The 144,179-nt window shown below is 42.8% G+C and overlaps 4 protein-coding genes and 1 gene segment (V, D, J or C); 3 read left to right on the plus strand and 2 right to left on the minus strand.

The window, feature by feature from the left end:
* Positions 1-5,494: 5,494 nt before the first annotated feature.
* Positions 5,495-13,344, minus strand: LOC144510234 (trypsin). Its single transcript, XM_078239727.1, has 5 exons — positions 13,335-13,344; positions 13,095-13,242; positions 12,860-13,004; positions 8,265-8,531; positions 5,495-5,644 (listed from the first exon to the last, which is right to left on the minus strand). The coding sequence occupies exons 1-5, from the start codon at positions 13,342-13,344 to the stop codon at positions 5,495-5,497; spliced, it is 720 nt and encodes a 239-aa protein (XP_078095853.1).
* A 7,634-nt stretch (positions 13,345-20,978) lies between these two features.
* LOC144510235 (trypsin) lies at positions 20,979-36,035 on the plus strand. The gene is made up of 5 exons (XM_078239729.1): positions 20,979-21,027; positions 30,811-30,955; positions 31,076-31,217; positions 33,868-34,134; positions 35,886-36,035. Exons 1-5 carry the CDS (start codon positions 20,979-20,981, stop codon positions 36,033-36,035), a joined length of 753 nt encoding a protein of 250 aa, XP_078095855.1.
* Positions 36,036-55,391: 19,356 nt separating this feature from the next.
* Positions 55,392-55,923, plus strand: LOC144510236 (T cell receptor beta variable 27-like). The segment is given in 2 exon segments: positions 55,392-55,437; positions 55,598-55,923. Coding segments are annotated over 2 exon segments (372 nt in total).
* A 10,627-nt stretch (positions 55,924-66,550) lies between these two features.
* Positions 66,551-74,732, minus strand: taf10 (TAF10 RNA polymerase II, TATA box binding protein (TBP)-associated factor). Its single transcript, XM_078238586.1, has 5 exons — positions 74,548-74,732; positions 73,116-73,264; positions 72,300-72,364; positions 71,666-71,780; positions 66,551-67,815 (listed from the first exon to the last, which is right to left on the minus strand). The coding sequence occupies exons 1-5, from the start codon at positions 74,624-74,626 to the stop codon at positions 67,726-67,728; spliced, it is 498 nt and encodes a 165-aa protein (XP_078094712.1). The 5' UTR covers positions 74,627-74,732; the 3' UTR covers positions 66,551-67,725.
* Positions 74,733-80,768: 6,036 nt separating this feature from the next.
* Positions 80,769-106,916, plus strand: ppih (peptidylprolyl isomerase H (cyclophilin H)). Its single transcript, XM_078238587.1, has 9 exons — positions 80,769-80,929; positions 91,366-91,430; positions 91,519-91,542; positions 93,108-93,152; positions 99,480-99,522; positions 102,137-102,229; positions 102,761-102,848; positions 105,242-105,282; positions 106,257-106,916. The coding sequence occupies exons 1-9, from the start codon at positions 80,864-80,866 to the stop codon at positions 106,323-106,325; spliced, it is 534 nt and encodes a 177-aa protein (XP_078094713.1). The 5' UTR covers positions 80,769-80,863; the 3' UTR covers positions 106,326-106,916.
* The last annotated feature ends 37,263 nt before the right edge of the window (positions 106,917-144,179 follow it).

Genomic DNA, 144,179 nt, shown 5'->3' on the forward strand with positions numbered 1-144,179 from the left:
TATTCTGTACAAATGTGATGTAATGCATTTTGGAAGGTCTAATACAGATAGGAAATATACAGTAAATGGCAGAACTGTTATGAGTATTGATAGGCAGAGGGGTCAGAGTGTACAGGTACACAGGTCACTGACAGTGGCAACGCAGGTGGGGAAGGTAGTCAAGAAGGCATACAGCATACTTGCCTCCATCGGCTGGGGCATTGAGTTTAAAAATTGGCAAGTCATATTGCAGCTTTATAGAACCTTAGGCCGCACTTGGAATATAGTGTTCAATTCTAGTCGCCACACTACCAGAAGGATGTGGAGGCTTTGGAGAGGGTACAGAAAAGATTTACCAGGATGTTACCTGGTTTGGAAGGCATTAGCTATGAGGAGAGGTTGGAGAAACTTGGTTTGTTCTCACTGGAGCGACGGAGGTTGAGGGGTGACCTGATAGAAGTCTACAAGATTATGAGAGGCATAGACAGAGTGGATAGTCAGAAGCTTTTTCCCAGGGTGGAAGAGTCAATTACTAGGGGGCATAGGTTTAAGGTGCGAGGGGCAAGGTTTAAAGGAGATATATGAGACAGAGGACTGGAGGATAGCTAATGTGGTCCCGTTATTTAAGAAGGGTAGGAAGGATAACCTGGGAAATTATAGGCCGGTGAGCTTGACGTCCGTGGTCGGGAAGTTGTTGGAGAGGATTCTTAGAGATAGGATGTATGCGCATTCAGAAAGGAATAAACTCATTAACGACAGTCAGCATGGTTTTGTGAGAGGGAGGTCATGCCTCACTAACCTGGTGGAGTTTTTTGAAGAAGTGACCAGAATGGTTGACAAGGGAAGGGCCGTGGATGTCGTCTATATGGACTTTAGTAAAGCGTTTGACAAAGTCCCTCATGGTAGGTGGTGCAAAAGGTTGGATCTCATGGGATAAAGGGGAGGGGGGCTAGATGGGTGGAGAACTGGCTTGGTCACAGAAGACAGAGGGTGGTAGTGGAAGGGTCTTTTTCCGGCTGGATGCCTGTGATGAGTGGTGTTCCGCAGGGTTCTGTATTGGGACCTCTGCTGTTTGTGATTTATATAAACGATCTGGAAGAAGGTGTAACTGGGGTGATCAGTAAGTTTGCGGACGACACGAAAATGGCTGGACTTGCAGATAGTGACGAAGATTGTCAGAGGCTACAGAAGGATATAGATAGGCTGGAAATTTGGGCAAAGAAATTATAGATGCAGTTCAATCCAGATAAATGCGAAGTGATGCATTTTGGTAGAACTAACGTAGGGGGGAGCTATATGATAAATGGCAGAGCCATAAAGGGTGTAGATACGCAGAGGGACCTGGGTGTGCAAGTCCACAGATCCTTGAAGGTGATGTCACAGGTGGAGAAGATAGTGAATAAGGCACATGGCATGCTTGCCTTTATAGGACGGGGCATAGAGTATAGAAGTTTGGGTCTGATGTTGCAGTTGTATAGAACGTTGGTTTGGCCGCAATTGGAATACTGCGCCCAGTTCTGGTCGCCAAACTACCGGAAGGACGTGGAGGCTTTAGAGAGAGTGCAGAGGAGGTTTACCAGGATGTTGCCTGGTATGGAGGGGCTTAGTTATGAGGAGAGATTGGGTAAACTGGGCTTGTTCTCACTGGAAAGATGGAGGATGAGGGGTGACCTAATAGATGAGTATAAAATTATGAAAGGCATAGATAGGGTGAACGGTGGGTAGCTTTTTCCCAGATCGGTGGTGACATTCACGAGGGGGGTCATAGGTTCAAGATGAGGGGGGGGAGGTTTAACACAGATATCAGAAGGACGTATTTTGCGCAGAGGGTGGTGGGGGCCTGGAATGCGCTGCCGGGCAAGGTGGTGGAGGCGGACACACTGGGAACGTTTAAGACTTATCTAGATAGCCACGTGAACGGAGTGGGAATGGAGGGATACAAAAGAATGGTCTAGTTTGGACCAGGGAGCGGCGCGGGCTTGGAGGGCCGAAGGGCCTGTTCCTGTGCTGTATTGTTCTTTGTTTGTTGTTTGTTTGTTTTTTACACAGAAGGTAGTGGGTACCTGGAACTCGTTGCCGGGGGAGGTAGTGGAAGTGGATACGGTAGTGACTTTTAAGGGACATCTTGACAAGTACATGAATAGGATGGGAATAGAGATATGGTCCCCGGAAGGGTCGGCGGTTTTAGTTCAGTCAGGCAGCATGGTCGGTGCAGGCTTGGAGGGCTGAAGGGTCTGTTCCTGTGCTGTAATTTTCTTTGTTCTTTGTTCTTTGTTCTATTTTGGGAAGATTAAGGGACTCTTTAAGGGACAGGGCGGCACGGTAGCACAGTGGTTAGCACTGCTGCTTCACAGCTCCAGGGACCTGGGTTCGATTCCCGGCTTGGGTCACTGTCTGTGTGGAGTTTGCACATTCTAACTATAGGGCATAACTATAGGGTTCATGGTGGGAGATATAGGAAGGATATCAGAGGTAGGTTCTTCACGCAGAGAGTGGTTGGGGTGTGGAATGGACTGCCTGCAGTGATAGTGGAGTCAGACACTTTAGGAACATTTAAGCGGTTATAGGCACATGGAGCACACCAGGATGGTAGGGAGTGGGATAGCTTGATCTTGGTTTCAGATGAAGGTCGGCACAACATCGTGGGCCAAAGGGCCTGTTCTGTGCTGTGCTGTTCTATGTTCTATGTTCTCCTCGTGTCTGCGTGGGTTTCCTCCGGGTGCTCCGGTTTCCTCCCACAGTCCAAAGATGTGCGGGTTAGGTCGATTGGCCCTGCTAAAATTACCCCTCAGTGTTCTGGGATGCGTAGATTAGAGGGATTAGCGGGTAAAATATGTAGGGATATGGGGGTAGGGCCTGGGTGGGATTGTGGTCGGTGCAGACTCGATGGGCCGAATGGCCTCTTTCTGTACTGTAGGGTTTCTATGATATTCTTTCTAACTTGGTCAACATTTCTCCCATAACTATCGGATAACTCTGTGGGTGGCACGATAGCAAAGTGGTTAGCACAGCTACCTCACAACGCCAGGGACCCAGGTTCGATTCCTGGCTTGGGTCACTTTCTGTACAGAATCTGTACATTCTCCTCGTGTCTGCGTGGGTTTCCTCCCACAGTCCAAAGGTGTGCAGATTAGGTGGATTGGCCATGATAAATTGCACCTTATTGTCAAGAGGACTAGCAGGGTAAATACATGGAGCTACAGGGGTAGGGAATGGGTGGGATTGTTGTTGGTGCATTCGATGGGCTGAATGGCCTCCTTCTGCACTGTAGGGATGCTATGATTCTATGAATTCAATCACAGCTGATTATTTTCTGTGAAACCTTGCAGTGCACAGATTAGCCGCCACATTTACCTACATTACACAGCAACAGCAATTTAATTTTTGCTTTGGGATGTCCTACGGTGGTGAAAGGGGTTATATAAATGTACATTCTCAATTACACCGAGAGAGACAGTGAAGATGCTGCAGTTGCGCATTGGAGTGGGGAAGCAGTTACCTTCTCCACATTGCTACACAATCATTCCTGCATGTGTGTGGAAATAAGATAGGAACAGGCCCAGTTACAACGAGCCAGTAATATCACAGTTCAATACTCGGCCTGTTGCACCATCAGGATTCAGATTTGCAGCATCCAGATTTGCAGTCTGCTCCAATTGAAAAATTAGGACAAATTGTTCACTCTTCACTGCTTTTGCTAACCTCGTAAAGCACTATGAACATTGCAGAGAAGATTCCTTCCTCATCAGGTACCATGCCCTGTGAGGGTGTTGGCAATATAATCAACCTGTTTGGCCACTTAATGAACTCACCTGCCATGGTCATTATGCTCCAGAGAGGGACTTGAACCCAGGACACTACCACTGCACAACACGGCCTCCACAGAGAAGAGTAGGTAAGTTAAAGGCAATAAACAAGTTTAGTTTTAAAAAGCTTGTAGGTTTAAAGGAAGAATGAGAAGGGTTTGAAGTTGCAAAGACCTTGGAGAGAATGAGTCAGAATTGGAGATAGTGGGAAGATATTTTCAATATCTTGAGCATGAAGGAAGAGCAAAAAGATAGCCAGTGACTCCTGCTGGATGTATATAGTCATTGCAAGAAGATAGAATCAGGCCCAAATGTGGCGAGGAATCTTCCGTCCGTTCACAATGCGCCGTCTCTGCAAGTGAGGGCAGAGAATTTGGTGCTCAGCCAAATCTCCATTCACAGCAGCGGGACTGGAAAATCTCACTGTTGGATGATTCTGCCTGTGACATGTTGCATTGCTGAACCTTTCTTTTATTCATTCATGGGATGTAAACGTCACGGACTAGGCCAACATTTGTTGCCCATCCCTAATTGCCCTTGAGAAGGTGGAGGTGAGCTGCTGCCTTGGATACAGCTGTGAGGCTTGCTAGGCCTTTTTAGAGAGCAGTTAAGAGTTAACCACGTTGCTGTAGGTCCAGAATAACCAACAGACCAAAGTGGTTAAAGATGGTAGATTTCCATTAGTAAACCAAATTGATTTTTACAACAGTCCACTAGCATTCTGGTCATTACTACAGATACCGACTTTTTAATATGTCCTTTAATGTAAATGAATTTGTCTGTCGTATTGGAATTAGAATTCAGGTCTCACAGATTATTTATCCAGGCTGCTGGGTTACTAGTCTGGTACTTCACATCCTCTGTGTTCCCTGCTTGTACACACACATGAAGGATGGATTGAGTAAAGTCCCAGCGGACTGTCAGTGACGATGGAACTGTGCTACAGGATGGATCTGGGCCCTCTAGACAATTGAGCCGGAAAATAAAATAATAAACACCAATAAAATCCAGAACATTTATATGATCTAATATTAATTAATTCCCCTTTTTAAATAAAGGCTAATGTCAACAATTAAGCAAGCATATAGAGTATCTAACTTCAATGGACCCAGTTCTGGTTTGTGCTTTGAAATGTAAATGTGAATGCAGTATAATTCAACAAAAAGGTTTCTTCAAGATTATAAAAATCTTACAAGTTTAGAGTCATTTTATTGTTAGCAAAATTAAAATTGGTTAGTTATATTAGAGTTAATCATAAATTAAAGCACAGTACATATCATTTTAAAAGGAAAACTATTAAAATAATGCAACCTTATCCATCAAACACCTTTTACGATCCTATTTCAAAAAATGTTGATTTCTGAGTCTTTGAAATTTAAAATCCTTACAAGTTGATGCAAAGGTTCAGAATTTTATTCTAATTATGATTCTGAATTAAAGTTTGAAATTATAAAAGCAATTTCAATGCTATAGAGGAATGGGATCAAATGGATATTTCTACCAAAGAGCGAGCACAGGCACAAAGGACCGAGTGGCCTCTATCTGTGTGTTTCAAACTATGATTCTATGACTTCAAAGCAAACCAATTTTCTAACTCGCCGTTGCTTCAAATGTGTCCAGTCAGTCTGTGTATTTAACACCAGAAAAAAGTCGTGAGGAAGGTAACAGAATGATGATTATTACTGTATGTAAAAGATAAACAAATTGCTTTATGACCGTTTGATGGTCCTGATTATCCAATTGCGAAACTTTGTCACAGCGGTATACACTCCCGGAAATCTCCCATCACCGCAGAGCTTGCCCCAAGAAACTACACCATATATTCTGCCCTTGCAAATCAGTGGGCCGCCAGAATCCCCCTGTGAAAGAGTAATAGAGGATTGCAGATCAGTTAATGCCATCGTGTATTAAATAGATCTCAAATAAACCACAGCTACCAACTCTTCTAATAAATAATTTCTATTTCAAGCACATCTTAATCAATGTCAGGTATAATAACAGTATCTTTGTTGGTCAAAGTAACCGTGGCAATTGTTGAGGAACCATATTTACTGCTTGCTCATTCAAAGGCCTCTAGGTGTGATACCTGCATCTGATATGAATTATAACTTGAAAGGTTAAACTCTAAACTCTACCTAACTCAACAAAATGACTCTTTAGCAGGTATCACATTTTATCAGCGATATCTCAGCATTTAGTTTGAGAATTGAATCAGTTGTTATTGTCAGATGGCAAATTAATAATGTAAAAGAAGACAATTTCTCTAAAATAAATGCACGGGCGAAATATGATGTGGAGATGCCAGCATTGGACTGGGGTGGGTACAGTAAGAAGTCTCACAACACCTCGTTAAAGTCCAACAGGTTTATTTGGTACCACGAGCTTTTGGAGCGCCGTTCGCTCATCAGGTGAATGGGAGTTGGGTTCACAAAGGGCATATATAGACACAAACTCAATTACAAGAAAATGGTTGGAGGCATGGTACATCGGCGAGACCATGCAGATGCTATGACAATGGATGAATGGACACCACTTGACAATCACCAGGCAGGAGTGTTCCCTTCCTGTCGAGAACACTTCAGCAGTTAAGGGCATTCAGCCCCTGATTTTCGGGTAAGCGTTCTCCAAGGCAGCCTTCAAGACACATGACAGCACAGAGTAGCTGAGCAGAGACTGATAGCCAAGTTCCGCACACATGAGGACGGCCTCAACCAGGATCTTGGGTTCATGTCACACTATCTGTAACCCCCACGACTTGCCTGGGCTTGCAAAATTTCACTAACTGTCCTGGCTGGAGACAATACACATCTCTTTAACCTGTACTTGACCCTCTCTCCACTCGCATTGCCTATACCTGTAAAGACTTGATTACCTATTAAGACTTGCATTCCAACCATTATCTTGTAAATTGAGTCTGTGCCTACATATGCCCTGTTCGTGAACACAACTCCCATTCACCTGATGAAGCAGCAGCGCTCCGAAAGCTTGTGCTACCAAATAAACCTGTTGGATTTTAACCTGGTGTTGTGAGACTTCTTACAGACGAAATAAGGTCACTTACAGATTTAAGTTGGCTTTTCATTGAGAAATGTCAATATTGCATTTAGGATTTACTGAGCAATGGATGTCAATCTTAATTAAGCAGCAATTGAGGAAAATAAATGACTCTTTAGACACAGCCTGATGATAGCGGAAAGGCAAGCTTTCAAAAAGCATTTTCATTGGTTAACAAACAACCTTGGATTTCAGCCAATCAAAAACCAAGGATGTAAAGGCTTCAGTGATAGCATCATCAATCTTTCACTTGGGATGTCACATCCTGGTCTCATCATTACCCGTCTTCACCCCTACATAATTAAGCATCTTGTACCGAGAGCTGATGAGTAAACAACGATAGCTCCAGAGACTGGGCAACTCTCAGCAAATAGATGTATCCATAGCAGTTTCACTGTTAACATTCATAATCAAATATTAAAAAGGGTTTTAAAACCCTTCATCAACTTCAAGCACACAACAAATTGATGCACCCTGGATGTGACAGTGTACAACTGGGCCATACAAAGAACAAAGAACAGTACAGCACAGAAACAGGCCCTTTGGCCCTCCAAGCCTGCGCCGATCATGATGCCCTAACTAACCTAAAAAGAACCTTCTGCCCTTACTCGGTCCGTATCCCTCTATTTGCTCCCTATTCATGTCCCACCTCTTAAATGTTTCTAATGTGCCTGCTTCCACCACCTCCTCTGACAGCGCGTTCCAGGCACCCACCACTCACAGCGTGGAAAAACTTCCTCTGCACATCTCTTTTAAACTTTCCCCCTCTCAACTTGAACCTGTTCCCCATTGTAAGTGACACATTCACCCTGGGAAAAAGCCTCTGACTATCCGCCCTATCTAGGTGGCTTTCACACAAGACATGGACTGAATGAGATTACCATAGATTTACACCAATCATAAGATTTGTGAGAAAATGGTGGAAAATCTTAGAGATTTGACAGCTTTGACAAAGGGTCATCTGGACTCGAAACGTCAGCTCTTTTCTCTCCTTACAGATGCTGCCAGACCTGCTGCGATTTTCCAACATTTTCTCTTTTTGGTTTCAGATTCCAGCATCCTCAATAATTTGCTTTTATAAGATTTGCAAGACCATGTTGATAGGATGCGAGTCAGTTCACTGTCAATGAGAGCTCTGAAACCTCAGGATTTGATACTCTGTCAATTTCACAAAACCACTTGGCAGAAAGCTGAGGCTTTCTGGGCTGGATTCATATCCACGTGCCATTGTGCCAAAGAGCATTGTTCTGATTCACTGAACCACCCAAATCATTCAGTTCTCTCTGTCTACCTATAACTAGTCTATAAAATATACTATAGTAAACCTAATAGTCTGTGCATTGGTTACAGTTTGCGATAGAAAGTACTGGCACTTGACATTTTAACCTTTACTGATGCCTTATTGATGAATGAAGATATGAATACCTGGCATGAATCTTTTCCTCCTGTGGTGAATCCAGCGCAGATCATGTTGGTGGTGATGTTCCCATTGTAAGATTCAGTGTGATTACACTGTGAATTAGGTACAATGGGCACTTTAACTGCCCTCAACATCCTTGGCATGAACCTTCCATTCGCACTGACGAAACCCCAGCCAGATACTTGGCACAGTGTGTCTGCATCCAGTGAGGATTTCTGACGAGGCAAAGCTACTATTCCAACAAAATAGTTCAGACTTGCTGGTCTTGAAAGCTGTTTTAGATAGAAAAGACATTCAGTAAAAAAGCAGCAGGCACGGCAGGTTTTAGTTGTAAACCACTGAATACATTCTAATCTATCCATCTTGCAAAGGAAATGGAACTCTTAAAATTTTATATCAGGGAAACGATTTGCACTAAGGTGAAATGGTGGAACTAAATCAAGAACTGTGCGTGGCACATGTTCCATCAAAATATAAAGGCACTCTCATAACCCAGAACTTGGATAATGGTTTTGTAGATTCTAACTATCAGCCTTACACAGGCCAAGTTCTGAATTCTCCAGAAAAATGCTAGAAAATTTCAGCAAGTCTGACAGCATCTGTGGAGCGAGAATAGAGCCAACGTTTTGAGTCTAGATGACCCTTCATCAGAGCTGATGAAGGGTCATCTAGACTCGAAACATTGGCTCTATTCTGTCCCTGCAGATGCTGTCAGACCTGCTAAGATTTTCCAGCATTTTTCTGTTTTTGTTTCAGATTCCAGCATCTGCGGTAATTTGCGTTTATCTGAATTTTCCATTTGGTAACAAATGGTTTTATTCTCGGTTTTGCTCCCTCTCTTCCAGTGAAAGCAGGTTCAGAGATCCACAAATACCAGCTGCCCTTCAGGACCCTCCCAAGAGGCATTGTGCGTCTGGAAGCCTAGATGGTGAGATATTGTCCATGGGTTTGTATCAATGCCAAGCCCTGGGCTGGCTCCACCCAATCTCCCCAGTTTTCATCATTGGATTTTTGTTTGTACGGCTTACACAGGGGAGCTCAAAAAATAAATGTTATATAATACCTAGCAACCTAAAATCAGCCTGAGACTTTCTCTAATGACTGATGGCTGTACGGATAAGCATAAAGAGTCAAAATATTGATGAAGAAAGAGTTTAGCAATTTTTTTATCGGTGGTTTACAAGCATATAACACCAATTTAAATCAAATTAAATTGTTTCATTAGCTTTCAACAGAATTGATAAAAGATCAATTTGCATATGGTATGCTTGCCTTTATAGGACGGGGTATAGAGTATAAAAGCTGGAGTCTGATGTTGCAGCTGTATAGAATGCTGGTTAGGCCACATTTGGAGTACTGCGTCCAGTTCTGGTCGCCGCACTACCAGAAGGACGTGGAGGCTTTAGAGACAGTGCAGAGAAGGTTTACCAGGATGTTGCCTGGTATGGAGGGTCTTAGCTATGAGGAGAGATTGGGTAAACTGGGCTTGTTCTCCCTGGAAAGATGGAGAATGAGGGGAGACCTAATAGAGGTGTACAAAATTATGAAGGGTATAGATAGGATGAACAGTGGGAAGCTTTCTCCCAGGTCGGAGGTGACGATCACGAGGGGTCACGGGCTCAAGGTGAGGGGCGAGGTATAACTGAGATATCAGAGGGATGTTTTTTACACAGAGAGTGGTGGGGGCCTGGAATGCGCTGCCAAGTAGGGTGGTGGAGGCAGACACGCTGGCATCGTTTAAGACTTACCTGGATAGTCACATGAGCAGTCTGGGAATGGAGGGATACAAACGAATGGTCTAGTTGGGCCAATGAGCGGCACAGGCTTGGAAGGCCGAAGGGCCTGTTTCCTGTGCTGTATTGTTCTTTGTTTGTTATCACCGGTCTAAAGCATTAGCTGTTTTTCTCTCCACAGATTCTGCCTGTCCTGCTGAGTATTTCCAGTGTCATCTGTTTTATTTCAGGTTTCCAGCATCTGCAGTGTTTTGCTTTTGCGCTATTAGAACTTGCTCTTGACACTTTGCTGATTTAAAATACTTCATGGCTCTTTCATCCCCAGATCCTTCTCCAAGCAATGAAACTTTATCAAACTCTTGCTCAGGAAAAAGATGTCCAGCATCTCCAGGTTATCAGAATGTTTTAATTCTAGTGTGGGGAGAAGTGCCTCCTTTATCTAACCAGGCAGGCTGTAAACCGACGCAAATGTCAGATGAATTGCTTTTCCACCTGGCAGCCAACCTCATCATTCAACCAAGCTGCAGATTTTAAAAAATATATTGTCATTCTTTTGTCTACTTTGCACTGGAGGGGGTGCAGAGGAGGTTCACCAGGATGCTGCCTGGGATGGAGCATTTAAATTATGACGAGTGGTTGGGTAGGCTTGGGTTGTTTTCACTGGGGCAGAGAAGGCTGAGGGGCGACCTGATCGAGGTGCACAAGATTGAGAGACGTGGACAGAGTGGCTAAGGAGCAGCTGTTCCCCTTGGTTGAAGGGTCAGTCACGAGGGGATATAGGTTCAAGGTGAGGGGCAGGAGGTTTAGAGGGGATTTGAGGAAAACCTTTTTTACCCAGAGGGTGGTGACGGTCTGGAATGCGCTGCCTGGGAGGTTGGTAGAGGCGGGATGCCACACAACCTTTAAAAAGTACCTGGATGAGCACTTGGCGCATCATAACATTCAAGGCTACGGGCCAAGTGCTGGCAAGTGGGATTAGGTGGGAGGTCAGGTGTTTCTCACGTGCAGACTTGGTTTGCTCCCACTGGAATGATGGAGGTTAAGGGGCAACCTGATAGAAGTCTACAAGATTATGAGAGGCATGGGCAGTGGATCGTCAGAAGCTTTTTCCCAGGGTGGAAGAGTCAATTACTAGGGTGCATAGGTTTAAGGTGCGAGTGGCAAGGTTTAAAGGAGATGTACGAGGCAGATTCTTTACATAGAGAGTAGTGGGTGCCTGGAACTCGTTGCCGGGGGAGGTAGTGGAAGCAGATACGATGGTGACTTTTAAGGGGCGTCTGGACAAATACATAAATAAGATGGGATAGAGGGATATGATCCCTGGAAGGGTAGGGGATTTTAGTTCAGTCGAGCAGCATGGTTGGTGCAGGCTTGGAGGGCCGAAGGGCCTGTTCCTGTGCTGTAATTTTCTTTGTTCTTTGTTCAGACTCAATGGGCCGAAGAGTCACTCCTGGACTGTATGATTCTAATTTCTTGGATCACTAGCCTGGGAGCTATAATATTCACACTGGGCAAAGAGTATCCTGGATACTAATGACATCAAGGGACATGGGGAAAGCTCAAGAAAGTGGAGTTGAGGTAAACGATCAGCCATAATTGAATGCCAGAGCAGATTCAAGGGGCTGAATGGCCTACTCCTGCTCCTATGTTTCCCTTTTTGGCTGCATTAAGGTGAAAATCTACTATCCTGTCGGAACTATGCATCGCAGACACTGGATACATACATTCAGATGGGCACCTCTACAGAAGGAGCAATAGCTGATTACTAACATGACACTTTGTAGGATTTTGAAAACCTTTTTATGGAAAAGCTGGTGTAATTTTCCATGCTCATATATATATCTTGTATATTTTTCAGGTGCAGATGAATAATTATTGGAGATTTATCAATGTTTGGACTGTGTGGATTTCCAATCAGAGCTGTCCAAATGACGGTATTCATCTTAATGTTAAAAAAGAGCAAAGGCAACAATTGGTCCACATTACTAAGCAAACACCAAAGAAAACAGATGTTCCTGCTTTTGGTCATTTGTCTCTGGTTTGGGGAATATGTCACTGGCTGCCAATGTGAGAGATTTAGAGATATGGTAATAAGCTTTAATTTTATACAACAGAACCTGGGTTGGACAGAAGATCAGTAGAAACTCTTTCTGAAAAGCCTGCTTCATTGGAGAAAACACGTCATGTAGCTTCAGGGATTGATTACAATTTAAGTAGGTCAACAGAACTGGATATCCATTCCTTCATTTTTGATGGTTAATAGTGACAGTTTTGCAAACTGTTCTAAGTCCTGGTTAGGTATAAATTGAATGATTGTTTGGGAATGTGTTCAAATCTATTTATCAGATAGAATAAGGAATTTGAGGAGTCCTTCACTGGAATAGTATAGTAGCAGATGAGTGAACAATATACACTATTAACAGAAAAATAAATTTCTAGATCAATATTTATTGTTCTAGCAGATGCAGCTACAAGGGTGGCACAGTGGCTAGTACTGCTGCCTCACAGCGCCAGGGACCTGGGTTCGATTCCCAGCTTGGGCCACTGTTTGTGTGAAGTTTGCAGTTCTCCACGTGTCTGCGTGGGTTTCCTCCGGGTGTTTCAGATTCCTCCCACAATCTGAAAGACGTGCTGATGAAGTGCATTGATCCAAACAGGAGCTGGAGTGTGGCAACGAGGGAAATTTCATAATAACTTCATTGCATTGTTAATGTAAGCCTTACTTGTGACTCATAAGTAAACTTACTTAAAGTAAGATTTTCTATCTTTGTGCATTTCTTCCTAATGCAGGAGAAAATTGAGGGTATTTATCAGTTTAACATTTACTCAGGTTCAATAATTGCAAATAACTAGGACTGAACAGTTACCTTAATCAACATGATGTCAGAATCTTTTTTCCTTGCGTCATATTGAGGATGGGGTATGATCTTCGATGGGCGGAAAAGTTGCTCAGTGCCTTCATACCTAGTTAATGAATGCTCCCCTGCCACTATCTGTATTGACTCAGCACCACTGTAATGAAGCAGGAATACACATTTCATGGTTTTCCATGAACATATCATTATTATAAATGGAATATTTGTAATTCAGAATTCCACAAACCCATAATTGCAGTGTGCTGCTGTCAAAACCCACCACCGGTGGATCAGGGACCCCCCACAGTAATGGGATCCTCCTGGTCTCTTCAGAGAAACCTGGTATTTGATGGAATGGGGCAACACTGAATAGCCACCGACAATCCGAGATCGACCTTAAGAAGAATCAAAGTGAAGCCACCAAATGCTATCATTTGAACATCTTCCTATAAGACTCAAGCAGATATATTTAAACAGATCACATTACCATCATACATCGACAGCTATAAGATGAACAACAGTGAGATGTATTGTTATCTAGTCCATTATTCCCAGTAAGTATCTAAACTTTCAGCAGTTTGGTTTCTCTGGTTGAATATGTTGGCTGTAAAGAAAGTAAGTAGCAATTTGGCTCCAGTATACGTAGCAACCTTCTCAGATTCCTTGAGTTGATTTTACACATCTTAAGTTTCAGAAGACAAAGTAACACAAAACATGAAATAAGTTAATAACTTCTGCTTTGAAAATATTCTCAACTCAAGTTAAAAAGTAAACAGCAATCAGATCTCATGCTTGACTAAAGTCATGAAGGTTCAAAGTTAATGCACAAACACTTACCGTACGCTGATGGCAATTTTAAGAGGAGCAGCAACAGTATGTAAATGTTGGAGACATTCATTTTGTGTTTATAGAGATAGAAAGAACTCGCACCTAGACTAATACTGAGCTCACTGACTGGGAAAGGCAAAGAAATCTTAGCATAGCAAGTGTTCTTTTATTCAGTTGCTGAGTTTCCCCCGGCAGGTTCCCTTGTAACATTATATATTGTAATTGAGTTTAAATGGGAATCTGTAAAGCTGCAATCAAGCATTAACATGTATCAGATTTAGTTGCAATTCTCTGTTTGAGGTGAAATAAGTAAGGTTTAGGGCTACGTTAACATATCCAACATTGGCCATTAATGTTGGCCACAAACTATTTATTTCAGTGTGTCAATGTTTAAAGTAAGCTGTTGTACTTTTCTAAACTTTACTAAAGAGGTGTCTACAGTTGAAAGGGTGGCTTCAGTTTACTGAAAATTGCAAGTTTAGATTGTTCGTGATTGTTTCCAAATAGCTGATTAGACGTACCTGTTATATTTATCGATTGTGAGGATTATTGTTCATAGATGCAGCTACGGAAAGTTAAGATATGCTTTGTTTTTCAATTATGCCCAAATAGTATTGCTGAATACATCAAGTTTTAAGAGGTTTCCTGTGATTCTAGAAAATAAATACATTAAAAATCCACAAAACTAAAGCAAAACAATTTAAATAAATTCCATTTATTCATAGACAAACTCCTTGATTTCTCCTTGTTTTTGTATTCAACAGTGAATCCCACTTTCCAACCAATGTGAGCCAACGTGCACCAGTAAATGACACAACCCATGTTAAAGCCAGCTTTGGAGAAACACAGGCAGTCATTGTGATCACTTGCTTCCTTACCTGAACTGAAAGCTTATGCAGGGAGCTATAAAGCAGCATAAAAATGGTCTTGGCTGGAATTCTCCGGTCTCGCACGCCCCTCTACCACTGCCAATGAGATCAGAGGTGCGGTCTGCCAAATCTCCATTCAGTGCAATAAAAGCAAATTACTGTAGAATCGGAAACAAAAACAAAGTGCTGGAAAATCTCAGCAGGTCTGACAGTATCTATGGAGAGAGAATAGGGCCAATGTTTCGAGTCAGAGCTCTGATGAAAGGTCATCCAGACTTGAAACATTGTATCTATTCTCTCTCCGTAGATGGTGTCAGACCATCTGAGATTTTCCAGCATTTTCTGTTCACTGCAGCGGGACCAGAGATTCCCAGCTGTGAACAATGTTGGAGAATTCAGACGCTTAACTCAAAAACTGCATCTTCCATGAAATGTTGTATTTGCAAAATGTTGACTTGATGCAGAAAATCATTATAATCAGAGCAACAGAGGTTTGCAGAGGACACCAATTTCCACTGAGAGAGCAGTGAAAAGAGCTGATACTTTGAAGAGCATACTCATTGTTACTGAGGGAATGAATGATGGCTTCTACATAGTCCAGCGAAACCCAGAACAAATTGTTTATCTGCACTTAGTCTCGTGTTATGAAATGGAGAATGGGACCAGACTGGTGGGTGCGAGAATGAGTGAGAGAGAGAAATCCATCAACACGGCATCGACTTTAGATCTTAAGAGCTCAAGGTAGATTTTTCATAAAGCACCTTGTCAGTGAAGATTTCAGTTTTTAGTTTATGGGTGAATGCCTGAGTCAGACAGAGCAGGATGGTTCTGGTTACCTGATCTCACTCCAATTTCAGCAGTGAGGACACTGCACTATCTTTGCCCGCACCGTCTCTTGACAAGAGAGGAAAAGCTCAGCCAGGGTTTTCACTCCTGATTATGATCTCCTGGCGCTGTGTAAATGCTGAGTAAGGAGAGGGTAAGATTGAACTCGCCTTCAGTGTTCTGCATGATTAAATGTTCTGCTGACATCGAGCGCTGCAGCTTGTGTGTGAATAATAAACAATTGAGTTAGATATCAGATACAGATCTCTCATTGGATTATCACCAACCATGAAGCCAAGAAAAATATATTAAAAATAAATGCCAGTTTAACAAAGAATAATCAATAATAGGGGATTAGTTCATCCTGCTGCTTAATGACTGAAGTGTGTACCTTTGAAGGATCTCCAGTTTTATAGATGAAATATTTTAACATGCAGTTTCACACACCCATTTTGTAGTGTGTAGCTGTCAAAATCTAACAGGTCAGTGACACCCGCAATGTGGAGCTGTGAAAGTCAGCACTAACTCAGTATCAGAGCATTGTGGGCTGCCACTCCAGTACACCCAGGAGCATTTTCCTGTCAGAAAGGCCATAGTCAGGGAGGTATCTATCCTTGGGAGACACTGTCAGTGAAAATCCTCCAGAACCTGGAGATGCTGTTGGGAAGTGACACAAGTCTCACTGCCATAGAGAAGGGTGGTTGTAAACTGAAGCCTTTGTCATCTTTTGGAGATCTCTGTTGTCGCAGAGACAGTTGCACAATGTTTCAAAGGCTATTCTGGCACAACTGACAGTGTGCTGGATCTCCACTTTGATGGTGACCTTTCAAGAAAAGCAGCTGCTCAGATATGAGAAGTATTCAATTTCCAAAGTCTCCCATCAGAAGGAGGAACAGGTGCTCACCCGGAGAGGGCTGCTGAGGGACAAGAACAAGCTCCAGCAATTAAAGCCAATTAAACATAGAACCATAGAAGATAGGAGCAGGAGGAGGCCATTTGGCCCTTCAAGCCTGCTCCGCCATTCATTACAATCATGGCTGATCATCCAACTCAATAGCCTAATCCTGCTTTTACCCCATAACGTTTGACCCCATTCGCCCCAAATGTTACATCCAACCACCTCTTGAATACATTCAATGTTTAGGCATCCTCATCCTTTGGGTGAGGAAATGTCTCCTCATCTCCGTCCTAAATGGTCTACCCTGAATCCTCAGACATTCCTCCAACATCACAACAATGATGATGTGAAATGAGATCCACTCATCTGGACACTGCGTCACAGGTCAAATAACGGGCTTCTGTCACAGATCCTCTGTACATAACCTAACCATGGCACCTGCTCTCAATGAGGACAGAGAAAATATTTCCCTGAAGGTCTTATTGAAAATGAGTGAGTGGGGAGAACCTGCCTTTGGTAGCACCTCATCCAACAAGCTACAACACATTGGGAAACTCAGCACAAAAACTCTGCAGTGGAGGAGCAACAAAAGCAGAAGGAGAGAGAGACAGAACTGTGACTCAAGAACCCCACTGTCCAATGCAATTCCTGTCCTTTCTACCCAAAGACCTGGAGCTCCAGGATTGGCCAGCTAAGTCACCTGACAATGCACAAATCATGATATTTGGAAGACATTGTCTCCATTTTGATGACGATAACTCTGATCAAATCATCCAATAAATTTAAACTGAGAAATAATAACTTTATCAAAAACTGTCTGATACACATGCAAAGAGTGTATATGACAGCGACAGCATAATATTACTACAGCCTTTTCCTGCTGCCAGTCAGTCTAACCTGAGTATCATCATCAGCTTCTCCTTCCAGAGATTGTGTCACAGAGAATTAACTTTGGCACCTGTTTCAGTTCATTTTTGCCCTTTTTATTGCTTCTATATTCTTTCCCTTCAATTTTCTTCCTTCCTTTCCAGATGGCACTGACTTACACAAGGGCACAGTTGCAAGTGGTGCAGTAAGCCTCTGCTACCATCTGATGCCTGGCACAAGACAGTGACTGTCAGCAAAATGTACAAACATGGAAACTTTGCATCCAAACCCAATGCCACCCAGTGGGACGCACTGGAGAGCAATCAATAGCAGAAACCTTGGCTGATTTTCAACCACTCCCTAGCCCAGGGGCAATGAAGATAAATGTAGTCCATTGATATTTTTGTAACTTTTTTGTTTAGTGAGTGATGGTAACATCAGCTGGAAATAGCCTAGGAGGAGTTCCTGTTACAGCAGTTGGCAAGCCGAATTAAAATGCAGTCAGAGTTGTAGTACATCAAGTAAATGGCTGTGGCCTAGATATTCCAGTGAGCTAGTAAAGCAACTGAGTGAAAGGCCAACTCATTTAATCAATGATCACCCGCTTTGCATTATTGAAACATTTGCTAAGAAACAAGCTTTATTTTGGGTTCATTTTTAAAATGTTCTTCTTTTTCTAAAACATGGCTTTTCCTCCATAAAATAATCAACCTCTAACATTCTGAGATACTAAAGTTAATAGCAATCCATTGTAGTTGATGTAACAGGATAAGATAATGATACACAATAATGACACTCTATAAGTCTTGTCACTGAAGTAATTAAATATAATGCTGAAATATATTTAGGTTTTGGGTAGAAAAATAAAATTTGTGGTTCTGCTGTAAGTGAACTTTCTAAAGTTGGACCAGATCGATAGACATTCGGTCTCCCTGAGTTTGAAATTCCTCCATGCATTATATTTATTCTTCAGGTGGTCACTATGGGCGTAAATGTATTGCAAAGAAGAATCTCAAGCCATGGCGATTTGTCACAGTAAAGGTTATAGAACATAGAACATAGAACAGTACAGCACAGAACAGGCCCTTCGGCCCACGATGTTGTGCCGAGCTTTATCTGAAACCAAGATCAAGCTATCCCACTCCCTATCATCCTGGTATGCTCCATGTGCCTATCCAATAACCGCTTAAATGTTCCTAAAGTGTCTGACTCCACTATCACTGCAGGCAGTCCATTCCACACCCCAACCACTCTCTGTGTAAAGAACCTACCTCTGATATCCTTCCTATATCTCCCACCACGAACCCTATAGTTATGCCCCCTTGTAATAGCTCCATCCACCCGAGGAAATAGTTATGCATTTGTTATTGTTCTTAACTAAGTTACTACAGATATAATCTATCGTATTTCTCATTTTTCCAGAAATAATACAATGGAATTGGATTTCCCCCTTAACACTTGATGATAAAAGACATGTAACTCGAGAATTAGTTCAGAAAATTGTATATTGACGAGGGCCCAATTGTATCCCGTTTGCCCTCCGGCATGTTTAGCCAGAGTATCGACAATAGGATTACCTTGTTAATGCTGCAGTGTAATATTACTGGCATATAAAATGAAAAGAACTATGAATCTTGTCAGTTTTCACTTTACTGAGACAATCAAAGCTGATCAAAGGTTTCAGGTTGTCAGCTATATGTTTGCCGTCCTTTCCTAGAGGTAAGTTTAGCTCATAAAATCATTGCAATAGAGATTAATTGAATATAATTGTATAATATATTTATATATCAGCACTGAGTAGATCTGCTCAACTGTAAATATGTCGGACTTGTCTTGTTATCATTTATTTCCTGTTTCCCTTTGTAGTACTGGAGGGATTTTCTGATCTGCCAAACATTCAGAAATGAAATACTTCTTATCTGTTTCCTGTTGGATAAAAACCAGAGCTTGAAAATTATTTGAGCACAATAGATTCATTTCAGTTATTTCTTATTTTGTTAATTAACTTTTTGTAACATCTCACCAATTGTATTCTTTCTCCTCCCTACTTCTCCCGAAGCGGGTAACGTTTTGCCAGTGTACAGATCCTTAGACACCACACAACCTCCCGTACCTTAGAGTTTTCATTCACATAGTTCAAAGTGAGTTAGGCAGGCGATTGCTCCATGTGATGCATACATCTATATTTCCCATAAAAATTACTGGGTAGAAAATAGAGAGCAGCTATAGGAAGACTGGGAAGGACTGGTAAATAGTGATGTTATGCTTCAGTTATTCAGGGCATTGGTGAAACCACATCATGAATACTGTGTGCAGTTTTAGTTTCCTTATTTAAGGAAGGATTTGATTTGATTTGATTTATTCTTGTCACATGTATTAACATACAGTGAAAAGTATTGTTTCTTGCGCGCTATACAGACAAAGCATACCGTTCATAGAGAAAGAAACGAGAGTGCAGAATGTAGTGTTACAGTCATAGCTAGGGTGTAGAGAAAGATCAACTTAATGCAAGGTAAGTCCATTCAAAAGTCTGACAGCAGCAGGGAAGAAGCTGTTCTTGAGTCGGTTGGTACGTGACCTCAGACTTTTGTATCTTTTTCCTGAAGGAAGAAGGTGGAAGAGAGAATGTCCTGGGTGCATGGGGTCCTTAATTATGCTGGCTGCTTTGCCAAGGCAGCGGGAAATGTAGACAGAGTCAATGGATGGGAGGCAGGTTTGCGTGATGGATTGGGCTACATTCACGACTTTTTGTAGTTTCTTGCGGTCTTGGGCAGAGCAGGAGCCATACCAACCTGTGATACAACCAGAAAGAATGCTTTCTATGGTGCACCTGTAAAAGTTGGTGAGAGTCGTAGCTGACGTGCCAAATTTCCTTAGTCTTCTGAGAAAGTAGAGACGTTGGTGGACTTTCTTAACTATAGTGTCGGCATGGGGGGAACAGGACAGGTTGTTGGTGATCTGGACACCTAAAAACTTGAAGCTCTCGACCCTTTCTATTTTGTCCCCATTGATGTAGATGACAATCTCCTTCATTTTGTTGACATTGAGGGAGAGATTATTGTTGCTGCGCCAGTTCACCAGATTCTCTATCTCATTCCTGTACTCTGTCTTGTCAAGGACGTAAATGTGTTGGAGGTGGTTCAGAGGAGGTTTACTTGATTGATACCTGGAATGAGTGGCTTGTCTAATGAGGAAAGGTTGGACAGACAGGGCTTGTTTCCACTGGAGTTTGGAAGAGTGAGGGGATGACTCGAATGGAGTATCTTGTATCCTGAATAGTCTCGACAAAGTGGGATGTGGAAAATATGTTTCTGCTTGTAGGTGAGTCCAGAACTAGGGGAACTGTTTTAGAATTAGGGGTTGCCCTTTTAGGACAGAGATGAAGAGAAATGTTTACTCTCAGAGGGTTGAGGCACCTTGGAACTCTGCCTCAGAAGGTGGCGGAGGCAAGATCAGTGAATATTTTTAAGGTGGAGGTAGATGGATTCTTGTCAGACAAGGAAATCAAAGGTTATCGGGGGTAGATGGGAATGTAAAACTTGAACACAATCAGATCAGCCATGATCTTATCGAATGACAGAGCAGGCTCGAGGGGCTGAATGGCCTATTTCTGCTCCTATTTTATGCACTTGTATGGTTATTGTTTTCCCCATCTTATTCCAATTATTATACTTCTCCTGCCATGGCAAACTTAGCTTCACTAATGATAGGTCTGTCTGTGTGACTGCTCTCCTTTCTGAATAAACCCAATTAGCCACTGGAGAGGCTGGTTGACTTTTAGGTGGTAAGCTACAATGTGAGAAACTAAGTCTTCTTGTTTTGAGTGTATCACAGATATTACAGAATGGATGTCCTTATATACATGAAGCTGGTGTGGCTGACCATCGCACACGGTAAGAAAAGAAGCAGCTCGTGTGATATGAATAATATTTTGGAGATATTACAATCACTAGAGTGACAAAGTGAAACTCGTTATAAAATTGATAAAAGCTGAATGAATTTGCTTACACACTACTCAGCAGTCATCTTAAATCACGCTGAACGCTTCACTGAAATACATTTGGTTCTTTTTGATCTGCCTCTGGATAATGCTGATTCGAGTTAGAATTTGTTTCCATAGGCAACTTATTCCTTCACCTTTCCTAACCGTACACTCTTCCATAGCAGGAGGCAGTGGTATTGTCGCTGGATGAGTAATCCAGCGACCCAGGGCAATGCTCTAGGTCCAGGGTTCAATACCAATGCAGCAGCTGGTGAAATTGATAAAATTCTGGAATTCAAAATCTAAGAATAGCCATGAAACCATTGTTAGGTTAGCGCTGCTGCCTCATAGTGCCAGGGACTCGGGTTCAATTATAGCCTTGGGTCACTGTCTGTGTGGAGTTTGCGCATTCTCCCTGCATCTGTGTGGGTTTCCTCCGAGTGCTCTGGTTTCCTCGCTCACTCCAAAGATGTGAAATAAATTGGCCATGCTAACCTGCTCCTAAATGTCCAAAGATCAGGTGGATTTGCTGTGCTAAATGCAAGGGGTTATGGAGATAGGGTGGAGAGGGAGGCATGGTGGCACAGTGGTTAGCACTGCTGTCTCTCAGCGCCAAGGACCTGGGTTCAATTCCTGGCTTTGGTCACTGTCTGTGTGGAGTTTGCAAGTTCTCCCCATGTCTGCGTGGGTTTCCTCCGGGTGCTCCGGTTTCCTCCCACAGTCCAAAAGACGTGCTAGTTAGGTGCATTGGCCATGCTAAATTCTCCCCCAGTGTACCCAATCAATTGGAGTGTGGCGACTAGGGATTTTCACAGTAACTTCATTGCAGTGTTAATGCAAGCCTACTGGTGACACTAATAAATAAACTTTAACCTTTAGAGGGTGGAGCTGTGTGGGGTACTCTTTCGCATTATCAGTGCGGACTTGATGGGCCTCTTTCTGCACTGTAGGGTTAGGGTTAAAGCCCATCTAGTTCCTTATGTCCTTTAGGGAAGAAGATCTGCTGTCCTTACCTGGTCTGGCCTACATGTGACTCCAGACCCACAGCAATATGGTTGACTCTGAAATGCCCTCTGAAATCATAGTCAGAGTTTCACAGAGCAGAAAGAGATCCTTCAGCCCATCATGTCTGTACAGCCATCAAACACCTATCTGTTCTAATCCCACTTTCCAGTTCTTGGTCCATAGCCTTCTATGCTATGGAGTTTCAAATGTTCATCTAAATGCTTCTTAAATGTTGTGAGGGTTCCTGCCTCTACCACTCTTTCAGGGAGTGAGTTCCAAATGATCTAGCAAGCCACTCAGGTGAAGGGCAATTAGGGATGGGCAACAGACGCTGGCCCAGCCAGTGATGCCCAATCCCACCAATTAATAAAAAAGTCTGACCAATAAATACAGTCATCCATTTGACTTCGGAGCTCTTAGCAACCAAGAACAGTCACGTTATCAGTAATTGTTCAGCAAATTACATCAATGGCTGGTGATCATGAGAATGGAAACCAGATTGGATTTTCCAGGGATAGCGAGACTGTTCCTGGATCCTGGATTGTCCCCTGGATGAAATCAGCAGCGGAGCATTCTGTGATTATGTTCCCCTCCCTACAATGGAGCCATCACTGTCCTGTTTGATAACTCTTGGATATAAATGTAAGTAGAATCCGCTTTTCATCAGTTATTCAGATACAAAATATTCAATGGCAAGTGGTTATTGAGGTAAAGGTAATAGTGACAGTTGAAATAGAATGGGTTAAGTATTTAACAGGGAAGGACAGAAATGAATGGGGAAAGGACAGTGGAATAGGCTTAGTGCAATCAACATCAGTTAAAGATTTGGTCTAGATAAAATACGGCAAACATTTCCGTCCGTGCTGTAATTTCTGCAATTTTATATTGTAAAGAACTGTATAATCGGAAATATATTGAGTGAAGATGGCAGCTTTGAAATCATTGAACTGAAAAAATATCACCTGAGTTGAGTGCATCTAATTAAAATGGTTAATATACTGTTTGGATCTAACATCTGTTTCACAGGTGTGATACCAGACCATCATCTTAATTGAGATAACTTTTTAAATAGCGAGCAAATTTATTCCTATAAAATGCAGAGAAATGGTGGTTTATAGCAAGCTGACATTGCTGCGATATCGCTGACCTTTAAAACCTGTCTCTCCATTCAGCACAGCAGGAATTAAAGGTTGAAAAATTATTTTTATGTAACTTAGCATTGATAGAGAAGAAAATAAAGTTAGGAGAGAAGATTATGGAGAGTCCGCATAAATGAACCACGGAAACTGAAGATTCTACAACCTTTCCTCGATGCTGGATTAAAGATTTCTGTTTTCAGACAAGGTTATTCTCACCTATAAAATTCCTCTGCTGGAAAGCCAATCGAAAATGGTGATTTTTCTTTAGAAGTTGCACAGCCGCTATTAGCATAAAGCCAGTCCGAAGGAACTTGCCTTTGCTAGTCCCTGACATGGAGTGAAAATCTGCAACAATGAAGGAACAGAGATATATTTCCAAGTCAGGATGGTGAGTGCCTTGAGGGGAATTTGTTGTGGTGGTGTTCCCATGTACCTGCTGCTCTTGTCTTTCATGGGTTTTGAAGGTACTGTCAAAGGAGCCTTGGTGAGTTGTTGAAGTGCATCATGTAGATGGTACGCACTGCAGACATTGTTTGCATTGGTGGAAGGAGTGAATATTTTAATTGGTGAATGGGCTGCTAATCAAGCGGGGCTGCTTTGTCGTGGATGGTGTTGAGCTTCTTGAGTGTTGTTGGAGCTGCACCCATCCAGGCAAGTGGACAGTATTCCATTATGCCCCTGACTTGTAACCTGGGGATGGTTGGCAGGTTTTGGGGAATCAGGAGATGTGTTACTCAATGAAAGATTCCCAGCCTCTGACCTGCTCTTGTAGTCACAGTATTTATATGGCTAGTCTAGTTAGGTTATTTAAATGGTTAGTTTAGTTAGGTTTTTGGTCAATAATAACCCCCAGATGATGGTTAGATTGTCTCTTGTTGGAGATGGTCATTGCCTGGCACTTGTGTAGCCTGAATGTAAATTGCCACGTCTCAGACTAAGTCTCAATGTTGCCAGGTATTTCTGCACAGGGATACAGATTACTATTTACATTACTTTTCCGTCTAGTTGGAAATAGTATAAAGATTTTATGTGCATACAGATGAATTCTGACAACATTTTTGTCAGTGTACCATGGGGTTGGATTCTTTGTTTCTGTCATTGTGAATATGAGGTTAAAAAATAGGTTCCGTCTCACAGAGGAGGCAATTTTCATCATCACTGATTGGGTAATAAACCAACAAGGTGGACCACTCACTTGTCCTTGAAACTTCCTGATTTTCATCGTCACTGTTTGATGCAAATAGCTGGGGTTGCGATCCAGCACATCTCAAGGACAGCACCCAGAGAGACCTGCTGGTTAGGTTAATTGGCCATGCTAACTCTCACTCAGTGTACCCGAACAGGCACCAGAGTGTGGCAACGAGGGGATTTTCACAGTAAATTCACTGCAGTGTTAATGTGAGCCGACTTGTGACACATAATAAACTTAAACTTAAAATTGAAGATGTTTTTACCTGGGTGCAAAACACATGAAATAGACAAAGTCCTTTAATAGTGCCTTGGGAGACACAATGCTGCCCTAAGGTCATGGATTCAGTTTGTACTGGAATGGATTCAGTCTGTATGGGAATGGATTCAGTCTGTACTAGAATGGATTCAGTCCATGCTGGAATGGATTTAGTCTGTACCGGAATGGAACAGTGGACCCAGCACCGATCCCTGAGGCACACCGCTGGTCACAGGCCTCCAGTTTGAAAAGAAACCCTCTACAACCATCCTCTGTCTTCTGTTATCAAGCCAATTTTGTATCCAATTGGCTACCTCACCTGGATCCCTTGAGATTTAACCTTATGCAACAACCTACCATGTGGTACCTTGTCAAAGGCCTTACTAAAGTCCATGTAGACAACATCAACTGCACTGCCCTCATCTACCTTCTTGGTTACCCCTTCAAAAAACTCAATCAAATTTGTGAGACATGATTTTCCCCTCACAAAGCCATGCTGATTGTCCCTAATCAGTCCTTGCCTATCTAAATACTTGTAGATCCTGTCTCTCAGAATACCATCCAACAACTTACCCACTAGAGACATTAGGCTCCCCATTTGTAGTTCCCAGGCTTTTCCCTGCAGCCCTTTTTAAACAAAGGCACAACATTTGCCACCTCTAATCTTCAGGCACATCACTTGTGACTGTCGATGATTCAAATATCTCCGCCAGGGGACCCACAATTTCCTCCCTAGCCTCTCACAATGTCCTGGGATACACTTCATCAGGTCCCCGGGATTTATCTACCTTGATGTACTTTAAGACTTCCAGCACCTCCTTTTCTGTAATATGTACTCTCCTCAAGACATCACTATTTATTTCTCCAAGTTCCCTAACATCCATACTTTTCTCAACTGTAAATACTGATGAGAAATATTCATTTAGGATCTCACCCATCTCTTGTGGATCCACACATAGATGACCTTGTTGATCCTTAAGAGGCCCTACTCTCTCCCTAATTATTCTTTTGCCCTTTATGTATTTAGAGAAGCTCTTTAGATTCTCCTTTGTCTTATCTGCCAAATAAATCTCATGTCCCCTTTTTGCCCTCCTGATTTCTCTCTTAATTCTACTCTGACAACCTTTATCCTCTTCAAGGGATCCACTTGATCCCAGCTGCCTATGCATGTCATATACCTCCTTCTTCTTTTTGACCAGGGCCTCAATATTCCGAGTCATCCAGGGTTCCCTACTCCTATCAGCCTTGCCTTTAACTCTAAGAGGAATGTGCTTACCCTGAACCCTGGTTAACACACTTTTGAAAGCCTCCCACTTACCAAACATCACTTTGCCTTCCCATAGACTCCCCCAATTAACTTTTGGAAACTCCTGTCTAATGCCAACAAAATTGGCCTTGCCCCAATTTAGAATTATAACTTTTGGGCCAGACCTATCATTCTCCATAGCTATCTTAAAACTAGTGGAATTATAGTCATTAGTCCCAAAGTGATCCCTCACTAACACTTCTATCACCTGCCCTTCCTTATTTCCCAAGAGGAGGTCAGGTTTTGCCCCCTCTCTAGTCGGGCCATCCACAGAATGAATGAGAAATTCCTCCTGAATACACTCAACAAATTTCTCTCCATCCAAGCCTCTAATACTATGGCTGTCCCTGTCAATGTTGGGAAAGTTAAAGTTTCCGACTATTCCCACCCTTATTTTCTCAGAGCAATCTGTAACCTCCTTGCATATTTGCTCCTCAATTTCCCACTGACTATTTGGGGGCCTATAGTACAATTCTTATCAAAGTGATCTCCCCCTTCTTATTTCTCAGTTATAGAGTCAAAGAGGTTTACAGCATGGAAACAGGCCCTTTGGCCCAACTTGTCCATGCCGCCCTTTTTTCTCAAAACCCCTAAGGTAAGCCCAATTGCCCCCATTTGGTCCATATCCCTCTATACCCATCGTACCCATGTAACTATCTAAATGCTTTTTAAAAGACAAAATTGTACCCGCCTCTACTACTACCTCTGACAGCTTGTCCCAGACACTCACCGCCCTCTGTGTGAAAAAGTTGCCCCTCTGGACACTTTTGTATCTCTCCCCTCTCACCTTAAACCTACGCCTTCTAGTTTTAGACTCCCCTACCTTTGGGAAAAGATATTGACTATCTACCTTGTCTATGCCCCTCATTATTTTATAGACCTCTATAAGGTCACCCCTCAGCCTCCTACGCTCCAGAAAAAAAAGTCCCAGTCTATTCAGCCTCTCCTTATAACTCAATCCATCAAGTCCCGGTAGCATCCTAGTAAACCTTTCCTGCACTCTTTCTAGTTTAATAATATCCTTTCTATAATAGGGTGACCAGAATTGCACACAGTATTCCAAGTGTGGCCTTACCAATGTCTTGTACAACTTCAACAAGACATCCCAACTCCTGTATTCAATGTTCTGACCGATGAAACCAAGTATGCCAAATGCCTTCTTCACCACTCTGTCCACCTGTGACTCCACTTTCAATGAGCTATGAACATGTACCCCTAGATCTCTTTGTTCTGTAACTCTCCCCAACGCCCTACCATTAACTGAGTAAGTCCTGCCTTGGTTCAATCTACCAAAATGCATCACCTTGCATTTGTCTAAATTAAACTCCATCTGCCATTCATCAGCCCACTGGCCCAATTGATCAAGATCCCATTGCAATTGGAGACCTAGTGGGTGAACCCTGGGATATATCCCCTCTCAGTACTGCCTTGATATACTCCCTATTCAAAAACACAACTCCCCCTCCTTTCTTACCTCCTGTTCTATCTTTCCTATAGTATCTGTACCCTGGAACATTGAGCTGCCAGTCCTGTCCCTCCCTTGGCCATGTTTCAGTAATAGCTATAATATCCCAGTCCCATATATCAATCCATGCCCTGAGTCTGCTTTGCCCATCAGACCTCTTGCATTGAAATAAATGCAAGACTTCTAATATAGACTTCCCTTGCTCTCTGCCCTGCTTTCTCAGACCATCTGTCCTGTCATGTTTTGTACACTCTCCCTGTGTTTTATTTCTCTTAGCCTTACTGGACCCAGTCACTGAGTTCGCCACAGTCTCTGTACTCTGTACTGTGGCCTTTTTTGATTTTTGTCTTTGGTTTCTCTGCCTTCCACTTTTCCCTAACTGCCTTTTGTTTCTGTCCCCACTTTACTTCCCTCTGACTTCCTGCATCGGTTCCCATCCCCCTGCCACATTAGTTTAAACCCTCCCCAACAGCACTAGTGAACACTCCCTCAAGGACATTAGTTCCAGTTCTGCCCAGGTGCAGGCTGTCCAATTTGTACTGGTCCCACCTCCCCCTGAACCGGTTCCAATGTCCCAGGAATTTGAATCCCTCCCTCTTGCACCATTTCTCAAGCCACGTATTCATCTTAGCTATCCTGACATTCCCACCCTGATTAGCACGTGGCACTTGTAACAATCCTGAGATTACTACCTTTGAGGTCCTACTTTTTAATTTAACTCCTAACTCCCTAAATTCAGCTTGTAGGACCTCATCCCATTTTTTACCTACATCGTTGGTGCCTATATGCACCACGACAGCTGGCAGTTCACCATCTCCCTTCCAGAATGCCCTGCAGCCGCTCCGAGACATGCATCTTTGTCTAGACTTGGGCCTGCACCTTTCAAGTAAGCGGACCTGCACAGCATCCCTACATAAGTGTTCTTCTTCCCCTCTTATCAAATAGGAATATCCATACTAGTGAACCCACTTCATTATTTCTGAACCTTATTTAGAATGTTGAGTGTAATTGTCCACATGAGGCCCCTCCCATCCTGGAGACATGGGGACTTCAATCCTGCGAACCAATTGGTTACAACATGGGACACCAGTGTTGACATAGAACAGTGGCTCTCCTCTCCCCTCTCTCCCCAGCTCTGCCACATCCTCACCCCCATCCCCACTCCATCCCCGCTCCATCCCCGCTCCATCCCCGCTCCATCCCCGCTCCATCCCCGCTCCATCCCCGCTCCATCCCCGCTCCATCCCCGCTCCATCCCCGCTGCATCCCCGCTGCATCCCCGCTGCATCCCCGCTGCATCCCCGCTGCATCCCCGCTGCATCCCCGCTGCATCCCCGCTCCATCCCCGCTCCATCCCCGCTCCATCCCCGCTCCATCCCCGCTCCATCCCCGCTCCATCCCCGCTCCATCCCCGCTCCATCCCCGCTCCATCCCCGCTCCATCCCCACTGCATCCCCACTCCACCCCCACCTCCCAACCCCTTCTTTTGGACAGGAGTTTGAAATGCTCGCCCCAATCCGTCAAACAGAACTAAGATTTGTGTTAACCTGCAGGAGTCCTTTCTGCTGTAATTCACAGTTAAGTGAGGGTCATCTGTGCCAACAATCAGGCTGTACCAGTGTTAAATGAACATCAAATACATTATTGTTTCAATTGAAAGATTTCCAAGTAGTGCAGGAGGTAAGGCTACCTACAATAGATATTGCTTCAATTTCTCTTTATTGTTCATGTTGACACAAGGTTCTCTGATAACAGTTCTGGCTGTGATGGACTATGATGTGGAGATGCTGCCGTTGGACTGGAGTAAACACAGTAAGAAGTCGCACAACACCAGGTTAAAGTCCAGCAGGTTTATTTGGTAGCAAAAGCCACTAACTTTCGAAGCACTTGCCGGTACCTGTAAAGACTCGAATTCCAACCATTATTTTGTAAATTGAGTTTGTGTCTTTATATGCCCTGTTTGCGAACAGAACTCACCTGACGAAGGAGCAGCAAGCGCTCCGAAAACTAGTGGCTTTTGCTACCAAATAAACCTGTTGGACTTTAACCTGGTGTTGTGAGACTTCTTACTATGTGATGGACTACCCATGGATGAGAGATTGGATTGTTGATATGGCAAAATGGCTTCCTCATCCACAGGATCTTTGCTCCACATTCCCATGATATCTTTTCCGATGCATTCAGATCAACAGCTTGGAATGAGTTTCACTGATGCCAGGCAGAATTTTGAGAATTATGTCCTCAAAATGGACAACACTCAGCAACAAATCCGAATGTAAGGATTGAATCAGTCTGATCACTGTGTAATTCCTTGATTTTTCTGAACATTTACTGGGATCAGCATCTGAAAATAAAGGGTTAATGTTTATTTTTGGGGCTTTTCCATTCTGTCTACTGAGAAATATTAACATATCTTTCAAATGCTGATTTACCGAATGGACATTTTACAGTATTCTCTATTGTTATTTCAAATTTCCAACAATGTTTTATCTGCACTATTTCAGGATTTATTTAAGATCATATATGTGTGTGTTGGCTTGTTTAATTAAATACCATTGAGTCTAGTGTACAGGTTGCAGCAATCAAGATGGAGTTGCAAATATTTATTTGTTGAAGCAGGAGTGTTTTTTTAATTCATTCATGGAATGTGGGCGTCGCTGGCTGGGCCAGCATTTATTACCCATCCCTGAGGACATTGGAATCAACCACATTGCTGTGGATCTGGAATTACATGTAGTCCAGACCAGGTAAGGACAGCAGATTTCCTTTCCTAAAGGACATTAGTGAACTGGATGAGCTTTTACAATAATCAACAATGGTTTCATGGTCATCATTAGACTTTTAATTCCAGATTTTTATTGAATTCAAATTTCACCATCTGCCGTGGTGGGATTCGAACCCAGGTCCCCAAAGCATTACTTGGGTCTCTGAATTACTAGTCCAATGACAATATAATTATGCCACCACCCCTCCCTGTCTTTGCAGGAACATTCATTTCTCAAATGTTTCTTTAAAAACTTTGGCTCCTGTCTTATCCCATAACTGGATGAATCTTGGTCAGATACAACTTGAGGTTTTTTTTAATTCATTTGTGGGACATGGGCGTCGCTGGCTGTTTATTGCCCATCCCTAGTTGCCCTTGAGAAGCTGGTGGTGAGCTGCCTTCTTGAATCGCTGCAGTCCATGTAGCGTGAGTTGACCCACAATGGGAGGGAATTCCAGGATTTTGACCCAGTGACTGCAAAGGAACAGCGATATATTTCCGAGTCAGGACTTGGTCAAGTCAGGTCACCTTTATTAAGTGTCTAAAAATGTATTTTTCCCAGGTTTAGCTGAAGACAGGATCATTGGAGGAGCTGAAGTTGTCCCTCACTCTATTCCCTATCAAGCTTCCTTGCAGATAAGATCGGTACATTACTGCAGCGGATCTTTAATTAATCCCAGCTGGATCCTGTCAGCAGCTCATTGTGCGAAACCGTAGGTTACTTACAAATAAAAATTACAATGCCTATTTTAAAACAACAAACAAATTATCAAATGTTTTAATAATAAAATGTAAGCTCATTATTGTCAATGTGGTTTTTCTTTGTGTTCTAGTCCGTATCTCATCACAGTTGTTTTGGGTGAACATAGTTTGTCCAAGTCCGATGGTAATGAACAATACTATAAAGTGGCCAGACTTATTTTGTTTCCTTATTACCGATATACAACATTCAGACATGACATCATGCTTTTGAAAGTAAGTTGTATGCGTGTGTGACGCGAAGCAGAAAGTGACACTGGTACAGTGTTGCTGTATTTACATTAACAGATAGAAATGGCTGTAAAATCAGACATGTTTGTTATGAACCAGTGAGGACACGTGCCAGGACCTGCTTCCCATTCCTCCATTGGTCCTAGCAGGGTTGTTTAAAATATAATTTAGAAGGATAAAACTGTAAATTCAGTGTCTGTACTTAACCGTCTATGTGCTGATTTGCACCCAATTAATTCCAACAGGTTTTCTTCAATTTTAAACACTAAGAGGTTTGTTTTTATTGAGTTATAAATCCACCCAAGTAAAGGTAATAATAGGTGGCACAATGCAGGAGGTTAACTTTTGGCTAAATTATGATTCAATGATAAAAGGTAAAAAGAGAGTTCATTGTTTATGAGTCCTTCGCTGTTGTCCGTGGCTGAGGCAGTTCTTTGTGGTCCTTGCATTTTGTCCTGGAAACAAGTTTTGAAATGTCCTTCAGAACATCCCTGTCTGTTAACCTCAGTATTCTGTAAACAGGCAAAACTCCTTTTGGTTGAATTTCTCTCTCTCTGGTGTTGTATTCCATAATGTAATGGGGATAGGGCTCTGAACTTGACACAGGAGGAAGAGAGATGGTGTTACGTATCCATTTGCAGACTTCTTCTTCTGCTGCAGTGACACACAGACAAGATTGCAATCGCTGCTTTTAACAAGGGGGTTTTGGCCATGTGATAGCTGGCATTAGAACATAGCTACAAAGTGAACTTTGACCTGGCATTGTCCAAATTATCAAAATGCCATTAAAACAGAAAGAACGCCTGAGCATCCTCCTTGCCTAATAATTCCAGCCTTATTCCTGCAGAAGCACACAATTTCTGCCCTCTGTTCTCAGGTCATTTTTTTTGTAATTGGCATAAGCATACTTAAATTAGGAAATTAAATTCCAGTTGTCTGTTATCCTGCTTAAAAATGCACTTTGGGACATCAGCGGGAATGATTTAGTCTCATCATGACAGATTGCAGCACTGTAGACCATTTCCCTTGGACCTTACTTTCAATAAGATGACAAATGAGTTATTGCCCAGAGAAACTGTTATTGGTGTTAATTTATAGTGTTCCTATGTGTAGTGACAGGCACAAACCACTGTTACTGTACACAAAACCCAGTTAAAGTCCAACAGGTTTATTTGGTAGCACAAGCTATCAAATTTGGTAACACAGGCTTGTGCTACCAAATAAACCTGTTGCACTTTAACCTGGTGTTGTGAGACTTCTTACTGTGCTTACCCCAATCCAACGCCAGCATCTCCATATCGCTGTGTACAAAACCAGTAGGTGAAAATGCATTGGGCCAAATGGCCTGTTTCTGTGCTGTAAGGCTCTATGTAATTCTATGTAAAGCCCAAGTAACAACGTGCAGCTTATAATGGATAGGGTAGTAGCTACACACAAGGACCAAATATATTCTGAGTGATTGTGGGTCAAAAGCATGGAAGCATGTGGATGAAGATAGGCAGATGAGGGGTGGGTGTGTTTGGAATCGTGCTGCCTCATGGGCTTTGTAGTAAGCAATTAAATGTTCCATGACAGAATGAGGGGGAATCTTTGCTGGAAGCAGATATGCCTTTTTCACAAACTAAACTAAAAATGTATTGAACATAGAACATAGAAAGCCACAGCACAAACAGGCCCTTCGGCCCACAAGTTGCGCTGATCATATCCCTACCTCTAGGCCTATCTATAGCCCTCAATCCCATTAAATCCCATGTACTCATCCAGAAGTCTCTTAAAAGACCCCAACGAGTTTGCCTCCACCACCACCGACGTCAGCCGATTCCACTCACCCACCACCCTCTGAGTGAAAAACTTACCCCTGACATCTCCTCTGTACCTACCCCCCAGCACCTTAAACCTGTGTCCTCTCGTAGCAACCATTTCAGCCCTTGGAAATAGCCTCTGAGAGTCTACCCTATCCAGACCTCTCAACATCTTGTAAACCTCTATCAGGTCACCTCTCATCCTTCGTCTCTCCAGGGAGAAGAGACCAAGCTCCCTCAACCTATCCTCATAAGGCATGCCCCCCAATCCAGGCAACATCCTTGTAAATCTCCTCTGCACCCTTTCAATGGCTTCAACATCTTTCCTGTAATGAGGTGACCAGAACTGCGCGCAGTACTCCAAGTGGGGTCTAACCAGGGTCCTATAAAGCTGCAGCATTATCTCCCGACTCCTAAACTCAATCCCTCGATTAATGAAGGCTAGTACGCCGTACGCCTTCTTGACCGCATCCTCCACCTGCGAGGCCGATTTAAGAGTCCTATGGACCCGGACCCCAAGGTCCTTCTGATCCTCTACACCGCTAAGAATGGTACCCTTCATATTATACTGCTGCTTCATCCCATTGTATTGATTGAATATTATCGAGGAACATGTTAGAGAGGCATCCAAAATGGATTATAATTCCTTATCTATGGGGGTTCAAGTGGATTCCAGTATCAGATGTTTTTGTGTATGGGTTACTATTTTTTATATGCACACAAAATAACATTTCTACATGCAATTTGTTTGACATCGCAAAGACCAAAATTGTAGTAAATCTGTTCAGCAAATCTATGTTTGTGTTTCAAATATAACACTTTTCTTTTATCAGATGAATAAGCCAGCAAAACAGAATGCATACATCAACCCAATAGCAATTCCAACTTCCGATAAAACATTGCCTGCAAATACATTATGCACAGTCTCTGGCTGGGGAATCACCGCTATTTACAGTTATAGCCTATCTGATGTGCTTATGGCTGTGGAGGTCCCAATTATTTCTCGCTATAAATGCAATCGACCTTCTTCGTATGGTGGAAGAGTATACCCCTTCATGATCTGTGCAGGATATAGAACAGGAGGCAAGGACTCCTGCCAGGTATGCAACCATCGTAGCTCTATCAATGTAACCTCCAAATTATTGTCACTTTGCTTGATAATTTTCCAATCCGAACTATTTGTGGAATGTTTTACATCTTGATGCAATAATTCACATTAATTCGAAAAGCTATATCAGCTTGTTGACCGAACAGAATCACAGAATCTTTACAGTGCAGAAGGAGGACGTTTGGTCCATCGAGTTTCCACTGGGCTCTCTGAGCGAGTGTTTTACCCAGATTCATTTCCCTTATCTCTGTCCCCTTTTGCATTATTTCTTTTCAGATAGCAATCCAATTCCCTTTTGAATACCTCGATTGAACCTACCCCCACCACTCTCTCAGGGGGTTCATTCCAGATTCCAAACCACCTTCTGGGTGAAATGTCTTTTCCTCACGTCTCTGCTATTCCCTTTGTCCATTATTTTGAATCTGTGCCCTCTAGTTCTTGATGCTTTCTTGAGTAGGAGAAGTTTCTCACTATTTATCCTCTCCACGCCCCGCAGAGTCTTGAATAGCTCTCTCTCAGCCTTCCTTTCTCCAAGAAAAACAGACTTAATTCCTCCAATCCATCCTCATAGCTACAGTTCCGTATCCCTGGATTGGGGATTATTTTGTGGTTTCAAGCAGATTAACATAGGCCAAAACAGAGCGAGAATTTTGATGCATGCTGTGGTCAGAAAAGCTGCTCCTTGTCAGCAAATTGTTTAAAAAGGTTGCAGACCTGGAAGTTCTCTGGTTTCAGTCACCATTTCTGCTGAATTAAGGTCTTTAACGGCACGGTAGCACAGTGGTTAGCACTGCTGCTTCACAGCTCCAGGGTCCCGGGTTCGATTCCCGACTCGGATCACTGTCTGTGTGGAGTTTGCACATTCTCCTCGTGTCTGCGTGGGTTTCCTCCGGGTGCTCCGGTTTCCTCCCACGGTCCAAAGATGTGCGGGTTAGGTTGATTGGCCAGGTTAAAAATTGCCCCTTAGAGTCCTGAGATGCGTAGATTAGAGGGATTAGCAGGTAAATATGTGGGGGTAGGGCCTGGGTGGGATTGTGGTCGGTGCAGACTCGATGGGCCGAATGGCCTCCTTCTGCACTGTAGGGATTCTATGATTCTATGGATTCTATGATTAACCAATGGAATGCAATAATCAAGCTGAATTCAGAAGAGAGAATCATTCCACACTCTATTGTAAGAAGTGAAATTCTGAACATTGGATTAGGAATCACTCAGTTTTGATACATCTTATAGTTCAATAACCTGCCAACATTGACTGTTAGCTTTTATACACAGAGGAATGGTCATTAAACTGGGACACAGCGAAAGTTGCAGCATCTGAAGAGTTTTGGAAGAGGAAAAAACGTGAATCTTTTAAAATAATAAACTAACGCCAAATAGAAAATAAATGTTGCTTAATCTTTGCTGTGGGAGCATGTGCAGATGGAAGAGTTATAATATTAATTAGATTAATAGGTAAACTTTCAGAAGAGTACATTGATTGATTTCAATGTATTTCTTTCCTGGCTGGAAGGGTTAATTACAGCAATGCCAGGATCACATTCCATTCTAAATGTGCACAGGACAATTGGAAATATATATAAAAAATAAAGTCAGAGTGTGTAGCTTTAAAATCTCTACCCTCAACCTTGCATCACTTATTTGCCTTTGACTCCTGTGTGAAATTCTACAGGAAAGTGACGAATATCTATTTAAAATTCTTGAGACCTTTTCACTGATTCTGTATTCTTCACTTTGTGACAGGGTGATTCTGGAGGACCGTTGATTTGTGATGGAGTCATTGAAGGAATTGTATCCTGGGGAATCAGCTGTGCGCATTACAAATACCCAGGTGTATACACCAGCGTAAGCAAGTACATAAAGTGGATTAAAAATAAAATTAAAAGGTTTTGAGAATTGTCAGCTATTTGCCATTCCTGGTTACTCATAAACGTACTCTAATTACCATTCAGTTGTTCTTTTGCTTATGTTAGTTCTACAGAATACTTCAACTTTCTACTGTTTTGGGGACAAATTTAATATTCAGCATTTTCCAAAACTGTTCTTAATTGAAAATACAACCATCGATTTACCTCCAAACATAAACAACCATCATATTGAGTAGAATTGACACCAACTGAGTTGGATAATTAATAAGAGGAATTTTGTGCACAGGAATTTATGGAAAGATCAATTTGTTTGTGTCGGTTGAAGACAATTTCTTCATGAAAAATTGATGGCAAATCTTTTCTTCATTGAGAAAAGCTGGGCTGTGTTTTTGACAGAATACACATTGCGGTCTCGATTGCTTTCTGTGACTGTTGAGTTGCGTTGTTCCTCACCTTTGGGTTTCACTCCCACTGCTCCTTCCTTCTCAGCTGGTGTATGCTGTTCACTAATATTCCTCTGTTGATCCCTGGATAAACTTGTTGGTCCATATTTAATTCTCCAATTCTCTTTAACCTTCTGATTCCATTAGTAGCAACTTCACTTTTCACTTTCTCTTACAGTCTGAAACTGGTTGGCTCTCCAAAGCTGCTTCGACTTCAACCTGCTGTTAACTTCCTTCCCCCAGACTCATACAGACCTGCCCAATCTGAGTCTTTCTCCCCAAAAACAGTAAAGTCTCAATAATAAATAACACCACATCTTGCCAATACTATGAATGATGAAGAGAACAGTGTTACTGTGATCGATTAAATACAGCCAAAACTGGACCTCAAATTTATTAAAAGTAGACAACCCATTAACTTCATTAATAATTTGGCCGAGGAGCCCTCAAGGACAACCTTTATTCCCCCAACATTGAGTTCCATTTCTCTCCCAGAAATATAAGATGGCACATACTCCAGGACAAATTACTCCTGAGAGAAGATAATTTTGGAGGCTATCACAGGTTCAGAGTACTGTGTCCACCTGTAGGTCTCTGTGATAGAATGTCAGGTGGAGGGAAGAGCAGTCAGGAGATGTAATCCTAAATTCTGAATGTAATGTAATATTATTGTATACTGAATTCTAAAAGCGTAAGTTTGTTAAAGCTCAAAGTTTCCTGTTGTAAAACATTTATCAAGATAACTCGATGATTGTCTATCCCAATGGGGAGTGGCAGTCACAGGGAGTGCATCAGGGAGAGGTATGGGAACCCAGCCCTAAGTTCCCATTCATTTTTTTAAAAACATTCAATTACAGACTGCAGACTATTCTTTCCCTGGATGAGGGAATCGCCCCTTGTAAATGTGACTCCGAACAATACAGTTCAAACCAGTGATGCTAGTAATACATCCTACACAACATCTATCTCTATAACTAAGTTACAACTGCGTGTACATCTCAGCTACGACTGATGCACTGACAGCTGTAGGGTGTTCACCGTTTCTCTAACAGTCCCAGTAACAGGAAGCATGGAAATTCTTTTGGAGGGCAAACTACCCTAAACCCTAAAATTAAAATTCTGATGATTCAATCGAGTTATTTATTAACCCCACAGCTTTTATCCTTCATATGGACAAAGGCCGGCTATCCAATTGGCTTGTCTGAAATCAGGAAGGATTTGTGTGGGGAAATGGGACTCACATTGCATCCCTCAGATGCCAAGAATAAAACTTCAGCAAGATATCAGGATTATCGCCAACTGTTAATAAACACTGGTTTAAACAAATACATCAAAATAAACATCTATCACCTATAGAGGATATAATATAAACTGATATCATTCATTGTCAGAGCTAACAAGGCAGATTATCCTGGACTCATTTTACCTTTGTTTAAAACATTTTTCTTCTCAAGTTTATAACAATTTGCATATATATGTTAACAACTACACAATTGTAACATCTTTTGTCTTTTGTATCTGCTTGTGCGAACGTAGTTTAATTAACTTAAAGTGCTGAATGTATGAATAGAATAATTACTTGCTAAAAGCTATTGCATTTTCCATTTTGTTCAGTTAGTTGACATGAATTTATTTTGAATATAAATTCCAAGCATTCAGGAAGGCCTGGTTTTCTGTGTGTTTTATTTATTTCCAACTTTCTTCCTTTCTTTCTCAAAGGCAGTGACTTATCCTGGTGTCAGAATTCACAAGCACCAGTACTGAGCCCCAGACAAGCTGCCATTCCTCTGTACCTGTAACTCTGAGCAGCTAAGATGTTGACGGTTTTATTAAAAATAGACCAGGAGTGGAACACTTAACTTGAATCAAGTGTATTTCTGATAGGAAAGGAATCTGTGTTCTGCTATCTGAGGGTGAAAGCTGCAGACGTTTCAGGGAAAGTAACAAAGCTTAAAGATTTCAGTAGACAAAATATTCACCAACAATGGCTGCTCCATCAGTCTCTTTCGGAATAAAAGCATCTTAGTGTCTGTACTGAACCTTGAAAAATATTTGAAAAGCGCTAATGGAAGAAAACTAATTAGAATGATGGAATGGATGTGAGACAAGTGTGAGCTTCATGTTAATCTCTGACAGATAGCAGTACGTGAATTGAACAAGATACTATCGGCTAATGAATTGGAATCTGCGTATGTGTAATTGTAAAGTTTATAAGTTCCATTGTGTAGAAAGTTCTGATCTCAGACTGGACTTTTGTATAGTGCCGTACAACCACCTGAACAGTCATCTTGGTGAGTGCCTCTCACACTCGGCCAATTCCACCTTCATTTTATGGAGAGCCAGGAGGGTAAGTGCTTAACTCCCAACACTAAACGAAGTTTAGAACATCCCCAAACTTCCCAGTGTACAAAGCCTTAATGCAGAATTGCCTGAACAGAGAGAGACAGCAAGAAAGGGCCAGTGATGCCCAAGTGTAGGGTGGGCATGAATGTATGGATTATTGTATGATCAGCCGAAGAGATCAGCTGTCTGCCAAGCTATACTGCTGCAGCTGCATTAATGTGTGTAATGTTAGAGTATAACCACATTATATAATCCCACTGACAGAGCGTCATGTTCATTTCTGGGATCACTGCAGCAGAAACTCTCCACGCACTTGTCCACAAATGAGCTGAACTCATCACGAACACAAAATCAGCTCCTCATTTATAATAACAATCCTCAGTTTTTGGTTGGTAAGCTTTAGAGGTGTATCTGTTGGTGGGCAGTGCACACAGGCATGTGGGACATCAGGGGACAGAAGCGTATCACACACATGTAGCTGCCAACAGTTAAAGTGGCAGAGGGCTGGAGGAAAGTTAGTGGAGAATAAAAACAGTGGAAAGTGAAGGGAGCCCAATGGTAAAGTTACCCTGGCTGGAGAAACTGACTCTGTGAGGGATGGGATGGGATTGATGGTTGGCATGGAGATGGCTTGGGAAAAATGGACAAAATGGGATGGGAAGGAGAGGACACATGGGAGGGTGGATGAAATGGCAGAGTGAGTAAAGTGTGGCAAAATGGCAGGGACAATTATTTGATACAATTTTCCACAAAAGCTATTATTTATGCTAAGAATGAAGATCCACATCATTTGAATGAAAATATTTTAGAAAACGTATCAGGTAGGTTAATAGACCAGCTTGTTCAGTCTAATCTCAGTGAAGTTTCTAACTCCAATGGGCTAACCACCTCACAAACCTGAACTCAAGGATGGAACAGTTAGAATATTGCCACAAAATCTGAATCCTCAACAAGGACTTTGTTAAGGAACGAGATTGGTATTCTGGAAGCTGTTTTCTTTGATGATAAATGGAGAAATTATGACAGGTAGATTTCAAGGAGATTGAGTGCTTATTCCCCAAATAATATTGAGCCCATCAGATGTAAACCTGCCTTTTTAATTCAGGATAAACAGCTCCCAATTGGACTTTCATATTCCAGAACTAAAACCAAGACACAAAGGCAGACTGTAGATAGTTGGCATTTATATTGTTGAGCCTGTTTATACACAAGGGTGTGGAGATGCCGACGTTGGACTGGGGTAAACACAGTAAGGAGTCTAACAACACCAGGTTAAAGTCCAACAGGTTTATTTGGTAGCAAACGCCACTTGCTTTCGGAGCGCTGCTTCTTCGTCAGGTGAGTGGGAGATCTGCTAACAAACAGCAAACAGGGCATATAAAGACACAAACTCAATTGGAGTACATTGGGGAAACCATGCAGACGCTACAACAATGGATGAATGAACACCGCTCGACAATCACCAGGCAAGACTGTTCTCTTCCTGTTGGGGAGCACTTCAGCGGTCACAGGCATTCGGCCTCTGATATTCGGGTAAGCATTCTCCAAGGCGGCCTTCATGACACACGACAGCGCAGAGTCGCTGAGCAGAGACTGTTAGCCAGGTTCCACATGCATGAGGATGGCCTCAAACGGGATCTTGGGTTCATGTCACACTATCTGTAACCCCCACAACTTGCCTGGACTTGCAAAATCTCACTGACTGTCCTGTCTGGAGACAATACACATTTCTTTAACCTGTGCTAAATGCTCTCTCCACTCAGATTGTCTGTACCTTTGAGACTTGATTAGCTGTAAAGACTCACATTCCAATCATTATTCATTATTTTGTAACTTGAGTTTGTGTCTTTATATGTCCTGTTTGCTGTTTGTTAGCAGATCTCCCACTCACCTGATGAAGGAGCAGCTCTCCGAAAGCTAGTGGCGTTTGCTACCAAATAAACCTGTTGGACTTTAACCTGGTGTTGTTAGACTCCTTACTGTGTATACACAAGGATGTAGGGATGCCGGCGTTGGACTGGGGTGAACACAGTAAGAAGTCTCACAACACCAGGTTAAAGTCCAACAGGTTTATTTGGTAGCAAATACCATAAGCTTTCGGAGCGCTGCTCCTTCGTCAGATGGAGTGGAAATGTGCTCTCAAACAGTGCACAGAGACAAAATCAAGTTGCAGAATACTGATTAGAATGCGAATCCCTACAACCAGCCAGGTCTTAAAGGTACAGACAATGTGGGTGGAGGGAACATTAAACACAGGTTAAAGAGATGTGTATTGTCTCCAGACAGAACAGCTAGTGAGATTCTGCAAGTCCAGGAGGCAAGCTGTGGGGGTTACTGATAATGTGACATAAATCTAACATCCTGGTTTAGGCCGTCCTCGTGTGCGGAACTTGGCTAAGTTCCTCCAAGTTCCAAGTCAAGTTCCGCACACATGAGGACGGCCTAAACCGGGATGTTGGATTTATGTCACGTTATCAGTAACCCCCACAGCTTGCTTCCTGGGCTTGCAGAATCTCACTAGCTGTTCTGTCTGGAGACAATACACATCTCTTTAACCTGTGTTTAATGTTCCCTCCACCCACATTGTCTGTACCTTTAAGACCTGGCTGGTTGTAGGGATTCGCATTCTAATCAGTATTCTGCAACTTGATTTTGTGTCTCTGCACTGTTTGAGAGCACATTTCCACTCCATCTGACGAAGGAGCAGCGCTCCGAAAGCTTATGGTATTTGCTACCAAATAAACCTGTTGGACTTTAACCCAGTGTTGTGAGACTTCTTACTGTATACACAAGGACACAGCTTTATATAGCTTTGTCCTGAATGAGAAGGTCTTGATACTTTTAAAGTTTTTGCTGGGTGAAGATTTAGAAATCCTGTATTTAAATTAGTACAGTTACAAGGAAGACACCAATCTGACTGTAAATATTCTGCGGATCTCTGCGAGTATGAATTCCTCTTGTTTCCAGGGAGTTGCTCGGGCTGCGCTGGGAGAGAGTGCATTGCGCTGGGAGAGAGTGCATTGCACTGGGAGAGTGCATTGCGCTGGGAGAGTGCATTGCGCTGGGAGAGTGCATTGTGCTGGGAGGTGCATTGTGATGCAGCAGATACCTAACAGCAGCAACACATAAACAGCCACTGCCACCTCATGGACAAAGGATATTACTGAGAAACTGAAGGTCAGAAACAGGTTTGTCAGTCCAGTTGGTCTGTGCTAATGTTTATAGGAACATGGAAATTGGAGGAGTAGGCCATTCAGCCCCCTCAAGCCTGCTCCACCATTAAACTAGATTTTAGTTTTAAAAATTCGTGGAAGAGGCAGAGTTTGTAAGGAGCATCCAGGAGGGCTTCCTGAAACAGTATGTAGATAGTGCAACTCGGGAAGGGGCCATACTGTACCGGGTATTGGGGAATGAGCCCAGCCAGGTGGTCGATATTTCAGTAGGGGAGCAGTTCAGGAACAGTGACTACAATTCAGTAAGCTTTAAGGTACTGATGGATAAAGATAAGTGTAGTCCTCAAGTTAAGGTGCTAAATTGGGGGAAGGCTAATTACAACAATATTAGTCAGGAACTGAAGAACGTAGATTGGGAGCAGATGTTTGAGGGCAAATCAACATCTGGCATGTGGGAGGCTTTCAAGTGTAAGTTGATAGGGATTCAGGACCGACACATTCCTGTAAGGATGAAGGACAAGTATGGCAAGTTTTGGGAACCTTGGATAACGAGAGATATTCTGAGCCTAGTCAAAAAGAAAAATGAAGCATTTGTCAAAGCGAGGAGGCTGGGAACACACGAAGCAAGTGTGGAATATAAGGAAAGTAGAAAGAAACTTAAGCAAGGAGTAAGAAGGGCTAAAAGGGGTCATGAGAAAGCATTGGCCAGCAGGATTAAGGAAAATCCCAAGGCTTTTTATACATATATAAAGAGCAAGAGGGTAGCCAGGGAGAGGGTTGGCCCACTCAAGGACAAGGGAGGGAATCTATGCTTGGAGCCAGAGAAAATGGGAGAGGTATTAAATGAGTAGTTTGCGTCAGTATTCACCAAAGAGAAGGACTTGGTGGATGATGAGTCTGGGAAAGGATGTGTAGATAGTTTGAGTCATGTTGAGGTCAAAAAGGAGGTATTGGGGTTCTTGAGAAACATTAAGGTAGACAAGTCCCCAGGGCCTGATGGGATATACCCCAGAATACTGAGAGAGGCAAGGGAGGAAATTGTTGGGGCCTTGAAAGAAATCTTTGTATCCTCACTGGCGACAGGGGAAGTCATGATGTGGAGATGCCGGCGTTGGACTGGGGTAAACACAGTAAGAAGTCTCACAACACCAGGTTAAAGTCCAACAGGTTTATTTGGTAGCAAAAGCCACTAGTTTTCGGAGCGCTTGCTGCTCCTTCGTCAGGTGAGTGGTCCTCATCGCTATCCGCAAATCCACCAAACACTGTGTCGTCCGCATCTCCCCATCTCACCTGACAAAGGAGCAGCAAGTGCTCCGAAAGCTAGTGGCTTTTGCTACCAAATAAACCTGTTGGACTTTAACCTGGTGTTGTGAGACTTCTTACCACAGGGGGGGTCCCAGAGGATTGGAGAATGGCCAATGTTGTTCCTTTGTTTACGAAGGGTAGCAAGAATAATCCAGGTAATTACAGGCCGGTGAGCCTTACATCAGTGGTAGGGAAATTATTGAAGAGGCTTCTTCGAGACAGGATTTATTCCCACTTGGAAATAAGTGGACGTATTAGTGAGAGGCAACATGGTTTTGTGAAGGGGAGGTCGTGTCTCATGAACTTGATCGGGTTTTTCGAGGAAGTAATGAAGATGATTGATGAGGGTAGGGCAGTGGATGTTGTCTACATGGACTTCAGTAAGGCCTTTGACAAGGTCCCTCATGGCAGACTGGTGCAGAAGGTGAAGTCGCATGAGTTCAGAGGTGCGCTAGCAAGGTGGATACAAAACTGCATCGGTCAATGAAGACAGAGGGTAGCAGTGGAAGGGTGTGTTTCTGAATGGAGGGCTGTGACAAGTGGTGTTCCTCAGGGATCAGTGCTGGGACCTTTGCTGTTTGTAATATATATAAATGATTTGGAGGAAAATGTAACTGGATTGATTAGTAAGTTTGTGGACGACACAAAGGTTGGTGGATTTGCAGATAGCGATGAGGACCATCAGAGGATACAGCAGGATATAGAGCAGCTGGAGACTTGGGCGGAGAGATGGCAGATGGAGTTTAATCCAGACAAATGTGAGGTAATGCATTTTGGAAGGTCTAATACAGATAGGAAATATACAGTAAATGGCAGAATCCTTATGAGTATTGATAGGCAGAGGGATCTGGGTGTATAGATACACAGGTCACTGAAAGTGGCAATGCAGGTGGAGAAGGTAGTCAAGAAGGCATACGGCATGCTTGCCTTCATTGGCCGGGGCATTGAGTTTAAAAATTGGCAAGTCATGTTGCAGCTTTATAGAACCTTAGTTAGGCCGCACTTGGAATATAGTGTTCAATTCTGGTCACCACACTACCAGAAGGATGTGAAGGCTTTGCAGTGGGTACAGAAAAGATTTACCAGGATGTTGCCTGGTATGGAGGGCATTAGCTATGAGGAGAGGTTAGAGAAACTTGGTTTGTTCTCACTGGAGCAACGGAGGTTGAGGGGAGACCTGATAGAAGTCTACAAGATTATGAGAGGCATGGACAGAGTGGATAGTCAGAAGCTTTTTCCCAGGGTGGAACAGTCAATTACTAGGGAGCACAGGTTTAAGGTGCGAGGGGCAAGGTTTAAAGGAGATGTACGAGGCAGATTTTTTACACAGAGTGTAGTGGGTGCGGATACAGTAGTGACTATTAAGGGGCATCTTGACAAGTACATGAATAAGATGGGAATAGAGGGATATGGTCCCCGGAAGGGGAAGTTTTAGTTAAATCGGGCAGCATGGTCGGTGCAGGCTTGGAGGGCCGAAGGGCCTGTTCCTGTGCTGTAATTTTCTTTGTTCTTTGTTCTAGATTATGGCTGATCTGCTACAGACACCATTTTCCTGTCCTGCCCCCCATCCCTTGATGCTTTCAATATCTAGAAATCTATCAACCTCCGTCTTGAACAAACTCAATGGTTGAGCTTCCACAGCTCTCTGTGGTAGAGAATTCCAAAGATTCACCACCCTCTGACTGAAGAAATTCCTCCTCATCTCAGTTCTAGTTTAGCTATTCTTCTCTAGACCTCCTAACCAGGGAAAACATTCTATCTACAAACACATGAGCAGCCTGCTCTCGATCATCTGCAAAAGTGACGAAAGGGGTCATCTCAGAGTTCTGCAATCTCTCACCATTTACAGAATGCCTCTTTTTTCATTCAGCCTGCCAAAATGGACAATTGCACATTTTCCCACATTATATTCCACTTGCCAGCCCTTTGCACACTCACCAAATCTCTCTATATCCTTTTGTAGCCTCCTTATGTCCACTCCACAACTTACTTTGCTACCTATCTTTGTATGATCAGCAAATTTAGCAAGCATACCATCAGTCCCTTCATCCAAATCTTTAATATAATTTGTAAAGAGTTGAGGCTCTCAGCATTGATCCCTGCGGCACAGCATAGATCACATCCTGCCAACCAGGAAATGATCCATCTGCTCCGTTTGCAGTTAGGTAGCCAATCTTCTATCCATACCAATATGTTACTCCCTCCACTATCAGCTTTTATTTTCCGCAATAACCTTTGATGAGGCACCTTATAAACTACTTTCCAGAAATCTAAGTACAGTGCATCCACTGGTTCCCCTTTATCCACATCACATGTGACTTCTTCAAGAAATGCAACAAATTGGTTAAACCTGATTTTTCTTTCACAAAATCATGTTGACTCTGCCTGATTTCCTTGAATTTATCCAAGTGTCCTTCTATAATGTCTTTAAGAAAAGCCTCTAATATTTTCCCTATGATGGATGTTAGGTTAATTGTTCTGTAGTTCCCAAATTTCTGTCTCCCTCCCTTTTTAAATAAAGGAGTTATATTTGCTTTTTCCAATCTAATTGAACCTTCCTGTTAAGGCACGGCTGATGGTAAATGCCAAGATGCCCAAATCACAAAGGGAAATCTGAAACAGCTGCTAAAATGTCTTTTTGCAATTTGTATATTATGAGGAGAGGTTCTGAAATCAGGAAATGATGTCTCCAACCAATTGTGATGATTTTATATTAAAGTAAATATTTATTTAAAAAATATAAAGAAAAAGTAAAAAGTACACAAACACAGGAATATCTTCACACACTTACCAGTATTTTAAAAAATGTACTAAGTATCTTAACTTAAACTACCCTCAGTGCTAACCTTCACCTTTTCTGTTCAGCAACAATCCTTATAGATTTTAAATCTATAGGATTCCAGCAATTCTTTTAACCAGACGATGCCCTTATTCTCTTGTAGTGTCCTCCAAGGGCACTGGTTATGCAGGTCTAGCCTTATACACCCTGTCTTCTGGGAGATTTAAGAACATAGCCCCTCATACAGGCTTCAATAGTTTCTTCACTGTGTTCCTTCCCTTTGATCTCTCTATTGTTCATCCAGTCCCTTCAGAAGTGTTCTCTTCCCAGAAATGATCAAACTCCTTTCTTTACTGTAGCTTTTATGTTTTAAAAATAAACTTACCCTATTTTTACCTTACACATTATACAACTTGTACATCTCCCTTTGAACCAAAACAAATCATTCCAATGCCACGCCAATTGTTGCCTTATGTAAATTATGATTAAAGTTCCTCTTGGTTCATTAACATATCAAAACCACTTCTTGTGGTTGGTTTAGACCGTTGCAGCCACTCTGTCTCTTACTCCAATTACAAGCCCCCACCACCTTGTTTTCCTCTACATAAGAAATATGACAGTGATGTTGCAAAAAGCAAAATATTACAATTCCTTGTTTTCTTGACACTTCCTCAAATCTAGTGAATTTTGGTAAATTAAGACCAATACTTCAACTATCTCTCTAGCCACGTCTTTTTAAGATCCTAGGATGAAGCCCATCAGAACTAGGGGACTTTGTCACCCACAATTCCAACAATTTGCTCAATATCACTTCCCTGGTGATTGGAATTTTCCCTGAGTTCCTCCCTCTCTTCCATTTCCTGATTTGCAGCTATTTCTGGGATGTTACTTGTGAATGCTATAGTGAAGACTAATGCAAAAGGTCTATTCAATACACCTGCTATTTCCATATTTTCCATTATCAACTCCTCTGAGTTATTTTCTATCGGACCAGCGCTCACTATGTTAATGTTTCTTTTTTAAATACCGATAGAAACTTTTACTATGCGTCTTTATATTTCTAGCTAGCTTTCTCTCAGACTTCCCCATGCCTGGCACAGATCGTACTGATCCCAAAGAAAAGTGTGCAGGCCTAAGCATTGTGCCCGGTGCCAAACAGTTTCAATTCTCCCGGCCCCTTCCAAATGGCGCAAACTGGATCGCGCCTAGAAAGGGCCTGAGGCCAATTAGTATATTTAAAGTAGCATTTAAATAACCAATTCAACTCTTAGCGCACGGAATTCTCCGGCCATTGGGAGAGGCGTAAGAACACGAGAATCACTACTGGTTTCCACCAACTGAGACCTGGCACAATGGCCACACCAGGGGGCTCAGGGGCCATTGAAGTCCCCAGGTGGTCGGGGCATAGCTGGGCAGTGCCCATCCAGCAGTACCCACCTGTCGGTGCCCACCTGGCACCCGAGCAGTGGTCACCAGGCACCCTTGCAGTGCCAGTTGGGAACTACCAGTGTGCCTGGAGCAGTCCAAGGGAGTGGGGCCTGAGTGGGGTCTCTGATGGGGGGGACTATGCAGGGGTGGATCATATTGGGGTCATGATGGGAGGGCATGTCAGGAGTCAGGCATGTGTCTCATGTGTTTATCGCTTTTACCTTAAAATGCATGAAGGTTAACATTAGAATTAGCGAGTTGCATGGGGAAAAAGGTAAACCACCAGGTAGGTTGGTTTAATCAATATCTGATGTATTGCTCATTATAACACAGTACAAGTTCTCAATTACCTCAAGTTTCCCAATGTATATATAAATATTCTGCCTATTATCTGCTCAGCTGGTCTTCAGTGATGGAGCAGGCCCAAGGTAACCATCCTGCTGTCACTTCCTGATGACTGATTGGTTTATTCTCCAAGTGCTCTTCTTGTGGAGAGATCCATACTTTGAGGGTCTTTGTTGCAATGTCACAGCAGTTCTTTAGACTTGCCTTTTTGTGGTTTCTACACATGGGCAGGGCCTTCTCAAGACCATAATAACACAGAAAACTATCACTGGCCCAGTAACACAGTCAATCCTCTCAGACTAGTGACAAGATCACCTGTCTGCCATTGTCTGGCCATTCCCAGCAATATAGCAAAGTCCATTTGTTGGTGTGTCAGAGTTTCATTTACAAGCTGAGGTCCGTTGTTTTATGATCCATACATTTGATTGATTAATTGGTCTCCTAACTGCATCATTTCAGAATCACACAAATGCTTCTCACAATGTGGAGAATCTCCAATTGGGATCTTCAGTTTAATTTTTTTGCGGGGGGGTTGGGATTGGAGTGGGAGAACAAGTGAACTACATCAAAGAAAATAGACTTTTGAAGGTAAATTCTTGATCAGATGGTGAGCTGGGGTCCCTGACAGAAAGTACACCCAGAAAATATTTCTGTCAGCCTTCCTGTGCAGGGTCAATCTGCAATTACCGCTCAAGCACCTCAGCCAATGATGAGAAGGTTTAATGAAGATTAAAAATTGAATCCTAATGAGCCTTTCATGAGCTTTCTGCTCAGACACCAAACATGCCTTGCACTGACACTGAGCAGCCATGGGGTGGGGTGCTTTGCACAACAGGCATTCTCCCCTCCAGCACACGGGAAGGTACAACTGCACCAGTTCCCACTGTATAAGCCCCAACAGGTTTAGTATTTAACCAGTTTATTGTTGCCTTATTAATAATAAAAAGTGTCAATAACAATGCAGTTCCAGTGAGCTGGACAAGATGATGTAAACAACTAATGACATCAAATCTCAGGCTCTTTATAAGTAGAATAATTACTCATTTCAACTTTGCAAGTGGTTATATTAAGTAGCGTTAATGGACTTGTGTTTACTTAAATTCCCTTGGGATTTCAGATTAGAGTGGTTAACAGGGCCATGTGATGTTGTTGTTTATGTGTAGCTCTGGATCTGCAGCAGAGAGAGAAAAACAAGCTTTTGCAAAGAAAGGAGTTGGAGTTTAGCTGTTCTGGCTGAAGCTAGGAGAGTTTAGAAAGCTTCGGAAAGCTCTATCTCTCTCGGAAAACTTCAAGGCTTCATTATAGAGGATTTTAATAAAGTGATATTGTGCATCATAAAATATCCTGCTTAAACATGGGAAATGTATATTAAGATTAAACTAAAGCCCTATCAATGCCAGCAACTGACATGTTGGAGAATTATGTCAGTGATCTTTGTACTATGCAAGTGGGTTCTTCACAATGCTGATAGATGTTGTGCTGACAGAAAACAACAGCAGCAATTATACACGCACACAGTGTTTAACCCACTATAACACGGTCATCATGTTTCTGTATGTACCAACACATTTGTCTTCTGTATCACATTTGTGATGAAAGTGTGCCAATGGGATGTTTATATATTATGTGCATTTTTATGTTTCAGGAGAATGTTTTAAAGTTCAGCTTTTCTCAACAGGTTTCAGTATGTCAGGAAGGAATACAGTTCAAATGTTGCGAGAGCAGAATAATTACTCATTTCAACCTTGCAAGTGGTTATGTTAAGTAGAGTTAATAGACTTGTGTTTACTTAAGTTCCCCTGGGATTGCAGATTAGAGTGGTTAACAGGGTCATGTGATATTGTGGTTAATGTGCAGTCCTGGATCTGTAGCAGAAAATGAAACAAGCTTTTGCGGAAAGCAGTTGGAGTTTGGCTGTTTTGGTTGATGTCAAGAGAGTTTTGAAGGCTTCTGAAAGCTCTATATCTCTCTGAAAACTCCAAGGCGGTCTACACTCATTATAGCAAGCATATTTGTGATTGCTAACTATATTTAAAGTGGGTTTTAAGTCTGTAAGAAGAATGGTGCTCATTTGGAACTGAACTTAAAAATCAGAGTTGTTTCTTTTCATCTTTAAAGATTGTTCAACTGTTAAGAGTTAAGCTGCTTCATTTTGTTAGAGTTATACACAAAGTGTGTTATGAATAACACTTGTTTTGATAAAGGATCCCAAATCTGTCAGTGGAATTACTCCTGGAGCAAAGTATCCTTTCCTCATATTCATGTCAAAATATAAAATATGTTAGGGTCTAGTCTGGCTCCATAACATACCTTCAGGCTCTGGTCCGGGACCCTAACATATTTCTGTGGAAAATTCATGCAAGTTTTAGATGCTAGAATTGCAAATTAGAACTAAATTCAAGGTATTGGTGAAACGTCTGTTCACATTATCTTCCAACAAGCCAGACATATATTACAATAATAAAACTTAAAATATGTCACCCTACATTCCCTTTCCAAACCCTCCCTTCCTATTCATCCCACCAATTCCTGATTTCATTCCACACTTCTTGTTTCCTACTATAATCTGCAGGCTTTTAAAACCTCCAAGCGCAGCACTTATTAATTACTATTTCTTGATTCATCTCATCTTCTTTCATGATCTTTTAATCTTTAGTGAAATCCTGCATTGTAGGACTTGATGTTATGCGCAACTTTCTCAATTACAAAAATATGAGTTTAACTGGAAATTGCTATTTTATTGAAAAGGGCTGTACACATTTGGTTCATATTTTTTAATTGTTAATTCTGTCATTGCTAAGAACTTGTTTCTAATCTGATATTCAGGGAGTAACATGGAGTAGGCCAATGCTCACCTCTAGTTCCTGAGAGTTCTGGATGAGATGGATTGGGATTTGCATTCAAACTCTGAGGTAAGAATAATTTAAATGTCACTGCAGTAAATGCACGGCCCTTTCAATGTGCAGTTGATGTACACAGTGACACATTAATACTGTTTAGCAGTATATATTGACTGATTCCTTTTCACAAATGTCAGTAAAACAGATTTAGTTTTAAGGGATTTGTAATTTTATTGTTAAATATGAGAAATTAGGTACAGATTTTAGTGGATTTACTTTAGTGTCGCTGTGTAAGGAAGGATCAACCCATAGTTAGATTCAGGTTAGACAAAGGTATGTGTATGTATCATGGTTTGGAGAGTTAAACTCTGCCTCTTTTGTGTTTAAAGAAATAATGACATGGGAACTAAATGAAAGCCTGGAGAAGTAAATAGTCATTGCTTAGGAACCTTTAAGGCATTTTGAGTTTAGTTGTAGCTGATTTTGTAGCAGTTGGATTTAGAAGGCCTAGAAGATAGAGAAAACATCTCTCTCAGCCTTGCTAGAAAGAAAACCATACTATGGAATATTTTTTAAGAGAGATGCTGAAAACTTAAAGAACAGCTACTTAACGAAATTCAAGAAATGAGGAAAAGCTTTCAAGAAGTATGAGGATGAAGGAACAAAGGGAACAAGTACTAGAACAGAGAACTGTTCAGAAAAGACAGACAGAACTGCAAAGAGGGCTGAGATGCCAGAAAGATATCTAAAGTGATTTTCAGGTTTGTGAGATTTTGCAAAAGCCTATGGAACATGAGTTGAAATAATTGTGAAAATCGGTGGCTGGCTCGCAGTATTTGCATAAAAGCATTGAAGGCAAAGGAAACTGCAATGGAGAGGTGGAAAACCTGGTGCTGGATTTCTTGTTGAAAGTGGAGTGGATGCTTTGCTTGAAGGGATAGCTGGAAAACCTGGAGTGGATTATTAATGCAAAAAGCTGATGGCAAGCATTCTTTGAAAGAAGATTTTAAAGTCTGTCTTTTTGGGAGTGGAGTTTAGAAACTCTCATGTGACAATCATCTGAAGGGATTGTAGAGAAATCCATGCAAGATCAGTTGAGTGGCATTGGCCATTTGGTTCAGAGTAGACTACTATTTTTAAAAACTGTATACATTTGTGAAGTTAAGGGTGGGGGGGGGGGGGTAAAGGGGTATTGTATTGTAATTAAACTTTTCATGTTTAATAAATGTTTGTCTCCTGTTGTTGAAAATAATTAGTAGTCCCGTGGCTCTGTTTCTCCATATGTTCTAAACATAAAGGTCCACTTACGATCTTTTGAGCTAGAAAATCATTCTGGAATTTTCCCATCCACTAGGATTGTAACACTAACACATGAACAATACATTGCAGATACTGTAAATTGAAACAAAAACAGAAAATGCTAGAAATACTCCATGGGTCTGGTTGGATCTGTGGAAAGAGAAATAAAGTTAACATTTCAGATTAAAGACCTTTCACCTAAAATAATTGGTTATTCATATCAATGTTGTTTGTTGCACCTTGCCCTGTATTCCTACATGATGTGATTATACAGTAAAAGTTATTCCTTGTCTTTGAGGTACTTTGAAACAACTTTGAATGCAAAAGACACCATTTAACTGCAAGCCCATTCACTCAGCAGCAATAGCTTCAGAGCACAAGTCAATCAGTTTGATTGGACAATAAACAATGCAGCTTTTGCCTCACGCATGTCTCTGGATGCTTCCCACTCACTGGGTCCAACAGTCAAAGGTGATTCATGACTTTGAAAACAAACTGCGCACATACAAACTTTTATGGCCTCAATATTGCCTTATAAAGTTTGCAACTTTAACCAAAGTGTAAATGTGCCATTTGTGTGCAGGATTAAAGTTTGTACCCAGTTGCTAACCACAGAATATGCTCTAGCAGAAAGCCACCTGCGCATTTGTCATTTCAGGAAATCAATTGTGTTTAGCTGGATGCACATCTTTGAAGTACAATAGCGGTTTTTCTTTAATATCTGAAATTCCGCTACATTTTATATCCACATAATACAATGTGTATTAATTTGTGCATGATTTAGTACCAAATATTTTAATATAAAGCAAGAATGAACTGTTATCACTTATAATCAGGATTGTTCAGATACGGGGCTTGATTTTAACTGTGAGTAGGTTTCAGGCAGATGCTGGTATTGTGGGTGGTGGCAGGATGTGGGAAAAGTAGAACAATTGTACATTGTGTTAAGAGCACAGCTGATGTTAAAGGCTAAGGTATTTCCAAAACTCAGAAGGGAAATTTGTATAATGTGAGGAAAGATGTGAAGACCAGTGAAGGAGGTCCCAGACTCTTTTGTGATGATTTAAACCACAATAAGGGTTTATTAAACAGTAAAACACACAAGAAAGCCACTTAAAATTCAGTTACCTACAGTAATGGCTAGATACAAGAGATCTTTAAATTTACCCCGTTCTAAACCTGTTCTTTTTCTAATCTCAGAGCTAAACTCCCAAACATCCCATAGGTTTTTAAATTTAAGCTAAATCTAGCAATAGTTACCACACTGAGCACCTATCTCTTTTGGGATTGCTTCTAATTTCTCAAATCAGGCTTCCTTCAGGCATAACTTGTACAGAGTGAGCACAGCTTCCTGCCGTGTGGATGTGATCTCAAAACTAGCTCCCGACAAAGAGCGTTTTTGCCTCTAATATACTTTATTTTCAATCTTCCCTTATTTGAATTAATTTTCTCAGAGATTGCCCATGTTTACCTTTATTGCCAAAGAGAAAATGCTGGAAAATCTCAGCAGATCTGGCAGCATCTGTAAGGAGAGAAAAGAGCTGACATTTTGAGTCCAAATGACCTTTGTCAAAATTCTTTCGGGTCCAGATGACCAGCTTTGACAAAGGGTCGTCGGGACTCGAAACATCAGCTCTTTTCTCTCCTTAGAGATGCTGCCAGACCTGCTGAGATTTTCCAGCATTTTCTCTTTTGGTTTCAGATTCCAGCATCTGCAGTAATTTGCTTTTACTTTTATTACCTGAGCCCACCTTTCAGAATGTAAATGTGAAATTTACCCCCATCTCACATTATTACCAAGCTCTCCCTAGGTAAACACTTGCTCTGTTTATGCTAATCAACATATCCAAGCCTGAGTTCTCACAACTCAGATAATTTGTCTCTTTTCCATCTTTAAAAGCCTGTTTTCCTTTCAAACACAGTAAGAAGTCTCACAACACCAGGTTAAAGTCCAACAGGTTTATTTGGTAGCAAATACCATAAGCTTTCGGAGCTTTCCACATCATTCCTTTCAAACACACAGCCCCCAGAACACATTCCCAATTATTGAACTTCTTACTTTTCCGTTGTATTACAATGCCCTAACAATAGTGAGGATTGTAGGAACAGGAGGAGGTTGTTTAATTCCTCAACTCTGTTCTGTCATTCTATGAGATCATTGCTGACCTGTAGCCTAACTCCATATAATCCCTTTGTCCCATATTCCTTAATGCCCTCTGTTTATAAACACCTAGCAATCTCAGATTCAAATTAACTAATGATCCAGCATTGAATGCAATTTTCAGGAGAGATTCTCAAACCTCTACTACATTTTGTATGAAATTCCAGAATGGATAAACCCTATTAACTCAACCTCCCCTCTCATCCCAAAAGGACGCATAGTACTCCTGGTATACCCTCAGCAAACTCTGTATAATAGTGGCAGGCTTCGCTCGCTCTTGTAATCCAACATTACTACATCAACAACTGTATTCATATAACATCCTAAATTGGAAAAACAATCCAAGGTGGCAGCATGGTGACTTAGCACAGCGCCAGGTTCAATTCCTGGCTGGGTCAATGTCTGTGGAGTCTGCACATTCTCCCTATACTGTATGGGTTTCCTCTGGGTGCTCCGGTTTCCTCCCATAGTCCAAAAGATGCGTTGGTTATGTCGATTGGCCATGCTAAATTCTCCCTCAGTGTACCCGAACAGGTGCTGGTGTGCGGCGACTAGGGGATTTTCACAGTAACCTCATTGCAGTGTTAATGTAAGCCTACTTGTGGCACTAATAAAATAAACTTTAAAATTGAAGGTGCTTCGCATGGGCTAAGTTAAAGAGAATACACTGACTCGGACATTCACATTTCCGGTGTAATAACTCCATTCTGCTGTATTTGACTTCAGCGAAAACTGGATTTGATTTGGCACAGTATCTCTGATAAATAAGCTGAAATAAGTTAAAATAACCCAAAGCAAATCAAATCCATTTCCATTTGAGCTCCGTCCAGGCCACTGCACTGCATTCCAAACGCTGAAACATTGTCAGCATCCTCGCTATCTCCAACTCCCAGTAATTTCTCCCAGCATTATCCAGTCTCTCACTGTCTCCATCCCCCAGCCCAATCCATTCTCAATCCTGGTTTGAAATTCCCCCTGTTAAAACCTGCCACTTTCTCCAGCTCTCTCTCTGAAGGGCTGTTGGAGCTGATGAGAATATTTGGACCTTCACAGATAATACTTAAAATAAAAAACCAATTAAGATGACAATTAAAGATTTGTTGGATTGAAAAAGGGGCAGTCGCCAGTGTTATTTTGTTGGGACATCAAAGGGATTAAAGGGAGAGGAGTTTGTGAGTCTGACACAGGATTCTAACGCTACATCCTGCCGTGAGCACCGCCCTGTATAAAGGAGCTCTCCCTGTGTTAACCCAGTTTGTGTGAAGATGCAATCCGAACCATTCACTGTCTTCATCTTTCTGTCATTGGCAGGTGAGTATTTCAGTAGTTTAGCAGTGAGGGTTCCAATTGTACAATACACTTTATTTGAGAAGTTACGCTTCCATTGACTAAGGAAATGCTTCTGTTTATAATCAAACGTTTCATAATTCTCGGAATTTCCGTGATTAATCTGAATGTTTTCCTTATTTAGGCGCCGCTCCCGACAATATTGTCACCCAATCTCCTCCTGCGACAATGTTTGTGGGGCAGGTTGTGGAAATAAGCTGCACCCAGACCAGCAACTGGGATTACATGTACTGGTACAAGCAGATTCCGGGAGGAAGCCTGAACTTCATCCTGTATGTTCAGCAAGCATTTGAAAGCCAGAACCCGTTTACCTCGGAAATTCCAGCGAGATTCAATGTTTCTCGGGCAGAGATTCGCAACTGCAGCCTAGTAATCAACTCACTCCGGCTGAGTGACAGTGGGCTGTATTTCTGCGCTGCTAGTTTCACACAGCGAGGCAAACAGGAGTGAGTTCATACAAAAACATCACTCACAACTGAACCCTGCCTCAACACAGACTTGCTTCCCGCTGAGTCTAAAACCAGAGGACACAATCTCAGAGTAAGACTGAGCTGAGGAGGAATTTCTTTACTCAAGAGGGTGGTGAATCTTTGGAATTCTCTACTCCAGAGGACTGTGGAAGTTAAATCATTGAACATGTTCAAGTCAGACATGATAGATTTCTGAAAACTAATGACACCAAGGGATTGTGGGGAAAATAGTGTGAGACCTAGGTGACCAGCCAGGGTAGTGGGTGCCTGGAATTCACTGCCCGAGTTGATGGTGGAGGCAGAGATTCTAAACTCTTTAACAAGTACCTGGATCTGCACCTTAAGTGCTGTAAGCTACAGGGCTATGGGTCCGGTGCAGGAAGATGGGATTAGAAAGGGCACCTTGGTGTCATTGGTCTGGCATGGACACAATAGGCTGAATGGTCTCCTTCTGTGCTGTAGCTTTTCTATTCTGTTTGAAGGTGAAACCGGATCAATGGGCTGAATGGCCTACTCTTGGCCCAAGTTCCTATGTTCTTCAGTCGATGGTGTAATTTTGCAGACATTTCAAGGTTATAATCTTGAATCTTATAAAGTTTTTTCGGAATTGCTATATGTAATTTTGTGGAAAGTGGTTAGACATCAGCAATCCTAGTTCTAAGGTTGGGTCATTGAATTCATTCAGGCTTGAGTTTGAGAGATGTTTAATTGATCAGGGTTGGGGGGTATTGAAGGGTTATGGTGGGCAGACAGGAAAGTGGAGTTGGCAGTACAATCAGATCAGCCATGACCTTGCCAATGCTGGAGCAGGCTTGAAGGTTGGAATGGCCTTCTCCTTCTCCTAATGTTATGGACCAGATCAGAAAGTCCAAGGTATATTATGTAGTTAGCCTAGACACTAATCATTTTTGATTTTGGCATTAGTGTGAGAACAAAGTGTTCCACTCCAGGTGTGATTCTATTCACCCACTAGGAAGCTTTTATGAAAACAAAATTTATTTACCAACACAGTTCAAATGTACCAAAAAGAATTAGCATAATCTTTACCAATTGAAATACTTAAACAGAACAAGGTATAATTCTTAACTGCTAGTTAGTTCTATTAGTTTCAATTTAAGCAATATCCCCATAGACATAAACTCCTCTTAAGAATCAGTTAATAAGACACACAGGATTACATGAACTTTCAGTCCTCCAGCCATTTTACCCCTCTAGACAGAGGTACAGCGAGACACCCATCTTCTGATTCGCAGACAGCAGCCTCCAGAGGAAGAGGAAAACCTATCTTCACAAAGCAGAACTCCAGGGAGGGAGAAGGAGAAAACAGCTCCTGCATTTTGCAGACCTTTGGAGATATATCTATCTTCCAGCAGGTCCCAGACTTCAATATCCAGAAAGAGAGAGAGAGAACAAGAGCTACTGCTCTTTTCAAATTCAAATTGCAACTGCTTGCTTTTTTACTCTCTGTAAGCCTATCCACACACATGATTCTCTTGTCAATCAACCTAATCAAACCCTACTCTGAAAACCCAAGAGGATAACCCTAACATAACAGATTAAAACAAACACTCTAATAATTAGGAAGAATTAACCTACTGCAGTATCAACAGGTGGCCTGTCAGTTGTGCACAATTCAATATCATTAAACAGAGTTGAAATAAAAACACAATCTTCACCAGAAACATGATACAAAATACATTTCTTAAAGGCACAGTATTATCACATTAACTCATGAATATCTATATCCTATATTCTGAAGTAAGGAACAAAAATGGAAAATTCTGCAAACACTCAGCAGGCCAATCAGCATCTGAGGAGGAATCCGAGAAATGTTTTTTTTAGCAACACTGTTCCGAAAGCTAGTGGCTTTTGCTACCAAATAAACCTGTTGGACTTTAACCTGGTGTTGTTAGACTTCTTACTGTATTCAGAATGAAATGCAGAATAAAAACAAGACGACAAATACAGAAAGGACTATTGAAAGGGTGCATTAAGCTTTTGGGGACTTCAACAAATGAAGTTCTGTTATGACTTAATACATATACATACAGAGAATAAATGAGATTAATCATTTCCCTTCTAAAGTCAAAAATCCATTCTACGTCCACTTTCCCCTGGATCTTGATAACCACGAGAATTATCATTGACTGTGCTGCTTTGATAACATTTACCATAAAACACCAAACTGCAGAACTCCTTATCTGCCAAGATCAACCTTCCACCTCTTGTAACCACTAGAGAACACAAAGTTGATATCTAACTCTAAACAAGATGTGTAAATATCATTGTTAACAAGGTTGTGTACAGTATCTGGGGATGGAAAATCCAAACCATGCATTTGGTAGAATAATTATTAGAAACTGGGAAAGGTCTAATTGGCTAATCAAATTCATTCATTTTTAATGAGTCTCATCCCACCTTTCACCGTGTTGCACAACCCTTTCCCTCTCCAGAAATACGTTCCCATTGCCTCTGAAATCCTTCCCAACTGTTTACTTCTGAAACTTGATTCCTGTTGTCTATTGCATTTTCTTTTCTGGATTATTTTCAAAATGAGAAGGCAGTCAGGCAGAACTTTCTCTGGGGTGCATCTGCATTTGCTGCTGCTGATGTAATAATCAATTTATCGAGATCAGCTTTGAGAATTTCCTTTACGATCTTCAAACATTCTGTGATGCGAAGCCGATACATCTTCTCCACAAAAGGGACAAGCATGACTTCCTTCCTCATAACAAAATCAAGGACAATATCCTCCCTACGATTAGGCAACTACAACTGCCAAGAAAGCATGTTTAAGTGTTTCGTAACAGGAAAGACCTCTATCAGGTCAGACCTCAGCTTCCTCTTCCAGAATGTTCAATCTTTTTAAATATTTATAACCTCTCAGTTCTAGCAGATATTTTTTTTAATGTTTCTGTGCCTCAAATGTATGCACTGTACTCAAACTGTGGTCTGACCAATGTTCTCTACAGGTTTGACATAACTTTCCAACTATTGGTAATATAAAAGCTAAATACTGTGGATGCTAGAAATCTGGAATAAAAACAAAAAACACTGAATATATTCATGAAGTCTGGTAGCATCTGGAGAGAGAGAAACATTTCAGGTTATAGCCTGTCATTGTAACTGATGTTCCCTGGCACTTAATTCTATTCTTCTAGAATAATGTAAAGTAAATGCATCCCGAATAATGGATTTCGTAATAATCTCTGGAAATGGTGCAAATTCCATAGATTAATCAGATTTTTAAAATCGCCTTGGAAATCTTCCATGCAAATTACATATCAAGTGAGTTTGAGCAGCCTCGCTACAGCACAGAATTCCTGCCATTTCTTATGTCTTCCCATTGGATTTCTTTATTAATCTCACCCTTTGATTTTCGTATCTTAGTCTCAGCACACATCTATTTATATTCTTATTCTGTGTGTCACAATAATTATATTTCATTTATAATATAGCACTGAGTACTGATGGTCAATGTGGAATGCCACAGGAGATAAACTAACATTTTCAAGAATAAGATTTGCAAAAAGTAGTTCTCAAAGTTTTTTTTAAGGTAAGAAAATACAAGTGGAATAATGAATAAAATTTTGGAATTAGAGATATGTACAAAATTATCACTCTTTAGAAATGTGGCTGCATGCATAAGATGGACAGGAAATGGGGTTAAGAGATGGGACAACAATATATCCAAAGGAATGATATTGTGAGTGATGGGGAAATCAATATGAGCTGACATTACTGTGTATTTTATTCTTTCATGGGATTGTCACTGGCTGGGTCAACATTGTTATCCACCCCTTATTGCCCTTCAGATGGTGGTGCTGTTAAGGCCACTCAAATCCTGCTAGCTGTTTCAATTGGTTCTGCAGTCAGCTCCCAACATTCCTGTTTTGTTACAATGCCATGATGTGGAGATGCCAGCGTTAACCAGGTGTTGTTAAAACTCTTACTGTTGTTACAATGCCCACAGACACTGGTAACTTTTTTTAAGAATTGAATCTCCCAGCAGCCGCCAGAAATTACTGAATTACACACCTTAAGACTTTTACAAACTAAAGTCAACATAATCTAACGTTCTTAACAGACAAGGAATGCACCAAAATACAGAATTGGTATTTCCATATTAACTAATTAACACAATTGAAAAACCTCTTACAACTCCTTTTACTGTGCACTGCCCTCTGGCAGCTGTGTAATACCAGATCAAGTTGCAAGTTACTCTCAGCTTTGCGGTAAGATCACTTCTTTCTCCAAGTTAGTACCAGGTTGCAGCATCCTTGGAAAATTGCTCAACTCAGTGTGAGAATTCCGAAACCAACTTTCACCAATAGGACCCACCTCAGTGACTCCTTAAACGTCCAAATGTCTGTCCCCTTTGTCTCGAACAGAAAAGCAACGTTTACAAACATTCTGCTGGTTGTTAACAGGGCAGCGGTTCACTGCAGTCTCTGCTTGGTTCCTCTCTCCAGATTCCATTCTTTATTCCAGTTCTGTTCTCTGTGTGGGGAAACTCTCACTCGCTTCTCAATAGGTATCCCGTCGGGTTCCTTTCCCAATAACAAGGGACCAATTCTCCGACAGAGGTTTGGTATACCTGTCACCCCACCCTCTCCAGACAGTCTGTTTCACAGAATCTTGATGTGGAGATGCCGGCGTTGGACTGGGGTAAATACAGTAAGAGTTTTAACAACACCAGGTTAAAGTCCTGCAGGAGGCAAGCTGTGGGGGCATTTGCTACCAAATAAACCTGTTGGACTTTAACCTGGTGTTGTTAAAACTCTTACTGTGTTCACAGAATCTTCACAGGGCAGGAGGGGGCCATTCGGCCCGTCCACCTGTACTAATTACATTAATTGAGACATTTTTAAAACATATAAAATCCAAAGTTCGTCGCAGTTTAAACTCGGCAGCCATTCTCTAAACGGAATGAACAGATGCTGAGAGATGCAGACAGAAGCATGGCCACCATTCTTTGGATTCAGTTTCAGAGGAAGCGGTTGGGGGGAGAGTGGCTGAATTCTCAGCGCCAATTACCCCCTCCCAGGGCCATTCCTCTTCACCAATGAGAAACAAAGCTGCCGCAAGATTATGTCTCTCCAGGCAGTGTGGGTGGGGACAAGATCCTCCCCTGAACATCCACCCGCCCCGCATTCACCGATTTACAAAGAAACCCACCTGAGGAGTTCAGACACTGAAATAAAGCGTCGCCCAGTGTCCTCAGCCTGAACTGCAAACAGCCTGTGAACAAACTCTGGATTAACTGTGACATTTCTGCTCATTCCCATTGGGACCTCCCCAAATCTCTGCTTTAATGTTGTTAACAGCTGTAACATAGCCAGGCTTTACAACATCTCCCCTGGGTATCCAACGTACACTAGACATTTGGGACATTTCAGCGGCATGTGTCCGTGTGTCCCCCACCAATACAAACATAGAAACTCGAAGCAGGAGGAGGCAATTCAGCCCTTCGAGCCTGCTCCGCCATTCATTTTGATCATGGCTGATCATCCAATTCAAAGCCTGACACCATATAACTTTGATTTCTTTAGCCCCTAGAGCTATATCTAATTTCTCCGAGAAATCAGACAATGTTTTGGCCTCAACTCCTTTCTGTGGTAATGAATTCCACACATTCACCACCCACTGGGTGAAGAAATTTCTTCTCACCTCTGTTCTAAAAAGTTTACCCCTTATCCTCAAAACTATGACTCATAGTTTGGACTTCCCTACAATTGGGAACATTCTTTCTGAATCTACCCTGTCTAACCCTGTTAGAATTTTATAAGTTTCTATGGGATCCCCTCTCACTCTTCTAAACTCCGGTGAATATAATCCTAACCAACTTAGTCTCTCCTCATATGACAGACCTGCCATCCCAGGAATCAGCCTGGTAAACCTTCATTGTATGCCCTCTGTAGCAAGGACATCCTCCCTCAGATAAGGACACCAAAACTGCACACATTACTCCAGGTATAGTCCAACCAATGCCCTATACAATTGCAGCAAAACATCCCTATCCCTATACTCAAATCTTCTCGCTATGATGGCCAACATACTATTTGCCTTCTTTACTGCCTGCTGTACCTGCATTCTTACTTTCAGCGACTGATGCATGAGGACACCAAGGTCTCGCTGAGTAACCACCTCTCTCAATTTACACCCATTCAAGTAATAATCTGTCTTCCTATTATTGCCACAAAATCTTTACCCTGCCTCTCCCTCAGTATATACTGATTACAGTTCTTCCAGACACAACATGAAATGCTGCTTTCTATCTCTGGGAGTAATTAGTTGCTTATCCATTGAGACAGTGTGAGACATGGGTCTGAGTGAAATTAATTCTCTGCTGCTGGTCATCAGACAGATGCCAAATTTAAAAGCTCTAAGCCAACACACTAACATTCCCATCCAATAAAACTGTGATTTTAAGACCATAAAATACAGGAGCAGAATTAGGCCATTCAGCCCATTAAGTTTATCAAAGATAAATGTTTAGGTCTTGCACTAATCACAATCATTTTGATTAACTTTAACAGTTAAATTTACTGGGAGTTTAAGTAATATTTACTTGTTGAGTGCACTGTACACTCAGTGAATATTTTAATTATTTTTCAGTCTGTCCATGTACAGCAGAAATAGTGAATGTCAAAGGTTAGAGATGAATGGAGAGAAGAGCATAGTGATGTGGGAAATGAAGGTCAGGGAGTGGCAAGAAGGGAGAGAGAAAATACTGAAGAGTGAACACAAAATCATGACTATTTGGTGCAAAGGTAGCAAAAAGATTAAACTGAAGGCTTTGTATCTAAATGTGCATTGCTTTCATAACCAAGTGATCCATTGACAGTGCACATTGAGGTAAATATGATCTGATAGCTATTACAGAGACATGGCAACAGAATGACAAGGATTGGCTCCTGAATTTTGAGGGCTATATTAGATTCCAGAATAGGAAACTCAGTAAAAGGTGCAGGGGTGGCATTGTTAATCAGCAATGGCAATGGTGCAATAGTTAGTGATAACCATGGTTCAGGAGATCAGGATGTGTTATCAGTTTGGGTGGATATGAGGAAAAGTACGTGAAATAAGTCACAAATGGGAGTGGTTTACAGGCTCCCCAACAGTAACCACAATTTAGGACAAAGTACACAAGAAGAAATATTGGGCGTTTGTGATACAGGGATGGCAATAACAATGAGTGACTTAATCTACATATAAACTGGAAGAATCAGATTGGATAAGGAGTTCTCAGAACGCTTTTGAGGTAGCTTCCTAGAACAGCACATTCTGGAAACAACCAGGGTACAGGTTATATTAGAATTAATATTGTGTAATGTGACAAAATTAATTCATGACCTCAGAGTAGGCATTCTTATGTAGCAGCAGCCACAATATAAGTGGGCCTAAGACTAGTATTTTAAACTTAAGTAAGCACAACTATGTGGGCATAAAACTGAGCTGTCGTGAACTGGGATGCTAAGCTAGGGGATGGATCTATAGAGAAGCAATGTCAGACATTTAAGGGGATATTTCATAATACTCAGAATAAGTATATTCCTACCATAAAGAAAAATTCTACAAGGAGTCACCATCCTTGGTTAATTAAAGTTAAGGTAAGCATCAAACTGGAGGGAAAAAATATATAATTGTGCAAAAATGAGTAGCAGGTCGAATGCTTGGTTAGAGTTAAAACAAAACAGAGAATGTCTAAAAGGTTAATCAGGAGAAATAAACTAGGATATGAGAGAAAGGTAGCTGGGAATATAAAAACAGATAGCAAGAGTTTCTACAGATATTTAAATAGAGAAACAACAAGTAAAGAGAATCCCTACAGTGCAAGAATGACAATGGGGAGTTAATAGTAGATAAGGAAATGACAGATAAAAAGAACGATTATTTTGCTTGTTTTCACTATAGAGGATACAAGAAATATTCCAGTATTGGTGTAAATTGGAAGATGTGGCTGAGACTGGAACTTGGTGAAATCACTAGGGAAGTGGTACTGAGCAAACTGATGGATTCCAGCCGTGGGAAACTTTTTCCTCGTGACTGTGTGGGTTTCCTCCGGGTGCTCCAGTTTCCTCCCACAGTCCAAAGATGTGCAGGCGAGGTGGATTGGCCGTGGTAAAATGCCCCATAGTGTCCAAAGATATGTAGGTTAGGGGGATTAGTGGGGTAAAATATGTAGGGTTAGAGGGATAGGATCTGGGTGGGGTACTTTTCAGAGTGTTGGTGCAGACTTCATGGGCCAAATGGCCTCTTTCTGCATTAGAAGGATTCTATGAATAGACCCTTGGTTCCCTTCACATTCCAGTATGCAAGGCTGGGCTTGTTTCCACTGGAGTTTAGGAGGGGTGACTTGATTTAAATATTTATGATACTGAATGATCTCGACAAGGTGGACACAGAAGTGATGTTCCCTCTTGTAGGTAATTCCAGAACTAGGAGACACTATTTTAAAATTAGGGGATGCCGTTATAGGACAGAGATGATGAGATTGTTTTCCTCTCAGAGTTGTTTGACATTGGAACTCTGTCTCAGAAGGCGATAGAAATGGTGACACTAAATATTTTAAAAGCGGAGGTAGATAGATTCTTGTTAGACAAGCAAATAAAAGGTTATCAGAGGGTGGGAAATTTAGAACTCAACACAGATGAGCACCCCATTCTCTCTTCCACCTTCTTCTGTCGGGAAAAAGATGCAAAAGTCTGAGGTTACGTACCAACTGACTCAAGAACAGCTTCTTCCCTGCTGCCATCAGACTTTTGAATGGACCTACCATATATTAAGCTGCTCTCTCTCTACACCCTAGCTATGACTGTAACATTACATTCTGCACTCTCTCCTTCCCTTCCGAGTACGGTATGTTTTGTCTGTATAGTATTGGATGGTCTAATCCTACTTCTGGTGCTCTCATGTTCTTCCTATAACAGTAGCGGAATTCAGGTTCACAATATACAGGGAAAGCTAGTTTCCACTTTAACCCAGAATTTTCTCAAGTGTTTAAATATGCTGATTTGTCAAGTTGCTAATGGGAGGAAAGGTATTGGAATAATTTTGGCATTCTCAATGTAATAAAAGGAAATTATATTTTTCCAAGTTCAAATTCAGAAAAGGTCTTGATTGAAACAGATGGATAAAAGTGAATTAATCTGAGTGGTTGGAAGTCGCAGCAATATCATGTTCCTCTAAGTTACATTTAAACATCACTGAGGCTGGATATTATTGAGTAAAACAGCAACATGCACAATGAAGATTTTAAGTAAAAGGTAAATAAGAATGAAATGCAACAGTGAGTTAAAGGTAAATTAAATTTTAAGAGGATGATCAAAGAGTTAAGTTTCACAATGAGCGTCATATGCTTTTCATAGAATCCCTACAGTGCAGAAGAGGCCATTTGGCCCATCAAGTCTGCACCAACTCTCTGACAGAGTATTTTACCCAGGCCCTACCCCTGTAATCCCACACATTTACCATGGCCAATCTACCTAACCAGCATGTCTTTCGGACTGTGGGAGGAAACTGGAGCACCCGGAGGAAACCCACGCAGACATGGGGAGAACGTGCAAACTCCACACAGTCAACCAAGGCCAGAATTGAACCTGGGTCCCTGGAACTGAGGCAACCTCTTCACCCCAGTAAACAGGTCACCAAACAAACAGTCACAGCTTTCAATCTGCTGACAAGCCGGGTAGCTGGCTCGAGCTGCTAGTCACATGGTTCCCACAACCCAAATCAAGAGGCTGAGCACTCTTTATAAAGAGTGGATCACTACACTGCACTTTACGTAATATGGAATCAATAGGTAAACTTTGCCATAACCTTAGGTCTGAAGAAAAAGATATTTTCATGCTAGTTATTGTATCAGCACGTCCCCTATATCCCATTCACCTCAAATGCATGTGCATCAAAAACCCACCTATTTCAACAAAGGCAATCCCAGTCCCAATCGCCTGGCACTTGGTATCAAATACCTACCATTTGTCAGCACCAAAATAAAATTTGGCATCAATGTTTTTAAATGCCTAATAAGAACAAAGAACAAAGAACAGTACAGCACAGGAAACAGGCCCTTCGGCCCTCCAAGCCTGTGCCGCTCCTTGGTCCAACTAGACCAATCGTTTGTATCCCTCCATTCCCAGGCTGCTCATGTGACTATCCAGGTAAGTCTTAAAGGTCATATTGTGTGAAAGGCATTCGGAGCTGACACTGTACAGCAGTTGTTGGATGTTAACAATAGTCACTAGTTAGCTGATGAAGATATTTCCAGCTCTTTATGTAAAGTAATGAGGTTTCTTCACGTTTATACCATATTCAGTGAGAGCAGGAATTAAATCCTCCATGGTGAGGGTGTACTTTTTGTCCTAAAAACAACAGAATGCATTTAATACTATTAAAGGCTTAAAAAAAAAAAAATTTACATTAGTAGGTCACAACAGAAGACGGTTAGACCAATTGTGTCCCCCACTTGATCCCAATCAGGAAGCAGATCAGCAGCTCAGAGGAAGTGAAACTGAAATCCTGTTTAATTCAACAAACTACCAAAAATGAGAATTTCCCCACCCGCAAGATGTCATAGCTTTTAGATCAATAATTCTGGCAAAACACAAAATTAGGTAAATTTATTGTAAGAATTGGACATTTATAGAATGGAGGAATCTTTCTTAATTCAAGACTGCAAATCAAAGTAAATTTGCAGTTGTGACTAAACATTTTTAAATGTAATAAGCCCTTACTCCTAAAAGGAGCAAAACCACTCACTCACTGAACTCATATAAAGGTTCCCGAAAGCTGTCAGAAATGCTATGGTAAAACAGATAGAGAATCCAAGGCAGTTAAAAGACAAATCTAATGGTTACCTGAACTTATAGAAAATGATAGAAATTAAACTTCTAAGCTTTAAAAAAGTGAGACCAATTTAAACAAAGATTAGATCAACTAATTTCATTTAAAAGATCCCAATTTTAAAGAAATGGTAATTATTTGGTGGACCTTGTTTTAGAGAATCAGATATAACCGAGTAGAACAAGTTTAAATCCATACACCTGTTCTGATCAATAATCTGAAGCTGCAGTTTCAAATTAAATAATAAACTTTAAGCAAGAACTTCAAATGATCTTATTCTCTCATGGGCCTAACTTTTTTTCCTTCCAGGTTAGTTTAAATGAGCTGGAATATCTGATGTTAAAGAAAAGCAGAAGCTGGCTTGGAATTTTTTCCAAATACAAGGGAAGGTTGGCTAATTTCTCCTCAAAGAAAATAAGTTCACTACACTTTTGTTTTTAAAACAAGAACAGATTTACAATTTGAAATGCACCATATGAAAAGCATGCAACTCCACTTGAAAATAATGTGGCTATCCTCTTACTGGCTGCTAACCCTAGCTTGCTACATTTGAAAAACTATTATACAGAACATTTCCTAAAGGTGATAATTTTCCAGCTTAAGTTCTAACTGATCCTGAACAGGTTTACAGAAATGAGACAATATCTTCAAAACCCATTGTATACAGATCAAAAATTTTTTTCAAACCTATCATCACAAGTAATAATTCAAAAGGAAATGCGAGAATCAGTGAATAATGAAGCCCTCCAAACGATGATCAAATGTTGGATGCAGATTCGGAACCACTTTCGAGCTCGTCAAATCGGAAAACTCAACTTGTGGCATATTTCTTTTCCACCATCATATTGTGTGAAAGGCATTCGGAGCTGACACTGTACAGCAGTTGTTGGATGTTAACAATAGTCACTAGTTAGCTGATGAAGATATTTCCAGCTCTTTATGTAAAGTAATGAGGTTTCTTCACGTTTATACCATATTCAGTGAGAGCAGGAATTAAATCCTCCATGGTGAGGGTGTACTTTTTGTCCTAAAAACAACAGAATGCATTTAAACAATGACATTGAAAGCAGAAAGTAACAGCTTAGAATACATATCTCCAAGTCCAAATTTCAACCATCTACAAATAAAAAATACTTGGATGTTTTTTCTTTCACTTGCTCCGTTAAGACCAGACAAAATAGAAACTAATTCTGGGAACCAAAAGATATCTTCAAGGGGATATTGAAAACATTTTGGAATGGACAAAAGTGGCAGTTAATGGAACTCAACAACTGCCATTGTGGAGTGGTTATATTATCAGTTCATGGTTAGTTAGCTCAGTTGGCTAGATATTTAGTGTGTGGTTCAGAATAACACCAATAGAGCAGGTTTGATACCTCAGCTGCAATGAGAAGACTTGGACCTGCCTCTTCACCAACCCCGAGAGTGGAAGGCAATGGCAAACCATTGCTGATAAAACCCACAAAGGGAACAGCTCAGGCTGAAGCATTAATAGACAATGAGTCAAGGACCTGCCTTCAGGCTGAGCACACTAGTGTGAAATGATTCATTTTGGTAGGAAGAACATAGACTATATAAAATAATGAGCAGAGTTCTGATGGGAGTGCAGGAGCAGAGTGCGTGCAAATATGCAGAAATCAATGAAGGTGACAGGACAGGTTGAAACTGTGGGTAAAGTACACATATCCTTCTTGAGTTTTTTGCCCAAAGGCAGGTCCTTGGTGATTATTTACTGAAGTGTAGCAAGCACCACAACTTTTACTATGGGTAGGGCAAGGCGGCCCAGTATCTACCTCAACTGGAATGGGAATCTAACCCAGTGCTGTTGGCATGAATCCAATCTGCATTCTAGCCCACCGAGCTAAAGGAAAACCTAGGCTTGATTTAGTGCAGCATAAAGTATGTTAAAGTTGCACAGAACACTGGTTCAGCCTATCTTGGGTCTGGGTGACATACTTGTGATCAATGACATCTGTCTGATTTCCCTCCTGTTTTAGGATGCTTTGTACCTGCTCATAGACATTATACTGGAGTCCCTTTCGCAGCCACAGAAGCACCTATCTGTGCACCTGACTATTGAATCTCCTGCCACTATTGCTTTGGCCACTGCTGTTGCTGTCCCCTGATGGATATTCCTCATCAGTATCCAAAACGACATACTTGTCAGATAAGGGGACAACCATAGAAGACCTCTGCACTGGCTGCCTACTCCATCTGGCGATCACCCATCTATCTTCCTGCACCGAAGGATGTGGGTGAGATCCTTAATGAATACTTTGCATTGGTATTCACAAAGGAGAGGGACATGTTGATTGATGGAGTTTCGGAGGGATATGTAAACCCTCTAGAGCAAGTCATTACGAGGGACAAAGTGTTAGGTGAATTAAAAGGCATTAAGGTAGACAAATCCCCAGAACCAGATGGCATCTATCCCAGATTACTGAGGGAGACAAGCGAGGAAATTGCTGGGCCTCTAACAGAAATCTTTGTTTCCTCGTTGGCCACTGGTGAGGTCAGTAAGAAGTCTTACAACACCAGGTTAAACACTGGTGAGGTCCCAGAGGATTGGAGGATAGCCAATGTTGTCCCTTTATTTAAGAAGGGTAGCAAGGATAACCTGGGTCATTATAGGCCAGTGAGCTTGATATCAGTGATAGTGAAATTGTTGGAGAAGATTCTTAGAGATAGGATCTATGCACATTTGGAACTGAATGGTCTTATTAGCGACAGACAACATGGTTTTGTATGAGGGAGGTCATGTCTCACTAATTTAATTGAGTTTTTTCAGGTGACAAAAATGATTGATGAGGGAAGGGCTGTGGATGTTGTCTACCTGGACTTTAGTAAAGCATTTGGCAAGGTCCCTCATGGCAGGTTGGTGCAAAAGGATAAATCACACGAGATCAAGGGTGAACTAGCTAGATGGATTCAGAACTGGCTTGGCCATAGAAGACAGAGGGTAGCGGTGGAAGGGTGTTTTTCTGAATGGAGGTCTGTAACTAGTGGTGTTCCACAGGGATCAGTGCTGGGACCTCATATATATATATAAAAAATATATTATATATAAAAATGACTTGGAACAAAAAACGTAGCTGGTTTGATTAGCAAGTTTGCGGATGATACTAAGACCGCTGGAGTTGCAGATAGTGATGCAGATTGTCAGGGAATACAGCAGGATATAGACAGGCTGGAAAATTGGACGGAGAAATGGCAGATGGAATTTAATCTGGACAAATGAGAGGTAGATTCAATTCAGGTGGGAGCTATAAAATAAATGGCAGAACCATCAGGAGCATAGACACACAGAGAGATCTGGGAGTACAGGTCCACAGGTCCATAAAAGTGGTAGCACAGGTGGAAAAGGTGGTGAAGAAAGCATATGGCATGCTTGCCTTCATCGGATGGGGCATCGAATATAAAGTTGGCAAATTATGTTACAGTTGTATAAAACATTGGTGAGGCCACATTTGGAATACTGTGTCCAATTCTGGTCACCACACTACCAGAAGGATGTGGAAGCTTTGGAGAGAGTACAGAAAAGGTTTAGCAGGATGTTGCCTGGTATGGAGGGTATTAGCTATGAGGAGAGATTGAATAAACTGGGGTTGTTCTCCCTGGAAAGACGGAGGCTGAGGGGCGACCTGAAAGAAGGTTATAAAAGTATGAGGGACATAGACAGAGTGAACAGTTGGAAGCTTTTCCCCAGGGCAGAAATGACAATTACAAGGGGCCACAAGTTCAAGGTAAGGGGGGAAAGGTTCAATATAGAAGTGCGGGGGGGAGCTTTTTTTTCCAGGCCCCCACCACCCTCACAGAGGGTGGTGGGGCCTGGAATGCATTGGCAAATGAGGTGGTTGAGGCAGTTGCGTGAGCGACATTTAAGACTAATCTGGATAGGCACGGGAAATAGAGGGATACAGGCTGTTGGTCCAGATAGGAAAACATGATTGGCATAGGCTTGGAGGGCCGAAGGGCCTGTTCCTGTGTTGTACTGTTCTTTGCTCTATTGGTGGTCGAGGGAAAGGACAAGGGAAAAGGGCAGGTCTGTGTCATTAGGATATCGGTCCTGTGAAAGATAAACACCAAAGTAAACTAGTTGGACCATGCACCATATTTCCATGTTTTTTTTTTCTTGAGACTAGCCCAAGTCATCATAATTTCAACCTAACATTAGAACTCCTGACATTTGCAAAGCCCATTCGTTGCAAAATTAGTTTGTGTTTATATTAAGTGCTGAAAACTTCTAACAAGAACAGAAATGTTTTACGAAAGTGAGCTTGTCTCGCCAAAAGAATAGCAGAGTAAACAGAATCCATAGAATCACAGAATCCCTACAGTGCAGAAGGAGGCCATTCAGCCCATCAAGTCTGCACCAACCATAATCTCACCCAGGCCCTATCCCCATGCATTTACACTCGCTCTTCCCCTTGACACTAAAGGCAATTTAGCATGGCCAATCCACCTAACTGCTCGTTTTTGGAGTGAGAGAGGAAACCGGAGCACCCGGAGGAAACCCACGCAGACACTGGGAGAACGTGCAAACCCCACACAGACAGTGACCCAAGCTGGAAATCGAACCCTGGCACTGTGAGGCGGCAGCGCTAACCACTGTGCTACCATGCTGCCAAACTGACAAATGCAAATTCAGACCCAATTATTTCTTTGAATTTTTCATGGAGTAGAAGCAGAATAATTTTCTAAACTAAATCGCGAGGTGACAGTTTTACAACTTTGCACAAAGTGCCCTTCATCAATGATTTTCAGAAGTAGAGATAAGAATTGTGCCTTCTATTCTTGGTTTGGCGACGAAAGTCTTTCTGCAGGTGCTTCACAATGAATGTAACAATGATGCTATGCTTCAAACAGTGAGAACCAACCTTGCTTTTGTTTCTGGAACTTCCTGATGCCGTTCCCTTCATTTTACAGTGCTGCAAGGCATCATTTGCAATATCTGAAATGAACTTTTGTGCAGCCAAAGATATTAAACGAATTCTGTATAAAAAACACAATACAGTCAAAAGCCCGATTTAACAGTAACTCAGTAGTTTGCATTGATCCAGTTCTATTTCACAGGAAGTAGATGTTAATTCTTCAAAGATTATAGAAGGTTTTCTCATTGAAATTACAGTTTGTCTAGTTCCATGAAATTAGTATGTTTCCATATTGCAGACTTTAAAAAAAAATAACTTTGTGGTGGATCTACTGGGGGCATCTACAAATTCTAGCAATTACAATCTCCATCTGACAAATAAACATCTCTTATTCTGTCCAATTACAAAGTGGCTTACCGAGGTGGAAGACATTTCTTGAACACACACTGCTGCAAGTATATTTGCGACAGCTGGGACCAACAGGAGATAGATACATATGCATTTATTTAAATGAATAGCAAAGTGAAACACACGCTACATCATAGATGCTTGTAAAATTGAACATTTCTCATGGCAGAAACTATGTAAATTGACATTATTACACAAACCAGAATGGATGGAAGGCAAAACATTAACATACATTCGAGGATCCGAAGCCTCAAAGCCTGCTCGATTCAGATAATATCCTGTCACAGCATCTGGTATCTAAAACGTACAGAAGATGAGAGATAAGAACTCAATGCTACATTTAAAATCATTGAAATATGTATTCACATCATTAAGATATTTAACAAATACTTTCATCATCAGCTGTCCTCGCAGTACCTACCCTGACAAGCTCTCCAAAAACATTTTGTTTCAATGAGATCATTTTGCATTCTTCTAAATATGCAAGATTCCATCTACTCCAACCAATGGGCTGAATGGCCTCTTTCTGTGTTGTGTATCCTATGTAATCCTAATTAATGTAATTCCATCTATTTTTGATGAAGGATCACATCTGAAATAATATATTTCCCTCTCAAGTCTAGAACAACCTGCTGGGCATTTCCAAAATTGTGTGGGCTCATTGTTCATAAATTTGACTTTAAATTTCTAAATATTGCAGGTCCCATCTGCAGAAGCTAATTCTTAAACTATATATTGATCAGAATTCTGTTTTCATCTGGCCACCCACTCCCTCCAATCTAAAATCAACTCCATTTTGGGCCAATCTCCAAGTCTACAAAGCTCTGCTGAGAGTTGAAACAGGCCATTTAATCATTGGAAACCATGTCAGTTTAAATGTCATACTAATAACATTGTTCTTACACTGCAGCTAATTATAATTTAAAGCATTGTCTATTTGGTTAACTGATAAGCAAGCTGAAAATATGGAAAGTCAATCATAACTGTACACTTAAACATTGTTTCTAAGAATGAACTTGAATTATTAAAACAAGATAAATGAACTTACTGTCGGTGTATAATCCTCTAATTGCATTAGGAAGTCTGCCAGTGGTGTTGTTGATATGACAGGTTTGACATCACCATTGGCAATCCCTTGAGGAACATAGACACCATTTGAAATGGAAGTTTCTGCTGCAGAGGCAGCAGCAGCTGGAACTGAAAGTACACAAGAAAAGATATTATGAACAAATTGGAACAGAATTATAATTGTTTATATATAGTTTTTACAATTCAGCAAGAATATATGTTTCTATTTTAATTTAACATTTTGATGTTATATATAAACATAGTCATAGTGTCATAGAGGTTTACAGCATGGAAACAGGCCCTTCGGCCCAACTTGTCCATGCTGCCCTTTTTTTTTAAAGCAAGTCCCAATTGCCCACATTTGGCCCATATCCCTCTATACCCATCGTACCCATGTAACTATCTAAATGCTTTTTAAAAGACAAAATTGTACCCGCCTCTACTAATACCTCTCGCAGCTTGTTCCAGACACTCACCATTCTGTGAGAAAAAATTGTCCCTCCGGACACTTTTGTATCTCTCCCCTCTCACCTTAAACCTATGCCCTCTAGTTTTAGAGTCCCCTACCTTTGGGAAAAGATATTGACTATCTAGCTGATCTGCGCCTCTCATTATTTTATAGACCTCTATAATATCACCCCTCAGCCTCCTATGCTCCAGAGAAAAAAGTCCCAGTTTATCCAGCCTCTCCTTATAACTCAATCCATCAAATCCCAGTAGCATCCTAGTAAATCTTTTCTGCACTCTTTCTAGTTTAATAATATCCTTTCTATAATAGGATGATCAGAATTGCACAGTATTCCAAGTGTGGCCTTACCAATGTCTTGTACAACTTCAACAAGACGTCCCAACTCCTGTATTCAACATCCTTATTCTTTCATTGGATCACAATTGATAGAGACATACAGATTAAGGTAATTGTAAAATCTGTATTGCCTTTTACAAACTCTTTGGAGCAAATTCAGTAAAATCGAATAATGTGGATCTCTGTTTACCATCACACCAACATTCACACTGTCAGTGTTTCCCAAACTGACCAGTACTAAAAACACTGGGGCAGTGCCCGAGAGTGAGTAATTAGAAGCGAAAGAATCGGATATCCACAAACTAATACTTCAGTAGGTATGTTTGTACTGACACAAGACTAAGTGACATGATACAAGATAGTCCTGAATACACAAGTAATTTGTTTAATTGCATTTGATATTTACTGAGAAATCTCAACTATCATTTGTAAAACCAAAATGCTGAGAGTCTGAAACACAAACAGTAAATGCTGCACAGACTGGGCAGTTGTGGAGACAGAGTTAGTGTTCCCATCCTGAGTGACTTTCCACCAGTCTGTCCCGCTCCTGGGATTATCCACCGCTCTCCCCGCAGGGACTGTCCCCCGCCCCGGACCCCGCACCCACCGCTCCCCGGCGCCCCGCTCCCGGTCGCAGCCGCGGTGGCCCCGGCCGCCAGGCTCAGCTGCGGGTTCTCCGAGTTCATGTTGAGGGCGGCAGTCTCTCGCTCCTTCAGGCCGCCATCTTCCGTCCCTCCGCAAACTACTTCCCCGGTCCGCGGATAAACCCTTCCGGCCCCGCCCGAGCCGCACAGCCCCGGAACATGGTTCCGCCTGAGAGTGGGAGCCAGTATGGTCAGAACCCATCCCCTCCCCTAAACTCTCCCTCCCCATCCTCCAAATTCTCCCTCCCCAAACTCCCCCTCCCCATCAACCCACCCCCCAAACTCCCCCCATCAACCCAACCCCCCAAACTCCCCCTTACATCAACCCACCCCCCCCCCAAACTCCCCCTCCCCATCAACCCACCCCCCAAACTCCTCCCCACATCAACCCACCCCCCCCAAACTCCCCCCCCACACCAACCCACCCCCCCAAACTCCCCCCCACACCAACCCAACCCCCCAAACTCCCCCCCACACCAACCCAACCCCCCAAACTCCCCCCACACCAACCCACCCCCCCAAACTCTCCCTCCCCATCAACCCACCCCCCAAACTCCTCCCCACACCAACCCACCCCCCCAAACTCCCCCCCACACCGACCCACCCCCCCCCAAACTCCCCCTACATCAACCCACCCCCCCAAACTCCCCCCCACATCAACCCACCCCCCCCAAACTCCCCATCCCCCAAAGTCCAATCTATGACTCTAACACTACATTCTGCACTCTCGTTTCCTTTTCTATGAACGGTATGCTTTGTCTGTATAACGCGCAATAAATAATATTTTTCACTGTAAGTACGTGACAATAATAAATCAAATCAATATATGGATTGTATTTGAAATTTGTACTATGTTCTGGGATACAAGGTGGGAGGTGTGGAGGCAGATTCTGAAGGTACAGGGTACGGGTGGGGATGGCGGAGTGATGGGAAGAACCTGGTGTTGTGAGAGTTCTTACTGTGTTTACCCCAGTCCAACGCCGGCATCTCCACATCGTGATTCATTGGCAGGAAGAAATTCAGCAACAACAGAAAATAATAGAAACACATCAACTTCAAAAGGGAGTGCAGAAGCAGTGAGACCCAGAAGTTATATACGCACAAATCATTCATATTGGATGTCAAGTCCAGAGTCCAGTTAATAAGGTGTACAGGTTATTGGGCTTTATAAATAGAGGTACAGGTTACAACAGTCAGGAAGTTATGGTGAAACTTTGTAAAACACTAGTTTGGCTTCAATTGGAGCATTTCATCCAATTCTGGCTACCACAATTCAGGAAGGATTTGAAAGTATTAGAGAGGGTGTAGGAAAGATTTATGAGCATGGTTCCAGGAATGAGGGGCTTAAATGATAGAATTTTTTGAGGAGGTAACTAAGTGTGTTGATGAAGGTAGGGCAGTTGATGTCATATACATCGGCTTATGATGAAAGTGAGGAGGTGTGGGATAGAGGGAAAGTTGGCCGATTGGATAGGTAACTGGCTGTCTGATCGAAGACAGAGGGTGGTGGTCGATGGAAAATTTTTGGATTGGAGGCAGGTTGCTAGCAGAGTGCCGCAGGGATCAGTGCTTGGTCCTCTGCTCTTTGGGATTTTTATTAATGACTTAGAGGAGGGGGCTGAAGGGTGGATCAGTAAATTTGCTGATGACACCAAGATTGGTGGAGTAGTGGATGAGGTGGAGGGCTGTTGTAGGCTGCAAAGAGACATAGATAGGATGCAAAGCTGGGCTGAAAAATGGCAAATGGAGTTTAACCCTGATAAATGTGAGGTGATTCATTTTGGTAGGACTAATTTAAATGTGGATTACAGGGTCAAAGGTAGGGTTCTGAAGACTGTGGAGGAACAGAGAGATCTTGGGGTTCATATCCACAGATCTCTAAAGGTTGCCACTCAAGTGGATAGAGCTGTGAAGAAGGCCTATAGCGTGTTAGCTTTTATTAACAGGGGGTTGGAGTTTAAGAGCTGTGGGGTTATGCTGCAACTGTACAGGACCTTGGTGAGACCACATTTGGAATATTGTGTGCAGTTCTGGTCACCTCACTATAAGAAGGATGTGGAAGCGCTGGAAAGAGTGCAGAGGAGATTTACCAGGATGCTGCCTGGTTTGGAGGGTAGGTCTTATGAGGAAAGGTTGAGAGAGCTAGGGCTGTTCTCTCTGGAGTGGAGGAGGCTGAGGGGAGACTTAATAGAGGTTTATAAAATGATGAAGGGGATAGATAGAGTGAACGTTCAAAGACTATTTCCTCGCGTGGATGGAGCTATTACAAGGGGGCATAACTATAGGGTTCGTGGTGGGAGATACAGTTCTTTACGCAGAGAGTGGTTGGTGTGTGGAATGGACTGCCTGCAGTGATAGTGGAGTCAGACACTTTAGGAACATTTAAGCGGTTATTGGATAGGCACATGGAGCACACCAGGATGATAGGGAGTGGGATAGCTTGATCTTGGTTTCAGATAAAGCTCGGCACAACATCGTGGGCCGAAGGGCCTGTTCTGTGCTGTACTGTTCTATGTTCTAAACCTAACGGGAAAAGACAGTTTGGACCAGTGCTCTTATTTCCCAGTTTTTGCTGGTGTTCCATTTTAAGGTATACAAGACCAGTTTTCCCATTTTTACTATTTTTTTTCCTTCTGGAAAGACTTTAACATGGATAGATTGAAAAAACTTAGACTCATTAGAGCAGATCACAAATAGATTTTATGAAGATGTTAAAAATCATGAGAGCTCTGGACAGGATGCATGGGGAAAATCTGTTCCCATTGGTATAATGGTCAAGAATCAGAGGCCACCGATGTAAGAATAGCAAAGGAACCAGGAGCAATGAAAATCTTCTTTACACAAGTAATTAGGATCTGGAAGGCACTGCCTGAGAATCTTGTGGCCTCTTTTAAGGTAGACAGGTTTAATCATGGCTTTCAAATGGGAATTCATAATTATTTGTAGAAAAAAAATTGTAAGTCTACAGGGGAAAAGCAGCAAAGTAGGATTAGCTAAATTGGTCTTACAGAGATCTGGCATGGTCCATAAGAACTAGGAGCCATTCAGCCCCTTGAGCCTGCTCCGCCATTCAATACGATCATGGCTGATCTCATGTTGGTCTCATCTCCACCTTCCTGCCCACTCCCCACAAACCTTCATCTTTCTACTAATTAAAAACCTATCGATCTCCTCCTTAAATGTGTTCCGGCGTCCACTGCACTCTGGGGTAGAGAATTCCACAGATTCACCACCCTTTTGAGTGAATAATTCCTCCTCATTTCTGTTTTAAATCTGCCATCCTTTATCCTAAAACTATGGACTCTTATTCTATATGCATGAAGGGCTAAATACCTTTCTCTCTGTTGTAACCACTCTATGATTCTAAGTGTGGCCACAAACAACATTTCCTGTCTCTGGAACTGTGACCGTGATACATTTTTCTACTCGATTTCTCTGCAGCGTTTGGCATGGTTAACATATTAATATATTGTTCTCCTCGAACACCTCTTCTCTGATGACCCTGATTTCTTTATTTATTCGATAATAGCCACATCCCGTAAATGAATAAATGTTAAAACAGGATATTGAAGGAAGCGGGAATGGAAATTGCAGGGGCCATAACCTTGCAGCCTTCTCTAGACTTAGAGTGGTGCCAGAGGACTTACCCACTGGGCATCTGTGTACTGACGGAGAAAGAAAGAGATGGATTTGTCTCTCCTTTTGAAATTGCAGCTTGCCAACGCTGAAGACTGAAAGTAAGAAGGGCAGGAAAAGTGATTAGAATATTAAATCTCTTCGGCTCGATGCTGGATAAAACATTGTGTTCTGTTGGGCTAAGACAGTTGCTGCAATCTCACTCAAAATCTTCACTTGTCTGATTTCAGCTTCCTAATCTTCCTCCCTTAACCTGATGTGGAGATGCCAGCATTGCACTGGGGTGGGCACAGCAAGAAGTCTTACAACACCAGGTTAAAGTTCTGGAACAGCCCCCACAAAAGCTTGTGACTCCAAATAAACCTGTTGGACTTTAACCTGGTGTTGTGAGATCCATTAAACTGAGCATTGACAGCCATGCCATCAACTATATCTGCACTAGATTCTAGAGCTTCTTCCTTAAACTCCATGGCCAGTTTTTCTACCTTGAAGGCCCCTTCTTAAAACCAACCTCAACCTCTTTGATCAAGCTTTTTGATAACTCTGCTAATAGGTTTAGCATCTAATCTTAAAATTCTGTTTGTGAAGCATTTGGAGGGCATTTCTCTACATTAATGATACAATATCATTGCAACTTGTTCTCTGGCTAAATGGTTATAATTACTTCCCTGATTATCCACTCATTGAAGGTTACATGTTGTAGATACATTCCAGATTGTTTTCCTGTGTCTCTCATCCCAGATGTGGAGATGCCGGCGTTGGACTGGGGTGAACACAGTAAGAGTTTTAAGAACACCAGGTTAAAGTCCAACAGGTTTATTTGGTAGCAAATACCATTAGCTTTCGGAGCGCTGCTCCTTCGTCAGATGGAGTGGAAATGTGCTCTCAAACAGGGCACAGTGACACAAAATCAAGTTACAGCATACTGATTAGAATGCGAATCCCTACAGCCAACCAGATCTTAAAGATACAGACAATGTGGGTGGAGGGAGCATTAAGCACAGGTTAAAGAGATGTGTATTGTCTCCAGGCAGGATAGCCCGCAAGTCCAGGAGGCAAGCTGTGGGGGTTACTGATAATGTGACATAAATCCAACATCCCGGTTTAGGCCGTCCTCACGTGTGCGGAACTTGGCTATCAGTTTCTGCTCAGCAACTCTGCGCTGTCGTGTGTCGTGAAGGCCGCCTTGGAGAACACTTACCTGAAGATCAGAGGCTGAATGCCCGTGACTGCTGAAGTGCTCCCCCACAGGAAGAGAACAGTCTTGCCTGGTGATTGTCGAGCGGTGTTCATTCATCCGTTGTCGTAGCGTCTGCATGGTTTCCCCAATGTACCATGCCTCGGGACATCCTTTCCTGCAGCGTATCAGGTAGACAACGTTGGCCGAGTTGCAAGAGTAGTACCGTGTACCTGGTAGATGGTGTTCTCACATGGGATGATGGCATCCGTGTTGATGAATCCGTGTCAGTTCCGACGCGCCACAGCGAAAAACCGCACTGACCTCCTCAGAAGACAAACACGGGACACGGTGGACAGAGTACCCTTCGTCGTCCAGTACTTCCCCGGAGTGGAGAAGCTACGGCATCTCCTTCGGAGCCTTCAAGATGTCATTGATGAAGACGAACATCTTGCCAAGGCCATCCCCACACCTCCACTTCTTGCCTTCAAACAACCGCGCAACCTCAAACAGACCATTGTCCGCAGCAAACTACCCAGCCTTCAGGAGAACAGTGACCACGACACCATACAACCCTGCCATAGCAACCTCTGCAAGACGTGCGAATCATCGACACGGATGCCATCATCTCACGTGAGAACACCATCTACCAGGTACACGGTACCTACTCTTGCAACTCGGCCAACGTTGTCTACCCGATTCGCTGCAGGAAAGGATGTCCCGAGGCATGGTACATTGGGGAAACCATGCAGACGCTTCGACAACGGATGAATGAACACCGCTCGACAATCACCAGGCAAGACTGTTCTCTTCCTGTGGGGGAGCACTTCAGCAGTCACGGGCATTCGGCCTCTGACCTTCGGGTAAGCCTTCTCCAAGGCGGCCTTCATGACACACGACAGCGCAGAGTTGCTGAGCAGAAACTGATAGCCAAGTTCCGCACACGTGAGGACGGCCTAAACCGAGATGTTGGATTTATGTCACATTATCAGTAACCCCCACAGCTTGCCTCCTGGACTTGCGGGCTATCCTGTCTGGAGACAATACACATCTCTTTAACCTGTGCTTAATGCTCCCTCCACCCACATTGTCTGTATCTTTAAGACCTGGTTGGCTGTCGGGATTCGCATTCTAATCAGTATTCTGTAACTTGATTTTGTGTCTCTGTGCCCTGTTTGTGAGCAGATTTCCACTCCATCTGACGAAGGAGCAGCGCTCCGAAAGCTAATGGTATTTGCTACCAAATAAACCTGTTGGACTTTAACCTGGTGTTGTTAAAACTCTTCCTCTCTCAGCCCATCCATGCCTTAGTCCAGGGTTCCGTCTGTCAATCAATAACGGAGGCGGGGTTTCCCCATGCCAATCACAGACTGGGGGCGGGGCTCCGGTTGTCAATCACCCCAAGGGGCGGGGTATTCGGCGACCGGCATCGGCGTGTTTCGCTGTCCCTCAGTCGAGGCCACGAGATGGCGGGGCTCCCGTCCAACTCCAACAACCCCATCGTTTTCTTCGACATCACCATTGGCGGCCAGGTAAGCGGCTGAGGGGCGGCGGCGGAGCTTCTGGAAATTTGGCGCGGATTTACCGAGAGAAACGGTGCTGCTGTCTGGATTAGTCAATTGAGCAGGCCCCGGCTCTGTGATTGGCTGCTGCCGGCAGCCCCGGCTCTGTGATTGGTTGCTGCCGGCAGCCCCGGCTTTCTGATTGGCTGCTGCCTGCAGCCCCGGCTCTCTGATTGGCTGCCGCCCTGGCCTCCCGATTTCTGATTGGCTGCTACCCTCAGCCCCGGTTCTGATTGGTTCGAATCTATGATGCGCAGCCAGCATGGTTGGAGCAGTCCAGGAAACCATTCGGACCCTCGTGTCTGTGCTAGCTCCCTCAGCTCATCCCATTCGCCTTTCTCTGTAGCCCATGAGAGATTTTTACCCTCAGATCATTATTGAATCCTCTTTTGAAACCCACAATTGAGTTTCTCTCCAGCTCCCTCTTGGGCAACGCATTCGGCACTCTTACCACTCTCCCAGCAGAACTGTACTCAACCCCAATCTGTAGCCTCTTGGCCCGCATATCCCCTATCTTACCATTACCCCCCAAACCACGGGGATCAATGGAGAGTGTGGAAGGGAATGCAAGGAGCAGCACCAAGCATGCCTAAAAACGAGGTGTCAACCTGGTGAAGCTACACCACAGGACTACTTGCATGGCAAATGGCAAAAACAGCAAGTGATAGACAGAGCTAAGCAATCCCACAACCAACAGATCGGATCTAAGCTCTGCCGTTCACATCCAAATGGTGGTGGACAATTAAACAATTCATTGGAGGAGGAGGCTCCACAAATATCCCCATCCTCAATGATGGAGGAGCTCAGCACATAAGTCTAAATCATGAGGCTGAAACATTCACAACAATCCTCAACCAGAAGTGCTGGATGGATGATCCACCTCAGCCTCCTCCAAAGGACCCCAACATAGACGAATGAGGGAGGGTCTCATAGAGACTTATAAAATTCTAACAGGACTAGACAGGGTAGATGCAAGGAGGATGTTCCCGATGGTGGGGGAGTCCAGAACCAGGGGTCACAGTCTGAGGATTCAGGGTAGACCATTTAGAATGAAGGTGAGGAGACATTTTTTCACCCAAAGAGTGGTGAGCCTGTGGAACTCATTACCACAGGAAGTAGTTGATGCCAAAACATTGAATGTATTCAAGAGGCGGCTGGATATAGCACTTGGGGCAAATGGGACCAAAGGTTATGGGGAAAAAGCAGGATTAGGCTATTGAGTTGGATGATTATCCATGATCGTAATGAATGGCGGAGCAGGCTCGAAGGGCCAAATGGCCTCCTATCTTTTATGTTCCTGCCACAGAGTCAGTCTTCAGTCAATTTGATTCATAGAATCCCTACGATGCAGAGGAGGCCAATTAGCTCATGGAGTCTACACCGACTCTCCAAAAGAGCATCTTACCCAGGCCCACCTCTCCGCCCTATCCCCATAACCCCATGCATTTACCACGGCTAATCCCCCTAACCTACACATCCTTGGACTCTTAAGGGGCAATTTAGCATGACCAATCCACCTAACCTGCACATCTTTGGAGTGGGAGGCAATCAGAGGAAACCCACGCAGAGATGGGGAGAATGTGCAAACTACACACAGACAGACCCAAGGCCAGAATTGAACCCAGGTCCCTGGCGCTGTGAGGCAGTGAACATAAAGCTGGACAATTACAACCCGGCCAATTACCGCCCAATCAGTCTACTCTCGATCATCAGTAAAGTGATGGAAGGGGTTGTCAACAGTGCAATCAAATGGCACTTGCTCAGCAATAACCTGCTCACTGATGCTCAGTTTGGGTTCTGCCAGAGCCATTCAGCTCCTTATCTCATTACATTCTTGCTTCAAACATGGCCAAAAGAGCTAAATTCCAGAGGTGAGGTGAGAGTGACTGCCCTTGTCAACAAGGTCGCATTTGACCGAGTGTGGCATCAAGAAACATTGGCAAACTGGAGTCAGTGGGAATCGGGGGAAAACTGGGATTTGTGTTGGGTCCCCTATTATTTGTCATTTTACATAAACAACATTGATGACAATGTGAGAGGTAGGATTAGTAACTTTGCGGATGACACAAAGATTGGCCAGGTGGTTAACATTGAGGCGGAGTGTCTTGGGCTAAAAGAAGATATAGACAGACTGGGCAGATAAATGGCAGATGGAATTTAACCTGAAAAGTGTGAGGTAATACACTTTGGAAGGAGTAATTTAACGAGGAAGTATTCAATGAATGTCATGACACTCAGAAGTTCTGTGGAACAAAGGGATCTTGGCGCTTTTATCTACAGATCTCTGAAAGCGGGAGGGCATGTTAGTAGGGTGGTGAAAAAGGCATATGGGACATTTGCTTTTATCAATTGAGGCATAGATTACAAAAGCAGGGAAGTAATGTTGGCGTTATATAGAACTTTGGTGAGGCCACAGCTAGAGCACTGTGTGCAGTTCCGGTCGCCATATTATAGGAAGGATGTGATTGCACTGGAGGGGGTGCAGAGGAGATTCACCAGGATGCTGCCTGTGATGGAGCATTTAAATTACGAAGAGAGGTTGGGTAGGCTTGGGTTGTTTTCATTGAAGCAGAGAAGACTGAGGGGGCAACCTGATTGAGGTGTACAAGATTATGAGGGACATGGACAGGGTGGATAGGGAGCAGCTGTTCCCCTTAGTTGAAGGGCGAGACACGAGGAGACATAGGGGTAAGAGGTTTAGGAGGGATGTGAGGAAAAACCTTTTTACCCAGTTGGTGTTGACGGTCTGGAATGCACTGCCTGGGAGGGTGGGTAGAGGCGGGTTGCCTCACAACCTGGATGAGCACTTGGCATGTTATAACATTCAAGGCTATGGGCCAATTGGAAACCTCTAGCACATGATGTCAATTACAATGTAATACATCAGTGCTTTGCTATTGACACTGATTGGCCTCTGATCAATGGATGTCCCCCAGTCAAACCAGTGTAATTTAGCATGAGACATTGGAAAGAGGTACTCTTCTTACTGATCAAGTGAATGCCTCATCAAGTGTTTGTCCAGCTGGAAGACATAGAAACATAGAAAACTACAGCACAAAACAAGCCCTTTGGCCCCACAAGTTGTGCCGAACATATCCCTACCTTTTAGGCCTACCTATAACCCTCCATCCTGTTAAGTCCCACGTACTCATCCAGGAGTCTCTTAAAAGACCCTATTGAGTTTGCCTCCACCACCACTGACGGCAGCCGATTCCACTCGCCCACTACCCTCTGTGAAAAACTTCCCCCTAACATTTCCCCTGTACCTACCCCCCAGCACCTTAAGCCTGTGTCCTCTCGCAGCAGCCATTTCCACCCTGGGAAAAAGCCTCTGAGAGTCCACCCGATCTATGCCTCTCAACATCTTATACACCTCTATTAGGTCTCCTCTCATCCTACGTCTCTCCAAGGAGAAAAGACCGAGCTCCCTCAGCCTATCCTCATAAGGCATGCCACTCAATCCAGGCAACATCCTTGTAAATCTCCTCTGCACTCTTTCAATCTTTTCCACATCCTTCCTGTAATGAGGCAACCAGAACTGAGCACAGTACTCCAAGTGGGGTCTGATGAGGGTCTTATATAGCTGTATCATTATCCCCAGACTCCTAAACTCAATCCCTCGATTGATAAAGGCCAGCACACCATACGCCTTCTTAACCACCAATATACCGATAAAAAATTTGATGGGAAAGCATTCTTTTAGAATTCTGATTATGTAACTCTCCAGAGAAATAAGCTTGCAAAGTGAAAGCAACATAGATTGTTTCCCATTCTGTACATATTGGGTATGGTTAATTTTGCTGTTGTGTTGTTGAACAGTATTATTCTATAATTCCACTGAGCATGGAAAGGATAACTGATCTGGCTTTCGTGCATGATCCAGCAGTCCAGAATGGTACAAATCTGATTGATGTAGAAAGAATCTACCTTCTGCCATAGTCAATTATATGATGGTTTGAGTTATGGGGGGAGGCTGGATGGACTGGGACTTTTTTCTCTGGAGCGTAGAGGGCTGAGGGGTGAACTTGTTGAGGTCTATAGAATGATGAGGAGCATAGATCAGCTAGATAGTCAATATCTTTTCCCAGAGGTAGGGGAGTCTGGGACTAGAGGGCACAGGTTTAAGGTGAGAGGGGAGAGATACAAAAGTGTCCAGGGGGGCAATTTCTTTCACACAGAGTGTGGTGAGTGTCTGGAACAAGCTGCCGGAGGTAGTAGTGGAGGCGGGTACAATTTTGTCTTTTGGAAAGCATTTGGACAGTTACATGGGTAAATGGGTATGGAGGGATATGGGCCAAATGCGGGCAATTTGGACTAGCTTCAGGATTTAAAAAAAAAGGGTGGCATGGACAAGTTGGGCCGAAGGGCCTGTTTCCATGCTGTAAACCTCTATGACTCTAAGTGCTGGTAAATGGGATGCGGTGGGAGTTCAGGTGTTTCTCGCGTGCTGGTGAGGACCCGATGTGCCGATGTGTACTGTATGATTCTATGGTTGGAGTCATACCGAGCACAAAGGAAGATGGTTGTCCTATCAGTCATATCAGTTCAAGGGCATCACTACAGGAGTTCTTCAGGCCCAGCTATCTTCAGCTGCTTCATCAGTGATCTTCCTCCCATCATAAGGTCAGAAGTCAGGATTTTTGCTGATGATTGCACAATGTTCAGCACCATTCACTACTCAGATGCTGAAGCAGTCCATGTCCAAATGCAGCAAGACCTGAACGATGTTCAAGTTTGGGCTGATAAGTGGCAAGTAATATTCACGCCACACAAGTGCCAGGCAATGACCATCATCAACAAGAGAGAATCTAACCATCGCCTCTTTGACATTCGGTGGCATGGATGAGTGCAGCTCCAACAATACACAAGAAGTTAACATCATTTGGGACAAAGCTGCCCGCTTGATTGGCATCATGCACTCTCTCCACCACCGACACACAGTGGCAGTGTGTACCATCTACAAAATGCACTGTAGGAACTCGCCAAGGCTCCTTAGACAACACCTTCCAAACCCACGACTCGATCGCTGTGGAACCAGCCGTGTTGGCTCCATGAGGCCCTGCCTCAACAGAGAGACAGCGCAAAACATGCTCTGAGGTGTTACTTGTGTCAAGAGCCAGAAAACCTGGTCTGAAAACTTGGCTGTGTTTCTGGAGAGACAGACGCTGGTTTTCAGTCAGCACCTGACGGTCTGGATGGAATTTTACCAAACGTTTGTTAACGTGCTGATTGTAAAATCCTCATCCTTGTTTCCCAATTCCTCAATGGCCCTGTTTCTGTTATCAGGGTAAATTAGTGGGGTTACGAGGATAGGGCCTGGATGGGATTGTTGTCGGTGCAGGCTCGATGGACCGAATGTCCTCCATCTGTACTGTAGGGGTTCTATGATTCTAAGGTAACTGTTTTTCTCTTTAGAAGGCAGGGGTAATATAAATTCATCTGTTATGAATCAATTTCAAGTCACAGTTTTCAATCTGTGGTGTGTGGAGTGATACAGAAACCTGTGTGGTGATTTCTGTATTTTTTTGATCTGGCTAGGGGATTATTTCAGTTTTATGTAAATTGTTTTATAAGAAAAACTCTGATCAAATAATATTCCCAGACTCTGGGAGCAGTTATGTGACTGGGTTACTTAGCAGTAGGAACACTTCACCTCAGCTGCTTGACAGGCACTCTGCTGGAAAGGAGAGGAGGATAGAAAATGGATGAAAGTCTCCGGTGTGGAGCCGAACCAGGCACCATTTTAAAAACATTTCTTTCATGGTTGCTCCTAATTCCTGGGATGGAGTTTGTCTTTACCCCTTGCACCTCCTTCAGGATCTCCTTGTCTTTGGGCAGTTGGGGAATAAGTCTATATGGCAAGATAGTGAGAATCTATCATATTTATAGAAGATGCCTGATAGCAATAATGTAATTCTGAAAGATGTGTTGGTTAGGGTGCATTGACCCGAGTAGGCGCCGGACTGTGGCGACTAGGGGAATTTCACAGTAACTTCATTACAATGTTAATGTAAGTCTTACTTGTGACTAATAAATAAACTTTTATTTTTCAATAATTTAAAATCACTGGCTTTAAAAATAAATTTGCATCTGAGCCCTCAGTTTGTTTTTTCTCCCTGTTTCCCGCTCAGGTTTTCTTTCTTACCCGACCCAATCTAGCTACATCGACATGCCGTGGAGGGTAAATTCACTTCAATTGCTAATTATATCAGCACTAGCAGGTTATAGGTAATTACCCCAAGGAAGAGAAAGCCATGATTATTCAAAGAGTCTAAAACTTGCTAGTCAACTGAACGTGTTAGTGACAGTGACGAAAGATCCAGGGATTTGCCTCCCTGACATTCCTTAGGTGGGAGATGCAATTTCATGCGGATGATGCATGGTATTCCCCCCCCCATTCCCTTTTCCGTACACAGCAGAGATGTGCAGAGCAATGACAAGCTGTCATTGTCAAGGGATTTCAGGGATTTCTAAGGAACATTCCTTGGGCTCTGGAAACAGTTATTATTCGAGGATTTCAGGGATTTGACTGTGAAGGAAGACCTGGGTTGTACAAACCACAGGGGTAATAGAAACATAGAAACTTGGGTCAAGGGGAGCGAGAGCTAGGTGAAGATATTTGAGGGTTTGGAGAAAAGGCAGTGTTCCCCTGTACTTTACTTCAATCTGAATTTTAAAAATATCCTTTTTAAAAGGAGTATATTACCAACCTCACAGGAGCTTGGAGGTAGTTCCATACCACACGTTGTGCAGGTTCAGAGAATTGATTGGGTGGCATGGTAGCACAGTGGTTTGCACATTCTTCCTGTGTCTGCATGGGTTTCCTCCGGGTGCTCCAGTTTTCTCCCACAGTCCAAAGGTGTGCAGTTTAGGTGGATTGGCACAGTGGTTAGCGCTGCTGCTTCACAGCGCCAGGGACCCGGGTTCAATTCCCGGCTTGAGTCACTGTGTGGAGTTTGCACGTTTTCTCCGTGTCTGCGTGGGTTTCCTCCGGGTGCTCCGGTTTCCTCCCACGGTCTGAAAGACGTGCTGGTTAGGTGCATTGACCCGAACAGGCGCTGGACTGTGGCGACTAGGGGAATTTCACAGTAACTTCATTGCAGTGTTAATGTAAGCCTTACTTGTTACTAATAAATAAACTTTACTTTGTTACAGCAACAAGGAGGCCATTTGGCCCCTTGTCTGTGCCAGGGCTGATATAACCTTATGTCTTGCCTGTTGATGAAAGATGCAGCGAGATCATACACTACACCAGCTGCTGATGATAGAGCAAATTGTTCCAACACAATTGCTTCGTCTAGGTGTTCAGAATCTACTTAAACAGCCAGTGAAAAATCCAGTGAATGACACCAAACTGCAGCGTTTGGAGTGGGGCGGAGGGGAGGGGAGGAGAGAAGAGAAAGCTGGCAGTGCACTGTGGTTCAGTTGTTAAATTTACATGAAATTTAGACTTCCGTGTACAGTACATGGAGCTGTGGCAGCAGTCGGTATGAGATGTGATTAGGAACAATATGTCTGATGGGAAGGTTTCCACACGACCTTTTGAATCCAAGAGTGGTAAAGATGCAGTGACTTTATGCTGTAGGATCTTCAGTGAGTCAAACCTGGTTTATATCAACAATCTTGAGACAATATCCTGCACATATTTCCCTAGGGTAAGGGGATTGGATGGGAAGGAGTTCATTAGGTGTGTTCAGGAGGATTTCCTGACACAGCATGTGGACAAGCCTACAAGAGGAGAGGCTGTACTTGATCTGATACTGACCAATGAACCTGGACAGGTGTCAGATCTCTCAGTGGGAGAGCATCTTGGGGATAGCGATCATACCTCTATTTCCTTTATGCTTGCATTGGAAAAAGAGAGGATCAGGCTAGCTAGGAAAGCGTTTATATGGCGTAAGGGGAAATATGAAGACATAAGGCAGCAAATTAGAGGAGTAAATTGGAAGGAGGTATTCTCGGGGAAATGTACTGAAGAGAGGTGGCAGTTTTTCAAGGAATGCCTGTCTAGAGTTCTACAGGACAACGTTCCGAGCAGACAGGGAGGTAGGTTAAAGGAATCATGGTGCACGAAAGCTGTGCGGGACCTAATCGCGAAGAAAAGGAAAGCGTACAAAAGGTTCAGAGAGCTTGACGAAGATAGGGATCTAGATGAGTATACGGCTTGTAGGAAGGGACTAAAGAAGGAAATTAGGAGACCCAGAAGGGTTCAAGAGAAGGCCTTGACAGGTAGGATTAAGGAGAACCCTAAGGCGTTCTATAAATATGTGAAAAGTAAAAGGATGAGACGTGAAGGAATAGGGCCTATAAAAGGTGAAGGCGGGAAGGTCTGGATAGAACCAGTAGAAATGGCAGAGGTGCTCAATGAGTATTTTGCCTCGGTTTTCACTGAGGAAAAGGACCTGGGTGGATGTACTGCGGACTTGCGGTGGACTGAAAAGATTGAGTATGTGGACTTTAACAAAGAGGTTGTGCTGGAATCTTTGAATGGCATCAAAATAGATAAGTCGCCGGGTCCGGATGGGATGTACCCCAGGTTACTGTGGGAGGCGAGGGAAGAGATTGCAGAGCCTCTGGTGATGATCTTTGCGTCGTTGATGGAGACGGGAGAGGTGGCGGAGGATTGGAGGATTGCGGATGTGGTTCCTATTTTCAAGAAGGGGAATAGGGATAGCCCAGGAAATTACCGATCGGTGAGTCTAACCTCAGTAGTTGGTAAGCTGATGGAGAAGATCCTGAGGGACAAGATTTATGAGCATTTAGAGAGGTTTAGTATGCTCAAGAATACTCAGCATGGCTTTGTCAAAGGCAGATCGTGCCTTACGAGCCTGGTAGAGTTCTTCGAAAATGTGACTAAACACATTGACGAAGGGAAAGCGGTAGATGTGGTTTATATGGATTTTAGCAAGGCGTTCGATAAGGTCCCCATGCAAGGCTTCTAGAAAAAGTGAGAGGGCATGGGATCCAAAGGGCTGCTGCCCTGTGGATCCAGAACTGGCTTGCCCAAAGGAGGCAGAGAGTGGGTATAGATGGGTCTTTTTCTAAATGGAGGTCGGTCACCAGTGGTGTGCCCCAGGGATCTGTTCTGGGACCCTTGCTGTTTGTCATTTTCATAAATGACCTGGATGAGGAAGTGGAGGGATGGGTTGGTAAGTTTGCCGACGCCATGAAGGTTGGTGGGGTTGTGGATAGTCTGGAGGGATGTCAGAAGTTACAGAGGGACATAGATAGGATGCAAGACTGGGCGGACAAGTGGCAGATGGACTTCAACCCAGATAAATGCGTCGTGGTCCATTTTGGCAGGTCAAATGGGATGAAGGAGTACAATATAAAGGGAAAGACTCTTAGTACTGTGGAGGATCTGAAGGACCTTGGGGTCCGGATCCATAGGACTCTAAAATCGGCCCCGCAGGTGGAGGAGGTGGTCAAGAAGGCGTATGGTGTGCTGGCCTTTATCAATCGAGGGATTGAGCTTAGGAGTCCGGGGATAATGATGCAGCTATATAAGACCCTCGTCTGACCCCACTTGGAGTACTATGCTCAGTTCTGGTCGCCTCATTACAGGAAGGATGTGGAAAAGATTGAAAGGGTGCAGAGGAGATTTACAAGGATGTTGCCTGGATTGAGTGGCATGCCTTATGAGGATAGGCTGAGGGAGCTCGGTCTTTTCTCCTTGGAGAGACGTAGGATGAGAGGAGACCTAATAGAGGTATATAAGATGTTGAGAGGCATAGATCGAGTGGACTCTCAGAGGCTTTTTCCCAGGGTGGAAATGGCTGCTACGAGAGGACACAGGTTTAAGGTGCTGGGGGGTTGTTACAGGGGAAATGTTAGGGGGAAGCTTTTCATACAGAGGGTGGTGGGCGAGTGGAATCGGCTGCCGTCAGTGGTGGTGGAGGCAAACTCAATAGGGACTTTTAAGAGACTCCTGGATGAGTACATGGGACTTAATAGGATGGAGGGTTATAGGTAGGCCGAGAAGGTAGGGATATGTTCGGCACAACTTGTGGGGCCGAAGGGCGTGTTTGTGCTGTAGTTTTCTATGTTTCTATTTAGTTTAGTGATGTAGTATGCCACATAGCATACCACAACTTATAACCTTTCAAAATTCCTCATTTTGATTTGTTAACCTGCTCAAACTTTTGAAAATTGATGAAAGTTATGTGATAACTTTCCGAAGATGTGTGGGCTAGGTTGATTGGCCATTCTAAATTGCCCCTTAGTGTCCCGGGATGCATAGGTTAGAGGGGTTAGTGGGTAAATATGTAGGGATATGTGGATAGGGCCTGGGTGGGATTGTGGTTGGTGCAGACTCGATGGGCCAATGGCCTCTTTCTGCACTGTAGGATTCTATGATTCTATAAACATAAACAAATTATACGGACGAACCCGTTTATCTCTCACAGGAAGTGGGCCGGATGAAGATTGAGTTGTTTGCTGATGTAGTGCCCAGGGTAGCAGAGAACATCAGGTAAAGTGCCACTGTTAATTGACAATATTTACTTTAATAATATTCTTTCTTGTTATTATCACTGACTGTATTTGTTTTCTTATTTTAGGCAGTTCTGTACTGGAGAATTCAGGTTAGTATTAGCTTTCATTCCATTTAAGAATCACGTGGTTCGATGTTATTACCAGTATTCTGAAAACTCGATGCCAAAGGAGGCCCCCAGTGTTACCAGTACGCATCAGATTTTATTTTCCTGTTTTAATTAATTGGATGTGGGTGTCGCTGGCTGGGCCATCCCTAATTGCCCTTAAACTGAGTGGCTTGCTGGGCCATTTCAGAGGACGTTCAAGAGTCAACTACATTGCTGCGAATCTGGAGTCAGGTAAGGATGGCAAATTTCCTTCCCTAAAGGATATTAGTAAACCAGATCGGTTTTTACACTGATGACGGTCAGCTTTAGACTTTCAATTCCAGATTTTTAAAAATTGTACTTTTTTAAATTTCACCATCTGCCATGGTGGGGATTCAGGCCCAGGTTCCCAGAGCATTACCCTGGGTCTCTGGATTATTTGTTTTTTAAAGTTTATTTATCAGTCACAAGTAAGGCAATGAAGTTACTGTGAAATTCCCGGAATCACCACAGTCCGGTGCCTGTTCACGTCAATGCACCTAACCAGCACTTCTTTCAGAATGTGGGAGGAAACCGGAGCACCCGGAGGAAACCCACGCAGACACGGGGAGAACGTGCAAACTCCACACAGACAGTGACCCAAGCCGGGAATTGAACCCGGGTCCCTGGTGCTGTGAAGCAGCAGTGCTAACCACTGTGCTACCATGCCGCCCCAGTGATAATACCGCTATGCCACCACCTCCCCAGATGAATTACTCATATTTTCTTTTCAACCAACCATTTATGTGGTTACTGTTTTCTTCGATCAATGATGAGCAGCAGCTTAAATCTAAAGGGATTGAGCATAAAGGGCTGAGTCGAATGAAGGTGGAACATGCTGGTGCTAATACAGCTTCTCCCTCTCTCTTTCCTGGCTATTCCAGCACCCATTCTTCATGAGTGAACGTTGTTACTGATGCTGTTTTCTACTGTGAAGACCATTGCAATGAAGCCCATGCCCCTAATTACCCATTGGTCACATCTACATTTCAGGGAATAGTTACTGAACAGCAAGAAAGTGCTGGGGTCTGAGATCACCCAACTTTCCAGAGTGGTGTGGGGTTTAATTTAAATTGGCGCACTTAGCTAAGAACAGAAGCATGCCATTTGCCCCATCAAGTCTACTCTGTTTTGTTAGCAGTGGGAGCCACCTTTCTAATTTTAATCTGCCTGCCCCCTCCCCATAGTACTTGTGAAATGCTTGTTCTCTATGTATGAGTGTGTGTGTGTCTTCTGGTGTCTACTTTGCTTCATTGTCCTCTGATTTCCCATTGTTATAATGGTTACAAAATAGATCATACACCAGCAACTTGCAGCTATCCTTGAAATCATTTTGCTGACTGCATTTCGCCTGCATAAAGGCAATCATTTGATTCTTGACCTTGGGTCAGCTGCTCATGATTTTGGATTGCAGTTGTTTTAAACTAGAAAAGACCTACAAACTTCTTCAGGGCTAGTGGTTTGTATCACTTTACTTTGGATTAATCTATTAACTCCACAGATTGAAGTTGACTTTTTTGTTTCAACAGGAAGGATGGTGTTCCTATAGGTTATAAAGGAAGTACATTCCACAGGTATGCCCTAACATTTTAAGATTCTTTTTGGGTATTGACATGGTTATAGCACTAAACATCAATCAGCACTCCATAAGACCTAGGGTTCCTTTTGAACCTGGCTGTGACTTAATTTACCTAAACACAGGGTAAATATAACAAGGCTCAGATTCAACAAAGAAACTTTGACACTGGAATTGGGCTCCTCACTATCTTGTACTGAGCCTTAATTAGATCACATTTGGGTTATAGTGTCCATTTCTGGTTTTATTTTATAGAAAAGATCCAGAGCTAATAGGGTGCAACAAAGATCTACAAGGATGATACCAGAACTGTGAACAGAATTGTTACATCAAAGAATTAGGCCTTTAGCGAATGATATCTGTGCTCGTTCTGTGGAAGCAACTTCCCTGGTTTCCACTTCCCTGGTTTCTCCACGTAACATTCTTCCTTTTCCGTTAACAATCTAATCCCCTCTTGAATGCCTTGATTTAACCTTCCTCCGCCACTTTCGAACAGCCTATTCCAGATCCTAACCACTTAATGAAGCTTTTCCTCACGCCATCATTCCTTTTTTGCCAATTACCTTAAATCTGTGAACCTCTTGCTCTCAATCCTTTCGTTAATGGGGAAGATGAAAGGGTGGATCTGGTTTCTTTCCTCTTAAAAAGAGAAAACTGAGAGATGAGCTGGTCGCAGTCCTCAAATTATGAAGCATTTGATAGAGAGTGAGAGAGAGAGAGTTCCCCCTTGTGGGGAAGAGCAAACATAGAGGCTATCCAAGAAATAGGGAATTAGAGAGCAACTTTATCCAGAGAGTAGTGGGAAGGAACTCTGCACCGCAGGAAGTGATTGAGGTGAATAGTTTGGATGCATTCAAGGGGAAGCTAAATATCCCATCCGGACCCAAGTGCAGCTAATTATATTTCGTAATCTGAATCATTATTATGTTTCTGCTTTATAATAATTCAATGCTGTGTTCAACTGGTTTGCCCCCAGCCATCACTGAGTGATAGACTTTATCTGGCTGGCTCAAATTAATTATTAATTAAAATTCAATAGCTACAATTTAACATTAAGGTAGACGTTGCTCTAAATGATTGGTTGACATCAGTAAATCTGTACTTTGGTGTAATTTCTGTTTCTTAAAGTTAACATCAAACATGTCAGTGCCCGATGTTTTCTGTTTTATTGTACTAAAACAAAAGACTATTTATGTACTTTCCTGGAGTTTTTAACTGAAAGTATGTTCTCAATCAGTTTAACAAAGCTTAATTCAGGGGAACTTTGTTGTAAAATTTAGACCTAAGGAACTGTTTTGTCATGTATCAAAACCAGAAAATTCTGCAGATGGTCACTTGGCATCCATGGGGGCAATATTCAAGTTCATGGCTCAGATTTTGCAATCAGTAGTGAAGCAAGAGCACTTACTTCTGGCCTTGAAGATAGCTGCCCAGTAAGGATCGAGCGATCTCTGTGCCGTGGTTTCCCCATTCTAGCTGTAATCTAAATAGGGGATCTCATGATGTGTAGCAACCATGTGTCAGCAAGCAGGATAAGCAGCCAATCGCAGTGGAACATTCTCACCAAGTGTAAAACAGGAAATTAAAAACATTGATTGCTTTCACTCTTAATTTAAATTTTCAAATAGTGAAGTAAATGATAAAGATGGGTTTAAGATTGAAGCTAAAATAAAGGAAACCAAACTTTTAAAAAAATGTGTGATGGTTTTATCATTATGGAGAAATTTGACATTCCACAACATAATATCAGCTTCTCGAGGCTGGTCAGGATATTTAGCAGTAATTATGAATCTGATGTATTGTTAATAAATTCTACATCATTCAACAATGTGTACCTCGTTCAAGGGTTTTTACAATGAGACGAACTGTTAGGGTGGAAGTTCTGATCAATTCAGTTGATTCCCAATGATGGAAACAACATGAACATTCCAAAGGATATGTTAACAGGACACTTAGAAAATAATGGTAGAATTGGCAGAGTCAGTATGGATTTACAATAAGGAAATCATGCGTAAAAACCCATTGGAGTTTTTTGAGGATGTAACTGGCAGAATAGATGAGGGGAAATAGGAGATAGGGATCTAGATGAGTATACGGCTTGTAGGAAGGGACTAAAGAAGGAAATTAGGAGAGCCAGAAGGGATCACGAGAAGGCCTTGGCAAGTAGAATTCAGGAAAACCCTAAGGCATTCTATAAATATGTGAAGAGTAAAAGGATGAGACGTGAAGGAATAGGGCCTATAAAAGGTGAAGGCGGGAAAATCAGTACGGAACCAGTAGAAATGGCAGAGGTGCTTAATGAGTATTTTGCCTCGGTTTTTACAGAGGAGAAGGGCCTGGGTGGATGTACTGCGGGCTTGCGGTGGACTGAAAAGATTGAGTATGTGGACTTTAAGAAAGAGGTTGTGCTGGAATCTTTGAATGGCATCAAGATAGATAAGTCGCCCGGTCCGGATGGGGTGTACCCCAGGTTAGTGTGGGAGGCGAGGGAGAGATTGCAGAGCCTCTGGCGATGATCTTTGCATCGTCGATGGAGACGGGAGAGGTGGCGGAGGATTGGAGGATTGCGGATGTGGTTCCTATTTTCAAGAAGGGGAATAGGGATAGCCCAGGAAATTACCGACCGGTGAGTCTAACCTCAGTGGTTGGTAAACTGATGGAGAAGATCCTGAGGGACAAGATTTATGAGCATTTAGAGAGGTTTAGTATGCTCAAGAATACTCAGCATGGCTTTGTCAAAGGCAGATTGTGCCTTACGAGCCTGGTAGAGTTCTTCGAAAATGTGACTAAACATATTGACGAAGGGAAAGCGGTAGATGTGGTTTATATGGATTTTAGCAAGGCGTTCGATAAGGTCCCCCGTGCAAGGCTTCTAGAAAAAGTGAGAGGGCATGGGATCCAAAGGGCTGCTGCCCTGTGGATCCAGAACTGGCTTGGCCAAAGGAGGCAGAGAGTGTGTATAGATGGGTCTTTCTCTAATTGGAGGTCGGTCACCAGTGGTGTGCCCCAGGGATCTGTTCTGGGACCCTTGCTGTCATTTTCATAAATGACCTGGATGAGGAAGTGGAGGGATGGGTTGGTAAGTTTGCCGACGACACGAAGGTTGGTGGGGTTGTGGATAGTCTGGAGGGATGTCAGAAGTTACAGAGGGACATAGATAGGATGCAAGACTGGGCGGACAAGTGGCAGATGGACTTCAACCCAGATAAATGCGTAGTGGTCCATTTTGGCAGGTCAAATGGGATGAAGGAGTACAATATAAAGGGAAAGACTCTTAGTATTGTGGACGATCAGAAGGACCTTGGGGTCCGGGTCCATAGGACTCTAAAATTGGCCCCGCAGGTGGAGGAGGTGGTCAAGAAGGCGTATGGTGTGCTGGCCTTAATCAATCGAGGGATTGAGTTTAGGAGTCCGGGGATAATGATGCAGCTATATAAGACCCTCCTAAGACCCCACTTGGAGTACTATGCTCAGTTCTGGTCGCCTCATTACAGGAAGGATGTGGAAAAGGTTGAAAGGATGCAGAGGCGATTTACAAGGATGTTGCCTGGATTGAGTGGCATGCCTTATGAGGATAGGCTGAGGGAGCTCGGTCTTTTCTCCTTGGAGAGACGTAGGATGAGAGGAGACCGAATAGAGGTATATAAGATGTTGAGAGGCATAGATCGGGTGGACTGTCAGAGGCTTTTTCCCAGGGTGGAAATGGCTGCTACGAGAGGACACAGGTTTAAGGTGCTGGGGGGTAGGTACAGGGGAAATGTTAGGGGGAAGTTTCTCACACAGAGGGTGGTGGGCGAGTGGAATCGGCTGCCGTCAGTGGTGGTGGAGGCAAACTCAATAGGGTCTTTTAAGAGACTCCTGGATGAGTACATGGGACTTAATAGGATGGAGGGTTATAGATAGGCCTAAAAGGTAGGGATATGTTCGGCACAACTTGTGGGGCCGGAGGGCCTGTTTTGTGCTGTAGTTTTCTATGTTTCTGTGAAAGTGGTAGATGTGGTATATTTAGATTTTCAGAAAGCTTTAGAGAAGGTGTCGTGCAAGAGATTAGTAAACATCGGAGCAGGAGTAGGCCATTCAGCCCTTCGAGCCTGCTTCACCATTCAACATGATCTTGACTGATCCTCTATCTCAATGCCTCACTCCAGCTCTCTTCCCATACCCACTGAAACTTTTAGAGTCTGGAAACCTATCTTTTTCCTTCTTGAGTATATTCAGAGCTCCACAGCTTTTAGTGTTAGAGAATTCCACAGCTTCACCACAAAATCAGAGTACATGGGATTGGGACGAATATTCTAGCATGGATTGAGAACTAGTTAACGAACAGAAAACAGAGACTAGGAATGAATGAATCATTTTCAGATTAGCAAGCTGTGATTAGCCAGTACTACAAGGATCAGTATTTGGGCCCCAGCTATTCACAATCGATTCACAACCACCACCCACCTGGAAGTTCCCCTCCGGGCTACTCCTCATCCTGACTGGGAAATATATCGGCCGTTCCTTCATTGCTGTGGGATCAAAATCCTGGAACTCCTTCCCTAACTGCACAGTGGGTGTACCTACACCACAGAGACTGCAGCAGTTCAAGAAGGCAACTTACGTTCTCACGGATAATTACAGACGAGCGATAAATGCCGGCGTAGCCAGCTAAACTCAGTCCTGTGAGTGAATTTTTTAAAAATCAATGATTTGGATGTGGGAATTAAATGTAATATTTCCAAGTTTGCATACTTCGAATACAAAAATGCTTCAAGGAGATTTGGAGAAGATAAGCAAGTGGGCAAAAATTTGCCAGATGGAATACAATGTGGAGAAATATGAGGTTATCCACTTTGGTAGGAAAAACAGAATAACAGAATATTTTTAAATATCGAGAGGCATGGAAGTATTGAATTTTAAAGGGACCTGGATGTCCTTGTTCATGAGTCACTGAAAGCTAACATGCAGGTACAGCAAGCAATTAAAAAGATAAAAAGATTTGAGTATAGGAATAAAAATGTCTTCTTGCAATTAAATAGATCCTTAGCAAGATCGCACTTGTGCAGTTTTGATCTCCTTACCTAAGAAAAGATAAACTTGCCATAGAGGGAGTGCAACAAAGGTTCAAAAGATCGTAGAATCTTTACAATGCAGAAGGAGGGCATTCGGCCCATTGAATCTGCACAGAATCCGTGAAAAAGCTATTTTACACTCTCTCTGTCATAAATATATTTTAGTGGCTCCTCATAATATTTTTTTCTAACATCCCATGTTAATATTGCAATAGTGATGTGGAGATGCCGGCGTTGGACTGGGGTAAACACAGTAAGAAGTCCAACAGGTTTATTTGGTAGCAAAAGCCACGTAGCTTTTGAAAGCTCGTGGCTTTTGCTACCAAATAAACCTGTTGGACTTTAACCCGGTGTTGTTAGACTTCTTACAATATTGCAATAGCCATGCGACTGCCTCCACGTTTAAGCTGGCCATTCTTCTGTTACAACAGCTTGGGTTTCTATAGCTCCTAGTAATGTTGAAAAGAACAGCCCAAGGCTCTTAGTCATTGTCATACAGCACAGGAAAGGCCCTTCGGCCCATCTTCATAGAAATCATAGAAACCCTACAGTGCAGAAAGAGGCCACTCGGCCCATTGAGTCTGCACCGACCATGATCCCACCCAGGCCCTATGCCCATATCCCTGCATATTTACCAACTAGCCCCTCTAACCTACGCATCCCAGGACACTAAGGGGAATTTAGCATGGCCAATTAACCTAATCCGCACATCTTTGGACTGTGGGAGGAAACCGGAGCACCCGGCGGAAACCCACGCAGACACAAGGAGAATGTGCAAACTCCACACAGACAGTGACCCAAGCCGGGAATCGAACCCAGGGCCCTGGAGCTGTGAAGCAGCAGTGCTAACCACTGTGCTACCGTGCCGCCGTCAGACACATAATCCAAAATTAAAACGATCCCAATCCAAAGAACTGGATTTTAAGGAAGGTCTCAAAAGAGATAAGGAGGGTGAAGAGGCAGAGGAATTTCAGGAAGACATCCACGTCCTTTCTTGTATTTATGTTTTATTTCCTGTATTTTCCTCTTTTTGTTCTGTTAAGTTTTAAATGCTGTTCATCTGTAAGTTTTTCCAGTTCTGATAAAGCTTTGTAAACAAATTGCTAACTCTGCTTTCTGTACAGTTTTTTTTTTGTTTTAATATTATTGTGTTTGATGTATATTCAAATACATTATAGCAATAGTTAAAGTTAATTACAGGAGTGTCTATTTCTGTGACTGTAGTGCCTTGGTTCCATTGGTTTACTGCAACAGAGCTTTCTATTTTTCAGGGTAATCAAGGACTTTATGATACAAGGGGGAGACTTTGTGAATGTAAGTAAAGTAATGTCAGTGTCAGTCAGCTTGTAACACTGACAATTCAGGAGATAGGGGGAAAGCTGTTTGGCTAGGTGGGGGTGGCAGAGATGGGAAGACATGTGATGAAACCCCCAAGCATAAGTTGAATAACAGTTGGAAATCCTCTGCATTGAGCTGTCACCCAAAGCTGCATCCAACCTTTGTGCCCCACAGGAATCACTGCCCTCACATGGCAGTGTGTGACGTGGATTCAGATCCTCCTTAATCGGGTAATGGGTGGAATGTGCAGGGTGAAAAGTGCAATTCAAATGCAGGCTATGTTCTGTGGCAGTTGGAGCTGAGTTGAGCGTTGTTGTGGGTGGGTGATGGGATAGAACTCTCGCCCTCCATCAGAGTTCTAGAATTTAGCTGCGGGGACTGAAATACACATTGCAGCAAAGCAGCAAGATTTCAAAACTCCCAGTGATGTGGAGAGCTGGGCAGACATAATTGGACCCCCACTCCCCATCCCCCATCCCAAGAAGTACAGAAGGAGCTTGGTCTATTTTGAGGACTGGGCCTCCTTCTCCTCCACTGCTAGGTTTTACTTTGTCCACGACAGATCCTCCAGCCAGTACGCTGTCAAAATTGTATTCGATCCCAACTCCCATTTAGAGTCATAGAGGTTTACAGCATGGAAACAGGCCCTTCGGCCCAATTTGTCCATGCCGCCCTTTTTTTTAAACCTCCAAGCTAATCCCAATTGCCCACATTTGGCCCATATCCGTCTATACCCATCGCACCCATGTAACTATCTAAATGTTTTTTAAAAGACAAAATTGTACCTGCCTCTACTACTACCTCTGGCAGCTTGTTTCAGACACTCACCACCCTCTGTGTGAAAAAATTGCCCCTCTGGACATTTTTGTATCTCTCCCCTCTCACCTTAAACCTATGCCCTCTAGTTTTGGACTCCCCAACCCTTGGGAAAAGATATTGACTATCTAGCTGATCTGTGCCTCTCATTATTTTATAGACCTCTATAAGATCACCCCTCAGCTTCCTACGCTCCAGAGAAAAAAGTCCGAGTCTATTCAGCCTCTCCTTATAACTCAAACCACCAAATCCCGGTAGCGCCCTAGTAAATCTTTTCTGCACTCTTTCTAGTTTAATAATATCCTTTCTATAATAGGGTGACCAGAACTGCACACAGTATTCCAAGTGTGGCCTTACCAATGTCTTGTACAACTTCAACAAGATGTCCCAACTCCCGTATTTAATGTTCTGACCGATGAAACCAAGTATGCCGAATGCCTTCTTCACCACTCTGTCCACATGTGACTCCACTTTCAAGGAGCTATGAACATGTACCCCTAGATCTCTTTGTTCTGTAACTCTCCCCAATGCTCTACCATTAACTGAGTAAGTCCTGCCCTGGTTTAATCTACCAAAATGCATCACCTCTCATTTGTCTTAATTAAACTCCATCTGCCATTCGTCAGCCCACTGGCCCAATTGATCAAGATTCCATTGCAATTGGAGATAACTTTCTTCACTGTCCACAATGTTACCAATCTTGGTGTCATCTGCAAACTCACTAACCATGCCCCCTATATTCTCATCCAAATCATTAATATGCCTGAATTTAAGATATTCCTGCCTGATTCTGGTGGATGCATGGTTCCCGACAATAACACTGGAGAGGATTTGGTGCAAAACAATATCGGAAGCCTGTTACTATAATTCCTAGCTATGTCATTGCTTGGTTTCTTTTGATGAAGAGCGTTTCCTCCTCCCACCCCACCCCCACAAAATTCAAATAAGAATGTGTTCCCACATTATTGTATAAATCACCAAGTGAGCAGGCTGGAAATGTTAAGACCTCAGGCTGATGGTAGTGGAATGGGAGGAGAAAGCCAGTAAGGCACAGTCTCCTACCAGCACCACATGGAAATCATAGGGGTGAGCATTATATCATAGAATCCCTACAGTGCAGAGGAAGGCTATTCGGCCAATCGAGTCTGCACCAACCACAATCCCACCCAGGCCCTATTCCCATAACCCCACATATTTACCCTGCTAATCCCCCTGACGCTAAGGTCAATTTAGCATGGTCAATCGACCTAACCTGCACATCTTTGGACACCACAGATTGAATTGCCTTTGTTTCAAAAATGCTACAGCGTAATTACAAGGTTAGTAATAGTTTACACACCTTTAAATGCGTCAGCATGAAACTTGTTGCCCAGTTTGAGTGAACCTTTGAGTTTTGGGTATTCGTAACCATTATGAGGGAGCAGCTGTTCTTCAATTTGAACAAACCAGAAGAAACGGGATTTAATATCGGTCATAGATGCACCCAATCCCTTACCTCTTTTATTGTTAAGTATTCTTCAAATATCTTATGGAAGTGAGCATTATATAGGTATATGACAGTTCACTGTGTTTTGTGTGAATGCAAATCTGAAGCATTTCAAGTGTAATCTTCTAAATCCTCGAGTTTTCTTTGTATTACCCACATGCTTAAATTTATACGCTAGTAGAAACTGTACCATGTGATTATTTTTTTTAACAAAAATACATGTTCCCTTTTTTTGTGTTTGCTGGTATTTTCCTTTCTATAATAATGCAACTAACATCTTGTTCACAGGGAGATGGAACTGGTGTTTGTAGCATTTATAGAGGACCATTTGCAGATGAAAACTTCAAATTGAGACACAATGCCCCAGGTCTTTTATCCATGGTAAGGGAATCCAAAGCTATTTATGTAGCATTTCTATGACATTCAGTTCAGTGAAAAATTAGTATTTGTTAAGGGAAGAAAGACATATTTGCAATTATATAGCACTCTTCACAACCACCAGACATCTCAAAGTGTTTACTGTTCATGAAATGTTTTTGAAGAGTAGTCAGTGTTATACTGTAGGCACCACAACTGCTAGTTTGCACTCAGCAAGCTTCCACTAACAGCAATGTGATAATAGCCAGATAATCTGTTAATTCAGATATAAATATGGGTAACCCCATGTTCTTCTGCAAAATGGTGCCATGGGATCTTTACATCCACCCAAGCAGGGTGATGGGGGGTGGTATTTAGATTAATGCTTAAAGACTGTACCTCCAGCAGTGCAGAGCTCCTTCAGTACTGCACTGAAGCGTTTGTGTTCACACCCTGGAGTGGAACTTGAACCTGGTGGATGGAAACTCCAAATCTGTATTGAAACTTTTCTTTTAAGCACTGTGCTAACCAATTTATTTTCTGAACTTCCAACAGGCAAACAGTGGCCCAAATACAAATGGTTGCCAGTTCTTTATTACATGCTCTAAATGTGATTGGCTCGATGGGAAACATGTTGTTTTTGGTAAGGAAACAGAAGTATATCCAAAAGACTTCGGTAGATGCGGTTGTTGTTCATTGGATTTGTGTCTATAGTTTAGAGTCAATAGAAAAGTAAACCTTTCATAAAGGCAGCACAGTGATTAGCACTGCTGCCTCACAGCGCCAGGGATCCGGGTCCGATTCCTGGCTTGGGTCACTGTCTGTGTGGAGTTTGCCTGTTCTCCTCATGTCTGCATGGGTTTCAGGGAGATTAGCAGGGTAAATATGTGGCATTGCGGGGATGGGGCCTGGATGGGACTGTGGTCAGTGCAGACTCTATGGGCCAAATGGCCTCCTGCACTGTAGGATTCTTTGAAAATATAGAAAAGACAAATTTTCAGGTTTCTCATCCAAATTTTACAAATAAAAACTCCATCTCTGTCTGCTCCTTGGTCGTTAAAGTTAATAAATCTGTGGTAATTATGGGAGTACTAGATAGTCACAGTGTAACTGATAGGTGACAGACCTGTTTCAATAATGCCAATTTCCTCACCAAAGTGGCTCTTTGCTTCCTTGCAAGTGAGTGTTAGAAGATGAAATGTAGCATCCTCGCAATCCTGATTCTGTCATCAGCCAAACTCAGATAGTTATGCTAGGGTTCAGAATGAGAAATCCTGACCAATTTCCTCCTCCCTTAACTGGGGAAGTTAAGATCAAAGGTAACAGTCCTAATGCCACCAGAATTTATTTTTCAAGAGCTTTATTTTTAAGAGTATAGGTGACTGTAGCTTCTGACAGATTGCATGCAAATAATTTTGGAATTCCTTAGATACTGAAACAGTCTGTGCCCAAATGGAGCAAGACCTGGGCTTGTGCTTACAAATGGCATTCATGCCACACAGGTGCCAGGCAACGACCATCTGCAACAAGAGAAAATTAAACATCGCCCCTTGAGATTCAATGACATTAACATTGCTGAATCCCCCGACGTGAAACTGAACTGGACGAGCCATGTAAATACTGTGGCTACAAAAACAGGTCAGAGGCTGTGAATTCTGTGGTGATTAACTCACAATCTGACTCTCCAAAGTCTGTTCACCATCTACAAGGTACACGTCAGGAGTGTGATAGAATACTCTCCACTTACATGAATGAGTGCAACTCCAACAACACTTAGAACAAAGCATCCCACTTGATTAGCTTCCCATCCACAAACATTTACTCACTCCACCACTGACACACAGTGGCAGCAGTGTGTACCATCTACAAGATGCACTGCAGGAACTCACCAAGGCTCCTTTGTCAGCACCTTCCAAACCCATGACCACTACCATCTAGAAGGACGAGGGCAGCAGATACATGGGAATACTGCCTGGAAGTTCCCCTCCAGTCACTTACCATCCTGACTTGGAAATATATCACTGTTCCTTCACTGTCACTGAGTCCAAATCCTGGAATTCCCTCCCTAACAGCACTGTGTGTGTACCTACACCTCAGGGACTGCAGTGGTTCAAGAAGGCAGCTCACCACCACCTTCTGAAGGCAGATAGGGTTGGGCAACAAATGCTGGCCAAGCTCATGAGTTAATATAAAAAGCTTTTCAAAACTGCAGACTTAATAATGTTGAGAGGGCAGATGGCTGTTTTTGTTCTTTTTTGGATTTGATATTTCTCATTTGAGGAAATGAGAATATTTCTAGAATTATTTTCCACAGAAGAGTGTTAGGGTATCAGTGTGAAAGAAGAAAATCTTTAGCATTTCTCCTTTTGTGCACAGGGGCAATACTGTGGCGCAGTGGCTAGTGCTGCTGCCTCACAGCGCCAGGGTCCCAGGTTCAATTCCAGCCTTGGGTCACTGTCTGTGCGGAGTTTGCACATTCTCCCCGTGTCAGCGTAGGCTTCCTCCGATTTCCTCCCACAGTCCAAAAATATGCAGGTTAGGTTGATTGGCCATGGTAAATTGCCTCAGTTTCAGAGGGACTAGCAGGGTAAATACGTGGGGTTACAGAGATAGGGCCTGAGTGGGATTGTTGTTGGTGTAGTCTCGATGGGCCAAATGGCCTCCTTTCGCACTGTAAGGATTCTATGATTTTAACATTCGATATGATTGTTCCCAGGCCGAAGCCAATGCTTTTCTGCAGCTGGCCACTAGGGAGCGCTTAAATGTTTTGGGTGGAGTAGCTTGTGCATATTTTCCTATCTTCCCTGTGATAGCAGCTTGTATTCAGAGAATGGTTATTGCACTGGCATTTCTAATTTGCACTCTGTCAACAGAGATCAGGGCAAGAATTCATAGTGTGGAAAAAATTAAGTGCAGCCTCTTGGTCTGTTACTGATACATTTCATTAAAACATGCCCTTGTAAGGTCCCATTTTATTTATTGATTTAATTTTTAGAAGGAACCAATAATGTCTTGTTAAAATTTTATTTTATCCAGGTAAAATTATTGATGGCTTACTCGTAATGAGGAAAATTGAGGTAAGCAATGATCTATTTTGGTAATATTTATAACTGAAAAGCAAATACTGTAGCTGAGTTAAATATTTGCTATTCAAACAGTGAGGTGCTGTCTGCTGCCAAATATTTTTGTTTGCATCTAATATACACATGTAGTTCACCAGAAAAATTACATGAAGCAGACTTTTATGGTCCCTCCAGCCAGCAGGATCTTCTGGTCCCACTGGCAAGAGACAGGGGAGGTGTTGACCTAGTGGTATTATCGTAGACTATTAATCCAGAAACTCAGTAAATGTTCTGGGGACCCGGGTTTGAATCCCTCCACGACAGATGGTGGAATTTGAATTCAATTTTTAAAAATCTGGAATTAAGAATCGACTGATGACCATGAAATCATTGTTGATTGTCGGAAAAGCCCACCTGGTGCATTAATGCCCCTTCGGGAAGGAAATCTGCCATCCTTTCCTGATCTGGCCTACATGTGACCCCAGAGCCACAGCAATGTGATTGACTCTCAGCTGCCCTCCACGGGCAACTAGGGATGGGCAATAAATGCTGGCTCAGCCAGCGACACCCAAACCCCACGAATGAATAAAAAAAATGATGGAAAGGCTTTGAAGAGTCAGGAAGTCAACACTCGCAAAAGAATGCGCTGCCTCAGACCAGCCTGTCCATAACAGCATTACAATGCCCCCATATTCTCCCCCCTCCCTCCCTGCAACTGAACAGTATAACCAGGTTATTCCCCATGCCCATTCCTCATCATGCTGAATCTATTTCCTGGCCACCACACCCTGCAATCTGATTCTAGTTTAATGGTCTACCTACTCTGTAACTGTTTCATTTGAACACTGACCCTGGTTTTGACACCCATATACTGCCACATGGAAGATTGAATAGTATATTAAGTTTTTGGTTGTGAAAATAAAGCAGCATGTTCTATATGAAGGTTTTCACATTTGTTATCTCGTCATTAATATATCTTCTGCCTGCAGAATGTCCCTGCTGGACCCAGCAACAAGCCTAAACTTCCGGTGGTGATTGCACAGTGTGGAGAAATGTAGAGTAGACTGATAAAGGAAAGTCTGGTTCTGAGAAGTGTAAAGAGATCTGCACTATGCCCCGCATGTTATTTGTCATGGTGTCCATGGAAGCTAAATGGTCGTTGGTTGTTTTGGAGATCTGGGATTTTGACTTCAAAGTTTTTCACCTAAGATCCTCACCTAGGCCAATAGGAAATTTCCGTGCTATGAATGAGCTAATCTAAAATCATTTCTGCTCTGAAAAGAAATCATTTTGATACAGATATTTATTTTTAAACCTCACCTTGGGACAAAAATATAGCCCCGGTGAACAGCTGGCTTATGAGCATGTTTCTGAATCTGAATCAAAAAAAGACTGTCCAGAAAATGAGCCTTTTATTTGTAACTATAATCTTGGTTTAATGGTCTTTCTTAATAACCAAACTTCAAGTTATTGATTTTCATTTTTTCCAAAAGGAATCTGCATTGTTAAATTCCAGTTAAAGCAAAGCTGAGTGTTACTACTGCAGCTTATATTCAGTTTATATTTGTTTTTCAGACCACAGCATTTTCTAATGAGCCAAATGGACAGTGTCAATTAATAAATTTGAAATAAAACTTTTGACTACGTTATTTAGCGTGTGAGTGGTGATAATTCCAAGTATTAACCATTTTATGGAATTCCTTTTGCAAAGGATTGGAACCCAAATACTGTATGAATTGGGAAACAATTCTAAATTTCATGTATCTCTGATATTCACAGCTAATATATTATAATTCTTTATTGAGTACTGACAGCAATTAGGAGGGAATTGGCCCAAAATAACTGGACAGGTAAGTTAACAAATGAGCGGATGAATCGAGAATGGGAAGTCTTCAAATATAAAAGTACAAAATAAATACATTTCTAATCAGGCCAGATGTAGTTTGAGTTAATGTAGTGTTAGAGTGCCATTTTGAGTACAAAGTGTTCATATAAGCCTTTCTCATATGTAATTGTTTTACTGCCATCTGTTGAGGGTTCTGAGCATGTGTGGGTTTTGGAGGGTTTTTCAGTCTGCAGGAGAGTGTTGCGTAAGCAAGATCTGTTTTACTAGTGCTCCTGTTTTGATCGTTACTACTGTTGTGCTGAGTTGCAGTTATTGTTAAATCTTGTTATTTATATAAAGAAGGCCATTATTTAAACAACGCTTTTGATTACCCTTACTTGTGGTCTCAAGTTACCACATCCTTTTGGCAAAGAGGAGAAAATGACAAGAAAAGAAAACAAAGTTTTTCCATGTTCAGGGTGGCGATATGGAGTTGCGTACAGTGAACCACTATTTTCATCATGGGTTTATTCGATGGAATTTCAAGTTAGCAATACCATTGCTATGTTCGGGGCAGTTAGTGAGTTCAATGAGAGAAGCAAAGACTGGGCTGAATGATTGGAGAAGTTGCGGCATTTTTTAGCAAACGGAATGGAAGATGAGGGGAAGCAGCGTTCGATTGTTCTGTGTGTGTGGGACAAAGACTGAAGATGATGAGGGATCTGGCTATGCCACAGAAGCCAGGGGAGATTTCGTTAGCAGATTTGAATGCTCTAGTCCAGAATCAACACAACTCAAAGCCCTTGGTCTTTGTGCAAAGATTAAGATTTTATAGCCATTTTCAAAAAGGTTAATCGGTAGCTAACTTTGTGGCAGAATTATGCCTGCTTTCAGAACACTGATTTTGGAACAGTTTTAGAAGATATTCTCAGAGATAGGCTGGTCTGTGGCATTAGTGAGAACAGCATTCAGCTGATTGCTGAATGAAGGTGCACTCATGGCGTGGACAAGGTATTGGAAGCAAAGAACAATACAGGAACAGGCCCTTAGGCCCTCCAAGTCTGCGCCGCTCATGTGCCCACTAGACCATTCTTTTGTATCCCTCTATGCCCAGTCTGTTCATGTGGCTATCTAGATAAGTCTTAAATGATCCCAGCGCGTCCGCCTCAATCACCTTGCTTGGCAGTGCATTCCAGACCCCCACCACCGTCTGTGTAAAATACATTCCCCTGACATCTGTGTTGAACCTTGCCCCCCTCACCTTGAACCCATGACCCCTTGTGTTCGTCACCTCCGACCTGGGAAAAAGCTTCCCACTGTTCACCCTATCTATGCCCTTCATAATTTTATACACCTCTATTAGGTCACCCCTCATCCTCTGTCTTTCCAGGGAGAACAACCTCAGTTTACCCAATCTCTCCTCATAACTAAGCCCCTTCATACCAGGCAACATCCTGGTAAACCTTCTCTGTACTCTCTCCAAAGCCTCCACGTCCTTCTGGTAGTGTGGCGACCAGAACTGGATGCAGTATTCCAAATGTGGTCTAACCAACATTCTATACAGCTGCAACATCATATGCCAATTTTTATATTCTATGCCCCGTCCAATAAAGGCAAGCATGCCATATGCCACCTTCACCACCCTCTTCACCTGTGCTGCCATCTTTAAGGATCTGTGGACTTGTACACCCAGGTCCCTCTGTGTGTCTATACTCCTGATGGTTCTGCCATTTATTGTATAGCTCCCCCTTACATTAGATCTACCGAAATGCATCACTTCGCATTTATCTGGATTAAATTCCATCTGCCATTTCTCCGCCCAATTTTCCAGCCTATCTATATCCTGCTGTATTCTCTGACAATGTTCATCACTATCCGCAACTCCAGCAATCTTTGTGTCATCCGCAAACTTACTGATCACACCAGCTACATCTTCCTCCAAATCATTTATATATGTCAGAAACAGCAGAGGTTCCAGTACAGAGCCCTGCGGAACACCACTAGTCCCAGACCTCCAACCGGAAAAAGACACCTCCACTGCTACCCTCTGTCTTCTATGGCTAAACACAGTAAGAAGTCTCACAACACCAGGTTAAAGTCCAACAGGTTTATTTGGTAGCAAATACCATAAGCTTTCGGAGCATTGCTCCAAAAGCTTATGGTATTTGCTACCAAATAAACCTGTTGGACTTTAACCTGGTGTTGTGAGACTTCTTACTGTGCTTACCCCAGTCCAACGCCGGCATCTCCACTTCTATGGCTAAAGCCATAGATTCACTATGGCTAAGCCAGTTCTCCACCCATCTAGCTAGCTCACCTTTTATCCTGTGAGATTTAACCTTTTGCACCAGCCTGCCATGAGGGACCTTGTCAAATGCTTTACTAAAATCCATATAGACGACATCCACGGCCCTTCCCTCGTCAATCGTTTTTGTCACCTCCTCAAAAAACTCAACCAAATTTGTGAGGCATGACCTCCCTCGTACAAAACCATGCTGTCTATCGCGAATGAGATTATTCAGTTCTAAATGCGCATATATCCTATCTCTAAGAATCTTCTCCAACAACTTCCCTACCACGGACGTCAGGCTCTCCGGCCTATAATTACCCGGGTTATCCTTCCTACCCTTCTTAAATAACGGGACCACATTTGCTATCCTCCAATCCTCTGGGACCTCACCTGTGACCAGTGAAGAGACAAAGCCATAAAAGTAGATAAATCGTAAGCTCAAGATTAATTGTGGCGTAGGCTGCTATTGGAAGCAAGGGAGAAGATCGCAGGGGCTCTGACCCAAATTTTCAATTCCTCTCTGGCCACAAGGGAGGTGCCAGAGGACTGGAGAACAGCTAATGTGGTTCCACTATTTAAGAAGGGTTGTAGAGATAAACCAGGGCACCACAGACCAGTGAATTGCACATCAGTGGTAGGGAAACTATTAGAGAAAAGTCTGAAGGAGCGCATCTATCTCCACTTGAAGAGACAAGGCTTGATCAGGGATAATCATCATAGCTTCATCAGAGGGAGGTCATGCCTAATAAATTTGATTTAATATTTTTAGGAGCTGACCAGGTGTGTAGATGAGGGTAGTGCAGTCAGTGTAGTTTATATGGATTTCAGCAAAGCCTTTGACAAGGTCCCACATGGGAGATGTGTAAAGAAGGTAAATACAGATGGGATACAGAGTAATTTGATAAAGTGGATTCAAAATTGGCTCAGTTGTAGGAGACGGAGGGTGATGACAGAAGGCTGCTTTAGTGACTGGAAGCCTGTGTCCAGTGGCATACCACAGGGATCTGTGTTGGGCCCCCTCTTAGTCATCATTTATATAAATGACATTGATGACTATGTGGGGGGTTGGATTAGTAAGTTTGCGGATGACACAAAGATTGAACAAGTGGTTAAGTGAGGTGGAATGTCTTGGGCTACAAGAAGATATAGACGGAATGGTCAAATGGGCAGATAAGTGGCAGATAGAATTTAACCCTGAAAAGTGTGAGGTGATACACTTTGGAAGGGGTAATTTGACGAGGAAGTACTCAATGAATGGTAGGACACAGGAAGTTCTGTGGAACAAAGGGACCTTGGCTGTTTATCCACAGATCTCTGAAAGCGGAAGGGCATGTTAGTAGGGTGGTGAAAAAGGCACATTGGACACTTGCCTTTATCAATCGAGGCATAGATTACAAAAGCAGGGAAGTCATATTGGAGTTTTAAAGAACTTTGGTGAGGCCACAGCTAGAGTACTGTGTGCAGTTCTGGTCGCCACATTATAGGAAGGATGTGATTGCACTGGAGGGAGTGCAGAGGAGATTCACCAGGATGCTGCCTGGGATGGAACATTTTTAAGTTATGAAGAGAGGTTGGATAGGCTTGGGTTGTTTCTGTTGGAGCAGAGAAGACTGAGGGGCGACCTGATCGAGGTGTATAAAATTATGCGATGCATGGACAAAGTGGATAAGGAGCAGCTGTTCCCCTTAGTTGAAGGGTCAGTTACAAGGGGCCATAAGTTCAAGGTGAGGGGCAGGTGGTTAAGGGGGGATGTGAGGAACAGCTTTTTACCCAGAGGGTGGTGACGGTCTGGAATGCGCTGCCTGAGAGGGTGGTAGAGGCGGGTTGCCTCACATCCTTTAAAAAGTACCTGGATGAGAACATGGCACATTATAACATTCAGGGCTGGCAGGTGGGATTAGGCGGGAGTGCAGGTGTTTCTAATGTGTTGGTGCGGACTCGATAGGCCGTGGGGCCTCCTCTACGCTGTATGATTCTATGAAATGGCAGCCAGTAATAACAGAGATATTGTTATTGATGGGCGGCACGGTGGCACAGTGGTTAGCACTGCTGCCTCACAGCACCAGGGACCTGGATTCAATCCCCGACTTGGGTGACTATCTGTGTGCAGTTTACACTTTATCCCGTGTCTGCGTGGGTTTCATCCAGGTGCACCAGTTTCCTCCCACAGACCAAAAGACGTGCAAGTTAGGTGGATTGGCCATAGTAAATTGCCCCTTAGTGTCAAGGGGACTAGCAGAGTAAATGCATGCGGTTATCGGGATAGGGCCTGGGTGGGATTGTGGTCAGTGCAGACTCGATGGGCCGAATGGCCTCCTTCTGCATTGTAGGGATTCTATGATATTCAGCAGGCAAATGAGAGTCCCCTGGTGAGGACACTGCACAAAGTAGAACAAGAAGCTGCAAGCAGATGGAGTGTTTTAGGTGTGGAGGACCACACTACGTGAATCATTGCAAGTTGATGGATGCTGTTTTGTTACCGATGCAGCAAGAAAGGGCATTTAGTGAAGAAATGAAGAGATACAAAGAGCAAGGCGAGCAGAAAATTTTAATTCAAAGAAGCCTCAATCAGTTACTATGTGGAAAGCTGGCAGCAGGCGAATGCACAAGCTTACGGCATGTTCAATTTCAATGATTCGTGAGCAGAGCCTATTTTTACTGCAGTGGTGGTGGATGGTTAGCAAAGTAAGATGGAGGTGGACACAGGAGGCTCTGCGAGTGTAATTAGTGAAGAGATCTGCAAGTCGGTGTGCGACTCTAATCGAGCTCCAGCTCTTATTCTGACAGAGATTAGCTTTCAACGTACACGGGAGAGTCCATAACATTACACGGGCTGTTGGAAATCCATATTGTATATAATAGTCAAGTAGAAAGGGCACGCCTCCTTGTGGTCAAAGGGAAGGGGCCGAGTTTGCTAGCGCTTGACTGGCTCAGCACAATCAAGAACACAATGGTGACCGAGGATGTTGTTAAAAGTTACTCGGAGGTGTTCAAGAATGAACTGGGCACATTGCGTGGTTTCTATGAAATTGTACATAGATCCTCGGGCTACTCTGCACTCTTTCAATCCCAGAACAGTGCCCTAAACAATGAGAAGGAAAGTGGAGGAGGCAAAATACCGCGAATGCTGAAATCTGAAACAAAAACAGAAAAATGCTGGATAATCTCAGCAGGTCTAACAGCATCTGTGGAGAAAGAGTAGAGCCAATGTTTCAAGTGGAGGAGGAGCTGGAATGGCTGCAAGACTTGGAATCATTGAGCCTATTCAGTTTTCTCATTGGGCAGCTCCAGTTGCTCCTGATGATGACACGGTGCACATACATGGAGACTAAAGCTCGCAATGACCCAGGTTTCCAAGTTAGATGCTTAGCCATTACCTAGGATGGAGGATTTGTTTTCAACACTTGTCGGAGGTGAGACGTTTTCAGCACTGGACACGAGCCAGGCATATCAACAACTCTTTCTGGTGGAAGATTTGAAGCAGTATGTGATCATCGACACGTGTAAAGGGTTGTTCAAGAACAATCGTTTGGTTTTTGGCATATCTGGTGATCTTTCAAAGGACGCTGGACAACTTGTAGGTCATAATGCAATTGCAAAGCTCCTGACTTACTTTCATATCGTCAAGACATTATTTTCATTATATTTCTGTCCTGATGAGAGATTGAAATTTAAGCAGTGGGGGGAGTGTTACAGCATGTAATTTTGAGTCCATAGTGTTTTTATAAGCCTTTCTCCCCCAATATAATTGTTTTACTGGCGTCTGTTGAGGGTTTTGAGCATGTGCAGGTTTTGGAGGACTTTTCAGTTTGCAAAGAGTGTTGTAAAAGTAAGACCTGTTTTACTAGTGCTTCTGTTTTCAGTTATTACTTGTGCTGAGTTGCTGTTCTTGTTAAACTTTGTGATTTATTTATATAATGATCATTCTTTAAACAACACATTTGACTACCTTATTTGCAGTCTCAATTACCACACGGATATGGGTAACATAAATAATTAGAGAGTTTCAAACTGAACAAATTTAAAAGGAGCACATTGAATAAAATTATTACTAACAGTACATTGGAAAACTGAGAAATACAAAATGTTTGAGGAGCAGAAAATATGGAATTAGGTTGTTATGAGTATGAGAAAGATTAGTAATTAATACCAAAGGAAATAATATCGGCCTTTTATATATACAAAGGAAAAGTTAGTGACTATGGGATCACTCAAGGATAATGGTACCAGCCTAATTGTGGGGAGTATGCTGTGAATATGAAATATTTTATATTATTTTCTACAAATGATGGTGGAAGTGAGACTGGGTGTCATTGTGGATTAGGGACGATTGTTAGAAATAATGAGCAGAACTCGAGATGGCAAAGTTTACACGTCCTGGTGGCAAACACCCCAGATTATGGCAGGAAATTAGTGAGAGGTTCAGCAAATACTCCAGCCGCAGTCTTTCAAATATGAATTTTGTTCTCTGGGATTTGAAGTTTGATGTGGAGATGCCGGCGTTGGACTGGGGTAAACACAGTAAGAAGTTTAACAACACCAGGTTAAAGTCCAACAGGTTTATTTGTTAGCAAAAGCCCATTTTGCTACCAAATAAACCTGTTGGACTTTAACATGGTGTTGTTAAACTTCTTACTATTTTGAAGTTTGCCCATATTAACAGGGTTGTTTTAAGAATGGTGGAAAGCAGGTTTTGTATAGCATAATCACAATAACTTCTATTAGGGACAAACTTTGAGAACCACGTTTCAAGAGGAAATGGGTGAGTGTTTAGAAAGGCATGTGTTGACCAAGGGCAGGCAGAAAGATTTGTTATTGCCAACTTGATAAATTTAACAGCTCTTTGAAGAGATGATTGGACAGATAACAGGAGTACATTGGAGCAGTGAATATAGATTTTCAGATGGCATTTAATAAACTGTCTCCAGAAACATGGTAGAATATTTTGGCATATCTCATGAGGAAAATTAGCAGCAATGATAGTTGACTAACTGAAAACAAAGGTAGAGCAATAAGTTATGCTTCATTTGTGGATTTATTGCATTAACTAGAAACTTTCAAGTAACTGAACAAATGACAACTTGAAACTGATCAAAATGTATTTATTATTTTTGTATGTTGAAAAAATATAGTGGCCATTTTTAATCTTTACAATGTAATCGTTATTCAATATTGTAGCCAAAAGCCATTTCAAATAGAATCAAAAGAAAAAATGGTCACTTTTCATAGTGAGATGTAGGTTGAATGTGGTTAGTAGATCCAGGAACCAGAATGATGGCAATTGAAACCTGCAGAATAACTGTCGGCAGCACAGAATTGGGCTTTTTATCCTATCTGATTTATGCTGACATTTGGACTTTGCAAGTCTCCTCCCACTCCTCTTCATCTCAAACCCAGGAAGTTAGTATCAATGGTGAACATCAGGATTTCAATTCCTGAATCTTGGTCCAGTTTTATAGAAACCCTACAGTGCAGAAGGAGGCCATTCGGCCCATCGAGTCTGCACCGACTACAATCCCGCCCTGGCCCTACCCCCATTTCCCTACATATTTACCTGCTAATCCCTCTAACCTACACATCTCAGGACACTAAGGGGCAATTTTAGCATGGCCAATCGACCTAACCCGCACATCTTTGGACTGTGGGAGGAAACCGGAGCACCCGGAGGAAACCCACGCAGACACGAGGAGAATGTGCAAACTCCACACAGAGAGTGACCCAAGCCGGGAATTGAACCCAGGTCCCTGGAGCTGTGAAGCAGCAGTGCTAACCACTGTGCTAGCGTGCCGCCCTGTAACCTGGTCTCAATTCACTTTTGCTGTTTGTAAGTAACCCATCAAAATTATTTTTATATTCCAAGGGCAATGATTAAGCAAACATTTCAGGATGAGAAGGAAAAGTAATGTAAAATAGTACAGGTGAAGAAATCTCACATGATGGAATAGAATAAAAAATAGCTTGAAGAATGTATCTAGAAAAGAAACCAAAAACAATATTTAGTGTACGCGGACAGATGTTTGTGAATTTAAATGTTGACTAATTGTGCTACTTCAATGCAATATTACTTCACTATTTGCTCATTGTTACAATGCTGTGTAAGTTCAGCATAGATTCTCAGGTGTATGTCAGATTGTTCTGTATTTACCAGTTGGATGATTTATTCATTCTGCACAGGTGGCCTGAATCCAACATTTTCTATTTCAACTTTCGGAAGTTTAAATAATTGTGTTCCTGTTGATGCCTGTTTATGCCATTGCGGAAATAATTTATTTTTAAAAATCATATTGTCTTGCAAGATGCTGTTCTTTTCCTGATAAGCACATTCATCCCCATCATAAATTGCACAACAACTGTTCATTAATACAGTACTGGCACAGTGATTAGCACTGCTGCCTCACAGTGCCAGATACCCAGGTTCGATTCCCGGCTTGGGTCACTGGACGTTCTCCCCCTGTCTCCGTGGGTTTCCTCCGGATACTCCGATTTCCTCCCACAATCTGAAAGACGTGCTGGTTAGGTGCATTGACCCGAACAGGCGTCGGAGTGTGGGGACTAGGGGAATTTTGCAGTAACTTCATTGCAGCGTTAATGTAAGCCTTACTTGTGAATAATAAATAAATAAACTTTACTTTTGAACAGGTTGCAGCAAAACCTTCTGGCCAGATTTTTTCATATTAGAAACATAATGTAAAATATTGAGAGAGCTATATTTAACATATGTGTACATATTACAGAGAAGGAGGTGCTGGAAGTCTTAAAGCGCATCAAGGTAGATAAATCTGCAGGACCTGATGAGATATATCCCAAGACATTGTGGGAGGCTAGGGAAGAAATTGCGGCTCCCCTAGCTGAGATATTTGAATCATCGATAGTCATGGGTGAGGTGCCTGAAGATTGGAGAGTGGCAAATGTTGTGCCTTTGTTTAAAAAGGGCTGCAGGGAAAAGCCTGGGAACTACAGCCTAGGACAGAGTTGAGGAGGAACTTCTTCTCAGAGGATGGTGAATCTCTGGAATTCTCTGCCCACTGAAGTGGTGGAGGCTACCTCGTTGAATATGTTTAAATCACGGATAGATGGATTCCTGACCGGTAAGGGAATTAGGGGTTATGGGGATCATCCGGGTAAGTGGAACTGATCCACTTCAGATCAGCCATGATCTTATTGAATGGCAGGGCAGGTTCGAGGGGCTAGATGGCCTACTCCTGCTCCTATTTCTTATGTTCTTACAGGCCAGTTAGCCTCACATCTGTGGTGGGTAAATTGTTGGAAGGTATTTTGAGAGACAGGATCTACAGGCATTTAGAGATGCAAGGACTGATTAGGGATAGTCAGCATGGCTTTGTGAGTGGAAAATCATGTCTCACAAATTTGATTGAGTTTATTTGAAGGGGTAACCAAGAAGGTAGATGATGGCAGTGCAGTTGATGTTGTTTACATGGACTTTAGCAAGGCCTTTGACAAGGCACCGCATGGTAGGTTGTTGCATAAGGTTAAATCTCATGGGATCTAGGGTGAGGTATCTAAATGGATACAAAATTGGCTTCTTGACAGAAGCCAGAGGGTGGTTGTAGAGAGTTGTTTTTTTCAAACTGGAGGCCTGTGACCAGCAGTGTGCCTCAGGGATCAGTGCTGGGCCCACTGTTATTTGTCATTTATATTAATGATTTGGATGAGAATATAGGGGGCACGGTTAGTAAGTTTGCAGATGACACCAAGATTGGTGGCATAGTGGACAGTGAGGAACGTTATCTCCAATTGCAGCGGGATCTTGATCAATTGGGCCAGTGGGCTGACGAATGGCAGATGGAGTTTAATTTAGACAAATGCGAGGTAATGCATTTTGGTAGATTGAACCAGGGCAGGACTTACTCAGTTAATGGTAGGGCGTTGGGGAGAGTTACAGAACAAAGAGATCTAGGGGTACATGTTCATAACTCCTTGAAAGTGGAGTCACAGGTGGACAGAGTGGTGAAGAAGGCATTCGGCATGCTTGGTTTCATTGGTCAGAACATTGAATACAGGAGTTGGGACGTCTTGTTGAAGTTGTACAAGACATTGGTAAGGACACACTTGGAATACAGTGTGCAATTCTGGTCACCCTATTATAGAAAGGATATTATTAAACTAGAAAGAGTGCAGAAAAGATTTACTAGGATGCTACCGGGACTTGATGGATTGAGTTATAAGGAGAGGCTGAATAGACTGGGACTTTTTTCTCTGGAGCGTAGGAGGCTGAGGGGTGACCTTATAGAGGTCTATAAAATAATGAGGGGCATAGGCAAGGTAGATAGTCAATATATTTTCCCAAAGGTAGGGGAGTCTAAAACTAGAGGGCATAGGTTTAAGGTGAGAGGGGAGAGATACAAAAGTGTCCAGAGGGGCAATTTTTTCACACACAGGGTGGTGAGTGTCTGGAACAAGCTGCCAGAGGTAGTAGTAGAGGCGGGTACAATTTTGTCTTTTAAAAAGCATTTAGATAGTTACATGGGTACGATGGGCATAGAGGGATATGGGCCAAATGCGGGCAATTGGGACTAGCTTAGGGGTTTTTAAAAAAAAGGGCAGCATGGACAAGTTGGGCCGAAGGGCCTATTTCCATGCTGTAAACCTCCATGACTCTATATATTCAAATCAGAATGTAGTGAGAAATCACAATATCTGAAAGAAGTTGATATTTCATGGCTTCCTCAGATAAGGATGTAATTTGAGGAACTGGGGAGGGCTGAGAAGAGCGAAAATTCCCCCAATTAACCAGTTTCTAAAAAAGAAGCTGCTGGTAGGTTTGCCAATCTTGGCGTTGTGGAATTGTTTATCCCAGGATGCCAATTGGTGGATTTTAGGAAGACCAGGGTGAAAATATGCTGTTACCACCTAGTTTTTCTAGCTCATTGGCATAGCTTGCACGAGTGTGCAGCGCACACATAGCTTGCACTGAACGAGATGAGTGTGCAGCGCACACTGATGGTAGGTGGGGGAAATTGGAAACAACGGAAAAGGTTGGGACAACCCTGGAACACCTGGATAACAAAGACATTAATGTCAGACTCCTATTTATTGATTACAGCTCACCTTCAACACCATTATTCCCACAAAACACATCTCCAAACTCTGTAGCCCAGGGCCCAGCTCATCCCTCTCTGACTGGATCCGCAAACCACAATCAGCAAGGAAAGGCAACAACACCTCCTCCATGATCATCCTCAACACTGGTGCCCTACAAGGCTGAGTCCATAGCCCCTTACTATACTCCTTATACACCTATGACTGTGGCCAAATTCCCTCCAACTCAATTTTCAAGTTTGCTGATGACACCATCGTAGTGAATTGGATATCAAACGATGAGATGGAGTACAGGAAAGAGATTGGCAATCTGGTGAACTGGTGCGATGACAATAATCTGTCCCTCCATGTCAGTAAAATGAAGGAGATAGTCATCGACTTCAAGAAGCATAGTGGAGGACATGCCCCTGTCTACATCAACGGGATGAAATGGAAATGGTCGAGAGCTTCAGGTTTCTAGACATCCCTCCATGCTGACGCTATAGTTAAGAAAGCCCACCAACGCCTCTACTTTCTCAGGAGGCTAAGGAAAGTTGGCATGTGCACTACCTCTCACCAATCTTTACAGATGCACCATAGAAAGCATTCTTTCTGGTTGTATCACGGCTTGGTATGGCTCCTGCTCTGCCCAAGACCGCAAGAAACTACAAAAGGATGTGAACGAAGCCCAGTTGATCACACAAACCAGCCTCCCATCCATTGACTCTGTCTACACTTCCCGCTGCCTCGACAAAGCAACCAGCATAATCAAGGACCCCACACACCCCGAACATTCTATCTTCCACCTTCCGTCGGGAAAAAAATATAAAAGTCTGAGGGCATGTACCATCCGACTCAAGAACAGCTTCTTCCCTGCTACCGTCAGACTTTTATCCTATCTCACATTAAGTTGATCTTTCTCTACACCCTAGCTATAACTGTAACTACAATCTGCACTCTCTCTTTCCCTATGTATGGTATGCTTTGTATAGCACACAAGAAACAATACTTTTCACTGTATACTAATACATGTGATAATAAAAAAAAACAAATGTCATAAAAAGAGGGCAAAACCCGGAGTTCAGGAAGACATTAGTAGTTTTTACAAAGGCTAAAGAGGTAGGCTAAAATGAAAGCAAAATGAAGCCAAAGTGCAGATATGCGTGAATGATAGGCAATGGAATAGCTCAGTACTGAAAACTGGGGGTTGGAAGAATATATTTAATATAAATATCACCTGTAGCATTCATTAATCGCCATTTCAAATGTGTGTTCCACTTGTGTAATCTACTGCTTGACACAATAGTGAAAAATTATGTTGTGATAACTCCAGGGGGAATCACTGATTGATCTCCTTGTGGGGCTCATTGAGTATGAGTTCCCCTGGTAACAGGCAGTGACCTGCCCAGTTGGAATTTATTGCCTGAGCCTTTTATAAGGCAGGCCCAGGACTGGGCCTGCTGAACTGGAGTCCCAAGCAGGGTCTAGTGTGTGTCCACCAGAGTTGTGGTTTTACTTTGCATTCTGTAATAAACTATGTTCCTTTCCAGTCAGGCTTCCTGAGTTATTTCGTGTGTGCACATCTAATAAAACTGGAAAGTTATAATTAAATTAACTGCTTGTTCATTTAGGTGGGTGTTTCCTCTACTGCTGGCCCTATCTATAGAAAAATGCACTTTGCACCCAAGCTTAACATATCACAACAGGAAGTACTTGCACCCATTTCCAACACCAGCCACTTGAAAATTGGATAGTATTCTGATAATTCAAACTGAATCTCCCTTGAACTTTATTTGGCTGCGTTTTCTTCTACCTTCTTCTTTACAGTTCTTAGTATTTTAACCAATAACCACAAACAAAACAAAACTAAGGTTGGAATAATTTCTGTACCAGCCCATTAATTCAGATTGATCTTTTCATTTCTCTATAAATTTCACATTTAGTGATATCATCTTCACAATATTTTAACTTGCTTTCTCTATTCTAAAATACTCCTGCAATTATTGCCACAAATACCACGTTTGTGGCATCGGATTTGAACACCTTTCTCTGGTGGTTTGGTCATTTCAAATGAAGACTTTTGGAATTGTTTGGTCCAATTTTGATTAGCAAAGATGAATTCAATTGGTGCTGAGCAGTTTTACATTATATTTTAGTGAATCTTACATTATATGAATAATAATAACATAAAGAAAGGCATTCATGCCTAGTTGCTACTCTGAACTCGTCATTGTTCCTTTTCTGAAACAACCCTTGTTGCTGATGCATTTTTAAAAGGGCTTGGTAGTTTAGAAAACTCAATGTCCCCAATGCATACTTGGGAGAATCATGACTCCTGGAGCTCTTGCCATATTTTCCTTGATCTCACCATTGTTGCTGGCGAGTAACTGAATAAAGCAGCCAAGTAGAAATTGGATGGAGCGTGAATGAAACCTGTCGAGCATCATTAACATTGACCCTGCAATAATTGCCAAACATGAAACCACAAACTCCAGATGGGCATTGCTTTCTGTACCCTAGTTTGTAACCATGACCCCACCCCCCCCCCCCAAACCCCACCCCACAATACAAAAGCAAATAACATGGTTTGTTTTACTGATAGGAAATGTTACGCGAACACTGAGGTTATCCTAAGTTGAAGTGCTGTACAGGCTACGCCTTCCATTCCTGGCCTTCAGCAGTTTTTAAATGTGGTGAATAAAGTTAGTTTAAAAGGCTTCAGACACTCAGGCAGGTTTTCTGCTTGTGGACCTGCCAGTGATTATGTTTTCCCTCCCTATCATTTGTCTCACAGCGCCAAACACCTGGGTTCAATTCCATCCTTGGGTAACTGTGTGGAGTTTGCATGTTTTCCCCGTGTCTGCATGGGTTTCTTCCGGGTGCTTTGGTTTCCTCCCCAAAGATGTGCAGGTTAGGTGGATTGGCCATGGTAAATGTATGGGATTATGGGGATGGGGGTGGAGGGGAGGGTTTGGATGGGATGCTCTTTTGGAGAGTAGGTGCAGACTTGATGGGCTGAATGGCCTACTTCTGCACTGTAAGAATTCTATGATTCTTTGGTTAAATTGGCTGATTGAAAAGTTAAGGATTATTGAGCACCCGAGGGGAAACCTCAATCTCTGACTTTAGTGTTTCTGTTCCCCAAAAATTTCTCTGTGCATTTGAAATAACTAACTTTGTTTCTTTAAACTTCTGTGTCGCAATCCAAAAAGTATGAAAGTTACAAAGGAAATGATTACTAGATGTTCTCTATTATTAATTATATATATATCAAAGGAAACTTTTATTTCATGAACAATCATTCTTATATAACTTTTGGGATTGACCTCCCCGTTAATCTTTCATGAGCAGAAATTCTAGCTTAATACCGAATACAGATGTGACTATGAGAGCCATTTTACTAGGAGCCAGGGACTGTAGAGAGCAAATGGCATTGGGAGTGACTCCGACATAGGGAGTGAATTTGGAAGAATGCTTCAGAATGTGCTGCAGGCTTTCTTTAATCAGACTAGCTTTTGTTTCGCAGTAGGTGTGGGTCATTTATTGAGCTGAAATTACTTTGCACTGTTATATGTTGAACTGTATGATTTCCATTGTTGCTTTCACTGTGACCTGGAATTTCAAACAAAACTATAAAACAAAATTATTGCTACAAAGAAAAATGTAAATTAATTTTAGACCAAAATACTTGAAAAATCCGTAAATCACTAAAGTTCTGTTAAATCACCTGCCAGTCTTCCAACTCAGCAGTCAGTTTGAATGCACTGCACCTTATGATCATCCCTATCAATATGAGATAGATCTACCCTGTGCTTAATTTTACTTTAACTAGTAAGAAGTCTCACAACACCAGGTTAAAGTCCAACAGGTTTATTTGGAATCACGAGCATTCGGAGCACTGCTTCTTCATCACTCACCTGATGAAGGAGCAGCGCTCCGAATGCTCGTGACTCCAAATAAACCTGTTGGACCTTAACCTGGTGTTGTCAGACTTCTTACTGTGCTCACCCCAGTCCAATGCCAGCATCTCTACTTCATTACTTTAACTAGTAAAAGGGGTTTTCAGATGTTTATTGGCCGTTTTGTACAGATGCACATTTAACTGCCGCTTGGTCTAATGGGGTCTGAGACACACCCTTGGGAAATGGGCAGAATGCCAACGTGGTAAAGGGATGAATGTACACTCACCAAACATTGGCAGCATGCAGAACAACGAGATGATGTGAATCAGGCTGGTAATTCTAGATTGAATCCACTGCTACTGTTTTCCAATTCCAGGCTCCAGCTGAGCTGGACTTTGTGTGAAGAGAAGGACACCCCAGCAGTGCAGGTGAAAGGGAGCATGTAGTATTCGCAGCTTGATTGCTGAATTACTTCCTCTGGCTACTGGTGTCATTCTATTCTCAGAGGCTTCCTGCAGTTGTCTCTCTTGCATGTCTTCAGTTATCCTTCACGATATTGTAGCTCAGATTCCATTTATAAAGGGCTTCTTCCCTTTACAAATGGAATGATATACCTCCCATAGCCATGATATACCTCCCTTTAAGAGTTGCAGGCCGTCTTTAATTAGCACTTGCTACTTGCAATATTGAGCCCCCAAGTGTTGGGTGCAGCCAGTGAACAGGGTGGGGAGCGCTGCCCGCACTTAGCAATTGTGTCAAACAGTAATTAGCACCATATGTTAGCCTACAACATAAGGAACAGGCACAGTTTAATTGTGTACTGTGACCCCACACCTGGTTTCAGGAATTATCCATGTTAACTCCCAGTGTGTACTCTTCTTCTCTGTAATTTGATTAAGTATCTTGTTTAAATGTGGTGTCACGCTAAAACCTGTGGCAGTGCCTATTTCCAGTTTCAGTTTCGGAGTGCTGTAGGTTTATTACCTGGGAGTTGTATTAGGGATGCATTCTTATGATTACAATCCAAGCATTTAATCTTGTGTTCTGCTTTAAATTTTGTTTTCTTTGTTTAAGTTCCAACACTTGTCATGCTGCACATTACACCCCCGGTTGAAAGGGCAGATGTGGAATCTGTCTCTATCTTTCAACAAGCTACCTTCACATCCAGTTACTAAGACAGAACAGACTAGTTACCTTCCAATTTCTGCTCTCTCAGGCATGTCTGCTGTGTGACCTCCTGAGATTATCCACAGAGGTAAAGAAAGCCAAGCTTGAATTCTCATCATGTTGCGCAGTGGGTCAGTGTGTTTCACACAAACCTGCCACATGTTTACTCAAATCTCCTCCAGCAACTCAACTCTCGTTATCTGTATGGGGATCTGCATAAATTGGAATGCTAGAATTCTTTAGATATTCTTCTAACATTATAGTGACGGGCGCATTGTGCAGAGGGGGCCTTTCCATAGCTTATCACAAAATAAACCAAAATGCCAAATCACACTATGCTGTAATCACCATTCTCTGTCCTCCCCCGCTCCCCTGCATAATCCTTTCACCTTCTCAATGTGTATTTTTATTTGCGATTTGCAAGTATGTAAGCAGGATGAAACATGAACCTAATTTTAATTATTTTTTTATTGGTTTGTGGGACATGGGCATCGCTGGCGGGGCCAGCATTTATTGCCCGAGGGCAGTTGAGAGTCAACCACATTACTGTGGCTCTGGAGTCACATGTAGGCCAGACCGGTTAGGGACGGCAGATTTCCTTTCCTAAAGGACATTAGTAAACCAGACGTGTTTTTACAACAATGGTTTCATGGTCATCAGTAGATTCTTAGCTCCAGATATTTTTTATTGAATTCAAATTCTACCATCTGCCGTGGCGGGATTCGAACCCGAGTCCCCAGAACGTTAGCAGAAGTTCTGGATTAATAGTCTAGCGATAATACCACTCGGCCATTGCCTCCTGTCAAATCATGTCCGTTTAAAGTCTTATCTCCCAAGCCAAGTCTCATGCACTGATATCATATCTGCAATCTTTTAAATTGAAATGATCCACGATAATTGTAATGAAAAATAAGATACTTCTCAAATCATGGCACCTGGTAAATACTTTTCAGTGCTTGGAATCTTATTCTGGAAAATATCTAAATATTCGATTTCTCTGCTCCTTGAACTCAGGAATATAATTGGAAAATAACTACAGAAAGTGTTAATTTTTAAATACGTGTCCAGAATTTAACTTCTGCTATTAATCATGAAAGCTGAAAAATGCTCCCAGTTACAGAATACTTTTCTTTCCAGCTAAATTTACATGTTTTTAGAGAAAATAGATTTTTCTGTCACTTCTCTAATGGAATTGGGTTTATTATAAATTACCCATCCTGGGTTACATTATTTTACTGTGGCTCAGGTTGGTGCAATTGTTGCTGGAGCGGGGGAAAGACTGAGGAATCCTCAAGTGATTGAGAGAGCTCTTCTCCAGATTTGTTATCCCTTTCTTTTTCTCAAAACTTCAATTTTCTTCCTCTACCCCCAGCTTTTAGTTTGAGCTGGAGTTCAGCTGCAAGGAACAATGCATCTCACCCTTGTTGATCTGTGAAAATATTAGCACCAACAGCCAATGAGGGAAGGGATGGGGAAGTAAGGAAGAGAGAGACATTGGTAACTGAACTTTGTCCTCAACTAACATTTCCACTCACACTTTGAAACAGCAATTAAAAACTGGAGCCTCTTCTTCCCTGCAGAGCTCAGGCTACAATAATACTAAAATGATGCTAAAACCATCCTGCTGGTTTTCAGTTCCCAGATAAGATCAAAGTTCAGATCTTCTGATCTACGTTTCAGTTACATGATGTGCAATATCCTTTCTGACACAGGCATCTGGGGAACAGACTCCTATTGCTAACTTTCTGTGTCTACACCCTTTACCTTCTGTTCAAAACCATCACTTCCCATTTTCAAATTTTTATGTCACAATTAGCAATGAAATACTCCCTGTCGTCACTAAGAATTGAATTGTCCCAATTTAAACAGTTGACTCATGAGAATTAAATGCTTTTATAAAAGTATCAGTTGTCATTTTTCTTATTTGCTGAGACATGCAACGTTCAAAATAAGGGTCTAACATGGGCGGCACGGTGACAGTGGTTAGCACTGCTGTCTCACTGCGCCAGGGACCCAGGTTCAAATCCGGCCTTGGGTGACTGTCGGTGGGGAGTTTGCATGTTCTCCCTGTGTCTGCGTGGGTTTCCTCCGGGTGCTCCGGTTTCCTCCCACAGTCCAAAGATATGAGGGTTAGGTGGATTGGCCATGGTAGATGCATGGGGTCACGGTAGGAGGGTGGCCCTGGGTAAGAGGTTTCAGAGAGTCAGTACAGACTCGATGGACTGAAATGGCCTCCTTCTGCACTTGTGGTGTTCTATGGTTCTATGATTCTACATGCGTCTTTCGCAACCTGATTTAATTTACTATAGAGTTGTCTTTTGTACCTTTTAATACCTTCACTAAAGCGGCTTCAGGCTCCCTTAAAAACCTGAATATTTTACCTGGTACAGTTGTTCCGAACTTTCATACATTGTCTGTAATCTGAGTATGTACAGTGTGCAGAATTCTCAAATACAATCTGTCTCACTAGGAGTTGAAAATGTTCAATAGATTTTCCTCTAATTTTTTTTGAGGGAAGAGGAATTGAAACAATTGCCATCACCAGGGAAAAGATGCTGGGAAAATTATTCGACCTAAAGGCTGACATGTCCCCCGGACCAGATGGACTGCACCCCTAGGCTCTGAAAATAAATCAGTGCAGAGAGAATGGAAGCATTGGTTATAATCTTCCAAAATTACTTAGATTCCAGAAGGGTTCCAGTGGATTGGAAAATAGCAAATGTAACACCTTTATTCAAGAAAGGAGGGAGACAGAAAGAGGGAGACTATAGGCCAATTGGCCTAAAGTTTGTCATAGAGAAACTTCTCAAATCATTATTAAGGATGTTACAGCATAATCATAAGAATCACGAGAACTAGGAGCAGGAGTAGGCCATTCAGCCCCTCGAACCTGCTCCACTATTTAATACGATCATGGCTGATCTTATCGTGGACTCAGCTCCACTTATCTGCCCGTTCACCATTGTCCTTCAATCCCATCACTAATCAAAAATCTGTCTATCTCCTCCTTAAGTTTACTCACTGTCCCGGCAGCCACCACGCTCTCGGGGAGTGAATCCCACAGACTCACGGCCTTTTGAGAGAATTTCTCCTCATCTCTGTTTTAAATCTCCAATCCCTTATCCTAAAACTGTGAGCTCTTGTTCTAGATTGCCCCACAAGAGCAAACATCCTCTCCACATCTACTTTGTCAATCCCTCTTATCATTTTATACATCTCGATTAGATCTCCCCTCATTCTTATAAACTCCAGAGAGTATCGGCCTAAATTGCCCAATCTCTCTTTGTAAGACAAACCGCTCATCTCTGGAATCAATCTAGTGAACCTCCTCTGAATCACCTCCAACGCAACTACATCCCTCCTCAAGTAAGGGGACCAAAACTGTGCCCAATATTCTAAGTGCGGTCGCACTAATGCTTTGTACAGTAGCAGCAACACTTCACTATGTTTATATTCTATTCCTTTAGTAATAAGTGCCAGGATTCCATTTGCCTTCCTTCCCTGCTGTGCCTGCACACTAGTTTTCTGCGATTCATGCACAAGGACACCCAGATCCCTCTGCACCAAAGCACTATGAAGTTTCTCTCCATTTAGATAATAATTTGTCTTTGTATTTTTCCTGCCAAAATGGATCACCTCACACTTATCCATGTTAAACTCCATCTGCCAAACTTTGCCCCATTCTCTTAACCTATCCATATCCATTTGTAAATTTCTTATTATTATAACTTACTATCCCATCTATTTTAGTGTCATTTGAAAATTTGACTTTGATACCTACTGTTCCTGCATCCAAGTCATTAATATAGATTGTACATATCTGGGGCCCGAGAACTGAACCCTGTGGCACCCCACTCGTCACATCTTGCCAACCCGAAAAAGACCCATTTATCCAAACTCTCTGCTTTCTGTCATTTAGCCAATCTTCTATCCAAACTAATAAATTATCCCTAATCCCATGTGATCTTACCTTGTGTATTAACCTTTTGTGTGGCACCTTATCAAACACATTCCTGAATTCCAGATACACTACATCTACAAACTCACCATTATCCACCTTGCTTGTTACACCTTCAAAGAACTCTAGCAAATTAGTCAAACACGATTTATCCTTCATAAAACCACGCTGACTCTGATGGATTGCATTTTGACTTTCCAAATGTCCTGTTATTACTTCCTTAGTAATGGATTCTAATGGTTCCCCGACAACAGATGTTAAACTAATTGGCCTATAGTTTCGTACATGTGCCTCCCTTTTTAAGAAAGGGCAGCATTTTTCCAATCCACTGGAACCTTTCCCACATCCAGGGAATTTTGGAATATTGTATCCAATGGATCCACTATCTCCAACACCACTTCCTTTAATACCCCAGGATGTAGGGCACCAGGCCCAGGGGACTTGCCTGCTCTCAGTCCCAATAGTTTGTTCAATAATTTTTCCCTAGTGATGATAATAGTTCTAAGTTCCTCCTTTTCTGTTACTATTGGGATAATACTCGTGTCCTCTACTGTGAAAACGGAGGGAAAATATTGAATTTGTGTCTCGGGCATTTCTGTGTTCCGCACTATTAACTCCCCAGCCTAATCTGCAAAGAGACCAACATTCACTTTGGTTACTCTCTTCCTCTTTATAAACTTACAGAAGCTTTGCTGTCTGTTTTTTGTATATACTTAGAAAATCATCATGTGATTGTGCAGAGTCTGCATGGTTTTGTGAAAGAAATTGTGTTTGACTAATTTATTGAAGTTTTTTGAAGGAAGTAATGAGCAACATGGAGAAAAGGGAACTTGTAGATGTGGCCTACCTGGATTTCAAAAGACATTTGATAAGGAGCCACATCGGAGTTCCCTACACAAGAATAAAAACACACGGTGTGGGGGGTAACATATTAACATGTATAAAGAATTGACAAGAAGCAGAGAGTAGGAATAAATTGGTCTTTTTGGCTGGGCAAGGTGTAACGAGTGGAATGCCATAGGGGTCAATGCTGGGGCCGCATCTACTAACAACTATGTCTTGAATGAAGGACACAGATGTACGGTCGCTAAATTTGCCGAGGGCACCGAGATAGGCAGGGAAATAAATAGTCAAGAGGAGGTATCTGTAAGGGATTATAGACAGGTCATGTGAATGGGAAAGATATTGGCAGATTGAGTATAATGTGAGAAAATGTGAATTTGATTTGATTTATTATTGTCGCATGTATTAGCATACAGTGAAAAGTATTGTTTCTTCCACGCTATACAGACAAAGCATACCGTTCATAGAGAAGGAAAGGAGAGAGTGCAGAATGTAGTGTTTTAGTCATAGCTAGGGTGTAGAGAAAGATCAACTTAATGCAAGGTAGGTCCATTCAAAAGTCTGACAGCAGCAGGGAAGAAGCTGTTCTTGAGTCGGTTGGTACGTGACCTCAGATTTTTGTATCATTTTCCCAATGGAAGAAGGTGGAAGAGAGAATGTCTGGGGTGCGTGGGGTCCTTAATTATGCTGCTGCTTTGCTGAGGCAGCGGGAAGTGTAGACAGAGTGAATGGATGGGAAGCTTGTTTACGTGATGGATTGGGCTACATTCATGACCTTTTGTAGTTCCTTGCGGTGTTGCCCACGTTGGCAGGAAGAGTAGAAAACTGCACATTATTTAAATGCAGTGAGACTGCAGAACTCAGGAGGAGAGAGGGATCTGGGTGTCCTGGTACACGAATCACAAAGTTAGTATGACAGTCCAACAAGTGATTAGGAAGGCCAATGGAGTGTTGTTGTTCATTGCAAGGGGAATGGAATTAAGACGAGAGAGGTTCTACTCCAGCCGTGCAATGCCCTGTGCGACCACATCTGGAGTATTGTGTACAACTTTGGTCTCATTTGAAAAAAAAGATAATTACATTAAAAGTGGTTCAGAGATGATTCACTCATCTTATTCCTGCGATGAAGTGTTTATCTTATAAAGAAAGGTTGAACAGGTGGGCTTTTAGAGTATAGGAACAAAGAGGTTATGCTGAACTCATACAAGACGCTAGTTAGACCTCAGCTGGAGTATTGTGCACAGTTCTGGATGCCACACTATAGGAAGGATGTGAACACATTGGAGAGGGTGCGGAAGAGGTTTACAAGAATGGTTCCAGCGATGAGAAACTTCAGTTATGAGGATAGATTGGAGAGGTTGGGACTGTTCTCCTTGGAGAGAAGAAGGCTGGGAGGAGGTTTGATAGAGATGTTCAGAATCATGAGGGGGTTGAACAGAGTAGAGAGGGAGAAACTGTTCCTGCTCGTAAAAGGATTGAGGATGAGAGGGCACAGATATAAAGCTATTTGAAAAAGAAGAAAATGTGATGTCAGAAACACAGCGAGTGGTTCCTCTGGAATCTCTGCCTGGTGGAGGCAAATTCAAGAGGGATTTAGATGATTCTTAAAATAGAAACAATGTGCAAGTCATAATGCTCATTTGGAGAGTCAACGCAACACAATGGGCCAAATGGCCTCCTACACTATAACACTTCTGATACCCATTGGAGTTTAGAAGAATAAGGGGTGACCTTATTGAAATGTATAAGATCCTGAGGGGACGTGATAGGATGGATACCAAGAGGATGGTTCCTCTTGTTGGGAAACTGGGATTAGGCGACAGTTTAAGAGTAAAAGGTCTCCCATTTAAGACTGAGATGGGGCTTTTTTTCACCTCAGAAAGGTAACTAGTTTGTGGCATTTTCTTCCCCAGAAAGCAGTGGATGCTGAGTCATTGAGTTTAGATAGATTTTGTTCAGCATGAGAATCGAGGATTGTGGGAGGAAGATAGGAAAATGGATTTGAAACCACAGCCAGATTAGCGATGATTTTATTGAATGACGAAGCAAGTTTGAAGGGCTGAATGGCCTTTTCCTGCTCTTAAGTCCTATGTTCCTGTCGTCCTATGATGAAAATTTGAGAATTTCTTTGATATTTTTTCCAAAAGATTTTGAAGGAAACAAGAGATTGTGTTGTTGAAATCTTTATTTTGGAGAAATAATGTCATAACGGTATATTTACTTGCGAGAGGCAGGGTATATGTGATCGCTAACAACTGTGGACGGAATTCTCCCTAGCTCCTGTTGGCGGATACTTTGGTGGGTGTTGGGGGGCAGGAGGGTGGGGAGAGAATAATGGGAGGCCCAGAGATTGGAAAGGTTTCACACTAGTGTGTTTACAGCAGGATCTTCCACTGGTGCCTGACACGATGGGTCAAAAACCCACCAGAGACTGGAGTGGACCTCATTTGCATCCCCACCCCCATACCAGATTCTCCACAATGCTGGCATGAAAACACGCTGGTGTGAAATACATTCAGACAAATGTGCGGATATTAGGATTCACCTGAACAAAGCCTGGCGCTGCCTCTGAAGTTCAGGATGGAGGTCTTCTGCAACCCTGGACTCAGGAACACCACAGCAGTGGCTAGAGGGGAACATCTGCAGGTGGACCTTCCAGAGTCGATGTCCTGAAGGGAGTCCATCTGCCAGTCTCAGAATGTTCCTGGAGATCCAGCTTCACTTTCAGGAGATCTACATTCATTCTTCCATGGTGGCTCAGTGGACGCCTTTTCAATATGGCGCCTGGTCATGACAGCAGACTCTGCAGCACCCAGGTCTGCCCCACCACTGGATGCGGTGAATACACCGAGGTCAGAATATTTGGTGGGAAACAGTCCAAGTTCCGGTCTCTGCCATGGCTTTTAGTCTCAAAATGGGGAACTCTGCCCTGTGATTCTGGTTTCCTCATCAGAAATGGAAAGAAAGGCTGTTTATGGAAAATTAGTAGCTGTTGAAAATTCAGTTTAATAAATTCTTTTCTTCTGAACCACTTAAACAATTAAAGTTTGAACATTTGCAATTTTTTGTCTTTGTTTATGGCAGTATGTTAATTGAAGACCACAATTCAGCAAATTGATAAATCACACACTCAGTTTTCTTCCTGTATCGCCTGGAATTTTCCTGAAAGTTCAATTTCAGGGAATTCTGCAGTCATTAGTTTTAAGAAGCAGGAAATTGAAAGTTTCGGTCAGCAACAGAAAGGCGAAAAAAACAACCGATCGATGGGAGAATTGCTGAATTGAAACGGGGAGACTGATCATAGAAACTCTACAGTGCAGAAGGAGGCCATTCGGCCCATCGAGTCTGCACCGACCACAATCCCACCCAGGCCCTACCCCCCCCCCCCCCCCATATTTTACCCGCTAATCCCTCTAACCTACACATCCCAGGACTCTAAGGGGCAATTTTTTAAACCTGGCCAATCAACCTAACCCACACATCTTTGGACTGTGGGAGGAAACCGGAGGAAACCCACTCAGACACGAGGAGAATGTGTAAACTCCACACAGACAGTGACCCGAGCCGGGAATCGAACCCGGGACCCTGGAGCTGTGAAGCAGCAGTGCTAACCACTGTGCCACCGTGCCGCCATCAGGGGAATGAACAGACCTTCGTTAATTTTGTCACCAAGAGGCCCTATAGCAATTTGCATGCCACTTTCCTGGGCCCATCATTTCCCAGGGCTATCGACCAAGTTACTGTCAAACCTCTAAGTAATACTCCGAGGCACACCACCACTGTTCCTATAAAATCATTAACTCAAGTTGTGAACAATATGAGTAACATATTAAATATTTTCTGCCTTGCATGCACTTCCTGTTTTGTCATGCATGTTCACTGTGTCGTAATTTGTATTTTATGCTTTTCTGCCTAGGTGTCACATGGTTTCACTTTTAACTGAAAGGTCCTTATGCACCATTCTACCTCGATTCGCCAGGGACCCGGGTTCAATTCCCAGCTTGGGTCACTGTCTGTGCGGAGTCTGGACGTTCTCCCCGTGTCTGTGTGGGTTTCCTCCGGGTGTTCCGGTTTCCGGTTTCCTCCCACAGTCCAAAAGACGTGCTGGTTAGGTGCATTGGCCATGCTAAATTCTCCCTCAGTGTACCCGAACAGGCTCTGGAGTGTGGCGACTGGGGGATTTTCATAGTAACTTCATTGTAGCGTTAAGCATACTTGTGACACTAATAAATAAATTTAAACTTAAACTATTGGAGTCTTGCCCTCACTGCGGCTCAGCTTGCCAGTGTCTCTGCTTATCCGGGTTCTGTCTCCCATCTCAGTTCCCCTAGGTGACACTGCAGCTAAGTTTCTATCTTTTTTTCCTGTCTACATTCATGTTCCTGCAGCTTTGTTTTCAATTTGCTTTTTACTCACTCTGCTACAATCTCAATGGATTTGTGTTTCTCTCCTTCAGGTCCTCTTTGTCTGCCCATCTTCAATGTTACACGACTTCAGTGGCCATACCATTCAAACGCCTACTGCTGCTTCACAGCACCAAGGACCAGGGTTCGATTCCCAACTTGGGTCACTGTCTGTGTGGAGTCTGCACGTTCTCCCCGTGTCTGCGTGGGTTTCCTCCGGGTGCTCCGATTTCCTCCCACATTCTGAAAGACGTGCTGGTTAGGTGCATTGACCCAAACAGGTGCTGTAGTGTGGCGACTAGGGGAATTTCACAGTAACTTCATTGCAGTGTTAATGTAAGCCTTACTTGTGACTAATAAATAAACTTTTACTGCCACCACTCATCAGCATAAAATAACAAATAGGAGCAGGAGTCAGCCATTTGTCTCCTTGAGCCTACTCTGTTACTCAGTAAGATCATGGCTGATCTTCCACATCAACTCCATGTTCTTGGCCTATCCCCACATCCCTGGTTTCCCTTTGCTGCCCAACAGTGTATCGTTTTCAGCTCTGAATTTACTCATTGACTGAGTATCCGCAGCTCTCTCAGGTAGAGAATTCCAAAATTCACTATTGTCTGAATGAAGACATTTTCTCTCGTTTTGGTTCTCAAGGCTGACTCGTTACCATGAGACCATGGCCCCTGGTTCTAAGATCCCCAGCTAGGAGAATCAATCCATTCTGTCAAGTCCTCTAAGAATTCCAAATTTCAATGAAATCACCCCTCATTCTTCTAAATTCATGATGTGGAGTTGCCGGCGTTGGACTGGGGTGGACACAGTAAGAAGTCTCACAACACCAGGTTAAAGTCCAACAGGTTATTTGGTAGCATGAGCTTTCGGAGCGCTGCTCCTTCAGGTGAGTGGGAGTTCTGTTCACAAACAGGGCATATATAGACACAGACTCAATTACAAGATAATGGTTGGCATGCGAGTCTTAACAGGTAATCAAGTCTTTACAGGTACAGACAATGCGAGTGGAGAGAGGGTTAAGCACAGGTTAAAGAGATGTGAATTGTCTCAAGCCAGGACAGTGAGCGAGATTTTGCAAACCCAGATCAAATGGTAGGGGTCAATTATCTTGTAATTGAGCTTGTGTGTATATCTGCCCTGTTTGTGAACACAACTCTCCACTCACCTGATGAAGGAGCAACGCTCCAAAAGCTCATGCTACCAAATAACCTGTCAGACTTTAACCTGGTGTTGTGGACTTCTTACTTTTCTAAATTTGAGAGAATACAAGTCCATTTTTAGCAATTTCTCCTCCTAAGACAATCCTCTCATCCTCGGACTCAGTCGAGAGAACATTTAGTGCTCTCCCTCTGACAAGAATATCCTTCTAGGTAAGATCAAAACTGTACATAGCAACTCCACCCGATGAGTTTATTCCTATTCTCTTGTTTCTGTCCGTTCACCCACCCTCAATCTATTTTAATGTTTTATTCCAACCCCAGCATCCCTAATCTTGTGTAATTACCTCTTGCATGGGTACTTTACTGAATGCTTTCTGAAAATCCCAAATATACTACATCAACTGGTTCTCTATTATCTACCCTGCAAATTAATCCCCCCAAAAACACCAATAGAGTGATCAAACATTGCTTCCCTTTTGTAAAACCGTGTTGACTCTGCCACATTCTTAGTAATGGAATCTAGCCTTTTCCCTACTACTGATGTCAGCCTAACTGACCTAGAGTTCCCTGTTTTCTCTTTCCCTCCTTTCTTGAACACTGGGGTCATATTTAATACCTTCCAATCCACACAGACAGATCTGAAATCATGGGAATTCTTTATTTTTTAAATTTTTACTCCATCCTCAAAGTTGTAATGCCAATGCTCAGAGTGGAGCATTTTACTGCCTATCATTGATATTTTTCAGTGTATTCATGCTCCAGCAGTTAGATGATGTTGGGTGTCTATTTCCTCTTGTATCTCGTTGTTTGGTGAGTTATGGAGGTTGTAACATGTTTCATACTTAAAGTTTTCAATAGCTGTAACTGCAACTCAATTTTCTGAACCCCACCATTGATGACCATGCCCTCTGCTGAGAATTGTTTTTGCAAAAATATACTTTATTTGTAAAAATTAACATTCCAAACATTTCAAAGTGACCATTAGACAAAGCGCAATAATATTCAGGTTCTCTACATTCATCTGCCAAAATCCTGCTCCAGTTCACGCCAGTGGGATCTTATGGTCCCACCGACAGCGCACCCCCACCGCTGGTTTCCCAATAGCGTGAGGTTCATTCAACGGGAAATCCCGTTGACAATGACTGCAGAATGGGAGAAAAATCCTGCCCGTCATGTTACAATCCGAGGTTCTTCAATACAGTCACACAGACATTACAGACACTTCAAAAAGATCATTACAGATGGTGCATGGTATTTAAGTTTTCTACATTGATCAAGTTACACTCCGAGGTGCTTCAATGCAACTGTGATGCATCTAATATTCACTGTATACATTCATACATTCAATATGAGTCATACAGCCCAAGGGGTTCTATACAAATACCCTCCCCTCAGTTCACTGTGGTTGAAAGGTCTTAGACAGTGACCTTCCCCCATTGAGCCTCTATGGTGGCTGCCCCAAGCTTTCGTGCGTCCCTTGGCATATAGTCCTGGCTTTGGAACACTCAGTTGGGGACAACTCTGCACTGGAAGACAAACGAGTTTCGGGCAGACCAAAGAACGTCCTTAAATCTCTCAGCCTCTCTACCATCCTCTGCTTCTTCTCGATGCTCCTCAAAACCTACCTCTTTTAGCAATCTTTTGTTGACCTGTTCGAACATCACCTTCCAGGCTCAGTGTCAGATTTTGTTTGATAATGTTCTGATGAAGGTCCTTTGGCTGTTTTACTAGTTTAAAGATGCAATTAAAATCAAAATGAATGTTGTAAGTCTCAGCAGTAAAGTCCAGTCACACTTCTTTAAGGTCAGTGCAGAATTTCCACTGAACCTTCTGAGCATCTGGAAATAAATTCAGAATGAGTGTGACTGTTGTTTGATTTCAAACAATTAGTTATTTTTGATTTGAACCTTTCTCATTGATCAGCCTTGCGAGCTATGCAGTTACTAATGTGTGCAAGGAGAAAATTGCTATGTTCAGTGGATGACATTCAGCAGCACGTATAAATCTGCATATTTAATTTTAGCCATTCACATCCTTGCATTCATTATTCTGGGAGAAATCTCTGAAGAGTATATTGTAAGATGTAAAAGGTTTTGCAGTCTATGCTTTGTGTAGAGAAATGAAATTTATTTTCAGTTTTGCAGCAATCTGTTCACCTAAGCAGATCTGTTCAGTTGATTAACCGCTAAAGATATCTATTTTGTTCATTAAACCAAAAAAACATGGATTTTTAAAAATTTATTCGTGGGACATGGGCGTCGCTGGCTGGCCAGCTTTTATTACCCATCCCAAGTTGCCCTTGAGAAGGTGGTGGTGAGCTGCCTTCTTGAACTGCTGATACAATTGAGCAGCTGAGCCATTTTAGAGGGCAGTTGAGAGTCAACCACATTGCTGTGGCTCTGGAATCACATGTAGGCCAGACCAGGTAAGGACAGCAGATTTCCTTTCCTGAAGGATGAATCAGATGTGTTTTTCCAACAATCGACAATGGTTTCATGGTCATCTTAATTTCAGATTTTAAAAAAAATTGAATTCAAATTCCACCATCTGGGATTTGAACCCAGGTCCCCAGAACATTAGCTGAGTTTCTGGATTAGTACCACTAGGCCATTGCCTCCCCTTAATGAAGGGGGAGGCGGATGAAGCCAATCAGTCTGGAATATCCATTCTGGCTGTTTTCTAGGACAATCCAAAATGAATCCCACTGTCTTCTCGCCCCATCCTGTACCTCCCGCCTCTGTAAGTGTTGAATTGATTCTCTCACCCTCTGTGGGAAAACATTCCCTGAAACTACCCGAAATGTTCATTTTATAAACCAACGTTGGAAATGATTTTCACATACACCCTTGCTGCTCTCTGGAGAGACATTACAGCTTTGCAACACAGTACAGGCTCATTGGGTTTGTATGGGCGGCAGGGTAGCACAGTGGTTAGCACTGCAGCTTCACAGCTCCAGGGTCCCGGGTTCGATTCCCGGCTCGGGTCACTGTCTGTGTGGAGTTTGCACATTCTCCTCGTGTCTGCGTGGGTTTCCTCCGGGTGCTCCGGTTTCCTCCCACAGTCCAAAGATGTGCGGGTTAGGTTGATTGGCCAGGTTAAAAATTGCCCCTTAGAGTCCTGAGATGCGTAGGTTAGAGGGATTAGCGGGTAAAATATGTGGGGGTAGGGCCTGGGTGGGATTGTGGTCGGTGCAGACTCGATGGGCCGAATGGCCTCCTTCTGCACTGTAGGGATTCTATGATAATCTATGATGTTAGTGCCAGCTCTTTGCTTCGGACCTAATGTCCTGAATTGCTTTCTCACTCAAACTCATGCTCTGCTATTCCAAGTACTTATCCCATTTTCTTTTACCTCAGCCATTCTTTCCGGTAAAATTCTCATGCTCCGATAACCACCTGCATAAAGGAAATTCTCCCCTTTTCCCTCGGTTTTAGTGACAATGATAAATTGATGGCCCTTTGCCACCAGTTTACTCAACTAGCTTTACCTTATTCATCCAAAACTTGGTATTAGTTTAAAATTGTCTATTAAATCTCCCCTTAGCCTCATCTGTTCCAGTGGAAATAGTAAACAAGGTGTCCCCTCCCCCGACCAGGGACCCTCATCCGTTGCGTCATGTTGATGAGCCTATGCTGGGTGCTGTCTATGCTTTAATCTCCTTTCTCTAAAAGGATGCTGTAAACTGCATCTTTACAAATCTGATACCATTCCTCTTTTGCTTTTCGTCCAAATTAAATAGCCCAAAAACAAATTCAGGTCAGCTGTCCTTTATCAAGGACATTCTAAATGTTCAATAACTTGATCCTGAATTATGAGTTATTCAAAATCATGGATATGACTTCAGATACATTCATAGAATCCCACAGAATCCATACAGTGCAGAAGGAGACCATTTGGCCCATTGAGTCTGCACCAACTCTCTGAAAGAGCATCTTATCCAAGCCCTCCCCTCTGCCTTATCCCCATTACTCTGCACATTTAGCATGGCCAATCCACCTAAATTACACACCTTGGGACACGAAGGGACAATTTACCATGACCCCAGTCCATCTAACCTGCACATTTTTGGACTGGAAGGAAACTGGAGCACCCAGAGGAAACCCATGCAGAGACTGGGAGAACGTGCAAACTTCGCACAGACAGTGACCCGAGGCCAGAATTGAAATTGTGTCCCTGGTGCTATGAGGCAGCAAAGCTGACCACTGAGCCACCATGCCACCCATATTCTCTAATGATATTCTCCAGTGTTTTGCAGGAGTGCCTATTCTTTGTATCTGAGGCAGTGATTATTGGTAATTATCAATGATGGAGGGCCTTACAGTCAAGCCTGACTTCTACCCTCACCTGTGCATTCTTCAGTACTCACCAATTCATAGGATCTGGATTGTGATTACTTTTTCCTCTGACTCATCCAGAGGTATCCAGAATACCCCAGAATACTGAGAGAGGCAAGGGCGGAAATTGCTGGAGCCTTGAGAGAAATCTTTGTATCCTCACTGGCTGCAGGGAAGGTCCCAGAAGATTGCAGAATAGCCACTGTTGTTCCTTTGTTTAAGAAGGGTAGCATGAATAATCCAGGTAATTACAGGCCGGTGAGCCTTACATCAGTGGTAGGGAAATTATTGGAGAGGATTCTTCGAGACAGGATTTATTCCCACTTGGAAATAAGTGGATGTATTAGTGAGAGGCAACATGGTTTTGTGAAGGGGAGGTCGTGTCTCATGAACTTGATCGAGTTTTTCAAGGAAGTGACGAAGATGGTTGATGAGGGTAGGGCAGTGGATGTTGTCTACGTGGACTTCAGTAAGGCCTTTGACAAGGTCCCTGGTGCAGACTGGTGCAGAAGGTGAAGTCGCATGGGATCAGAGGTGAGCTGGCAAGGTGGATACAGAACTGGCTCGGTCATAGAAGACGGAGCTCTCAAGACCAACCGCAACATTGTCATCAAACCAGCAGACAAAGGAGGGGCCATCGTCATACTGAACAGAACGGATTACTGCAAAGAAGTGTACCGACAACTGAACAACGCGGAACACTACAGACAGTTACCTGCAGATCCGACCAAAGAACACACCCGTCAACTCAACAGACTGATCAAGACCTTTGGTCTGGACCTTCAGAGCACCCTCCGTGCTCTCATCCCACGTACTCCCCGCGTTGGAGATCTCTATTGCCTCCCAAAGATACACAAGGCAAACACACCCGGCCGTCCCATCGTATCGGGCAATGGGACCATGTGCGAGAACCTCTCCGGCTACGTCGAGGGCATCCTGAAACCCATTGTAAAAAGAACCCCCAGCTTTTGGCGCGACACTACGGACTTCCTACAGAAACTCGGCACACATGGAGCAGTTGAACCAGGAACACTCCTCATCACAATGGATGTCTCGGCACTCTACACTAGCATCCCCCACGATGATGGCATTGCTGCAACTGCCTCAGTACTCAACGCCAACAACTGCCAGTTTCCAGATGCAATTTTACAACTGATCCACTTCATCCTGGACAGCAATGTCTTCACCTTCAACAACCAGTTCTTCATCCAGACACACGGAACAGCCATGGGGACCAAATTCGCACCTCAATATGCCAACATCTTCATGCACACGTTCAAACAAGACTTCTTCACCGCACAGGACCTCCAACCAATGCTATACACGAGGTACATCGATGACATTTTCTTCCTTTGGACTCATGGTGAACAATCATTGAAACAACTATATGATGACATCAACAAGTTCCATCCCACCATCAGACTCACCATGGACTACTCTCTGGAATCGGTTGCATTCTTGGACATCTCATCTCCATCAAGGATGGTCACCTCAGCACTTCACTGTACTGCAAGCCCATGGATAACCTCACGATGCTCCACTTCTCCAGCTTCCACCCTAAACACGTTAAAGAAGCCATCCCCTACGGACAAGCCCTCCGTATACACAGGATCTGCTCGGATGAGGAGGATCGCAACAGACACCTTCAGATGCTGAAAGATGCCTTCAGAAGAACAGGATATGGCGCTCGACTCATCGATCGACAGTTCCGATGCGCCACAGCGAAAAACCGCACCGACCTCCTCAGAAGACAAACACAGGATACAGCGGACAGAATACCCTTCGTCGTCCAGTACTTCCCCGGAGCAGAGAAGCTACGACATCTTCACCGGAGGCTTCAACATGTCATTGATGAAGACGAACATCTCGCCAAGGCCATCCCCACATCCCCACTTCTTGCCTTCAAACAATCGCACAACCTCAAACAGACCATTGTCCGCAGCAAACTACCCAGCCTTCAGGAGAACAGTGACCATGACACCACACAACCCTGCCACAGCAACCTCTGCAAGACGTGCCGGATCATCGACACGGATGCCATCATCTCACGTGAGAACACCATCCACCAGGTACACGGTACCTACTCTTGCAACTCGGCTAACATTGTCTATCTGATACGCTGCAGGAAAGGATGTCCCGAGTCATGGTACATTGGGGAGACCATGCAGACGCTACGACAACGGATGAATGAACACCGCTCGACAATCACCAGGCAACAGTGTTCTCTTCCTGTTGGGGAACACTTCAGCGGTCACGGGCATTCGGCCTCTGATCTTTGGGTAAGCGTTCTCCAAGGCGGCCTTCACAACACACGACAACGCAGAGTCACTGAGCAGAGACTGATAGCCAAGTTCCGCACACATGAGGACGGCCTCAACCTGGATCTTGGGTTCATGTCACACTATCTGTAACCCCCACGACTTGCCTGGGTTTGCAAAATCTCACTAACTGTCCTTTCTGGAGACAATTCACATCTCTTTAACCTGTGCTTAATGCTCTCTACACTCACATTGTCTGTACCTTTAAGACTTGATTACCTGTAAAGACTCGCATTCCAACCATTATTTTGTAAATTGAGTTTGTGTCTTTATATGCCCTGTTTGTGAACAGAACTCCCACTTACCTGACGAAGGAGCAGCGCTCCGAAAGCTAGTGGCTTTTGCTACCAAATAAACCTGTTGGACTTTAACCTGGTGTTGTGAGACTTCATACTTGGTCATAGAAGACAGAGGGTAGCAGTGGAAGGGTGCATTTCTGAATGGAGGGCTGTGACAAGTGGCGTTCACGGGCATTCGGCCTCTGATATTCGGGTAAGCGTTCTCCAAGGCGGCCTTCGCGACACACGACAGCGCAGAGTCGCTGAGCAGAAACTGATAGCCAAGTTCCGCACACACGAGGACGGCCTCAACCGGGATATTGGGTTCATGTCACACTATCTGTAACTCCCACAGTTGCGTGGACCTGCAGAGTTTCACTGGCTGTCTTGTCTGGAGACAATACACATCTTTTTAGCCTGTCTTGATGCTCTCTCCACTCACATTGTTTCGTCTCTTAAAGACTTGATTAGTTGTAAGTATTTGCATTCCAACCATTATTCATGTAAATTGAGTCTGTGTCTTTATAAGCTCTGTTTGTGAACAGAATTCCCACTCACCTGAAGAAGGGGCTTGCAGCTCCGAAAGCTTGTGTGGCTTTTGCTACCAAATAAACCTGTTGGACTTTAACCTGGTGTTGTTAAACTTCTTACTGTGTTTACCCCAGTCCAACGCCGGCATCTCCACATCACAAGTGGCGTTCCTCAGGGATCAGTGCTGGGACCTTTGCTATTTGTAATATATATAAATGATTTGGAGGAAAATGTAACTGGTTTGATTAGTAAGTTTGCGGATGACACAAAGGTTGGTGGAGTTGCGGATAGTATCAGAGGATACAGCAGGATATAGATTGGTTGGAGTCTTGGGCGGAGAGATGGCAGATGGAGTTTAATCCGGACAAATGTGAGGTAATGCATTTTGGAAGATCTAATACAGATAGGAAATATACAGTAAATGGCAGAACCTTTAAGAGTATTGATAGGCAAAGGGATCTGGGTGTATAGGTACACAGGTCACTGAAAGTGGCAATGCACGTGGAGAAGGTAGTCAAGAAGGCATACGGCATGATTGCCTTCATCGGCCAGGGCATTGAGTTTAAAAATTGGCAAGTCAAGTTGCAGCTTTATAGAACCTTAGTTTGGCCACACTTGGAATAATACTGTTCAATTCTGGTCGCCACACTACCAGAAGGATGTGGAGGCTTTGGAGAGGGTACAGAAAAGATTTACCAGGATGTTGCCTGGTATGGAGGGCATTAGCTATGAGGAGAGGTTGGAGAAACTTGATTTGTTCTCACTGGAACGACGGAGGTTGAGGGGCAGCCTGATAGAAATCTACAAGATTATGAGAGGCATGGACAGAGTGGATCGCCAGAAGCTTTTTCCCAGGGTGGAAGAATCAATTACGAGGGGACTTAGGTTTAAGGTGCGAGGGGCAAGGTTTAAAGGAGATGTACGAGGCAGGTTTTTTTACACAGAGGGTGGTGGGTGCCTGAAACTCGCTGCCGGGGGAAGTAGTGGAAGCAGATACAATAGTGACTTTTAAGGGGCGTCTTGACAAATACATGAATAGGATGGGAATGGAGGGATACGGTCCCCGGAAGGGTAGAGGATTTTAGTTCAGTCGGGCAGCATGGTCGGTGCAGGCTTGGAGGGCTGTAATTTTCTGTGTTCTTTGTCTTTGTTCTTTGTATTGAGACTAACTGTCGCTCCTACCTGTCATTCCTTCCAAACTGGAAACGGGAACTGGGATTTTTGTAAAATACTGCTGATGCAGGAAATCTGAAATGAAAATGGAAAATGTTGGAAAGGCTCAGCAGATGTGGCAGCATCCGCAGAGGATGCAAGTGTTAAGGTTTCAGGTCAATGGCTTTTCCTCAGAGTCCTAACTGCCACATTCTCTGGAGTTTCAATCTCAAATAGCTACAATTATTTAATATTTTATGAGTAATGAAGATTTTCAAGAAGGTAAACAGTTCAACTTAACTGACATTGAAGTGACAGACTGTTCACCTTCCATACAAGGGGTCACGATGGATTTGATTTTTGATTTGATTTGATTTATCATTGTCACATGTATTAACATACCGTGAAAAGAATTGTTTCTTGCGTGCTTTGCAGACAAAGCATACCGTTCATAGAGAAGGAAACGGGAGAGTGCAGAATGTAGTGATACAGTCATAGCTAGGGTGTAGAGAAAGATCAACTTCATGCAAGGTAAGTCCATTCAAAAGTCTGACAGCAGCAGGGAAGAAGCTGTTCTTGAATCGGTTGGTACGTGACCTCAGACTTTTGTAATTTTTTCCCAAAGGAAGAAGGTGGAAGAGAGAATGTCTGGGGTCCATGGGGTCCTTAATTATGCTGGCTGCTTTGCCGAGGCATTGGGAAGTGTAGACAGAGCCAATGGAGACTGGTTTGCGTGATGGATTGGGCTACATTCACGAGCTTTTGTAGTTCCTTGCGGTCTTGGGCAGAGCAGGAGCCATACCAAGCTGTGATACAACCAGAAAGAATGCTTTCTATGGTGCATTTGTAAAAGCTGGTGAGAGTTGTAACTGACATGCCAAATTTCCTTAGTCTTCTGAGAAAGTAGAGGTGTTGGTGGGCTTTTTTAACTATAATGTCGGCATGGGGGGGGACCAGAACAGGTTGTTGCTGATCTGGACACCTAAAAACATGAAGCTCTCGACTCTTTCTACTTTGTCCCTATTGATGTAGACAGGGGCATGTTCTCTTTTACGCTTCCTGAAGTCGATGACAATCTTCTTTGTTTTGTTGACATTGAGGGAGAGATTATTGTTGCTGCACCAGTTTGTCAGATTCTCTATCTCTTTCCTGTACCCTGTCTCGTCATTGTTTGAGATCCGACCCACTACGGTGGTGTCGTCAGCAAACTTGAAAAGCGAATTGGAGGGGAATTTGGCCACAAAGCCACGATGGCTCCATTTTTATGATTAAAGAACAAACTGTGATCATTCTACTGTAAATGGAATTCTGTGCCATTTGTTAAGAGTGAGGGAGTGTAACTGCCAAATTATGACCGAATTGATGCTGATTAAGCTTTTTCTTTACACAGTTGAGTTGTTGGGTTCTGGAAGGTGCTGCCTGAAAGGGCAATGGGAACAGATTCAACTGGAACTTTCAATTGGAAATTGGAGAAATAGTTGAATATTTTTTCCAGGATAGTGAAACTTCCCAGTGTTTTGCAGAAGTGTCCATTCTTTGTACTTGAGGTAGAACAGTGAATATTAGTAAAATAAATTATTGGAGAAAGAGCAGGGGTGTAGAATAATAGGATGGTTCAACTGAACAGCAGAGGCATGTTGGGAGGAATGACTTGTGTTGCATCATTCTGTACATTTTAATGTTTCTGATTTAATGGGCGG

The sequence above is a fragment of the Mustelus asterias genome, chromosome 22, assembly GCF_964213995.1.
Source record: "Mustelus asterias chromosome 22, sMusAst1.hap1.1, whole genome shotgun sequence".
NCBI lineage: Eukaryota > Metazoa > Chordata > Chondrichthyes > Carcharhiniformes > Triakidae > Mustelus > Mustelus asterias.

Bases quoted from the DNA above. Each gene is read 5' to 3' on its own strand.
- LOC144510234 (XM_078239727.1), bottom strand. The intron at 13,005-13,094 runs GTTTGTGGAATT...GCTTCATTACAG, and splicing joins GCAGCACACTGCAATTATGG to TGGTGCTGAGTCAATACAGA. The intron at 5,645-8,264 runs GTATTCATATCT...ACTCTTTCACAG, and splicing joins GAGGAAAAGATTCATGCCAG to GGGGATTCTGGCGGCCCACT.
- LOC144510235 (XM_078239729.1), top strand. From the start codon at position 20,979: ATGGATGTCCTTATATACATGAAGCTGGTGTGGCTGACCATCGCACAC. The intron at 21,028-30,810 runs GTAAGAAAAGAA...TCCCAGGTTTAG, and splicing joins GTGGCTGACCATCGCACACG to CTGAAGACAGGATCATTGGA. The intron at 31,218-33,867 runs GTAAGTTGTATG...TTCTTTTATCAG, and splicing joins ATGACATCATGCTTTTGAAA to ATGAATAAGCCAGCAAAACA.
- taf10 (XM_078238586.1), bottom strand. From the start codon at position 74,626: ATGAACTCGGAGAACCCGCAGCTGAGCCTGGCGGCCGGGGCCACCGCG. The intron at 73,265-74,547 runs GTGGGTGCGGGG...GTGTACTTTCAG, and splicing joins GAGCGGGGCGCCGGGGAGCG to TTCCAGCTGCTGCTGCCTCT. The intron at 72,365-73,115 runs GTAAGTTCATTT...TGTACGTTTTAG, and splicing joins TAGAGGATTATACACCGACA to ATACCAGATGCTGTGACAGG.
- ppih (XM_078238587.1), top strand. From the start codon at position 80,864: ATGGCGGGGCTCCCGTCCAACTCCAACAACCCCATCGTTTTCTTCGAC. The intron at 91,543-93,107 runs GTTAGTATTAGC...TTGTTTCAACAG, and splicing joins TTCTGTACTGGAGAATTCAG to GAAGGATGGTGTTCCTATAG. The intron at 102,230-102,760 runs GTAAGGGAATCC...AACTTCCAACAG, and splicing joins CCCCAGGTCTTTTATCCATG to GCAAACAGTGGCCCAAATAC.